At 37.8% G+C, this 144,179-nt stretch overlaps 1 protein-coding gene across 4 annotated transcripts; it reads left to right on the forward strand.

Moving 5' to 3' along the window:
• Nucleotides 1-52,101: 52,101 nt before the first annotated feature.
• SLC1A3 (solute carrier family 1 member 3) lies at nucleotides 52,102-112,366 on the forward strand (the record flags this gene model as incomplete). Of its 4 annotated transcripts, XM_084224786.1 has the most annotated exons (9): nucleotides 52,102-52,282; nucleotides 69,093-69,230; nucleotides 94,826-95,030; nucleotides 96,620-96,662; nucleotides 104,823-105,118; nucleotides 107,235-107,468; nucleotides 109,243-109,437; nucleotides 110,815-110,949; nucleotides 112,162-112,366. In XM_084224786.1, the coding sequence occupies 9 exons, from the start codon at nucleotides 52,102-52,104 to the stop codon at nucleotides 112,364-112,366; spliced, it is 1,632 nt and encodes a 543-aa protein (XP_084080912.1). The 4 variants fall into 4 exon arrangements, with proteins under 4 accessions (XP_084080912.1, XP_084080913.1, XP_084080914.1 ...); XM_084224787.1 differs by lacking the exon at nucleotides 110,815-110,949; XM_084224788.1 differs by lacking the exon at nucleotides 69,093-69,230.
• Between the last annotated feature and the right edge of the window lie 31,813 nt (nucleotides 112,367-144,179).

Consider the following 144,179-nt stretch of genomic DNA (forward strand, 5'->3'; position numbering starts at 1 on the left):
TTTCTATTAGGCCTTTTCTGCCTTTGACAGATGGTATATTCTTCTGTTCACATGTATGAAGAGGAAAATATTTTTCAATGTTATTTTGTTCCTTGTTCAACTTCCAGGCAGTTTTCCACTGACACTACATTCTTATTCTCTAGAAAATACAAGCCATTGGCCTCTTCCCCATTTCAAAGACTTTTGGGTCCACAGCCCCATGTACTATTTCCCATTTTTACTGAGATACCAAACTCTGGTTTCCATCAACTACCTTCTTCTGAAATATCCTGATTGCTTATAAACAGCACTTTAAATGTCTCTTCAGTAGACCGCCAGTAAGAGGATGATAATTGAGTTTGTGGTTTGCTAATCACACAGACCAATGGTATCTTAACATCCCCTTGGGCTCAGCTGATGATATATAATGTCACTTGTTTTCTACTATTAGATTATTGACCAAAAAAAAAAATTCTGTGAACTTCTGGTCCATGAATCAGATTTACTGGCATTAAAGTAACACTATTATTATTCTTTAAGGTTATGTAAGTAACAGCAGTAACAACAGTAACAATAATTATTGGGTAAGCATAGTCATTATGAAGATTATTATTAACAATATCAATACATTTATTTAAACTTTTTATCTTGCTGTAGTGCAAAAACTGACAATATCATCGACCAATAAAAGTTCAAATACATCCCTTTAGTAATAAACAAATGGGATCTGCTCTAGTCCTACAAACCATTGGGAAATACTGGCTATCCCCAGAAGGTGGTGCTTATGTGCCACTAAAAGGAAACCACAACGCAGCCTCCAATTTCGGGCAAGTTTCTCTCATGACAGAACATAAAATAAACAATCGTTCCTAACTTCAGTGCTTCTTTTTAAAAAGACTGACTGAATTATCAGGATAACAAACTGGTATCTTTCTTCCACAGAAATTACTTTTCCAAGGTTTATAAAATAAGCTCTCATCTAATTTTATATGCACTGACAGTAACACAAGTTTTTGCTGGTGGTGAGTATTATTCCATGCCCAAAACAGTGAGAAATAATTTCTAATTTTTTGTTACAAGACAAAAAATTCTGCCTGTTTTTAGCTCCATGGTATGACAATTCTGTGAACATGAATTAAACTAATGGTTAAAACATGTAAATTGTTTTAAGTATGGATTATTTAATTTCGTACTAACATATACCTGACAAGAAGCTGCAGTTTTGATAGGTTTTTGCAGATTTTCACTGTCTTGCTGCAGTTTTAATGATTGATTTTTACTACTTCAAATTAAGAAAATATTTTTGAAAGCCAGAAAGTGAAGATATGTTTGCAAAAATAAGCTCAAAAATGTTTCTTTGGAATTGAAATATGAAGTATCTGGATGTCAAAAGAATCCATAAACCCTCTAATTTATTTTGTAAAAACCAATATTTTCATTTATGCTTGATTTTTCATGCAACAGGAACACAGAAATTATTTTAGAGCCTTTGGTATACAATATCTAGAATTTGATATGCCTTATTTAAAAGGCTAATTTGGGGAAGTGAGGATTGTATCTTCTACTTCTGTTATCAGCTGTTTGTAAGTGCTTGAAAACTTGTCTGTTACAGTCTGAAACTCAGCTTAGACTACACAGATGGCCTCATTCACTGATTTCTAACAGGGACTGCTCTAACAGGGAGGCACAGGAGACCAGGAGTTGCTCTCTACAGGTGTTATATCCATGTCTCCATAGATTCAGTGCTAACCCAGAGCACAGCATCTCCCCAGAAACACAAACTATTCTGGTGTCTAAAATGCTGAAGTGCTACAGTCATCACAGTTTTTCCTAGTTGTATGACCTGGTTCTTGCTAATAAACATGTAGCCTTCATTGCAGGCCTGTGTCTTGCCCAGGTTCCCCACTGGATAAAGCCATTTAGATGAGTTTACAGGTTGGTTGGTACCTGCATTGAATCAGACAGATACCTGACTGGAGAATCTTGGTAGGGTTGTTTCTGCCTGTGTTTTTAGCTCCATGGTATGTCAATTCTTCTGTGAACCTGAATTAATCTAATGGTTAAAAATAGAAACAAAAAAAACCACCCAAAACCACAAAAACCAAACCAAAGCCAAAACCAAAACCAGATCAGAACTGCAATGAAAGGGAAATGGCTGATTAATTTCAGTATGCAAATTTGGATATTCATTACACTATCTGCTTTCTTGACAGAGCCTGCCAACTTCCTACCACTATGTATTCACACTAATGAGTTAAAAAGTTAGCCAAAGTTTAGGGCCCTGATGGGTTATCTCCATTAGAATCAGGTACGGGGAATCTGAGTCAGACTTCTCCAGATTACTTCCAAAAAAAAACCAGACTGAATTTCTGTTTTCTTGAAGATACTTTAACCATCTGTAGGCAAAGTCTTCACTTAAAAACTGGCCAATCCAATACCCTGCCACGTATTGTCATCAGAAACATCTAGCCCTCTTCTCAGGTTCACATATCCAATTATTTTGCCTCCCATTTAAGTACCTTCTGTGACTTTTTGGAAGTGTTACCATTGGAGGCTACTTTGACTTGCTGCTGAAGGTGAGAGACAGACAGAAACACTAAACCCTAGGCCAAGGAAAAGCAGATGTCACCTCCATTTGGTCCTTTACCAGAAAAAATAAGAAAAGGAAAATGCCCGCAAACAACTCAAATGTCCTCCCATAACCTGGCAGGAAAGCAGAAAAAAATAACCAGCACTGTTCTGCTCCTTACCCCCACTGCTTGGTGACCAGTGAAGACATTGATCCCAATTTGTTGTACACATAAGAGCAATTAAAGGAGTTATTTTCAAACCTGGCTTAATTGGAGGTTGAAGGACACAAGGAATATATTGCTGAGGAAGGAAAATTGCATTTACCAGAGCTGTCCTCACTTTTGTTTCCTGTACTATCTCTTTTGGTGGAGCTTAAATGATTTAAAGTCTGAATTACATCTATAGGGACCTCACTCCTTCCTCTTTCGAAGGTTCTTTTCCCTCTCTTCCACCTCTTCCCTGTGGAGCTCAGAAGCATGGCATCTTGCACAGTTGAAACTGCACAGTGTTCTGCCCTCCCCAGAAGAATGAGGTAAGGCTCCCTATAGCAGGACCCAGTCAACACCTGCTCCAAACCTTTTTGCTCAATTTCATCAGGAAACAAGGCTCTGATGAGATCTCTTTTTACAAGTCTTTGTAACCCAGCGGTTCTCTTCTGCTTTGGTTCTCTAGAACCTCACACATTATGAATTTCAGTTGAACCTTGAGCAAAAGAACAGACATTCCTGGTATTTTTCTCTTGTTTTTCAGAGCTCTGGTAAGGGCTGGGCTGAAATCATCACCTCAGCATGTTTTGGTTAAACAGTTTTACTCAACCAGTGCATACAGGAAACCAGGTTTCACTTAGCCCAGCACTCAATGAACCACTTCCTATTCCAAGGAGTCAGTCCAGTATCTCTGGCAGGGATGCAGCTCTCCTCCTCTCCCATCCCCTCCCTCTCCTCCCATCCTTCCCCCTGGTACCTGAAAATCCTTTAATAACCAGACTGTAGTATTTCTTTCCCAGTTTCCCCTGAAGTGTGGCTGTGTGGCCACTACCCTCACAGCTTCTTGATCTATCAGCAATAGGATTGAAGCATTTGCTCCTCTTTAAAAACTTGAGCTGGCAGAAATACAGATATTATTCCAAGTTTCCAAGAGGAACTTCTGCTGAGCACACCTTAGCCAGCAGAGCCAAAACCTCTGTCCTGAATGTTGATGTAAGACACTGCAGGAGAGTTTCTGCAGAAGTGTTCCACACAAGAAGAGCCCAGGCATGTCTACACTGGATGTGGAGTTATTCAGCCCACACAGAGCTGCGGCTTACTGCCCATATGAGGCAAACTGGGGTCTTTTCTAAAGAAAGGTCTGAACCACAGATCTTGATTTGAACAAGAGCATGCACAGCCTGCTCACCAAAACCAAAATCACAACCCTCTCCCTAAACAGAATGCAGCATTTTACAGAGTAAGGACTTTTCCATCCTAGTGACCCCTCATTAGAAAGTTTAGATTAAAACACTTCTTTTTTTTAACCTGTAAGGTGTTTTCAGGATTATTTCACCAGTAGTTATGAGAGGTTTCATAGCGTTATACATCTATGCAGTGGTAGCATGACATTTACAGGGCTATCCTACGTTGGACAATCCCAGTTTGTCAAACTCCCACTTTGTATGTTTGCATGGTGTTTTACATATTTTTGCATATATATATATATTTAGATACATAGATATATCTCATATCCAGTAATGTTATTTTTGCCCAGTACTATTACATTTCCTTTTCATCTTTATGCATTCTGCATACATTAACATAGCTGTCTCGATCAATCACTTCATTACTTATTATTGTTATAGAACAAGCTGAAGAGTTCCTGCTAAAATTCATGCTAAGTTCATGTCTTAAAGAAATCAGCACCAACTTCCCCAACACACATGTCTAACACTTGATTCTGCTGCAGTGGAAATTTACAGTACACTGAAAAGAAATTTGATCAGGCTTTTTTCTGCATGCAAATGAATGAAAGAGTTTTTGGGAAGAGGTTGTCATTGCAAAGGGACTACAGGATTTAGGAAATGAATCTCTAAGAAAAAGACTAAGACTTATGTAACCTTGGTGACATATGTCATATATATTCAATGGTTTCTTTTAAAATATCACTGTTGTATGTGCATCCTCTTGTACAAAATACTCAGCATTTAAAAGCACTGGTTAATTCTGTCACGTAATATAGGGGGTGTTTTCTTCAGAGGAAAGAAAGGTGAACGTGGAGTTAAAAGAGAGGAAGGACTGGTTAACCAGGATAGACAAAATAAAACGGTTTTCTGAAATTATAACTTGAGCTCAGAAAAAATGGATTAACTTTTAAGAAACAAATGCAAGACACTTCTTTGAGGAGGAAAGTATTTTCAGAGAATTCACATGCTTGAGGAGAAAATGAAACAAAGCTAATTCAAAGAAAAGTTTGAAAGCTGAGGAAAAAAACCCCTGCCTATTCTAATAACATTAAGTGCTCAGTGGGAATGTCAATTTTCTTTTGGTTATAAAACTTGGATTAGACTGGAAAATGAAGTGCTTGAATTTTAAGGACTGAGTCAATCTTTGAATACTCTCTGCAATTATGGTCTCCCTGTAATTCTTTCTTGAACTTTATCCTGAGTAATCTTCACATGCATGCTTTGCATTCTAAATCATTAAGGGTTTTTTTCCTATGTTGTTTTGCATGGACCAAGGACCTGCTCCAATAGAGCAACTCCTGCACTCTAAATCAGTAGTTTTCAAGCTATTGTTTGCAGTCATCCAAGGAGAGCTGGCTTGTCACACGGTGCTGGCTGTAACCTTGTAAACAGAAATAAAAGACACTACAAAGATGTATTAAAAACTTTCCCACTCGGTCTCAGCAGATAAAACTGAAGGGACTATGCAGAGCTGTAAGAGCATGGGGAGGGTTCTTGGATAAATCTTGGATTCTGAATGTGATTTTTGTGTACTTATTAAGCTTCAGAAGCCTTCCACTCCTTCCTTGGAGTATCAGGACTACTCACCACAGAGAAATCTGTTACGAGAACAGCAGTGAAGAGTGGTGAAACCAAGGAGAGGAAGGCAAAATAAAAACAATAAACTTCAGGAAGGTAGATTCCAGTAAATTCAGGGAGACATTAGTTAAGAATTTATGGCAGGCCAGTTCATGGGGGAAAGGATTTAAAGAGACCTGGCAATTCCTCAAAGAAATGGTATTGAGGCACAAGTACAAACTGGCCCAATGCAGAGGAAGGATGGAAAGCGTAGAAAGAGACCAGCCTGGCTAAGTCATGAGCTTGTTATTAGCCCCAAACACAGGAAGAGAGCACAGAGAAAGTGGAAATTAGGTTAGCCTGCTGGGGACAAGTATTTTTCAGAAGACACAAAACTCAGGCCAAGGCTCAAAGAGCTGTAATTAGCAAGGAAGACAAAGAGGAAGAAGAAAGCAATATATAAGTAATAATGACATTAGTAACAACAAGCAAAGCACGAATAATACATCAAGAATAGTACAACAACAATAATAGGAGAGAGGCAAAGCTACAGGGCTTCAGAAACCACTAAAGAGATCCCTTGAGAATCAAAGGGATCTCTACGAAGCTAACACACTTCATTGAGTGCTAAAATATGCAGTTTGAATTTATAAAGGAAGAACAAGCTAGGGAATTTTTAAATATGTTATATGTGAAAACAACTCAAAATAACTTTCATATCGGTTTGACCCAACATGAAAATTTTCTTAGCATAATGCCTGACACAACCTCAGGGCATAAGCAGTACTTGTGAAAAAAAACAGAGATAAGAAGCCTCTACAGAGGGAAAATACAATGTATAACTTTATTTGGAGAGATGGAAAGAAGGAGAAAGTGTTCAATGAATGAGAAAATCCCACTAACAATGAACCTTATGGATCCCCTCCAACTTCAGACATTCTATGATTCAGTGAAATCAAGTTTTTTCCATAAAGTAACAGGACTCGCAGCTGAGGATGCAGCAGGTAATTCAGTGTTTTCAGACACTATAGAGGCTTTTGAAAACTGTCCCATAAAACATCCTCATCAACAGCTTACAGAAGCTTTTTTTGAGTCTCTTAACATAGAAAGGTGCATAATTTGTTGGCAATCCATACCCATAGTGGCCTTATTTATATTTAGTCGTCAAAAAGGAGGGCAGTACTGAGTGATGCCATGACCTGAATGAAGCCCAGCAGGCATGCATAAAAGTACTATAGAAAGCAGGGGTAATCTACCAACTATACAAATACCACAGACAGGAGAGCTGGCTAAGGAGGAACTAGGGGTAAATCACACACTGAATGTGAGCCAAGACAGGCTTGCTCTTACAAAAGAAGCAAAGATTCAGACTAGGTTATATAAACAGAATGTATACCACAGAACAAGTGACGTAATCTGTCTAGTCGGATCAGCGCTGATAAAACCACAGGGTGTGCAGGATAAGGCAACCAGTGTGAGGCACTGCCCTTCAAGGAAGACTTAGATCCACTCTAATGGAAAGTCTAATGGAACCACAAGATTTTCAGACATCTTGAAAACATAACCTAGATAGACTATTAACAAAAAAAAAAACCCACTGAAAATCAACATGTTAATAGTCAAGAAAAGAAAAAGAGGGAGATTGGTTTTTTTCTGTACCTGCTTGTGATGGCTATCTGCTGATAGAATGATTTTTCTATGTCCCTATTCACTAAAATTCCCAAATCTTAGGCACATTCCTGTGGTTCCAATCAGTTATTTTAGAAAAACATTGTAGAAGGCAAATTGTGTTCAAACATTCATTACTGTAATGAATATATCATACTATATACCACTCATACCTTCGCAATCAATTCCAGCTAAGAACTCTCACATTCTTCAGCACAAGAAAAATGCAGTATACGTACACAAACAGTGTTCCCAAATTGTCTTTACTTAATTCTTCTTCAGTTTCCTTTTAAGGAAGCACATGGCCCAAAACAAAAAATGTTCTTCTTTCTAGCTTCCTTTCCTTTATCTTCCTCTCTCCTATGCAATAATGACCAAAAATTCCAGCTCGCTAGCTTAAATAACCTCTCTCACACAGAAAGCACTTCTGAAATATCCCTGAAAAAATAAGAGTGCTGCTTTCCTGATGACTGTCCAAGACCTTATTTCAAAATTAATTCTGAGCAACTAAAACAGAAGTGAGAAATGGGGGAAATTCACACTATTAAAATAATCTCAACAAAACAGCTAGTCAAGTAGATCACCCCTGCAAAGCAGAACACATCTTACGGTTGAAAGCCCTACTGTATCTCAGAGTGGAGAACTGTAGCAGGCACAGGCCCTGCGGACCTGCCTTGGCGTTCAGAAACAGGATGCTGAGTCAGGATGACTGAACAAAAGGAGCCCCTCTCTCCCGCTCTCGGACCCTGGCTTATCTCTCTGTAAAGCTATAGGTCACTTTCCTTTAACCCTTACCATTGGACAATTCTCAATCCTCCCTAACCCTATATAAACCCCTGTTTCTGCCCGGCTCGTCGGAGCCGCTGTCCCTGAGACCCTTCGAGACACTCCGTGGAAGAGCTACGAAGAAGACCAATAAAGACATCGTCTTAGAACCTCATACAGCGCTCTCCTCTCTTTCCCGGTCTTCCGAGTGCCTGCTGGGTGCTCCAGCCAAGCCTAGCTAGCCTAAAGAGCTGAAATCACTCATGAGCTGATAATCACTGAGCTGTATATCACTAAAGGCTAGCTAAGGCATAGGCTGGGTGCACTGCCACAGCTTGGGCTGGTTAGCCCCCCTCAGAGCTGAGCTATCCGGCTTTGATGCAGCTCCTGGGTACACCCCGTAGCCCAGCCAGCAGCATTAGAGAACACACTGCATTTCTTTTTAGGAATAATTATTAGTATTAGCTGCTGGTTTTTCCAGAAAGAAGTGAGAGAGAAATCTTTATCATGAGAGCTGAATTACTCTAATTTACTAAACTGATGGACTGAGAGTGACACAGGCATTGCTTGATATGTTATGCATCAGATGCATGGAAAGAATTAGTGAAAAGAAACAGATTAATTACAGCTTTGAAATACTATTGTCAGAACTGGTTCATATTTCATAAAGTCAGCAAGGAAATTAGTACAGAATTTATTCTGGGTTTTGCCCACTCAGACTAAACTCTTTCCTCCTTAAAATGCCAATCTTAGAAACTGAGATAGATTTGCAAACTGTTTTGATGAAATTTTCATTATTTTTTAAACTGTTACTCATTTATTGTCCTGATAAGAAAACAAGGTTCTCTGATCTCCACTGCTACCACATTTTGAAAGTTGGTTAACAGAAATCCAGCCTGATACTATGGAAGAATTTGAGATATCAAATGCTATATGCACTGCTACTTTTTTTGCTGTCACCAGCAGATAGTGAAAATTTACCCTCTCACATAATGAAAGTGCAAAAACACATGTAAGGGCAGGTACAATTCCACAGGCACAAGACCAAGATAGAGTTTTGTTTATTACTTGGGAGCATATTCTGTATTCTTGAGGACAAGAGGCTTTAAGTACTTAGAGACAATACCTAAATAACAAACCAATTGGTTAGATAGTTTTGTATTTAGAAAACAGCTGTAAAAACTTCACTGATGTTGCAAAATTCAAGCATTGAAAAATTAGGAAATCCCCTCTGCGACCTTGGTTTTCACAAGTTCACAGGATTTTTCACACTGAATATCCTGCTCCAACAGGCATGTTCCTGACCCAAAAAGTTTTTGAGCTTTTGTAATGCAATGTGAGGAAAAGCTAGCTGCTTCTAGTGTCATTTTAGCAACTGCCAAGCTGACACTCCTACAAGGAAATTCCAGCCCAAGACAATTAGAGGGGTGGAAAAAGTCTAACCATTGAAAAATAAGATTTCATAAAGTTTTAATAGAAATGGGAGGTAAATTTATTAATAACAAATATGTAACATACACACAGCTGCAAGGCATAGATATATATATGCAACTGGTCAAGACTGGCATAAAAAGTTTAGGAAGTTTGTGCCACTCTAGCAGTTACAATACTATAAAAATAGGCAAAGGTATAATTTGCAATTTAAAAAAAAAATTTGAGAAACATCCATAACAAAAACTGTAGGTAACATCCAGACAACTTGATTTTAGTGGTAACAAATTCTTTTGGATAGGGTATAATGCTTTTTTTTTCAATTTAGACCAGTGAGACTTTTATCATGCACCAATCTGCACAATGCAGTGTTCACATTTTTTTGTGAGGGATTGTACTGTCTTTTCTTCTTCATTTCAAAATGCTTCCTTTCTCAGGGTAGTTCTCTCTCTTTCATGGTGACTCACTCGGAAGTACTCTAGCAATGCTGCATCTTGCAAATAACTGAGGGCTTATGCTTTCTCCTTTATTTTGGTGGTCTCTAATTTGGGTGGTCTCTAATTTGCATTTGGTTTAAATGTGAAAGCAGTTACTGTATGCTCAACAGATTTTTTTAAAGTACACATTTAGTGATTGCCCAAAAAAGGGTAAAATCACATATCTGCTATCAAGCAGGTTCTGATAAAAAAGATCATGTTCTTCTTCAGACATGAGAACAAGCAGCAGCTATTTCTAGTCAGCAGTAATTAAAGAGAATAGCAGGGCTCATTTGAAGTTTAATTCAGGAGGATCACAGTAGCAGCACTAGTTCCAGTGTGCTGGTCATGTTTCTGTCCTCAGAGTGACCCTGCAGGGCTCCTGTTCCCCTTCTCAGCATCAATGCAGGCAATTCCCAGAGGATGGATACTCCCTAATCCACCTTCAGGAGGTTAGAAAGATTAAATAATAGATGTAAGATTTATTTACAGGTAACTGGGATGCTGCAGTGTTACATTTCTATGCTACATGGTTCAAAAGGTCTTGCAAAACAGCAGATGATAAGGCTAGCAATGAAAGGAGGCAGTTTATGCAATTTATCTATAAAAGAAGGAAATAGCTTTTTCGAGGATGAATCACAGTTCCTGTGAAATCAATTGATTCAGTGAAACCAGCTATTCACTCTGGTAAGGTAACATTAGTGTAAATGTAGCTCTAGTGTGCGTTTACTGACCGAATAAGTACAATTGAAGTTCATGTTTTATTATTTAGAATTTTTTCCCTGTTTTTGTGAATGAACACACATGACGTCCCTTTAGACCACAGGTCTTACTTTACACACTGGATGCATTTCTGAGGAAAAAAACCCACTTCATTTATCAATAGAACACATCAAGTGTGAGGTGAAAAGAACTGAGTGACAACACAGGTAACCTTTGCCTTCTCTTTCCATTCTCCTGGCTTTCATTTATGGCCACTGCTACAGGAAGAGTTTCACAAACACTTTTTGTGTGGTGTAGACTGGCAAAAGGAAAGAGAGTAAGAGAGGGATTAATTAGTCAGCAAGAGAGGGAAAAAGGAAGAGAGAAAAAGAGATCACAGTCCTGGTTCCAGCATCAATCCACCTGATCGGGTGTCCAGTGTCCATGTGCACCTGGATTGGTGGGGGTACCTTTTAACAGGTAAGTTTTCCCCACTTTGGAGATAAATTTCTCTCTTTCTATGCAAATCAGTTCTCAGGTGCAGTTCATTCTTTCAGACCTTTCTGGAAATGAGTTGGAGGCTTTGGGGGTCTTGGGTGGTCTTGATCCCCCCTACAGCCCATGCCCACTTCCTGGCCTCATTCCTGCTCTGCTGCGCTGTGTTGTGCTTATTCCCAGGAATAGACATTTGTTCCAAAAAGTGCTGCCCTCACTGTGTATATCCCCTTCTGCAGCCACATCCTGTTCTTTCTCACAGCATGTTCTAACCAACAATCCTTGCTTGGAATTACCAACAAACCTTAGCTGGCTCCTCAGATATGTGGCTATTGGTGCTCAATACCTGGATATCTACACACTACTGTCCTTAACTTCTAACCTTTGCAAACTGAGCATAAAATAGAAAAACAGCTATAATTAAAGAGGAATAATTTTAAATTAGTCCTGAGTAAAAAGGTCTGAATAGTCCCCAAACACATGGCTTACATTCTGACTTTTTTTGAAGGAACTTCTAAAATATTTTCTCTCTTCATCTACACAGTCATTGTAATAAAGTTGAGATGATACCATACTACATAGTGTCCAAATGAGAGGTGTTTAATAAAAGTAAATTAAAGAACATAGTGGTTGGAAACAGAGATTATACGAATTTTTTGAAAGGTAAGCAGTGTAAAAAAGAATATAGTCACAAGGCCCAGTAGGTTCAGAAAAATATTTTCCATCGCAAGGGGATCATAGTGTTCCATCTCCTGACTAGCATCCCTAAAATTTCCAGGCCACAAGCAATAAGAGGAAATATCTGAAGGATCCTACAGCAGCACAGACCCTCAGTCTTTGTCTTGCCTCAATTAGTGTAAGACTTCTACTTTGTTTGAATGATGTATTTGAATTGCTTCTACTGCAAACATTTGCTGCCCCCAAAGACTCCATAGCTCAGTTCCCATGGCTCTGTGTACTCTGAAAGATGTGTCATAACTACAGTATCAAGTTTCTGTGGCTGCTATGGTAATGAAAGTACTTTAACAACATTGCAAAGTGAGAAACAGGGATATAAAACACGAAGGTTAAACAGCAGAGTTTGAAATTAATTACTGAGGAAGGTTTGGCTAAATAGGTAACAGACATACCAGTGACTTTACTTCTTTCTGTGTAAGATTAATATGAAGCTGAACTAATATAATCAAAATTACCCCTTTACCTAGACAGTTCTGCTTATTTGATTTGTGCATTGATTACACAAATGTGTACATTTATTTAAAAAAGGGTCAATGACTGAGTAGTATCTCATTATTTCTGCTTTTTCTTCTGCAATATAATTGTTCCATTACTTTCTAAAGCATATCTTTATTAGTGTTTCTAATGAACAATGATAATGTGTTATTTGAGTCCAAAGCTAGAGTAGAAAGCAATCCTTGTGCTTATAAAATTAATATTTTGACATTCAAATTCCCCATCCAGTCTGTAAAGAGGGTAGCAAAGTGCCCCTCACCAAACTTTAGTGCTTCCTTCAGAGGAAGTGAACCAGCTGGGATACCGTATTTTGTAAGAAATTAAAATATGAAAGTTGTCAAGTAAACAAAGGATGGGGACACTGAGAAAACAGAAGTATAAGCCTCAAAGAGCAAAACAGGATCTGCTTGTGGAAAGTGAAATCTAATCCACTACGGAAGTGAATCAGCGTCTCACACATATACATTCCTATATACCTTCTATAGAAACACACAGAAACACATGCAAACATGGTCCTATACACACAAATGCAGTATAAACTTAAAGAGTGGAAACATTGACAAATGTGCCAATAGCATTTTGGCATCACAGCCAGCAGAACATAAGAAATAACTTGTAAGTGTACAAAGAGTTATGGCTAAAACACAATATATTTTGCATTACATATACACAAATAAGTTGACATGAAGCAAAAAAGCCTGTCTGTACTTCATACAATTCAATTGCAATCATGCCTGTAATTCTGGACTCACTACATCTGTTAGACTAGCCCATTAAATTCTTTTTCATCTGCTGGAAACAGCTTTTCAAAGTGCTAAGCTCCTAGGAATGTTTTCAATTATCTAGACATCCATTACCTTACACGTCATACTACCATTCTGTTACTCCAGTCTCAGGACCATTCAGACCATTCAAACCTTTCTCTATGACCACAGGTGCCTCCCAGTCCTATGGCAGTGCAAACAGGCATCATAGGAGTTCTTGTCTTGAGTTTATGGTGCAAAATTATAGTGTAAAAAAAGAAAAAAAAATGAGAAATTAGGTGATAACTAAGGCCAGTGAGACTTATGCGAGTTAACTATGCTCCCATAGTTACAATGCCTGTAACTTAGCCAAGACATGATCCCCAATCACCAGGGTCTCAGTTAACGCCTAAACTGCAAAACAGTGCTTTGTGCATGGGAATAATGCTAAACCAATGAGTCCTTAACACCATCACTGATATGACAACCTTGGCATTTCTCCTTCCTCTTAATGATATCAATGGTAGCAATTTTATTTGCAATAAACATGTGTCACATACAAGCATGATATTGCATTTTTTACATATCAAAGATATTTTTATACTTATTCAAATTATAATGGCAGTGTTGCTCCCTTAGAATAAGTTATAGAAATTTGCTACATACTATTAAAGTCCTGTCTGACAACAAGAATTTTTGCTTTCCTTGCTTCTCTCTAACGTTTATTAGGACAATATCTGAGTTATTTGTTCTTGTTAATTTAAGTTTTATGACACTCATATGGAATGATACAGATACAATAGAGTTGTTGAGTACAAGTTTATATATTCTAGGTAATTTATCTGAAATTTACATAATTTTCTGGGCTTTCCCTGAAAAGCAAATGAGAAACAGCAACCAACCAACCAACCAAAACAAAGCCCCCAGGTTTCATCTTGAGGTTTGCCTTTTTTATTCTCTCCATTCTTCCTTTTTTAAAAATTAAGTTATGTCTTTGAAGATTTGTTCTTCTGTGGTTTTTTTAAACCAAGAGAAGAAGAATTTAAAGCTAACAGCATAGCAACTGTGCTAAAGGAGTAAGCTATTAGTGACAGTCACTGTCCTTATTAAGGCCCTGACAAGCACCAGCATAAATTGCTATTTGGCCAGATGCAGAGATACGAGCTCAGAGATGAGCAGTGGAATGCAGAGAACTGGGGCAGAAGTCTCCTTTTATGTACTCTTTTTCACATCTCCTCCTCCTTTCTCCACGCTTTGTTATGCTAAAGGGTGCTAACAGTGCTGCGCAGCATGTGCCATGTATGACACTCACAGGTCTTCCAAACATCAATCTATATTGCATCCACCCTTTGTGGGGGGCTACAGTTCTAAAGACCTATGTTATCTTAATTTCAGTCCCATTCCCCTTACCTACCCAGTCTACTACAGAATAAATAGGGTTGTCTTTTGTTCTCCCCTTTCCATTTTATCCATGTTTAGACTTGTAGTCCCTAAGCATACAGAGATAAAAACTAAAAGGAAATAAATTCACCCTCCTGCCTTACCATTCACTTCACCATTACCAGCAACATTCCTTTGTACACGTCAAACCCATTTTCAGACCTTATTATTACTCTTTTGTTCCATTAAAATCCATCTTGCTTCCATAGTGAATCTTGTCAGATTTCTCTTCCTTGACTTTCAGCCCATAGCCCCACTATCACCTGCCATTTTATACATTCATTGATTCCTTCTCAGAACTTGGTTCCACAAATCTGATTAAAGAAAATGCCTTGAAAACAGAGACTTTCTCAATGATGGTGCTTTATCCTTCTCCCTTCTGTGCTGTGGGCTGCATCCCCCTCCCCTTTGTGTTAGAATTGGCACCTGGAGCTCTTGAATAGTCACTTTAGTCTCCTAATGTTGCTTAAGACAAACTGAGTGGAAAAGACTGGATAATTTCTGCTGGGCATGGTGCATTGAGGCAACTTAGCATCATTTATCAGTGTCACAGCAAGGTATAGGACAACATACTGACTGCAAGAAGGGGAAGGGGGGCAAGCAGGAAGGACATGGGGATTAAAGGACATAGCATATTTTGGTTTCCTAGCTTTCATAAGGAACTGCAGCCTAAAGCTTCCCTTTATCTGTCTTGCTAAGCATTTTCCAGCTCCATTTCCTGTCAGTTTCCTGTCCATGATGTTGTGCTATGCATGTATATATCCCAAGCCCACTCCCAATTCAGTGTTCCATTCCCCCTGCCCATCTGCCCCTACAAGTTAAAACTCCAGTCCCCGGGTCAGTCCTTGTCTCCACTGCATTCCTACCAGGTTCCTCCTGCCCCAGCCCTGTCTGTGCAGCTGGGGTGCAGGACAGACCTGATGCTCCCAGCAGCTGCCTGCCTGGAGCAGAGCTGGCCCACGAGCAGCTGGGACTGACTGTGCTGAGAGAGGTTTTGTGCCTTGGCTACTGCACAGCGTGCACAGCTGTGTTTTCAGAGTGACGTGTACAGGCTGGCCAGCAAGAGAGGCCATCTCCATCAGACTTGAGATTAAGGTGATGAACTCTTCTGAAGTCTTGCAGCATATTCCAAGTGAAGTAATTCAAAGTGTAACTTGGCTATGTGTGGGTGGAACTCCATGGGAATAGCTATAAGCACTCTGCCAAGCTGCAAATACCATAGTAAAGAGGTGGCAGGGCTATTCAAAGCAGAAGCTGATGGATATCTTTCTTAATTTGAAAGAGAAAAGTTTTCTTCTATCTGAATGGAAAAATTACATACAAAAACATGCCTCCAAATGTTCAGTTAAGGCACACGTTCAGTCTTAAATGTGAGTAAAAGCCCAAAAAAGTTATAGGCAACCAATGATACATTCTTAACAAAAAAAGGTACGTTAGCTTTCATAAAAGATTGCTACCAGCCCAACCTGTAATTACTGTTGTATACATTACAGCTACAGATCTATGTGTTCTACTCCTAGTTTATACAAGTTACAGCTTATTTCTTGCAAGTTCAAGGAAGTGGCTCTTGCGGAATTATCTGATAGGAGAAAATAATTTCACAGGCGTTAGTTTAGGCTGTATTTTCAGATAAATTAGAAAAAAGCAACAACAACAAAACCAATGAACAAACAAACAAAAACCACTTGAAAACCCCAACAACTGTCATGATGTTTTTTTAAATTGTCAAATTCACAATGGAAGTCAAATTGTCAGCACTTTTAATGGGACAATATGATGTAAGTGTGTGGACAAACAGGAAGTCTTTGAGATTATGAAATTATCAAAGCCCTAAATTGCCAGGATAAAACTGTAGATCAGGGACAGAAGTTAGTTTATGATGTTATTCCACAAGGTATGCAATGCAGTCAGATGGTAGAAATATTTGATTCATTGCTCTGGAAACTCTAAGGTGCTATAGTGAATTTACACAAATCTCACTTTCTGCTAAATTAATCTGGCTTAAAGCAGTTTATAGTTTTACATTGTAACATACATTAGAGCTAAATGTACAGCATATGTTCAGACTTCCTTAAAATCAGGTCTTCCTCCAATTTTTAATTTTTAATTATTTTTTAATAGAAGTGTTGCCTCACTTTTGAACCTCTTATTAATATGTTTGTTTAACTGTAAAGATTGAGTTAATGGAAACTAAACACCAATAATTGGATAGACATAACTGAAAGGAGAATCTCACTGATAGATCCCTAAAGATTTGGATGACACAATTTAAAACAAAATACGTAAGGCAAATATTAACTAACTTTGGAAATCTTTGCCAAATTGTTTTGATTCCTGATGGGTTTTTTCTCGTCACTGTGGCAGACCTGTACATCAGCATTGCATGAAGTCAGTCTATTGGACGAGTGAACAACTCATCCTTCAGTTCACCTAATAAAGAGCTCAATAATATTTTGCCTAAAACAAGATGTTATCCCTTGCTTTCATGTGTTTTGCTTCTTTCCCATTAAAAGTAGAAAAGTGATTTCAAAACAATAACAAAATATGAAATGCACTTACAAAAAATCTCTATTTTGTTTTCAAAACCTCTGAAATTATTTATTGAGGTGGACAAGTTTCCACTGAGATTAATTTTTCACTTGACATTTCATTTTCTACTTTTTCCCACCTCTATTGATTTGTTCACATCTTTTTCAGTTTGATTAAATGATTGATTGTAATTATTTGAAATTATTTAAAATAACTATATTTGGGAAAATGCTAAACAGTAACTTCTTTTATAGTTTTATGAATTCTGTTCACCTCTGATAAAAGTAGTAGATGCAGTCCAAAACAGCAAAAGAAAACAAGAAATTTCAAAAAAATTTCAAATTACCATAAAACTTTTATTATATTGATCACCAGAGTTCTGCATATCTCTCTCACAAAATTATGAATGAAGAAAGCTATCAAAGATCAAGAGCAATAGACATTCATTCTGAAAAGTAGCCAGCACTATATGGCTGAACTAAAATTTTTTGTGATAAAACCGAAAGCCGTATTTTTTGTATTAGTGTTGGTCAAGAATTTAATCAGAAAACAAACATTCATAAGCTATTCCCACCCTTTTCCTCTGAAAATTACACAAGTATTTATGGGGACTACACTCCATTAGCAGAGAAAAATACTATTATCCATTGTGGCCACCAGAATATAAACACAGCCCAGATTCTCTTGAATTCCAATTAAAAAAAAAAAAAAAAAAAAAAATGGAATGTTGATAGTTTATTTGCTTTTAAAGTTTTTTTTTAAAAAACAGAATTGATAAGAACTCCCTTTTCATCAACTGCATTAAGATCACACTAGTTCAAGGAATTCCTTTCTCACAAGCCCTAAGTCATCTTTCCTGACAGCACACAGAAAATGTCTCTTACGCTTTCTGATTCCTTGTGCCACAGTATATGAATGTTTTCACCATCTCTCTGCTCTTTAGATAGTTTTAATACATACACACGCTTATGTTCTCATCTTCCCTTTTATAGATATTCTACAACACACAGAAGAACCCAAAATCTCAGACAGTGATCTACAAACGGATGAGTCTTTAGATACTGAAAATGTAGTCTGTCATCATCCTTCATCAATTCACATTGCAAAGCTTGAGATCACTCAGAAACAGCGAGGGAAGCTGGAGTCTGTATCATATGTTAGCAAAATTGGTGCTTCAAAAATTTCTGGCAAACGTTTCTTTCCTAATTGGGGAAACCAGAGTGGCCTAGTTTACAGATGAATCCAAATAATTCTCCAGGTTTTGTGTTTGGATGATGTGTCACTGTTTCAGCCATCAGTCAAAGAACAATAAGTGCACTTGTTTCCACATTTTGACTGAGTAGGCAGCAGCTGACATACCTATCAGCTTGAGTGCAGTCTGAAGACTTCTTAGATCAAAAATGCATTCACTAGTAGTCATTCAGCATCTAGCATAACATGCCATATTTTGCCACTAATGAGCTACAAACAAAATCTCATCTGTGTACTTGGCTGTATTGGAAAAGGTAATAGGCACAGGAAATACCTGACAGAAGTGCAGACTCAAGTTGATGTCAGTAATTAAAGTGCTGGCCAAAAAAATTTGTTGTGAGAAAGAGAGACTTAGAGGAACACAAAACACCTGGGGAGAAAATGAGTGACCATCGAAAAAGAAGCACCAGTCTGAGTCAGTCTGAGACCAAAGTGACATTTGAGACAGAAGTGACTTGATGGAGACTAAATGAAACCACAGCACATTCAGCCATGCCCGTCTTGTTGAATGCTAACAAGTGCATCTTGCGCAGCAGCCATGGCAAAGCCCTGGAGAGAAGCTGGGCTGGACAGCATGATGATTTCTCATGTGACTTCCCTGTCCTTCATCAGGACACTGATTCAGAAGAAAAGCCACAGACTCAGAGATCTGTTTGTGTTTGTGTTGAAAGGGACCTTAAGGATTAACTATTTCCAGCCCTCTGCTCTAAAGGCCAGTCAGGCGAGCACAGAGGTTGCAGGAGGGGCAGTTTGGTGATCATGGGGGCACTGAGATTTGTACTTTGGCTCACAGGCTCAAATTTAGAGTGTGGACCCTCTAAGATATGGATGGCACCATCATGTTTTTGGGTTACCCTAACAAATTTTTGCCTACTGTGTGACCCAAGGTGACTGACTGCTGAACTAACTTCAAGCAGGTTTATAACTGGCTTAGTAATATTTTTTAAAAATTGGTAAGCAGAATTACTTCATTCAGGCATTAATATATTATGCATTATGAATGTAGTTGCTTGAGACTCACCTGAACATTTTTTCCTTATTTGGGTCATTGTCAATATTGCTGTTACACGACATAGACAATATTCAGTTTCTAATATTTGTTATGAACAGCCTTATTTTCAGCTGCAAAAAACACAGCATAAAAACAATCTGAACTGTATTCATGGTTGTGGATTGCTAAATCACTGTATAACATATGGAAATTTTTCAAAGCAAGCTACGAAGTAGCAGGCAATAAATTGCAATTTCTGCCATAGGAAGATGAACAGAAATCTCTTGAACCAAGACTCAAAGCCAGACACTGTACTTCCTCTCTTTTAGATCTTCTAACATGTAAATCGACCGTTACAAAGAGGATTAACCACTAGAAGTGTACAACTGAAGCTCAACATTCAGCTCTGCTCTTTATTCACCGCCAGAGCAGACCAGGTGTCCAGAATCCTAATGCAGGCCTCTGCAGTTGGGGTTTGTATGATCTGCATACTAAGCACAAGTCCCCATTGTATTCTGGCTTTAATTTATTGGTGGCCTTAACAACTGGCTATTTTACTGCTAATTGTACTTTAAATTGCTTGTACAAAATCAAACAGTACTTGGGACTCTAAACACGCACTTTCATGAAGTACGGTTATTTTTTAAAACTGTTTATTTTATCAAAGAATTAGATTTATGCTCAAAGAAGTAAGGCTTTCTCACAGAAAATTGCCTTTTGGTATTTTAGTTTTGTTAATGGCTTAAGCTGGTTTGGTTTTTTTTTGAAAGCTTTGTAGTATGTACTGTAAACGGGATGATGGTGTAAGAAAGCATCTTAAGTTGCCAGAATCTAATCACAGATATATCTCTGTCATTGCCCTCAGCATTTGAGAATCTCCCCTTTTAGCATTTCTCGCAAAAAAAATGACTTGGTATTCTGAAAAATGAAATTTTGGAAAGTCTATCTTATTTAGCAAAAGTCACCACATGGCTTCAGTTTGTATTTTGAAGTACATCTTGTTATGGTGTCTGTGGAACAGAGCTAAGGGTTGGCAGGGAATATGGAGTTCACTTGCCTGACTGCAGATGTGGATATTCCTCTGGTACAGCTTAGTCCTTATCTTCTAAGTAATTTCCTCTTGGAGAAAACTAATTTAAACTACATGGCCTGCTAATTATTTTGGGATCTGTCTTGCTGAAATGCACTGTGAAATAATAATAGCTAGCTTCTGTTCCTGGTTCTCAGAGTATTTTTCAGATCTAGAAAAGATCTCTCTGCTTAGACCATATTTGTAGATGAAGAGACCATTAGGTTGAAAGGATTTAGGTCACACTAAGCCCCCCTTGCAAAGCTGGTAGCAGACACTGTAGCTGCCACTTCCACTCCGTGGTCCAATAACAAAATAATAATTTTTTCAGTAAAAATTGAGGGTCATCTTGATCCACACAAAATACAGGAACTGTCACATAACTCAGAAACAAGATCTGCTCTACAGACCACAGTACTGCATGCCTAATCTTCCAGAACCTGGCTTCATTTTTCCACTTCAAAATACTGTCTAGGTAGAGTTGATGGAATACTTCTGCTTCAATGTTTACCAGATGAACAGTTGCCCATGATAAAAATAAAATCTCTAATGCTATGGGACTGCAAGGTCAGAAAAAAATAGTGATAACTATGGCAGCTATACAGTAAACTCGAGGTTATGTGTGAGAAGTTATTTGGTCTGCTCTGTAATCAATGTTGCCAAGCAAGCTTAAGCCCTTCTGCTCTCAGAACATGAAACAATTGTGTTTCCATCCCATGGAATACAGTCCTCATGTTGTCTGCTGTGGAATACCCTGTGATGCTTCCAACAGCAGTGAAGTAGTTTAAAGTAGTTTAAAGCTTGGAATGAATGAATGAACAAAATAAAAACAAAGACATAAAGTATAATGCTCAGAAAAAAAATGAAACAAAACAAAAAACTGACAAAACCCCCAAACTGAAACCAGATTTTTTTATCAAATTCAGATCATAAAAGTAAAATCCTGGTTGCAAGTGCCTCTTTTAAATTAAAAAAAATTAATTACAAAATATTTTAGAAGGACATTTTAATAAAATTCTTTAAAACATTAAGCCTGGCTTGAAATCTGCAAACAGTTGATGTGTTTTAGTGTAAGGTAAGCAGTACATTTAAAATTTCATGGAAGACGAGTGAAATTTTTGTCATTTTCTTGAATGATTGTTGCCACTGCAGAAGTGCAGACAGCCCCATGGCCTGTGAAGGGGGCACATGATGTGCAACAACTTGGTGGAGAGTGCAAAGATGGCAACCAGGCTGGATGGTCTTTTCATTCTTCTCCCTTTTAACCTTGGCAAAGACAAAAACCCTGCTTTAAGAATAGTGATGTAAATATTATCACTATTCAGATGAGGTCAAGGGCTTGATGTCATATTTCATCCAAGCAGCATCACTGAGATCTTGTGTGAGATTAGCTCAAAGAAACTACTATGAGCTGAAATGCTAACGTGGCAGCAGCAAACACTTTTTCCAGGCTATGACATACAACTGCTGAACCTATCAGAATAATTTGAGGGACCTGTTTAGATTGCAGATCGACATGGGATGTGGTTAGTCTATCAACACCGACAGCATTTTCTCTGATTAGAAATGTCTGAGCAAGATGACACTCCGTGTTACTGGAAAATCAGTGCTGGGCTTGAAAAAAGTTATTTATCCTACTTTCTGCTACTCTGCTTTCAAAGCACAAACAATTAAATTTATAAATTCTGACCAATGTAAAAAGAGTACTGAAACTTTACTGGACTTTTAAATTATCAAGATTCTTGATTATTTGTTGTTAGAAATGTGATACTGGCATGTGACAGAGGCTTGGCAGAGCTCTACTTTGTGCACATGTCTAGAGTTGAACTGAGTCATAAATAATGGCCTATGATTCTTTCCATTATGTTTAATGTATATTATGAGTGACTAAAAATGAGGGAAAAAGCCTGGAACATGGATAGAGTTATTCAACGTGATTAAATACAGTGAGCCTAAAGACTGAAAGATTGTGAGTGCTTAATTGTAAAGGTCATTTTTATGTATTACGTCTGAACATTGTACGTCAAGAATTTTGCCCATTGTCAGCCAATTTGACAGATTTGAGAAAAAGAGGGTTGGATTATGACTCTGGCAGATTTACATGGAAGTATTTATATTTTGATGGTGTTGTCAATTTTCCTGTTCAGTGCTCCTTAGCTTCAGTCTGAAAACCTTTGAGGTAACTAAGATGGTGTGTTTGGATTACTTGCTAATAGTTCAAGCATCTAAGTCATGTGAAAGAGATTTCTGTCTTTTTATTCAAAAATGATACACATTTATCTGTCACTTCTCATTGAAGGAGAACTAAGAGCTGTTCAAAGAATTGTGAGCAAAGGTGAAGAAGAAATTTCACTTCTATTTTGTTAAATAACAAGGCACAGAAAGACTGTGTTGTTGAAACATTCCCAGACAGCTGTGAATGGTTCATTTAAAAAAAAAAAATACCTTAAAAAAACCCATCACTATAAGCATACACACCCTCTTATTCTCTGTTTACTGAAGTCAGTATTAGAAGACTAATGCCTTTTTTCCTTAATTCTTCCCTCTGTATAAATACTATTTTTGATATGTTATTTGATAACTTGAAACTTGCTCTTCTACCTACACAGCAAAAGCAATACTTGTGGCATAAAATAACTGAAGCCTTCTATGTTAAAGAACATACAGAAATATTAAGAAACAATCAACCCAAAGTCATGTTTTTTCTTCTCACTATGGTTTCTTTATTTGTAAAATAAAGAAAAGATAATGAATTACTCTGCAAAATATTTTAAAATCTACAGATAGGAATTTCTGCATGGGAGCCAGGTATTTTTTATTATAACTGAAGTTAGCAATATTGAGGAAAATCTATGTTTTGAGAAACCAGTTTTTACACAGAACTTTTGCTAATTTAGGCACCCTTATAGAGGTGCAGATTAAATGTAAATATACATTTGTATTTCTCTTCATAGTCTGTCCAATCAGCTGTACAGCTGTGCAGCATTTGAGAACCCCATTTTACAGTATATTCCTTTTAGACTCTAATAGGAGACAGGATTCTAGATGTGTGATCATCAGCATTAGACAGTCTGAAAAGGGGTGCCTGAAAATTTGAAACCTTAGGAAAATGTTCATGATAATCTGGATAATGCATGCAAGCAGTGTATACTCTTTCACTCTACACATGTCCTCTGACATCACTCTTGGCCTTTAGAACTGAAAACGAGGGCCTAATAAAAGTTTCCACATGTCCATAGATAATGTTGCCTTCCAATAGACTAGGGTTTAACTGTACCTAAAACATTCCAGGAAAATTCTTTTTATGTGTATTGGTTTTGCATAGCCTGGTTTTGGTAGCAGGAGGGACCTGCAGGGGTGGCTTCTGAGAGAAGCTTCCAGAAGCTTCTTCCACGTCCAGCAGAGCCAGGCCCTGGTGGCTCCCAAGAGGGAGGTGCTGCTGGCCAAGGCTGGGCCAATTTGAAATGGTGGTAATGTCTCTCTGGTAACGTATTTGACAAGAAATCAAACCACAATTGTGGTGTAGTTGTAATACTGAGCAGAGAAGAGTGGAGTAAGAGCATGTGAGAGGAGCAGCTCTGCAGACACAGGGCCAGCGCAGGAGGAGGGGCAGGAGCTGCTCCAGGAGCCAGAGCCCAGATTCCCCTGCAGCCCCTGGTGCAGCCCTTGGTGAGGCAGCTGTGCCCCTGCAGCCCAGGGAGGTCCAGGGGGGAGCAGAGATCCACCTGCAGCCCCTGGAGGAGCCACCCCAGAGCAGGGGGATGTGCCTGAAGGAGGCTGTGAGCCCGTGGCAGAGCTGTGGGAAGAGGGCCCTGCTCCCAGGCTGGAGCAGCCTGTCCCTGAAGGACTGCACCCCACAGAAGGGTGACCCAGTGCTGCAGGGTTTGAGGGGTGCTGCTGCCCACGGGATGGACTCCCACTGCAGAAAGCTGCAGGGAGCTGCTGGCCATGAGACGGAGCCGTGCTGGAGGAGTTCATGGAGAACTGTCTCCCTCAGGAGGGGCCCCGCGGCGCAGCAGGGGAATGGCTCCTCTCCCTCAGCAGCGAGAGCAGCCTCGGGGGATGAACCGACCACAGCCCCCATTCCCTGTCTCCTGGCACTGCTGGGGTAGGAGGTAGAGCTGGGAGGGAGGGAGGGATGTGTTTTGAAGGGTTTGTTTCACTTCTCATTATCCTGCTCTGATTTTGTTAGTAATAAACTCCCTTCATATCTCTAAGTTGAGCCTGTTTTGGCTCTGCTGGTATTTGGTGAGTGATCTGTTCTGGTCCTTATCTCAACCCATGGACCCTTCCTTACATTTTCTCTCTCCTGTCCAGCTGTGGAGAGGAGTCAATGAGCAACTTGGATAAGGGCCTGGCATCTGGCCAGCATCAACCCAAAACAGTATGTCTTTTCTTTTGTTCTAATATCAAAACTCTTTATTTAGTGAAGCCTATCTTTTATTAGAAGTAATCTCTGTTTTCATGTCTGACCTACAGAATAAAATAATGCTTTCTGGTAATGAAGTGAGTAATGAATATTAACCTCTACAGCAGAGTATAAAACAGTGCTGTAGCATCTCTTAGTATGAATGCTAATCTATGAAGATTTATTGATTTTAACGTATCATCATTCTTCAGGTTGTGAACATCCTGAACAACAGATGACTGAATAAATAAATAAATAAATCTGAATAACAGATTTTCTTAGGGGGGTAGGTATTTTTCTTTGGTATCTTGATTTTACCTATTTGGAGAAAAGGAATTAAGCATCACCTGGGTTGTAGGTAATTCATGGTCCATTCTTTTGCCAAATTCTGTCCTCCAGATTGACACTAATCCATGGGTAGTGTTGCAAGAAAGGTTGCAAGACCTACAAAATCAGTGAATAAACTGGAAAAATCCATACTATTTACTGGGACTGGAAGCCATAAATGCCATGACTCAGCTGTGGCTTTGTTGCAGGTTTCAAGTAGTCGGCTACTGTACAGGTATGCTCCCTCAGGATCACAACTGAAACCAAAATATAAATCAAAACACTGAAATTAATTCAAAAGGTTTCATCCATTCCATCTCTTTAAAGATGTCAAAACCATTACCCTTGCCCTTGCCCTTTTTTTTTTGCCAGTCTGTAAATTTACTGAACATACTATTGGCTGAGTGTGCATAAACTATTTTCTCTAAATCAAATTCGAAACTATATATAACATTAAACCTCATCTGAGATTCAGATTCAATTGCAGATTCAGATTACATTAATTCAGATATATTTCATTAAATACTTCTGATTAACATGATTTACGCTCTGTTCTTTCTGAAAAATCAAGACTTTTTTCCATTTGAGAAGGCAGCATTCCTGACTATATAGGTGAAGAACCAACAGCAAAAAACACAATGAAGCTCAAGCATTTCCTGCAAGAAGTTACAGACTTCTTTATGGTTTTTGATATTGACTGCTAAGTTGTTTATAAAATTACAGATTTCACTGTTATTCTACATCTTTCTAATATTTCTTCACTAGAATAATTTCTATGACTGGTTGGTAGATAAAATACTGGCAGATAAATTTCTGGATGGATATGTCTTCTACAAAAATTATTTTAGGAAACTTTGTGAATGTTTTGGAACATATATAATGGGGAAAAATTAGACCGAGATGAATCTTCTTATTACTGGGTTTTTTTCAAATTTTTATGATGAACAAAGGAAAAATATATTTCATGTTCCTGTCCAAGCAAACAGTACTTTATGACAAATATAAACACTACCTTTCATATATTATCGGCTGCATGTTTGGTGGTATTTGTTTCATGCAAGCCTGGTTAGAAATACAACATTTCCCTGCTATGTAATTTACTAGTGTATTGTGCTAGTAAAGTTTAGGAACAAACCTCAACAGAGAACAGCAACATGCTGTCCAAAGCTGCCCTATGGCAGACCAACACCTATTATATAAAATTACTGCAGGAATTCAGCCAATGGAGCTGGATTGCCTAGAGCTTCTAAACACGACTGAAAAACCACAAAATGCAGGCAGAATTAAAGAGGAAAATGAGAAAGGTCTGCATCTTCCTTTATGCTCTGAAGTGCAACAAATACCAACAGAAGGGTGGGAATGTCCTCCAGTAAATTTTGCTGCACTGACATTTTAGTAAATGAACACAGTGACAAGTGTTAGCAGAATTTGTGTCCTCCAGCAGTACAAAGTCAGTAATTTACACCTACTGCCTGTTAGTTATCTAAGTAGTCAATGATTATATTAAAGGTGTAATATTAAGTGTAAGCCACACATGTCAGTTTTGGCACCTACCTGATGGAGAAGTCTTATAGAATTTTATATTACTGTAGAAGGCCTTGATATCTGGGATATAAATAGATGAAGTAATGGGCAAGTAAGGTCTACAGAAAGGGGAATCTGGCCTTTATTAGACTAACTAATAAAGTTGGAAAAAACAAACAAGTGTTATCCTTGCATTAACTTATTTTGAAATAATTTTTATAGAACTATATCTGTTTCAGCCTACTAAATTTGATTATTTTCTCCTTGTAGTTTCCCTTTTAAATATCTGGGCTTTTTGTGAGATCTTAGTTTCAAAATTAAATTCATTGAGGTTGCAAAAGTCTCTCAGATAGAATTAGCTGTGGAAAGTTTTGCCTGTGTTCAAATTCTCCAAATTTCTTTTTATAAAAGTATTAGTACTGGCAAGTCAGAGCATGCCTCCCAGTTATTACCTGACTTTTTTGACTGTAACTTCATTTTAGTATTCTTCAAATTTCCATGCAACACCAACTGTATGGATGATTTCTTTAATAATTTCATATTTAGCATTTAAATTTCATAGCAGGAGTAAAAACTGACACTGGAGCAATCTCCATATGTAGTATATATATCTGAAATAATATTCAGATCAGTAGAAAAGATAGGATCACTTTTCCTTTTATCAATGGTATTTACTTCTGAGAATTGTAGCTCTTGTTCCTGGCATACTACAATGATTTGTGGTTTCTTTTAAAACACATTTCCATGCAGACATACCTTGCATTTTTGCTGGTAAAGCAAGCACAGGAATCCACAAAGAGGAATTAAGATGCCTGGTTCACACATCTCTTCCATTCCACAGAGGCCATCCAAGCCGTTCCACAGCTCCCTTCCAGCCCCAGCAAGTCAGAAAGCTGAGGGAGGATGTGTTGTGTCTGATTTTCTTTTTCTTTTTCTTTTTCTTTTTCTTTTTCTTTTTCTTTTTCTTTTTCTTTTTCTTTTTCTTTTTCTTTTTCTTTTTCTTTTTCTTTTTCTTTTTCTTTTTCTTTTTCTTTTTCTTTTTCTTTTTTTTTCTTTTTCTTTCAGCTGAACACTTTTTATTTCATACTGAGTGTTACTATACCTTGTTGCATCTTTGATGTTATAAAACCCTAGGCATGAAGTCCAGCTAAATTACCAGGAAAAAGCTAGACCTTATTAGCTGCTTTTTGTCTGGATAAAAATTGCAGCTTCTGAATGTGATCTTCAGAATTCTCAGGGAAAGGGGGAAAAAAGGAAAAATCACTCATGGGAGCATGCAAATTTATGTTACCCTGTTGCACAGCAGAAAGATCATGAAGCAGGTTCTAATAACTATTATTTTCCTCTGAGTACTGGTGCATTACAAACAGGCCTGAATGTAATTCCAGAGAAAGGCAACAGCAGAAAGTGTGGGGGGCTTGGGAAATGACTGCAGCTTTGACTGCAATAAAGTGAGACCCATCACCTGTAACTGAATCTTGGTCAATGGAAACCTCTATTTATTTTTATGTGCCACTTATGGATGGTGAGTATTCATGGTTTTTGGTTTTTTTAAATGCTCCCTTCACTCTCTGGTAGTGACAGGAACTGCCCACAGGGCTGCTGTTTATGTGCTCTACCTCTTCCAACTTTTGGTCATATAATTCACTTGTTTACAGTTACTGTGGCAACGCTGACTGCTATGGTAACACAGTAAACTGACCCTAGAAAGAAACGGTAAAAGAAAGGAAAAGAGAAAAAGAATAAAAGTAAACACATCTTGCACTAAATTGCAGGAAGATAAAACATTTTTACTCCAGCTCACTTGTTGCAGGACCAGATTCCATTCCCCTTTCTCACTCGGTGAGTTAAGGCTCAGGCCTTAGGACAAAAAAGCTAACAAAATGAATCAGGCTATCCTAATTTACCCCATGAGGTTAAGTTTCCCACTTCTGCATGACTCTTTTTAATTCTCACTATACTGCTGACAAAAAAACCCTTCATTGAAATAGACTTTAATTTAAAATCCAGTACCATCACTGTTTCTACAAGTCACATGGATGATGCAAGTTATAAGTACCAGATAATTCTTAGTGTATTTGGTTTCAAAAACCTTCTGTACAGACAGTCAAATAAGTTGAGCAAACATTTTGCAGAGGGAAGACTGAGATACAGAAGTCTCACTTAGAGACGCAGACACAGTAGACAGTGTCATGAATTGCAGTTGATAGCATAGGCATAGTGCCGCTTTATACTGGGTTCTAGCCATGGCAAATGTGAAAAGAAATCGTTGCTTTATAGGTCAGAAGTGTTCTATGAGAGACATCAATTTAACTTAAATCTTCAGTTAAAAGACATGCGACCCAAATCTATTACAGGAATATTTCAGCACTAATGTGTTCAGTCTCAGAAGGCTCAAAACACCCCAAATATGTTGGTTTTGTTCATATAATAAACACTTATCATCATGGTCATAATTACAAATACTCTAGTTTTCAATTTAAACTTTAAGTTTCAAATTAAATTCCAAGTCAGAGGGTGGAAAACCATATTCTACTCATTTAAAAAATTGATAGCTCTCAGCAGGTTACATCTGTTTCTTGGACTGAAGACTTTTCCAGCTCGGCATTTCTCTTTATGTTTTTTATAAATTATGTAGGAGTGATAAATCTTCCCCAAAAGTGACACCATCCTTATTAGTTTATGTTAACAGAAATCATAACTTTAGAAGGAAGAGTACAGATTTAGCCTGAGTAAGAAGACAGTTTGAGGACAGAGCACCACAGAGAAGTGGAAGGTGTGACCCTTCTGAGAGCTCACACTATCTCTGTGAACATCTTAAGGTCCATGAAGTAATGGGATACTTCAGCTGCCAGCATGGGCAAGTCTTTTGTAATGCTTAAAAGAAAGGCTGTAAGACATAAAAGGCAGATCTTTAGGTGAGTAGAGTAGAGGTTGACAGAAGGGAAAGTACATAAACTCTGAAACCCTCCCCTAGAGAGTTAGCAATGGATGAGCTCTCTTGGATAGAAATAGAGTGGGGTTTTGAATCTGCCAAACTAGCAACCAAGATCTGCCAGAACAAAAACCAAAAAATGGCAACTTTTTTTCTTCTCATAACTTCTTTCTTCGTTTTCAAGAAGTGTCTATGTGACCTGCAGAATAAGCAGCCCAGGAGTATCACAGGTAATTTTTACATTAGTAACTTTGTAAATAGGAGTCTAAATTTGGAGTCTAAAACAACCCCTCACTGCAATAAAATAAGCTATTAAAGCATTGAAATACTTTCTACAATCTTTCCTGAGCTGTTTGCTAATCTCATTCATCAGAATTCATCAAAAAATTAGTTTGGGATTGCAATGCTTAGTGCTTCAGTGCCTAAAAGTAAGAATCCAAGGTGCTGATAAATTCCCTATACAGTGACAGGCTAGCGAGTTGTCTGATTCCTAGAGAGGGAATTAGACAATTCTAAGTAGCAGCCAGTCCAAGAATAAGGCAATACATCCAGGGGGCAGGAAATGCTAAGGAAAAAGAAATCCCAGAATTCTATGCCTTGCCTGCCTGAAACCAGCAGTTATGAAACTTCAAAACTCAGAGCCTTAGGACACATGAGGTGCTGACACATTTACCTGGGGAGACACTTCCTAGTCATGGAGGTGAGCTGAAAATTTGCAGTTTTGTTATTGATGCCACAAGTTAATTCTCAGCCAGATCAGTCCCTCAAACTGGCCAACTGTTTAATTTGGCTAGAATTCATTCTGACAAAAAAAGACTTTGGACAGCAAGCTGAGCAAAGGCTTACAGAAATCAAGGCACTGCAGATTACGGATATATAATGGTACAGCTAGGGGCAGCTAAAGCTGAGTGTTGCTAATAGGCAGAACAGCTCTCCTCTCGGCCTGTGGGTGATTGCTCCTTCCCTTGCATTAGCAATGGTTCTTCCTTGGCACTGCAGTCATCCCCAACAGGAAGCTGAACTGACTTAAACCAACATTATGGGGGGAGCAAAACTGCATTCCCATCAGATTATCCCACTGTCTCTGCATCCACCCACATAGTGTGCAAACCACTGAGGAGAGCAAGGGAGTCAGAGAAGTGAGACAAGGGCAGGACAATACAGGGAGCAAAGAGAAGACAGGCTGGACTTGCTGCTGGAATGTCAGAACTGTTTGAGGTACAGCTTAAATCACACCAGCTGTTAACAAAAACTAAAGCTGAGAATTTCAACACTGACACAAAGATCATTGTTTTCTCCTAAAAGTGTAAAATTATGTATGTAAAGACTGGTAGCTTTATCTTGAGCACAGAAATCTAGTGACTTAAACACTTTCCTTGTCATTGGAAAATGCTGGTTGTGCTCTATTTTCAGGGAGAGGGCTATTTTGGTGTTACATCATGGAAGAAAGACAATTGTGAAACCTGTTTGGACTACTTTGGTTTTTATAGAGTCAATAAAGATGTCTATAGAAACCACCCTGGTTTTCATCACAGGGTAAACGAGATAATTAAAAAATCATGTGGGAAAGAGAAATGAGATTTTTTTAAAAAACATATATGCAGTTAATTCTGTAAATATAAACACTTTCTAGAAAATATTTCACTTTGTATTGCAGTCTGCAATGTTTAATGCTGTCTAGAAATACAATCTGTCCCAACACAAGAACAGATACATTCAAACAGATTTTTTTTTAACTTTCTCCACTCTGTGGAGTATAGCTATGACCTTATCTTCTTCTTTGGACTCTTACTTTAGTCTGGACCTACAAATCTCTGAGTAGTGAGTACTAAATAGCATCTTTTTCTTTACTTTTACTCAGTTTCAGAACTTAATATGCAACATTAGTTAGTCCTAAAAAGTTTCTCCAGGTTTTAAGGCATTCAGTCCATTGCCTACTTATTGTTAGGAGTCTTTATAGACATCCAAGTGCAAAATAAAAGAACCTGTTTTTCATGTTGCCAAAGGAAAACTTCAGACTAAAGGAAAAGCCTGAAAAGAAATATTTGTCCAAGATTCTCTAAATGTCACTGAGGATGTGATTTCTAGTAATTGAGTTCTAGTAATGGCATTTCCTGCATTTTCACACACAACCCTCAGCTGAAACAATTTGTGTGTAAATAAAATGACTGTGTGTAGTCATCGCTAATGCTTTAACCATGTTATGCAGATACTGAAGTCTGAAGTCACAGATTCTACAATTTCTTATTTTACTCCTTCAGAAGATGAAGCAGAATATAAATAAATTTCAAGCATTAATTAAATAAGCTGTTTTCTTTTTTTGCATCTGTCATGTCTCTAAGTGTGGTTGCAGGACAAGCATCATTCCCTTCCCAATGTTTGGGAAGCCTGAAAAACCACTTATTAAAATCTCTTTTGTTTTTAGTCCCCATCTTTGGGAAAATCAAAAGAAGAATTTAGGCACTCAAAGTGTAATTTTTGCAGAACTTGAATGTTTACGTTTGTTTTAAGCAACATCTGCAGTATCAAATGTTTTAAACCAAAATTATTTACCTGTCCAAACTTGACATGCTCTGCATTCCAGATGCACTTTCAGCTATGCAGCTCTCACCTGAGGTCACTTGGAGCCCACAGCAAGATATCCCTGTGCCTAAGTCCTTAGAAGAAAAGAAAGAAATAAAAAAGGGCTAGAAAAGGGGGGGAAAAAAAAGGTGTGCTCTGCAGTAGAGAAAGTAAAGTTAATATTTATTCAGAGGTGGAAATTCTGAGTGAAGAAAAGAATTTGTCCTGAGGGTTTATGCAGCACAGAAGTGGGTGTAAATGATCTCATTCTTATCTTCTCCAAATTTGCCCAGTAATTTGAATTCCTTCTAGACCACTGAATTAGGATATCTTAATACTAAATTATTCCTGTACCTGGCAGGACTAGTTTCCTAGCCATTTTTATTCACAAGATCAGACTTTCCCTAAGTTGTTCCCTCATAAAGTATAAGTTTACACAATTACAAAAACAGAGCAGAACACTCTCTAATTCTATCTCCAAAAGCTAAATTCTCTACAGGAACCATAAGGAAATAAAGTGGCAAAGGTCTTCAAATTAAATCCTGTTGAAACCGGTCGTGTTCAGAGCATCAGTTTGGTATATACTAAAGATCTGTCTCTTTAAAAATTTTTCATTATGCAAGCCAAATTCTGATGTTTAGGAATTACATGTACCACTCCAAGTTTGTTCTTTTGTAACTTCAGATCCAAATGGATTCCTTGTTTTCCTTCATCAAATACTTGTGTTGCTTTAAGTTTACTAACACAGTGGAGATGCTTTTAATAGTGATTGAATTATGGTGATAATGATATCTGGAGTGCAAGAATTAATGCACCACTGCCCTGCAGGATCTGAGTATTTTTTTCTCCCTGCATCAGCAACATCTTTGCCTCGGTATTCTTTATATGTCACATATTACACTTTTCAAAAGAAATCCACGGTATGTCTGTGTGAGAAATTCACTTCCAGCATGAATACATGCCCTGTAGTCTACACCCTAATGCCCAAGTCTGCCCTGGTGGATTTCAAGACAGGGATTGGAAGTAGGCTTGTGTCTACTCTGTGATGAGGCACATCTCAGTCCATCTTTAAAGAACATTACATTCACTTCAGCAAAATATAAGTAACTTTGGTAGCTGAAGATAGTTTTAATCCCCCTTACCTGATCTGTAGTATGCTGCGGCCCAAATTACATCCTGTTATGACTTTTGAGGTAATGCCTTCAACACAAGTCAAGCATATGTCAACACAATGACAAATCAGTGTGATTTAAGGCCTTGCTGCATAAGACTTTGTCCAGTGAAATTTTGAGTATCTCCACTGACAGGGACTCCACAAATTCTCTGGTCCCTATTTCAAAGTCTATCACAACCCCATTAAAAAAAAATCTCATTAAGTCACTTGCTCCAGCTCCTATCCAAGCCCTCTGTCCTTCCACTGGGCTCATCTGGGAAGAGAATACATCTGTCTTTTCTACATCCCCTGGAGGTGAAATATTTCAAGATAGCCTCTTTTTTTCCTCTTTTGTGGCAGAACTGCCCTAGTTCTCTCCTCATAAGTCACATGTGTTCCATCCCCATGAACAGCTTCACAGCTCTCTGTTGGACTTCTCCAGGGTGTCAATGTCTTTCTCACACTTGGGAGTGCAAGGCTTGACACTGTAGTCCAACTGAGGTATAGCTAGTGTATAACAGGGAATTATGGGCTCCTTTGACCTACTGGTTACACTCTAAAAGTCATCTTGTTAATGTGATTGGCCTTCTGCAAGGGCACACTAACATATCTTGTGAAAATATACTGCTCGTAACAGAAATAAAGCTACCTATGATACTGAGTTATAAGGCCAGTAACAGCAAAGCTTCTGTTTGGACATTGCACTTAAATTTTATCATCAGACCTCTCTTACTCTGATTTTAAACAAAACAATTATGGATCTCTCATACTTTACCATCCACCTTAGGAGACATTCTCCACTCAAGATGACAATTTAGCTCTTACCCCCTAAGGGAAAAATAATACAAATAGGATTTGATCTCAAAGACTAAAGAGGAAGGGAATGGGAAGGGAAGAGATGTAATGAGAAGGAGCAGGGAGAAGTAATGACATGGGAAGAAAGAAAGAGAGACTAATGAAAGGGCAAAATGGGAAATGGTAGGGGAAAGGGCAAGAGAATTATTGTAGAGGTGAAAGCTGGGAAGAAATAGTCTTTAGTCTTTAAAAGCATCTGGAAAGTCTGGCAACACTAGCAAAGGCCTCTTCTCAAGCCCCTGAGCCTACTGCAAAAACAGACCCTGCTGACCTCCTCTTTCAAACCCTTTTAAAGTTCTAAACACTATAAAATCTATCCTAGTGTTTCAAATAAACTCAGTGACTGCTTGCAGTGCGTGAATCCTTGATCAGTCTTTTGGCTCTGCATAATCAACTTTCCACAGTACACTGAGACTCTGGCATTGCTTCTCAGTGGCCAGTGCCAGCAGCAACCTGAGTTTCAACCATTTTAAATTTGGAAGGATTAAGAATTTAAATCTAAATTCAGTGACTTGTTCAGTCTAAAGAGATATTCTATGCTTCCAATTTAGTTTTTAACAAAATCACTCAACAAGTCTAGTAGCTGTTCCTAAACCAGTTGAGTTTCTGCTTATTTTGCTTTTCAGCTTTTGAGCTTTATATTCAAACTATCCTCCCGTTTTTTAGCCATTTGCCCCAACAGGATCAAACAGGGCATTTTTGAGTAATGAACTCCTTTCTCCATGACCACAGCTTTCACTGTGGACAGCAAAAACGTTGCAAATTGGGCTTTATTTATTTATTGTATTTGTTATATAACACCCATCCCCATGTATCTGGCTGCCCTACAAAAGTTAAAGGCAAGAATAAATAAAATAAGGCCATACCCAGTGGTCAGAGAGAAGCAGCTGTTCTGCCAAGAGAAGAGCCAAGAAAAAACAACTCTGAGAAAAAGAGCTGTTGAGAAAATCAAGATAAAATGATCAAAGATGCACCGTCCAGAAAGGTCAGCAGAGTTTATTATCGAAGCTTTCACATGCCCAGTCTGCTTAATTGCCTTTTATAAGTATTTTACAGTGAGCCCTAGAGGCTAATGCAAGTGGAGATGGTGTGCAAACCTATCAATGGGACCAAAAAATGCTCAGTAGCTGTCCCAAAGTCACAGCAGTGTGAAAAAAAATTAATTATGACAGTAAACTACAATAGCTTAACAAAGATGAGGACGCATTGCATCCATTTGCTAGAGTCACCATCATAAAGAGTTATGTAAAAGTTACTGTGTTTGCATAGCAGAAACCAACCAAAAGGAAATTAAATTATCTTTACTACTAAAAAGGAAAGACAAGTACTGAAGAAAAGTACTTTTTTCCATGGTACAACAAAGACTTCAAAATTCCAAAAACTGGAAAAAAAATTAGCGCTCCATTTCCCACCCTGAGTCTCTTACAGAAATATTAGTAAACTGCACTTGAAATATGTCTCTGCAAACAGTAGGGAAGTGTCCTCTGTTCAATCTGTTTAACACAGCAGAAAACAGAAAAATTTTGAACCCTAGCAGAACAGCCAAATTCCTGCACAGTACAAATGCCAACCAGGTCTCCCCAGCGTTTTACTCAATGTGAGTATATGAAGATGTTGAGCCCTGCCTGGAAAACACACAGTTTACATTGGAGTCAAACTGTGTCATCTGTACCACTGGGCAGGCACTGAGATTGTTCTGCTCCTCTGCTGTTGATTTTTCCACATGTTCCCTGCTGAACTGGCATGCTCCACTGGAGATACCTGCTTGTACTCCAATATATTTTAGGGCACACAGGAGCTGTGTGTCCTTTCTGGCTGCAGCTGTGCCAGCTCACACTGCTACAACTCCTATTCGTCCTTGGCTACTCACTGGTGCACCCCTCACAGTGTTTGCCACACTTTCTCTCTTGCCAGGAGACATTTCCTGCAAGCATCTTTTAAAACATTTCAGACAAATTGAGTCAAATTCACAGGATTCATTGGGAAACTTGCACACATGTCTAGTCCAAATAATAAATCCCAGCAATTCAAAGCAGAGGTCCAGGCTAATTTACAGTAATTAAAGTTGATAAAGTAATGACACCATAAATAGTACCTCTTGGTCTGAGAACCTTGTATCTTTTCTTTTTTCCTTTTCTCACCAAAATCCTAAACACAATTAAAACTTCCTCTACCATGATAGTTGTGGTTTGAAAAGCCTGCCTCATAAAATTGCAATAAATAACCAGACATATTTTTATCTTCCACCAAATCCCCCCTCTGTAAGGCCTCAGCCTCCTGGCAGATTTCCAGCTATAAGGATTTTGTTGCTGTTTCCCATCACTTTATTCATTTTAAAGGTACTTCCTCCCATCTCCAGACTCAGGAGAAGAGACAGAGAGTGCATACCATGCAAATGTTACAACAGAGCCAATTCCCCAACAAATTGATTTGTTTGGTACAACCTACTCTATTCCATGTCTTCAGACAGAAAGCCCTTCAGGGCACAGTCTGACTCTTTTCTGTGGTTAAAGGACACAAAAGGCCCAACCCGCCCTGGGGACCTGGGTGCTATCTGGATTCTCTGAGGTGCTTTATCTCCCTTCATTATCAGTCCATCCCAACAAGATATCAGGCTGGGTTGAGTCTGCTGAGGCTCTTCAGCATCTGTCATCAGATGTTAAATCCATATAAAAATGAAGTACATTCCTTCTATTTCTTCTAAAAGACCTCCTTGTCCTTAATCTTCCAGTACATCAGTCTCAGCACAAGGAAGCCATCGCCAAATCTGGGTGCAATTTAGCACACACAGGATGCTGTAGCTGTTTGCAACCCCATATAATCTGGCCTCATAGTCAGAAACCACACCTCCTGATATACAAATGTGATTTGTCAAATGTGGATTTTTGAACATGCAGAATCTGCAGATGCCATGGTCATGGTGATAAGTAGCTGGAACACAAATCCCTGTGAGAGTTCTGGCTCCACTGCCCATATGGAGTTATGAAATCACCATGCAAATACTGAGTGTTTTCTAAACTGCTCATCACACTAGCACCAAACCAAACACATGCAGAGACTGAATTACCTCTTGTCCATGAAGAAAATATTGCCTTTGATTGCAGGATTGAGGGTTTTGGCAGGCTACCAGGGAGCTCCCAGTGTGGTTGCCTGTGTGACCCAGGATTATATATGGCTAGAGGGCAAACATAAGATTCCTGCTGTGCCAACATATCAACCTTTGTAAACACAAACATGAAATGAAAAATAAGAAGCAGCACAACCATATCACGCAATAGGTAAGTACTGTATTTATTATTCTAGTGCAAATGCTCTGAATAAAAAGCTCTTTGTGGGGGTTCCATTGCCTTTTCCCTCAAAAACAAAGTATTTCTAAACCCACAACAGCTGATGGGATTATTTTTTTTCAACCTGATAAAAGATCCCAGAAGGAGAAATCTTGTTTTAAAATGTCTATTTTGTTTTCTTACTGCCTTTTCAGTTTTTATTTTCATACATTCTGGTGTATGCCAGTTATCAAAATATATCTAAAGCTACCCTTGTAATGCAGTGTTAAAGGAAAACAGATCTCCCTGACCCCTCAGTCATCAGCTCCCTGCCACTGAGCAGGCTGCATTCTATAGGAATAGTATTACACATAAAACCTGTGAGGCAAATGAAATGCAAATAATTTGAATTTTTTGTTTTCACTGTTATAATGTAATTAGAACTTCAACTTGAAACTGATCTGAGGAAAATAGATATTTTTCTAAAGTAATTTTGATTGCCCTGTTTTTAAATTTTGATAGAAGATATAATGATGAGAAATACCAGGATAGCTATTTCAATCCAGGTTCACTCTTTCATCTAACTTGCACCTAAGTTTCATACTAAATTTCTTCACAATAGACTTGGGCAGAAATTCATAGCTCTTACTGTAAGCTGTGTGAAATGTAATGATTTTTTCTCTGAGTTTGCTCAGAGGATACACATTTTTCTGAAAACCAAACAACAACTTTCTTTACTTCATCTGAATTGCAACTCTCACATTTTCATCTGCTTAGAAACTCAACTTTTTACTCTTCATTCACAAAGAATCCACAGGCACCACCACTGGAATGAGAGCTGTGCCAGGGATAAGGCAGCTTCAAGATCAAAGTGCAGATTTATCGAGAAAACAATGAAGATTAGGAAAACAAAACCACTTTAACTATGCAAAGTCATTGTAGATTCATACCAAGAAGATTTCACTCATTACCACATTTGTGAACAAAAGGGAGAGGCAAGCATAAAAAGGAAAGGCAGAATGACATTAATGAGGTTGCAAAAACGCAGCTGAGAGATTTCTCCCTCAAGTTTCACGTGTGTGTAATATAATCAGTGATGGATTAACATGCTGGAAGTGAGAGGTTTGGAAGATTTTTCTGAACTCTGGAGAATGTCTAGTTTAAAAGTGGTGTTGTAGCTATTCTGAACAGTCTCTCCAAAAATGTTATTGGAGTATCTATGGCAAAAGTATTGCAATATTAAACTTTCCTAATAACAAATTTGTTTCACTCTTCTTAGAATTTACAGTGTTAAAATGCAGGAGCGCCTACAGGGAGAAGTTCATGTTTTCCTGTCTGCAAGACTTTTTCAAATATACTACAGAATGCTATACTGAGAGCCTCAAAATACTGTAAAAAACATTTTCCAAATGTCATGATCGAGTCAATTTAAATAAATAAACCAGTGTCAGTAAAACCAGAGAAATAGAATATAAATGTGGTACTAGTGCATTTATTCTTTGATGATCCCTTTTAAGATTTTTTCGGCTACATATCTATCAGTTCAGAACTTTTCTATTTGTGTAATCACTGACCAGTTTTGTGGTTTACACAGCGTTCTGTGATTCAGAAATGAGGGTAAATACTGACTTCCACACACTTGAATATAGGAAAAAAAGTCAGGGAATGATCTTACATATATTGTTAGAAAAGGAAAAAGTAGTGTTAGTAGGGGCAAGGCTCTTTTTTGATTGTTTGTTTTGGAACAACTTCAGGAATAGAAGGATATTATTAGTATTGCAATGCTGGCAGGACATAACCTCCTCAGGTCTGGCTGCTCTCATTAATTCCAAGTAAAACTGTGTCTGCTTTCTCTGCCCTGTGGTAGAACTAACATTCCTGTCCAGAGAGGGAAAGGCTTCAAAGACATTAGCATGAGAAGAATAGTTTTAAGATTAGCACGTATGAGGTTCTTTGAATATTGAATACAGGGTTTAGAATCACAGCATTGTGCTCATTCTATGGCAGCATCCAGATTTCACTGATGTTTCATTCAGGATCTTTTTGATCTGTTGATAGCAGAGCGAAGGGGCAAGTAAACAGGCAGAGCCCTCCTTTGCTTCTCTGGAAATATTTCTGTGTCCTGTGCCAATTAAGATGAGGTGCTGATTGAGGCAGGCAGAGACCACAGATCTTCAAAAGGGTCATCTCTCAGTTCTGACCACCACATTTCTACCACCAGCTGCACCTTCCTGTCTTTGATTGTCACCTGTCTCCGATGCTTTTGTGATTTGGTCCAAGTTACAAAGCAACAAAGAGTTTTGAAATAGGAACATTCCTAACAATTTGTAGATGACTTTGCAGCCCAGGTTATATTCCAGTAATCTTGCTAGTTGGTCAAAAATTCATTCAAAAGCCACACATAGCTCTTGAAATAAAATTGCAAATTTTGGAGGCTCATAAAAGGTAAATACATATGTCAGGAAAGCTCTCTTCTGTGGACTTTTTCGGGCAAGTAATGTAATGAAATGGCCACCTACAGAATATTCATGAGAGTAAAAGTATGCTTGAAAGACCTTTTCTTAAGAAATGCCCAAAGCAATCAGTGGATACATTAATACTTTTTGTCAGATTAAATATTATCTTCTGAAGAAGACTGAAATCATCTGCTTGGCAAAATTTTCACAGGATCCTCCACAGTGGTAGCTTCTCAAAACATCTAGCTTTCAACATGTCACAGATGCTGACTTATACCAAGTGAAATCATAAACTTTTATCTACAAGTGATCTTAACATTGGAATGTAGAAATATGTTTATTCATCTCTACTAGAAGAATGGATAACTTCTGTTATCTTTTTATGATGACTAAATATTACCTCAGAACCTCCTAACTCAGAATTCATTTGGCAGCTGGTGAAATTCATAATTAAATACTTGAAAATAACTGAAAGATTATGTTTATTTTGCTATTTAAAAAAAAGCAAGAGAGAAACGCCAAGGAAAAAAGAGAGGCAGAAATTACCTTGCTGTGTGAAGACTGCTATTTATTCTGGGTACTAAGACCTCATCTAGAAGTGATGTATGAGTGCCCTATGATATCATACTCTGTTAAAAGTACCAGAATGAACAGAAAAGTTCAGAAGTGGTGAGTCTGGGAGCTGGTATTGTCATGACCTGATGCCCTTCAGCAGGAACTAAATATGTTCCTTCTTCAGGACCGTTACATGAAGCTCTCAGAAAATTAATAGAACTGTAAATTCCTCTAACAGCACTTAGGAATCCAGAGCTGAAACCTCCTTATGCAAGTCAGTTTAGTAGTAAATTTTTTAAAAATTTAGAATTCAAGATGGACCTAGAAGATTTCTTGCGCTCCTCTTCAGACAGTTTTTTACTGTAATCTACATAATCACAGTAGCAAAAGAGAGTAATTTAAGGGCTGCAACACACAGATAACTTATGAAAATAGGTTCTTTTACATGTACCAAGGTAACTTCAGAGGAAAAAGTTCAGAAAACCGTCTGACACAGTAGAAAAAAACCTGAGTTTATTTTTACTTTTGAAACTTGTATGGAAATTTGTGATCTTAGTTTGTGTTTTCTTGAAGAAATTTGAGGAAATCATTATTTGGGATGGGAAGAAGGCCTGTGATCATTAATCTGCATCAACTACAAGAGTCCAGTAGGGAAAGATTACATCTGGTGTTAAAAAAGCATCTCAAAATGCTCTTAAAACAAGTAAAAACACATCAATTAAAAGAGTCATCAGCAGAGAGCTAATGAAGCAGGATGAAGAGTGTTGAAGTATTCAACATTCTACTATGTCTAAAGTGTTCTTACACAAGAACCCAAAGGAAAGCAAAACAATTGGTGATGGAAATGAGGTGCCTAGATGATATCCATCCTTGATTACTGGACAAAATGGATTTCCAGGATTATCTAGATATTTCTGTTTAATACATTCTCTATTAATACATCCATCTGAAACACACAAAAAAGTGATTCATGACTCTGCACTATGTTGTAAGTTTTGAGGCTTTGAGGGGCTTTTACTAAAAATCTGCTAAACATTTTTAATGTCAACAAAAACTAGTTCTGTGTTAGGCAGAGAGCTGCCTTTTCTGGATCACTGGTCTCATGCCTTACAGAGCAGGAATTCTCTGTGGAAGATGGGACTCACTCTTAGATAGAGTTCCTGGAGTTTCTAGTAATGAAAAAGAAATCTATTAAGGGTTATGCCACATATCTATATAAAGCATAACTCTATAGTACATTGTTGTACAATTCACTGAGTGAAAACAGTGGTAAGGGAAATTAGAAGCTTTTTACACTTACTTTGTGCCACATTAAGAAAGTCCTTAGGTATCAGGAAAGAAAGGAATGAAGCTCCTCTCACATCCCTGATGAAACAGGGGAGATAGAAAATTAAAAATTTTAACCTGAGATTTGATATTTGATTTTCATGGTATTCACATAGATCCATCAAAGCAAAAAGTTATTCCTACAGTCAAACAGGATTTCAGCTGTTTATGTTTTTTGTGCAAACAAGAGCTCTGAGTCTCATTTGTCACTGAACCACTGTAGACTTTAGTAGCTTGTGATTTTAAAAATTTCTCATTGTTTGTTTTAAGATGTTTGAATACAGCGTGACAAAAGCAACTGAATGTGATCATGATCATCTCATTTCACTCATCTCTCATTTTATTCTCCTGTTTTGTGTTATTGAATCACTGGAACTCACTCTTTAATAATTTATCAGGAACCTGATCAAAGAATTAAATGCTCTCATATTCCTTGGCCTAGAGGAAGTCAGGAGTAACAAATACTTTATAAGTATTCAGATCTCAGAAAAAATACTGTTTTAGTGATACTTCTCCCAAAATGCCCCCTTCTCACAGGTGATGTGTTTTTAAAATTTAGTCTAAACAAAAATTACTGGGTAACTCTACAAAGATATTTATAATGATTTTACAGAATTAATGAATCATCAGGAAAATAATATCAAAGCACAGCTGACTGGGCTCCCATTCAGCACTTCTGAATCACTGCTCATTGAGCAAAGCAATCACTGGACAATGGGGGTTTTGCCTGAGCAAAATGTGAGTCAGGGGACCTGGGCTCGCATTGTCTTCACTGGGAGTTTTGCCTGCATATGGAGTGAGCTGAGACTTGTGGTGAATGGGAACCATTCACAGCGTGGCTAAGCAAAGCACCCAATACATCACCATTCTGAAGTTAACACTAGGTGGTAGACATAACTGGAAGAAATACAGACATTTTTGGAGCCATGTGAAAGGCTTGCATAAAGCAGCATTTTCAAACGCATTGTCTCTTATTTCCCCTTATTTTGGCCTAAATGTTTTTGTTTTGAAAGGCATCTGGCTGTTCACTCTAACATTCCCTTTGGTTTAACAAATTAATTAAAATAATTTCCTTTCTGCGTGTAGTCTGTAGGCGGAAGAGGCACCTCTGTTTGGAGGGGAAGAGTTGACATCCTTGCAGTTTAGAAGGGAAATCTAATCTGTTCCACTGTCCACACCCTCTATCACTGTTTAGTTGGAGGAAGGAGAGATTTCTAACTAGCCAGTTTTCAGCATGCAGCTATGCAAGTGCATATCCATGGTCTGTAGAGATACCCCAGTCTACATGTTTATGGTACAAACTCCTCCATGGGTCCACATCGGGATTAATGACACCTTCAAGCTGCCTCCCAAATCACTGAGAGCTGCTATAAATGGAACACAAGTGAAAGCTAAAGGTGAAAAAGAAGGCACAATGAACTAAAGAAAAAGAACAAAATGGCAGGACAAAAAGAAGGAGAAAATAACATGAGTGAACAGAGGCAAAAGGAGTAGTACAAACTACCCAAATAAAGCTCATTAAATAACGAATGGTTTGGAATAGGCATCTAAGAATCAGATAGGGCCAAGGTCTAACTTTCCCTCAAAACTTGGATTCATTGATTAAAATTAAAACGAGATCTGTTCTGAGTCATTTTTCTCTGACTCAAAGGAAACTAGTGGTGGGCTAGGGGCTAAAAATGGAGATAGAATAAATGAAAGAAAAGGAAGAAGGAAAGCAGTGAACCTGCAAAAATGTGGGGAGTAGTTGTTTTACCAAGGAAAAGAGGGCAAGGGGGGACAAGGACATTAAGTTAACTTGTCTTGGGGTATAAGGTCAGAATGGAGCAGAATGGATGGAGTAACTGACAGCATGAAAACAAATCCGATATGTAGCAATTACTGAATCTGTAAATGAGAGATAGGATGCTATATTATGGGAGAGACATTTGATTTACATCTTTCTTTTAACTATTTCACATCTGAATGAAAAGGCTACTGTTTGTTTTCTTTCTATAGACGCATTTATAATATATGTCATAAAAGCTTTCATTGTATGTCACAGAAATCTAAATAAAAACAATGTGCAGTGTATCAATCCTTTGTCTTGTTACAGAAAGACGGCATTAAAATGTGGATTCAATGTATCTTTTTTGTGATTGTAATTAATATTTAATTACAATGATCTGAACTTCTTTGTACAACAATAATATTTGTATCCTCCCAGAAGCTGAGTAAAGAAATGAGTGCTGACAGAAAAAATTGAAGTAATATATCATACCAGTGACATGCCGTCTTCCCTTTGAAACATGGTTGTTCACACTGTAATGCTTAATTTTTCTATATATATGATGACAGGCATTTGATCACATTTCAAGAACAATGAGCAATAAATATTAAAGGACAGTTCCTGTTTTAAGCTAATTGCTGATTACCAATGAGTTCTGTGAACTCTGGATCCCAACAGAGAATGGAATTTCAGAATGAAAAACATAGCAAGAAAATAAATGCTGATCACCACACAGCCTGAGTGTCTGGATGCCAGGGATACTATGAAAGAGATATTTTGAGATCTTCCATAGTATATTAAGCAGACATCCTCTAAAAGAACCCAAGAACCCTATTACTTTAAATCATCCTAGCCTATGTGAACTAAAGATATAGAAACAAAACAGACTTTCTGCCCCTCTGTTTTGCAACCTGATACCGCTTTTTCCTTTGCTGAAAATTTGCATGTTTTCTCAGAGCCTGTTTCTTTCTCACAATAAACAATGCAAAGCCCTCCTGCCAAAAAAATGTCCAAATGCTAAACAGTTGCTATTATAGTCATTATTATAGCAGCAACTTTCAGCTGCGTGCTTTTAAATTAGAATTATTTTTACAAAAGATTTTTGTGTTTCTTGATTACAGTAATTATGATTCCATAGTAGTAAATGTCTATTAAAAAGTCACGTTAGCTTACTGCTCAAGATAAATTAATTTCCTTAAATGAACTTCATACAAATGAGTGGGTTTTTCTGTATTTATCTTACTTGCTATACAAATAATAAACTAAGATGAATTAAACAGCTGATAAATTATTGTTTCATTACAAAATTAACTATGGACAAAGATGTCAAATGAAAAGCAATGTTTTTTATGAAAAGTGCTTCATGCAGATAATACCATATTCTAATTCAAGAATGTCCGTCCCTTTAGTCTTGTTTCTCACCTATCTGCCTTTGCTTTCTAAGGAAGACATGTCAAGAAAAAAAAAGGCTGAAGAAAAGGAAAAAAAATAATCTGAGACCAATCTGCTGTACAAGCTAGCACATGTGCTAATGATAAGCCTGTACCTTGTTTAAAGAATATCCAGTATAAACAACACAAGATCCAAGAAATGGGCTTCTTCAACAGCAAGTCTGGGAATTAAGACAGAAAGAGTTCAGCCAGTGGGACACCCCAAAATGATGCTATTATCCCAAGTCAGGATCCATGTGGGACTATGGCTCTGTCACCCCTGTGAGAGGCAGGGATTGGAGATCAGGATTTAAAGTGCCTGTGCCTGTGAGTAGTCTTTGCTGGAGCATCCCCTGGGCACTCTCAGAAGCTCTGTCGTTTCACAAGCTACTGAAGTTCAGCAGCTGATCAGAGAAAAGGCTTTAAAAATAAAAGGAAATCGGGAAGAGGAAACCAAGAGGGACCTGAGCAACAGGGGGTAGCAAATTTCTGGCTCCAATGCCATGCTCTTTTGTAACTAGCCACAATGCTGCATTAACTTTTCAAATGAACCTGCCTCTCCCCCGGCACCCATTTAAGTGGTTGCCACTGGCTGTGGGAAAGCCAGCGAAGCCATAGTGTACAGCCGTTTGCATCTGAAATGCTATCGGCTACCGACGAGATCCCATTAGATTTCTTACAATGAAACAGTCCCATCCTATCCCCAATCCTTCCTAGACAACCTTGCTTATTCTTCAGTGAGAATCGCCCCATTGTACGTACAGACATTCACATCCTTGATAAGACAGTTAGGGGAAAAGTTCACGAGCCACATCCTCTGCTGGTATAACTTCATTTCCCTCCCCCCTTCTCCCAGGAGTGAGTGCTGATCTGACGCCCTGTGTTGAAAGGAAACAAGGTTGTCTATTCAGCTGCAGTCAGACATACAGTGTGTGTTAAGGCTCAGACGGCCCATGATGCTGAGTGGAGATACTAAAGGTTCGTGTTTCTCTGCTGGGAATTTTCACAGAGCAGAAAAGGAATGCCGCCTTTTTTGTGTGTAACTTCCGACTGACTACTGACAGAGCTCAAAAGCATAAAATCACATTTATTCTCACAGCACAAGGCCTCAAAATGCAGGAGGGTTTGTTAGCTGGCTTGAGTGAGCAATGTTAAGACTGTAATGGGGCGCTAAATAAAAAACACAGGAACAGATCACTGAAAAATCAAAAAGTCCTGCTGATTGGATTGGCCTGTACTGCAAGTCATTCATCCTATGTTAGGAAAAGAACTTTACTTTTGAAATGTTTTTTGACAGAATAGTAGCATTTTCTAAAAAAATTCAATCCTTACCATCAACAGAATATTTTTACACTGACTTGGGGTTTTTTTTGAAAAGTGAACTTTGCCAATGGTTTACAATGTCTCAAAGATAAACTGAAATTCAGCATAATCAGTAGAAGAAGTTTCCATGCTTGATTCATTTTATGGAGCAGTCTTAGAAGGTGTGAACTGGATTCCTGTAGGAGAAACAAAACCAGATCATACAGTCTAAGCACAAAAAGGTGTTTGGGGCACAAAATGAGGTAAGAAGCAATTCAGTGTAACACTTCCAATGTGCAGATTCTTCAAACTTCATACTCAGAACCAGCTATGGATATGCAGGTATTTTCCTGCAGCACTTCATACTTGCTAACAGAACATAGCCCATGGTTTTTTTCGTGATTGTAGTGCACATGCTGGCCAAATTTGGCTGCCTCACATTTGGCTGGTCAAAATGGAGGTATTCATCAAATCCCCCTTTGATATTTGAAAAGACACAGACACTAAACCTCAATTTATCCTACTCATCTTAGCATGCTCAAAAGAGCAAGAGCCAACCAAGTATCTCAGAAAGAATACCAAGCCATCATCTTGTGGAAATATTCAGGAGCCTAAGGCTTAGCTCTGCCAAATATTTGCTAACTTGTGTGGATTAAATTCGACCTCTTAGAGACTCAGCTTCTTCACTGATACAACAGATAATGGTAATAAACAGTTCTAAGCTGGATTGCAGCTTGAAAAGGAGTAATATATTTTCTTATTTTGTCCAGCTTAATTGAAGTCTGGGACATACTGGCATTCTATTTACCATGAATAAACATATTCTTTCACAAGAATTTTACTCCCATTTTACCATTTACTCCCATTATACCATTATCAACAGTATTTCACTGAGCTTCTAAGTAAAACTCCAACACTTCAGATATTCAGCCAGTATTAATTAATCGTGATGACTTATTAATGTGAAACTTGGGTTGCTTTGAATCTTGAAGCTTATTTCAGCTGGGATCCATGCAGTCTCATGCCACATTTATTGCTATCTGGAAAATTAAAGGATTGTACAATTGGTTGCTTCATTTCCACTTTTTGAATTTGCTACAACTGGCTTCCCTGGGTTTTTGTTTTATAGCTCTTGTCAGCTGAAAATAACAATACTTTGTGTTGGAACAGCAGCTTCCACTCTAATACCTTTACTTATTTTACAAAGGCACTGAGATGCTGCGAGAAGTGCGTTTACTGACAGACTTTGTCAGCCACAACCACACAGTGCTTGGGTTTGCCACAGCACATGATTTCAGCAGGCTGAATCCACGCTGCCTGGGAGGATGAGGTCCAGGTCAGAGCCAGTCCTTGCCCTGTACTTGCACTTCACTGCTTTGCAGGACACCTGGGGCATTATCAAAAAAGGGCTGAAACTGGAACCCAAAGCACAGATTAGGGTGCTGAGCTAGTAAGTCAGCTCAGACATCCAGACCTTAGGTCATCCCTTGTCAGTTTTAATGAGGAAAAGCTACCACCTGAAGCACATAGAGATTATTTCATCTCTGTAAAATTAGTGTTTGCACTGATGGCTACCCCTCTGTGTCACTCTACAAAATATAACAAAGTTTTTGCATATTTTTTGCCTTGGCTGATCCAGTCTAAAATCTACGATGTGTCTAACTTCTAAATTGGTCTTCCTAGATACTAACACTGCTGGAAATGCTACAGGTAGAAGAACATTACCAATAACATTTTAAATTTGTCCTAGTCCTAGTATTAAATACTGCACACTAAATCAATTAAATACAATCTATTGTATCTATAAAGGGAAATTCCAGTGCGTTTTAATTACATGTGTTGCAGAATGATACCATGCTATGAATTTACTTTACTCTTTTTTTTTGCTATCCAGAGAGATATCTAAAATACATGGGGTTTTATAATATAAAGGATAATACTCTTGAAGGTTAAAATGGAGGTATTCATAAATTATAAATAAAAAATAAATTAATGTCAGAAGATGAAAGAGAAAGGAAAAAAAACAGAAAAACTTAAACATATTGCCATAAAAGCTCTTAATATTCTGTTTATCTAAGAAGTGTGTAATAATATCTGTTGTTCTCAGAGAGATAATGGAAGTATTACTGTTAAAGTCAAGCTGAGTCCAACTGATTATTGTTTATTTTAATTTTATCTCACTGACTAGTTAATTCTCTCACTGGATTATCCTAATTTCTCATAGACTCCAGTATTAATGAAAGCTTTAAATCGTTACATACTTTTGGACCACCTCACTTGGTGCCCTGACTCGGTCCCATTAAGTCAAGTGTATCATTACTATTCATATGAGCAGAGAGCAGGACTATATGGGAGGTTTTGCAGAAAGCAAGCCATGCTCCAAACAGAAAGATGAAACAAGCAGATTGCTAGAGGGCAAAGGTTCATTAAAAGGTCAGTCCACATCTACAGAAAAATAGTGAAAGTATTTAAAAACTGCACCACAAAAAATAAAAATGAGATAGACATTTAAGATGCCAGGTGCAAGAAAATACAGCATGTGTTTCTGTCTTTGCGACACAAGCTGTCAATGTTTTTTCTTCATTTTTAAAGTCAATAAATAAGTTAATTTAGATGTTTTCTTTCTTAAGTTAGACACCAAAGAGCAAGATTCTATGGTACACAAATCAATCTCAAACCTACATTAATCATAAGGAAATTCGAAATTATTAGATTTTAGATTTTTTTTTCTCTGCATTATACATCATTATTTGAATCACATTGGAAAACACTATGGCAAAACCATTACTCTGACTATGTGGAAGTAAATTTGCTCTTAATTTTATTTTGCACCTAACTATTCTTTTTGTGTATTGTATATAACTCTTTTTACTGTATACTTAAAAAGACTTCTTGGGGAAAATAATTTAACTATCAACATTATTTATAAACAAACCTTTAAAGATTAATATAAATAGATGAATTATATATTTAATATAAAATTATATACATTTTTATTTACAATATTTATCTTATAAGAAAATACTTTGAATCCTTTTCAAGATGCACTGAAATATAATCATGGAATATTTTAACCTGACTTTACCAATGCTTAAAATGAAAGTATTTTTCTAAAAAGGAAAGTTCTTTGGGAATTCCCCTGACTCTTATCAACAAATATCTTTTCAACAATGCATACTTTGAAATGCTAGAAAAACTGAATGCCACTTATTTCTCAAAAGAGGATATTTTATACTTTTCATTCATTCATTCATTCATTCTTTGTTATTGAAACAGGCTGAATGGGGCTTGCTATCAATGAATTTAAACTGCCAAACAAGAGGCAAGTCTTACTATGTATTTTGAATATCTACAAGAAACATACAAAGGATTATAACTGATCATGTTTTCCTCTTTCCTTGATAATGCTCCAGTTGCTTCTGAGAGATACGTCTGGTTCCCCACCCTGGGAAGAGTTGATCTTGAATAGCTGTCTTTAAGAATTAGAAAATACGTGATAGCTTTCACACCATGCATGGTTTTAGAACAAAGTGGCATGCTCAGATATTTTATCTTTTTTTTTAAAAAGCACAGGTCTAGTGTTATATAATTATGTTTAGGATTTTCAGATGTCCACCCTGGAGCGTCTAATGAAGAAGGGCTCCAGCCTCCCCTGCCCTGTGTGTGTGCGATCCTTCCATTCTTCCCGGATCCTGATTTTGCATTTCTAACGAAGCTGAACTGACAAAGCGTGAAAGTGGTCTAAAAGGAAAAACAAAGAAAGTGACCCTGCTTTCAGTGTGCCAAGACCAATCAATATTCCAGAAGCCCCGCTTTCCCCTCTCTGCCGATGCGTGGTTCGTGGTGGGTTGGCTTCGTCTCTTTTTTTTTTTCTTTTTTTTTTTTCCTCTTTTTTTTTTTTTTTTTTTTTTTTTTTTTTTTTCCTCCCCGGCGCTGCTGGGCCGGCAGTCTCCTCCCCTTTCCTTAAGTTACAGGGATAGTGAGTTGCCGTGCTCCGGAGCACATGCAGATGTCAGTTTTCCCCCTGCCGCCCGCCCGGCTCCGCAGCTCCGCGCTCCCCGCCGGGCAGCCCCTGCCTCGCCCAGCGCGCTCCTAAGGGCACGGCAGCTCCGACAAGGTGAGCCCGTCCTGTCCTGTCCCCTCCTGTCCCCTCCTGTCCTGCCCTGTCCTGTCCTGCAGCGAGGGTCCGACGTGGGGGGAGTCATCCTTCACTGTGTGATTTTGTGTCTTCATTAATCCATTAGGCTTTTGATTGATTAATCTTTCGGCTGCACCCATATTCTTTCTTGATCTTGATGTAAATTGCGCAGGACAGATTAAAGAAAAGGCACTGTAAACGATCTTTTTTTTTTTTTTTAATGCGTACATTAATCGGTCGGGGGAAAAAAAAAAATCCTGCTTCCATGCAGCAGTCGTGTCCACGGTAGATCCCTTACTAATTTAAACATTTAAAAGCAGCAAAGTTTATAGCGTTCTGTTAAAATTCAGGGAGGATGTTGCACTAAAGTGCTAAAGTGAACCGTCTTGAAACATATGGTAGAAGCAGCGATCAAAATCCACCAAAATAAACTTGTTACAACATGCGATTTTGCATAAAACATGCTGGCTGAAACCACAGTGTATTTATATTTTAAATGCTTCCGGAAAAAAAAGTGTTTTGGCACTAAATTTATTTAAAAGGAGGTGTTAGAGTTGAGCTGTCTATAAACAGATAGATTTCAGCAGAAGCACCTAGGTTTATCCAATTATTCATTAATAATTACTTTTTAAAAATCATGCCAGTGTATATTGACTAAGACTTCAGAAAATTGTATTCTCAGCCTGGAAAATACCTCTGAGGAGTCTCCTTTACTAAACAAACTCATACCCAGCAGCCATCAAAACAAACCCATACCATCTAAAATAAAAAGTAATACCTTAATGAAAAACTTTTAATATTGAAATATTTTAAGGTTGATTCAGAGTGTGATTTCTTAAAGTCAGACGTGATGTGGTTCTTGGGTTGTCCTGCACGGGTCCAGGATTTGGACTCCATGATCCTGATGTGTCCCTTCTAATTTAGGATGGTCTGTGATTCTGTGATATATGCTCATAATTGCTATCAGGATAAACTAAGCATTACTCTTTAATGTGAGCTGCTACTACAGTCTGAAGCAACAAGTTAAGTGGGATATTACTTCTGATGTTTTACAGATGTGCTCGGAATAGTTTATACAGCTAAAAGATGAATGTTATCAACATAAAGCTGTCAAAGGCATTTCTTCTAAATAGTGGTTGAGAGATAAATAAACTATTGCTGCTGCCTTTTAACATGTGAAAAGAAGGAATTGAGACAATGCATTTAATCATTTAAAAACATTTGAAATGTAGAACAATTTAAATGTACTAGTTTGAGCAAAATGTTTATCTTCGATGGTTAATGTGAAGGTGAGGTAGATTTTTTTTCAAATAGTAATGGCCTGATAAAAAGTACAGCAGCAAGCCTGACAGAGTTTTAAATTATACCTTAAGTTGCTATGGTTTGTACTGATTTTTCATTTATGTATCAATAGCAATTTTTTTTTAAAGTTACTCCTGGGTTTTACAGCATGACAGCAATTCATGTCTGAAGACATGGGACACTTACCTGATCAGTCCATGTAATCCTTCTTTCAAAGTCATTGAACTTCTGCATCAAAAACGGCTTAGATATTAAGAACAATACAAGTTTTACTGAAACATGAAGAATATCTGCTTCTGTGTAAATATATAGCTAATCATTCCCTTAAAATCTTACTGCAGTGTTTGATATTTCTTGTCTTGCAGGTTTCTCCAGTAACTCCCACTGAAAAGAGTCCTCCACTTTTCTGAAGGGATACTGACAGAAATTAATTATAAAAGAAAGCTTTCAGCAAGATAAATGACTAAAGGTAACGGAGAAGACCCAAAACCTGGAAGTAGGATGGAACGAATTCAACAAGGAGTCCGGAAACGTACTCTTTTGGCAAAAAAAAAAGTGCAGAGCATAACAAAGGACGATGTTAAAAGTTATTTAATGAGGAATGCCTTTGTGCTCTTCACCGTTGTTGCTGTGATTCTTGGTGAGTAATTTGTTCAATAGGAATATTCTGTTCTCCAGTGCGTTTGACAATGACAATGTGACTGGGTGATTTGCATTACAAATGAGTTTCCAAATTCTTCTGCACTGATAAGAATGTTCTGGCTTGGAGAGTTTTGGCTTTGACAGCTGCATGAAGTTCAAGAAAAAGCCATTAAATTATTCTAGTAATTCCTAAGAAGAATTTTGGTGAGAAAAACCGACCAAATTAATTAATTTTTCCCTTAAACAATCAGATACAATAACTAAATTGAATGTTTTTAATTGTATCTTTTTCTACCAGAGCCAGTTGCAGTAAAATGCTCAGGAAGTAACTTTTGTTCACCTAAACTATCAAAGAATTAACACTTTGCAATGATGAACAGAAACTCTCAATGAACAAAATGAGGTGACGTTTCTACACAAAGGCATGAAATAAATACAATCTTTTCAGTTTTCTCCTGATAAAGGCAAATCTAAGTTTATTCTCCCTCAGCCACTCACAATCTTACACATGCATCTTTCAGATGCAATTTGGGAGACAATGGCAGTGTTACTTACTCAAAGGACTGAGAGATAGCACCTGATTAAATACCTTTTTAGAGTATACTGAGAGGAATCCAGTACATCAAACAGCCTTTAGTTTTGGAATGCAACAAAATATTGCTACATACTTTGAATTAGCATTAAAAAGAGAATCTGCTGAGAAAAACGTGCAGTTTTTAAAACAATTTTTTCTTTAAATTATTACATGATCACTTAAGATAATTTTTCTTTAACTAGAAATTGTCAAAGTGACACCATATTTCATGGAATAACCACTCTTTACAGGAGTGAGCGAGAACTTAATGGCTTTACTGTTTGGCTTTCCCTTTTTCCATTAGTTTAAAATATAAAATTGTAAATCTGATTGTGATGATGATGAAAAACCATATGTAAGCACCTAAAGATAATGGTCTATATCGTTTGCCTATGTAGGCCCTAATCTCCTTCATAGTGCAATTTTACATAGGTCTTCTTGCTGTGTTTCTGCAACTCTTACAGGAATTGAAATTTTAGGGCTCTGCCATTCCTGTTGCCTGATTCCACATCAGCACTGTTATTTCAAATTAATTTCACATTTGATGGTCTTTTCTTAGGAGACATTTATATTAATTTGCCTATTGGTAAAATAAAGTACTTCTTTGCTAAAGCAGTAATTTCAGTTTCTGATATTTACAAACAGAATTTGATAGTAAATGTTTTTAATTCTTAACTAAGAATTTTATAGGTGTAAAAGCCCCATTAATATCAACAGTGAAAAAATTACATGATTCATCTACAAGGGTCAGAAAAGGCAGAGCAAGTCAAGCAAGTTTTGAAACACTGTCCAGTCACAAAGAACACAAGTCTTTGATTGTTGCTTTTCTAGACAGCATGTGAAAAAAATTTCTTTTTGCAATTTTTTCTCTGTCATCTACATCCGGTAGGGCTCCCACAAATTTGTCAATGTGGAAATGAAATGTAGACAGGACAAGTGGTATTGCTGTTATTGCTGTTTCCAATAATTTTAGGTAACAACTGACACCCTGCCCACTTCCCCACTACCACCTACAGCAGAGGATCAGTAGGCACTGGGACACAAGTTGGAGAACTGATGAAAATGTGCAGCCTAGGATGAGCTGGCTGCTCCAATTCTGCTCATGAACCTGTAGATATATCTAGTATAACATGTAGAAGAAATAGTCTTCTTGTTATTATCACAAAATGCTCCAAACTCTTACATCTGTTATTTGTGGCGTAATTTTGCAGTACCTATATATGATTAGAACAGTAATTTCATGGTTAATTGATTATACAAAGGTAATATTTGGGGCTTTTGAGAGTTTTTTGCTCTTGTGAAAACACTCAGAAGTAGGGAACAGATGGCTAAAGTGGTTGGGAAACACTCAGTGGTGGAACTCCATCTGTCTAGTTTGGCAAGGACTAAGTTGTTATCATCTCTCAGTTGTTTGGTGGTCTGTGGAAAATTAGATGGTGGGCTTGATCCCCTCCTTAGGAGACAGTAATCAATGTTGCAGAATTAGCCCACCAATTAGCACTACTGGCTCTCCCATTTGAGATGCTTGGATGTGAGTCTAGGTGAAAACAAATTATACTCAAACCAGGGTTGAATCATTTACAAGAAATAATGCTTAATGCTCTATAATCTAACAGACAGAAGACAGTTCTTAGAGCTGTCAGTCCAGAAATTTTCATAGACACCATACTCAGAAAACCATTTTATTTAGAGAGAGAAACATTTCTTCAGAGGCATTTTTTTCACATCTCTTTAGTCAAGGAATAAACATGAAAAAGCCTTTTTTAGTAGAGCATTTCCTATTTCTTTACTGAGCAGGATTGATTTCACTAAAAGTTAAGTGCATAGGATCTTATCTTAGTTCCAGTACTGTAGTTCATAGTGGGGGCTTGAGCTTGTGTTGAAGTGGGAACTTGCCCTTTGTTATGAAGTGGGTAACTACAACATGCAGTTCTCTCTGTTATGTACAGATATTTTGCAAATAGAGTGAGATTTTTCTGATATTCACATGACAAGGAGAAATATAGATATTTATATAGCCATTCTGGTTTTACTCTGATTCTAAACTGAATTCACCAGCTGCTACCATACTAAGCCAATTATTCATTAAAAAAGTAGTGATGAAAATGCAAGAAGCTACTACAATTCATGTTGAAAAATACGTAGAACTATTCCCTGTTCCCATAAAAATGCATGGAATGTCCTTCAGACTACGCCTTCTGCATAGGTAGGGTCTGTCTACAATTGTCATAATAATTGTTAATACTTTTAGTGAAATTTAAACTTTTCTCAAGCCCTTTGAGAAACTTGGAGAAAAGCATAGTCAATAAGTGAATTATGATACAATTTTTCACATTTTTCTTGGTCACATAAAGATATTATGAGTTTTCTGTAGTCAGTCTTGCCCAGACTCAATAGATGAGAGCAATCCTCAAATTTTTGAGTCAGACAAATTTTTTGAGTCTGACCGCTGGTAAATTGAGAATATCTCAATGACCAGGAGGACTTTAAGGTAGTGTAGGGAACATGGTGGCTGATGGAGAATGCGCAGGAAGTCTCACAAACTTTGAAGTGCTAGCCAAATAACTGGCAAAATCTAAGGCTCTCCCACGCTACTCAGAACCATCATCCTGTCCCCAAAAACTCCTTCCTTTCAGATACACTTCCTTTATCAGCCTGCCTTCATTCTGCATCCTATTTTCTCAAAAATGGCACAGGAACCCAGACTCTGACAGGATTCTAAATGCCAAAGAATCTCCTGTAGGTTCTGGACTTGTACTGAAGGAAAGACTGAGATACAGAGCACTGCTGAGCAGAGATCCTCAGAAGGTGTCTGCAGAGAAATGCTGTTTTAATTGAAACAGAGGCAAGCAAGTACTATGAAAAGAAGTTTCTGCATAGTTATTAAGCTCCAATTCACTAGCTAAAATCCTTTTGCCAGAGGTATATGTTGCAGTTGTCTGCTGGGACATTCAAGGGATAGGCGGATGGATCCATTCCTGTTTTCTGACTCCCTGTTTCCCCAAAAGGAAGAGGGAATGCAGGTTTGGCTGTGTCATTGAAGCCAGGCTTCTGTAATTGCCAGCAATCTCACAATAGGTGTGAAATATAGACAAACCCATACAACCTCTGTTCTGCAACAGCATGCACCATGTGGGAGACTCCAAAGCTTTCCATTGTGTTTACCAAAAGAAACTAGTTAAAAGTACAGGAAGAAGTAGAGGTGAGATGAAGACCTTGCCCCTTTTCCCTGAAGAAAAAAGCAAAGAGATAAATAAAGCCTTGAAAGGATCCTTCCTGATGCAGAAGGCAAAACACCCACAGTGCCCTTACAATATCTGAACAGTGATAAGTTGTGCAAAGGATCACAGAATATGAGATTGTCCTGTCCCAGGAAGACTGACTGTCTGAACCACAGTTTAAAGACCTATGAAGGGCAAGTATGCAGGTAGACAAAACTCAGGATAATGCCCACAAAAACAACAGCCTTGTGTGTTGAAGCACCATCTTGTCTGCTATTGACAGATTTCTGTATCCACTTAAGGGTGAGGCTGACTTACTCAGAGAAGAGTATTTGCCTTCACTATATATTGACCTTGAACACTGTGACAAATCCCAATGCAGCATTGGTAAAACTTGCATGAGAACAAAGTGAAGATCCATCACTGAAGGAGAAACAGCTGTGGGACCTGAGTTTTAGGTAAAGAAATATCTTAAAGCATAAAGAGAGAAATTACTAAAAAAAAAAAAAATGATAAGACATATGCAAGAAAATCAACACAGTTGGCTACAGTTAAAGAGAAATTTATTATTTTTATGTCAAACTTAGAGGCTGACTCTGTCTCAGGGCTCTGCTAAAGAACCTGCCCAACGCAATTGATTTCTCGCTGAGCGACAAAACCTTCCTAAGTAATATTCTAAAAAATTTGCTAATCAAGGCCTTTTTTTTGAAATATAAAATAATTATAATTTTGGAAGGAAAAAAAAGCATAAACACATAACATAAAACTTAGAGTCACACTTAAAGCTCCAATAGAGATTATTCTTTACAAAAGGAAGAAAAAGTATAGAAATGCAAAGAAACTTAATTCTGCTGTTAAGTAGACAGCAGTAAAAGACAGACTGTGAAATACAAACAGTACTCTAGTTTAACAGCAAAATAAAGTACTGTTAATATATTATCACAATCCACATTTCTTACCACAATTCATCTTGGTGTTACTGAAATGAAACAGCAATGATTGTTGAACTGCCATACATGGCACAGAGTAACAACAATAAACTTGGCTACCTTGTGAATAACAATTAAGCATTCTGGAGAGAGCAGCAGTGCATAAATGCACACAGTAAAGATGCAAAATCTTTAAAAGCCAAATATCAGCTTACTTCTATCCTAACACTCTAAATTGTCAAATCAGTGGACTTGCAAAGTGGTGCTCAAAAGCAGTATGTCTCAATGGTCATAAAGCAGTCCAGAGAAATATACATTCATTCCACTCTTCATATAGATTGAAAAAAGGCTGTTGAGATTCTCAAAATTCTCTCTAGAAGTTAAAAATAAATGTATATACATAATAATGCTTCTTACGAATCAAAATTCAAAGCTATCCTAGGTGAAACGCATGGCAGTAACTGTGTGGGGCATTTAGGATGTGGTTTCTCAGAGATTTTACAAGAAAATTCTCTGAATGCCATTAGAGTATGATCAACTGAAACAGTAGTTATCCCAAGAATTCTCAAGAAAAATTTTGTGCTGATCCTGAAAGGGTCAGAAAAGGCATATAAACATGAAATAAACTGTTATTAGGGCTTGCCAGCCCTTTCCATTTTTTCAGTAGACAGGGACTATAATTGCTGTGGTGACTGCAAGGCAGCACAAAATCATAAGCAAGATGCCAGTAATTTGTATGCTGAGTAAATACTTAATATTGTTAGATCCTTACTGGCACTTGTAAAGCTAGAACCAGATGTCATTGCAGATGAAATGCTTTTGAGTTGGCCACAGTGAAGGTGTGGCTGAAGATGGTATGTTCAGTTGTTCATGAATTCCTGAAAATATCGTTCATTTAGCTTAAAATTCTGACAAAATTCCTTGAAATAGCCAGGCATCTGAAAGTTTCTATGATATCATATGGTATCATAGAAAAAATGTTTTTATAAAATTCTTATCTTGAGGTGCATTTGAAAAACTGTACTTATAAATCCAATATTAAAGAGAAATAAAAAAGGGGCTAGATATTCCTGATGTTGAAAAGGCCACTAAAAAAAAAATACATAAATGCAGCCATTAGGATAATTTGTACGGTACAGTAGCATAGACATCTAGATCCATAGCTGAGAGATACTAATTTTTTTAAATTTTTTCATGCCTTTTTAAAGGAAAAGGAGGTGTTTTGCAACCACCAGCTTCATAAAATAATCCTTGTAGTCACATTAGTTGTATATATCCTTTGACAATCCTCCAAAGTCCTTCTGTTTGCTGTGAATTTCCTGAGGATTTTATATTTAATTTCATTTTTATTGACGACCCAGTGATCTTATGTTAAGTAAACTTACAACAAGGCAGACACTGAGGTGCTGCAGCAAGTCCAGAGACAGACAATAAAGCTGGGGAGGGGTCTGGAGCACAAGTTCTGTGAGGAGCAGCTGAGGGAGCTGCGAGGTTTTAGCAGCTTTTCTCCTGGAGAAGAGGAGTCTCAGGGGACCTTCTCACTCTCTACAATTCCCTGAAAGGAGGCCGTAGCCAGATGGGGGTTGGCCTCTTCTCACAGATAACAAGGGACAGGACAAGAGGAAAAGGTCTGGAGATGTGTCAGAGGTTGTCTAGTTTGGATATTGGGAAAAATTCCTTCATTGAAAGGGTTGTCAAACACTGAACAGTCTGCCTGGGAAGCAGTAATAGTCACCATCCCTGGTGACACTGAAAAGTACTAGTGTAGATGTGGCACTTTGGGTCATGGTTTAGTGGTGGGCTTGGCAGTGCTGGGTTAAGACCTGAACGTGGTGATCTTAGTGGTCTTTTCCAGCCTCTGGTTCAATGATTCAATGGGATTTAGCATAGATCATAATGGGGTTTTTTTCACATCGTATTACAATTCACTGGAGCAATAAGGCAATGCAACTGGTGTTAAAAAATACTTAGTAAGGAGCAATAAGAAATTTCTGTCTCCCACATAGATTTCTCCATCTCTGTTCACAAAATATTCTGTGAAGTCTACAGGGTATGTTAGAGAACACCTAAGCTCTTCACCAAGAAGTCTTAAATTATTAATGGATACAAAATATATATATGGTATAGAGTAGGGAATAAACTATGGAAAATAGTAAAAGAATAAATGGAAATTATTTCAGAGGAACTTCAGTAAAAGCTGGATTATTGCACTTATTATCTCAACCCATCAGACTTGAAGTTTTATAGCCAGTGACTGCATTTTCTATCAACACAATGAAACCACAGGTCGTGTAACCCTTTAAAATCCATACAAGAGAAACTTATTTTGGTTCTAGATTTCATGGAAGTTTTTAAAATAAAAGAGTATGATAAAAGGTGTGATGAGCTGCACAACAGTGAAAAGGAAAATAATTAAATGCTAGGAAAGAGGCAAAGAAAGCCAGAAGGATCACCGGAAAATCAGGACAGTAACAAAATGTTACTGCTACTCATATTTCCTTGTTGTTCTCCCACATCCTTTCTTTTAACATGAGTTATGTTTGCCTTTTGAATTCTCTTTCTATTCTCTGCATTAAAAAAAATGCAATATCTTGCTTGAAATTTAGCATGTGTATACATATTCTATTGGCATGGATAGAAGACCATAAATAGAAATGAGCTTGAGAGTTATGAAGTGTGTGCTTGTTTTTCACCTTTTACTGTAACTTGGTATAACTGTAAATTGATTTATTCAAAACAAAATCTATAAAAGATGGGGCTTAAGTTTTAAGCATCATTTACACTGCAACATAATCTGGCAGTTCAAACTGGCTCTAGTAAATGCTTTGGTTTTACCATGCATGAGGGCTAAATGAAAGAAAAAGAATAGAATTGCCTTTGTATTACAGGACCAATAATCAGGGAATTCCTGGGAGTACTAACCAAAGGTAGTTGACAAATTAGTCTACTACATATATTTTGATGTCTTTTGAAAAAAAAAATTGACTTGGGAATCCATGCATTAAACAGATATGGATGTGCAATCAAGTTCTTCAAAGTCTAAAATGCAAGCAAAGGAAGCTGCCCATGGAACCTAAATCTCAGAGCTCTGTGTCTTTTTAGTGCATGAGCTAGAGCAAGGAGACTCAACAGGGTAGCTGCACAAGTCCATGACCTAAGCATGTAAGTGACTAAAACTTCCAGGAGGAAAGCAGGCAGTAAGTCAAACAAACAAACAAACAAGCAGCAAACAGGTTTGCATTCCTACTCCCACTCCTTTCTGAGTCAGGACCATGCCAGACATTTTCACCCAGTGAAGATGCAGAAGCCTGGGCATCCTTGGGAATGCTGTCAGCCGCACTTGAGGAGCTAGGTTATTCTTTTCCTCTCAAAAGGCAGGTTACAGGAGGAGGCAATTCCACCATTCCTTTCAAATCTGTGTTATTAGGCAGAGGAAAAGGTAAGACTTCTAAGGATGAATGCATATGCCAAGAGAGCAAAAGGCAGCATTGTGTTTAACCTAATGACTAAAGTGCTCACCTATAACAAGAAGCCCCAGGCTGTGAAGTGGTCCTTAGAGCAAAAAAAGGGACAGAGGGTATCCCAAGTCCAGATGATTCTTTGCATTCTGTGTGACAGTTGTGTTCAGTTGCTAGTCCCTCAGGATTTAGCCTGGAATTAGGCAAATAAATGTTTAGGTCATGGCACATCTGAGGAAAACACAAGCAGAAGGGTGAGAGCTGAGGAGTCTTCCAAAGCAAATGGAGCAGTGCCCATTAACTTCATAGATTTCCCAAAGCTACCTTTTTTTTTTTATCTGGAGGAACTTAAAAGGTCACAGTCTGGATTCAGGTACTTACTGTGTAATTAAGCATTATTCCAGGTGCAAGTTTCCCTGTGCCATTTTTGTGACCTTTAAGATAGGGAAATTCTGCCATTCGGAGTAACACCTAACAGTTGGAAGAGAGGTGTCATTCCCTGTATGGAGGCTACTTCTAAACTAAAAAATATGTGACAATGTATCTTTAAGATGAGTTAACTCACAAGAAGTAAGGCATGATACCTTATTTTAATCAGATTAAATTAAACACTTCTGGAAATTCATGTTTTGGAAGGGGCTGTTGGCAAGTAAAAGAAATAGATGGAAGGTTCTATTTGTGAATAGTTTCACAGTCATTCTGAGGATTTCAGGGATGAAGTGACTCATAATCAAGGAGCAAGGGACTGAAAGAATCCTAGCTATCTTTTTAAGAAAATGGTAACATGATTCCATGATTCAGCCATGAGCCTGATTTTCTTATGGAAAGAATTCACTGAACAAATCAAACATTAAAAAAAATTGTTATGGTAAAGCTTACACCTGATTTGGCAAAAATCTTGTATTCTACAAGGGGAAATGCTCCCTCAGTCTGAGCTGGTTGTTTGCATGTCTCAGCAAAATACTGGACAAAAAAGAAGTCTTTTAACTAAGTCTGCCATATGTTCCATGATCCAGATAGTTCTGGCATGGGTGTATCTTGATTCAACAAAATACTTAAACCTTAGTGTCAAATAAGTCATTTACAGATTTAGACTATCAGCACTAAGCTAAATTAACAGGTGGTTTTGTAGGAACTAAAAGGTGGACTAGCTCCACAGAGACATGTATGCATAATTTGAATGTGCTGCTAATGATGGTGCTAAACTGCATATCAAGACAGTCCAGCCTAAAATGAACTCTTTGTAGTGTGTGTCTAAACTAGAATTAAAAAAACAAAGGCAACTTGTCCAACATGTCCAACTTCAAGATCTCTGTCAAACTACACTAAAAGTTCCTCAGAGTAGAGGTCTGTCTTCTGTGAATGTTCCACAAAGTTCTTGGACCTGGGCGGTCTCAGTCTCACTGTCTGCAATTCCTTTGTGCAGCTATACTGTCAAAAAGACAAAATAATATGGATGGGCAGCTGAAACTACAGTAGGGAAAAGTAGAAGTCAGTGCTAGTAAGGGATATGTCAACTTCCAGCCAAGGAAAGAGAAGAAAGAAAGAAATGTAAAGCAGGAAGGGTACCCTATAAACTTTGAGAGAACAGCTTTCTTATCCGTTTTGATTTATATTTTATAAGAGTAATACATTAACTTTAGTCATGAACATGAAGCAGCAAAGTAAAGCCAGGCATGAAAGGAACAGCTATTATAGTAATTTTGTAAAGCATTGAGTAGTACCTTAATTCTAAATAATGCTACATAAAACATAATCTGATATATACTGTGAATATCTGAGCTTTTATATATGCATAGTAAGATATTACTCCTATTCATGGAATTATCTGTTATTTTTTGCATCAAAAGTATTTTTTAATATAGCTCAGAGACTAACAAGTGTACATAAACTAGGCATAGTTTGTCTTTCAATGAAGTCTCTTGTCTGAGGATGAAATCATGAATAATGTCCCTATTCCATTAAGAAGTCTGCTTCAGTGCCAGCAGTGAAAACTCTTCTATTCCAAATCTGTTACTAATGCCCTGCAATTTCTTCTCTGGAAATAAAAATTTAAAAAGAAAATTAAAAAAAAAAGTGAGAAATCAATTACAAACAAGAGGTAAACACAGAAAGAGTTCAAGGAAAACAAATGAAAAAGATTTAAAAACAGTTAAAGGCAAACAGAGGAGCTGAAGTTGGCTAAAATGAGAACAATTTTTTGGACATGTTCTCAAAGGAACAAAATTACCTCCTAATTGGGGAAGACGGGCAAATGAGCCAAACAACTAGAGACAAAAGGGGAAATCTGTATGAGTCTAACACTAGAGAAAAGAAATAGCAAAGGACAAATTTCAATAGTTTCTAAAAAGCCTTTTTAACAGCATTCAGAAGCTGTTATGCCCTCAGATTTGGTGTCCAGTTTAGGCAGCATTGGTCAAATGGTGCTTTTGCTCATTGCAAAAGTTACATCAGTTCTGACAGCTTCAGACTCCCCTTTCCACTTGTATGCTCTCTGTCCACAAAATTCAAGGAGGAGATGCTGTGTCTGCAAGTAAAGGAAACCTGCAAGTGCTTTATAGCTATAAAGATGTTTCAGAAATTCAGGCTCCTCCAGAGCTGGGCAGAAGATGTCAGGAAGAATGTTTGACCATCTCTGAGCTGGGAATTGAGTGCCCATGTATCTCTGTTTATCTAGCTCTAAATGCCAGCAATACACTTTTATGATAAAATGCCTCTGCATCTTTACAAATTGTAACTGAATACTGCTGAATAGAAGCCTGGTGTGGGTTTTTTGAGGAAAATAATCTCTCTCACAAGATAAAGCAAACCTTCAGGGTCAGGTTCAGGGGTAGGCATTCCTGAGGCACCGTGACTGTAGGACTGTGACTCTGTGTCTCCCCAGCGCAGCTGTGAGCTCCATGGTGCTTCTGTGGCCCTGAGCAAAGGTAACACAGTGGCTTATCTTCTGATGCAGTGGACAACTCTCTGACATCACCATGACTCTTACTTTGCTATAAACCTGCTTTCTCTGACATGTCGCTTTTTGCAGATCCCAGATCTTTTCTGGATCCCGGTCATGTCTAGGATATCTAGCTCTTCCACACTATTTCTCCCGTGACTACTCTCACAGTATGTCTCAGGCAAAGGAGAGGTAGCTGCTTGTATCCAAATCAACACATATTTCACTTTAATATAAATTCTAATATGGCAACTTGGAGCACAGGTACTTGAACTCTCTGCTGCAGTGTCATCACACAGTTATAACCCAGCATTTATGTCCAATAAAATAGTTTCATAGGAAACACACATTCCTACCTACATGAGGAAAACCAGAAAGCAAGGAAAGGGTGGCTGTGATACACCAGGTGTACTAGGGCTGAAGATTCAATATAAAATTCTGAAACAAGAATTTTGAAAATCAAAGTCATGCTGAGCAAATTGGGTGATCCTTGTGGCAAGCAAGGAAAGAAATTCAGAAAGATTTTGCCGGCAACTTGAAGTATTCCTTATCATTAGAGAAGTAATTTACTTGTTTGTCTCAAGTAAATAGAGTTGTGGACTTATCTAAAACTGGCTGTTAGAAGAAAAGGTGTGAGAACAAAATGGTAAATTAAGCAGTAACAAATGACCCAAAGAACAAAAGCAGTCATTCCAGAGCTCTGCAGGAATGTAGGAATGAAATGGCTGTGGAGCTTACAAAAATATACAATGTCTCATTACACTGGTAGAAGCCTGATTCCCTTCATGGCTCTTGCCCAATTACTGTTATAGAACAAAATGTTATTTGCTTGCTGGTTACAAGGTTTTCTGGAACTGAACTAAGAACAGCTGTTAGTTTAGAACAGCATTCTACTCAGTGTAAGGGGTTTTTTTCCCAGTTATTTTTGAAGCTTTCTATTTCCTACTGGAAAAGAAGTAATTCTGTACCACAAATATTAAGGGAAAGGATATTGATATGGACCTCATTTAACAGTGTTCTGAGATTTACAGTAAAAAGCAGAAGTTTATATAACTCTTAGTGGTATGTTCTGATTGAACTGGGAAAGGCTGATAAAGACAAAGCAGCTCTTGCACCATTATTGATATAACAAATAGTAATTTTCTCTTGAAATATGTTTCAGTGATGTTTGGTCAATTGAGAAGCACAATTTCTTCTCAAACAAAAATTGAATACTGTCAGAAATCTGCACTTCTTGCTTGAAAATGCAGCATGGACATTGTAAAAAATAAGTTTGAGATAACTGGATGGTCTTAATTCCTGTGACTCTGAAATAAGATTGAGACCAGAAGCTCATAAGAATTAATTTCAATGACTTAGACCCTGACTTCACTGCTTACTTCATCACACTTTGATGTTAATCTGTTTAAGACATTTTGTATGGAAGGTTGTGTAGGTTTTTTTAGCCATACCACTATATTCATAGTTTTTAAAGTCCAAAATGAAGACTTTATTTTTTCCTTTTTGGCACCCAGCATCTAGAAGTAAAGACCATAGGCCATCCATCAATATACTCCTATTTTTTGGAATAAAGAATTCCAAATCATGACTACCATTTTGCCATTTCCATCCCATTATCCTAACTGTCAGAATTATTTCCACCTTTTGCTCCTTGCAAATTTTGAATCCTCATTTCACTGTATTCATACATACTGAATTTAATTTTGATTCACAAAAACATTGGTATAAAATCAATGCAATAAAATGGTTCCGCTTGTTAGATTGTTCTGATTATCATCAGGATTATCTACAAATAATTTTTTTCCATAAACTTAACTATATCACTAACAAGAATACCTCAAAAATACTTTTATAACTCTAAGCTAATTTGCTTTTTCATTCTAAACTGTAAACTAAAATTATTTAACAATATGGCTCTGTTATACACTAAACACATGATTTTTGTCCAGAAAAAGCCGAAATTCTGTTGGTAAATCTACTCTTTGCTGCAGTGCAGAAATGGTACACTATTAACCATTTGAGAAGTCAGGCTCTGATAGTGTTGATTAGTTGATCTTTTCTGTTACAAAGGGTACACAGAAACCTGCACAACAGGTTGTGGGAACTTGTTTCAAACAAGGCTTTGTCTCATTGCAATTTTCAGAATTAACCTGAAACTTGAAACTTTTACTGAGAAAGCCCAGTTCCAGAATGTAATCTCCCCAGTCTTGGTCATGAAGGGCAATAAACACTAAAACTTCTGCCACCCACAAAGTATTGGATGGTTGTTGGAATACTGCACCCTTTCCAAAGGTTTAGTACCTCCTGCCAGGTCTTGGTTCAGGATTTTATTTTGGTGCTTTGCCATCGTGCCTATTTTTGCATCATCATTGTATGCTACTATCTCACCATTTCAAGCCTGTGAAAGTTGGTTCTAAGAAGCTAATTCAAAGACAAAGGTACTTTGCCAAATTTGAGTTTTCTGTTTCAAGAATTTTGTTAATTAAGCTTTGTCAGATGGGATATTATACCCACTATTAAGTTATCCAAACTTGGAACAGAAAATAAAGTTCAATCTTAATTTAGTCTAAAATCAAGAGGGATTGGTAAAATCATGCTGTCCTGCATTCATTATCAAACCCTACAATGAGGAAATAATTAGTCTAAATTTCTTCTTGTTCTGTGTGGCAACAATTAATTTTCAGAAATATCTGTGGAACAACTGCTACTGTATCTATATTTCAAGCAGGGAAACTGAGTCAGAGAAAGGTTCTCATGTCTTGGGCATGTCTGCATACAGATCAATAACAGTGCTAAGATTAAGGCTGAAGAATTAGTAGCTGTTGTGTGTTGACCCATTTCAACATAATACACTACCAGGGCACATTTCTTTTCACATTGCAGAAATTCTTTCTTTAAACTGCAGTGCTGGGAAACCCTGTAATTATGCACAGAGCACGTTAGGACAAAAAACAGCCAATAATTTTTGGCTCAACAGGTTTACGTGGAACTTTGGAAACTCACTCTCACTACCAATATTATTCATTCAAACAGCCATCTTAGGCCACTTTGTACTGCTTGGATGGTAGTGGAACAGATAATCAAGCCCTTATAGTATAGCATAAGGACTAGTTCTTATAGCAGCCTCAGAAACCCTCACCAACCTCAGTGAGGCTTTGTACTAGTGCAGGGATTAATTCATGTGGAACTAATTGCAGAACTGTGGCCTAAGTAAGAAACCAATCCAGCTCTGTTTGCTTGTTACCCAGTTGTCAAAATGTAGTGCTCATTAAGTGCAGAAACAAAAGTCCAGATGGATTCTTTATATCTGAGAAATGTGTTTCTCATAAGAAAAGAAAATAATGAGTAACTCAGCAACGGAATTTAAAACTTTTTTGAAAAGAAGGGAAACTCTCAGGCAGGTCTTTTAAGCAAGAATTATTCATAGGCCCTTCTTCTATGCATTTCATTATGTCATTTTACCCAAAAAAATAAAAATTTATGCAAAATGCACTTTAGCTACCTGAGACCACAGAACACGAATGAGACTAAACAAATGCTTTCTAGACCTGCCACTCTTTTCCACAACACGAACTCCATGCTTGGTGTCATTTGCTCTCTAGTTACTTTTCTCTCCATCCTGTGACACTATTCTCTAGAACACAGTTCTGTTTTCAGTTTTACACAAGACATTTCTGGACTTCTCTAGCTTAACCAACCTGCTGAAGCCCCTAAATCATGGTCAAACAGAGGTCACTAAATTGAGAGTTACAGATGCTTCCTTTCTCCAGCAGATGTCAATAATCTGGTGTAGGAGGCATGTCAGCATATTTTAGCTAGCAAAATTTGGCATGAAGATATTATCTGCTCTATGGAAGTACCAATCAAAAATTAGTCTTTAAATAAAAACAAAACCACAAAGACTAAGAATTGGAACTAGCAGTTGTCAAAATTGTTCAATGTTACAGCATTTTCAGGATGTACTCAAGTTCCAACATGATCTGGAGTGGAGTTGGAATGCTCTGCTCTATAAAATTACAGAGGAGCAGTTTCATAAAACATTTTATGAAACCTGAGTCTGCCTATCTTTCAAAAGGAGCAAGCAATCCCACTCTTCTCTGAGGCTCGTATCTATCAGGGAAGGCACCAACCCCTGTGTAGCTATACAAAATAATTGCATCAGGGAATTGACCTGGCTGAAAACTAACCCAGTAAAATAAATTCTTTTGCTGCAAACCCACCGTGGTTTGCAGCAGGATCAATTGTCTGATCCAGCTTTCTACACACAGTTTACCCAAATGTAATGTACAAGACAGTGGTGAAGAACATGGAAAGGAGAGATAGTTGAGTTTCACCATGTGTATGGTTAATGTGTTCCAGATAAAGCCATGTGTTATTTGGCTGGGTATAGAAGTCCTACATCAGATAGGCACCAAGCCATTTATCAATTGCAAATTGCAACTGGTCATGTCAGCTAACCAAACAACTAAATAAATATGCAAACAAAGCAGTTGGTGGCAAATACAGGACAAAATCTTCAAAGTTGTAGCTAAGAAGTTTAGATTTCCACAGATGAGCCCACCTATGTCTTCCATTTGTAAATGTATCTCAAGCATCATTTATCTGTTCCCAGCAAGATAAATGGATCCAGGCATTCCCTTGCTCCTGTCCCTCAGGCATTGAAACCCACCACTTACTCATCCAGTAAGGCCTTTCAACCCTGATTATCAGCTTCTTTGCAAGTGTCAGTATTCCTGAAGGTAGGCATGTGTAAAGATGCTTACCTCCTGCTTTTTGACTGTGAAAAGACTAAACCACAAGGGTATTCTCAAATATTCGGTCCTGGTTATCTCCTTCAATCTGAAGCACATCTGTAGGATCAGGCCCCACAGAGTAAACAGGCATGGACAAGACTTCTGAAGACTGGTAGCTAGTATCTATATGCACTGCATATAGGATTACACTCAAATTCTCAGAATTCAAGACACTTGACTGCAGTAGCAGGGATTGTTTCTTTTCATTAGCACTCAAGATATACCTTTGACAGTAAACCAGATTTTAAAAAATAGCAGTGCAAAAATCCTTGTAAATAACTGTGCCAATTCTGGCCAGGAGAGGGTTAATTTTTGCAGTAGCCAGGACGGGGCTTGGCCAGGACCCAGAGGTTATTCTATAAAACCTGATGCCATTTTTGGGGTCAGGTGACGGAGCCCCTTCTTGTTCTTGGAGCATGTTGGGGATTTCTGCATGGTGAGCACTTGTCTGTGAATCATTCACCTCTTCTACACATCACTATTAAAATTATTACTGTTCTTTTTCTTATTTCATTTGCTGTCTTCAGTAAACTGCTTTTGCCTCCATACATGGTGTCTACATTTTGTGCCTCCAGTTCTCCTCTCTATCCCACCACAGGGGGAGGGAGCAGGGGAGCAGGGGACTGAGGAAGCAGGGGTGTGGTTTGCAGTGTTTCACTGGGAACACTAAACTGGGAGCACCATTCCTAAATGGCAATAACAACATTTTCAGAAGGGCTACTCATAGTAGTAGATGAATCCAGAGAAAGTTAATCAGTGCAGTAAAAACCACAGGTTACAATTAGATATGTCCGGTATAGATGTTTTTTTAGATGCTTTATAGATGTTCATATTCAGATGCTACTGCTTCTTTAAAACATTGAATAATGATATCTCTTTTCCCTTCCTTCAGGTGTAATCCTGGGATTTTCTCTTCGATCATATAAGATGAGCTATCGGGAAGTGAAGTATTTTTCATTTCCAGGAGAACTACTCATGAGAATGCTGCAGATGCTGGTCCTGCCACTAATTGTATCCAGTTTAGTCACAGGTAAACAAAGAAAAAACAAAACAAAATACACCCCCACACACCATCTCTTGAATAATTTTATAAAAGTGCACACACCAAAATCTAAAAAAAAGTGAACATTCTACGCCCTAGAAATGTCATAACCTGCAGAAAGACATAGCATTGCTATTGCTGCTTTAGAGACAATGTAATAAGAGGTTTGAATTAATATACAGAGAAAATGAAAGATGGTTTTCCAAATTCATAGACAGACTAACAGTACAAGCTTGTATATGCAGCTACTATGAAGCTGACTCTGTACTCCACTCTCTTCTTTTACTTTCTGAACAGATATTTCCTCCACAGTGTCCTATTATTATCAAAGATAACATATCTCAAAAGCACAGTGCCAAAACCCAAGAAAGTTGAAACTGTTGATTGTAGGTATTAACACATGCCTGTAACTACAGATATGCAAAACATCTGTCTGCCTCCTAGTTTTCCAGCAATAGATTGGAAAAAATAGAATCCTTTAATAGAATTACTTAGGTGGGAAGGGACCTTAAAAATCTGGTTCCAATCCTCCTGTCATGGGCAGGGACACCTCCCACTAGAGCAGATTGCTCAGAGCCCCATCCAGCCTGTTCTCTGACACTACCAGGGGTGGGTCATCCACAAGTTCTCTGGGCAACCTGGGCCAGTGTTCCATCACACTTATAGAAAAGATTTTATTCCTGATATCTAATCCAAACCTAACTTCTTTTAGTTTAAGCCATCTCCTCTCCTATCACTGCAAGCCCTCTTATAGGACATTCAGGTACTGGAAGGTCTCCTAAGGTGTCCCTGGAATCTTCTCCAGGCTGAACAGTCCCAATGCTCTCAGCCTGTCCTCATGAGAGAGGTATTTCAGTCCTCTGATCATTTTCATTACTTCCTCTGGACCCACTCCAATGTGTCCATGCCCATAGGGGATAGATGGGATTGAATGGAAAGCTTGGAAGAAATTTAATTCCATCAGTTCTGTTTTGTTGTCTTCTGGTCAGAAGCTCTAACAAGCTTTGAATGCTCTTTACCAAGTTGTTCCTCTGACTAGTGATATAATATTTAATTTCTTATGGTGTTGTATGTATGCCTTGGCATTCCACTCAAGTTTTGTGGAAGACCTCTCAGATTTGTTATGAATGTTGAGGATGTACCTGTGATGTATTTATTCATTCAATTATCTGAAGGAAAGAAGGTATGGATTTTATCTGTCGACAAATCAGCTTGGAGAACTTAAGATCACCCACTGTGCAGTCCTAGTATCTAAAACACAAATACACTGCCTTGGTCAACAGAGAATCCAGATAATAACTTGTTCTCTATTTAACTGATTGTCAAATATGTTAATATAAAGATCTCTTAAAAATGCAAATGAGCAGAGACTCACATATTCACAGAAATCAAAGAAGTGTGTACAAGTATAAGCTGTTAATTGAACAGCAGAAAACTAGGGTATTCACAATTACAAAATAATTTGCCTTCTCATATTTCAAGAAAAAAAGATGAAGTTTGTTTCTATGCACACACATTATATGGATACTGAAAGTTAAATGAATGCTGAAACTAGGCAGTATAAGTTTTGTAGGAGAAATAAGGGTAGGTTTTATTCCCAACCACTATATAGTATTGTTACATGTCCTACATTCTCCCATCTTCTTGTCCCTTTCACCTGCAGAATCCCGTGGGTTAGCCAGGACACTCATACAGGAACCATTACAAGTAGAAAAGGAGAGATATTTACCCATTTTTAGTGTCAGCTGGCACTGCTGCTCAGTTTTGCAGGATGAATTATTTCAGGAAAATGTATCTGATCAGTTCTCAATTCCTTATAACTCTGCATTCATAGTGGTTCTCTGAGAGAGCCCAAGGTAAATCAGGAAACTCAATAGATCATCCTACACAGGGATTTGAATGATATTCAATGATCTAAGTAGAAAACTTTGCTCAGGTAAAAATCACCAAATTAATCTTAGAGAGTCACAAACATCACAAGGAGCTGGACTTTTGATGAGACAATCTCATTTGCTGTGCCACCAGATCTCAGTAGAGATTTAGTGAAATATCAGAAAAATGCGTTTCCAAGTAATCCTATTCTGAAAAGAATCTTCAAATCTTCATTCTCTGGATTCAAACAATACCCTTCTTTTTATGTGTTTTTCTTTCCCTTTAAAGCCCTTTATCCTTTTTTTTCATAACAATCATTTTCGGTATAATAGAAAAGCATTTGGCAAAGAGAAATCGTCTCTGTCTGTGAGATTTTCCCTACTATCATCCATGTGCCTTGTAATATTAAGTGGATATTAATATTAAGTGGATTATACTTAGAGATCCCTTTGAAGTAGAGACAGTAATTTTCAAGAAGAATAACAACATTTTAAACTTCTTTGGCTGGGTAGAGAGCAATCAGAGAAAATTCAATGCAATTCACAAATGGTAGATTTAATTTCTTTTTAAGAATCATTCAGTACAGCAGGACTATACCTTTTCTCATGGGAATAAAATACTTTTCCATATTATTCTAAAAATTGTGGAAAATAGCTCTTTTCTACACTGAACAATACCTCATTTAGCATGCAAATTGTTTTTGTAAGAAGGATGTTCTTACATATTTGCTGCAGAACTCTCATACAAAAATGAACATAAAGGCATTAGTGAATATCAAAATAATAATTAAATACAACTTTTGCAGGTATACTACTGTGCAATTTTATGCATGCCTAAATTATTTTTTTACGTGTTGGAGGATAACTCAGTGGATTAAAGTCTTATACTTCTCAAGTTAGTCTTCAAACCACTCAGTATATAGTAGGCAAATCTCTTATTTCCTGTATTTGTTTGGTAAACAAAGTGGATGCCTCTTAACTAATCTCAAAGTGACTCCTCCAGGTCTTCATCCTGAAAACATACTTGTTTCTTCCAGCTGTCAGTTATTTGAATAAATAATTTGCTGCTTGCAGGAGCAAGAGTGTCTCCTAGAAATTATATCCTGGGTTTCCTTTTGTATTTACGCGAGTGTGATGGATGTAAATGTGGCAAAACCAAAAACTATGGTCTCTGTGATATTAGAAATAGGCTGGGGATGGTTACATTCCCTTGCCAACTTTGTGATCGTCAAGGAAGTTAGAACAATAAAATCCAACTAATAGTTAATGCACTGTTATAGAAATAAAGGTTAAATTGAGAAACTAAAGACTTCTGCCATTCAGGTATACAGTTCTGATGGTTATTCACAGACCTCTGGAAAATGAACTATGCAAGATTACGTCAATCCAGTCACATTTCTTTAACCCTGGTTTGTGCATTTCATGAAAGAAGCAATGCAGGATCACATTCAGAGGTTTTTAGTCACATTTGCCTTATGACTTACCCGCATTGCCTGTGGTTCAAGCAGGTGTGCAGCTTTCTCCATGAGATTCTATCTTCTGATGTGTGTTTTACCAGGCATGTAGTAACGTCTGCTTGGGAGAAAATGGAGGTTAATTGCATACCATTCACCATCCTTTCATGTTTATAGGAAAATATGATTATATGCATGTCTATATTATTTATTTTTGTGGTCTAGACACAAATTCATCTCCATACTCTATGCGGGGCTTTATTGTCTACAGTCTTTAAAATGAGAGCTCCCCTACGTCAGCATTCCCAATGGGGATCTCATATAAAGTCAAAGGCAAAATCATAACATGGCATATGAGAGGAAATGTAAATAACCAAATAAATAAATTCCAGTTTGGATTGCATTATGGCCAAGTCTTAAATAGAAATTTAAATATGGATTCCTATACAAACAGAAAGCTGACAATTTATCTCGGTTTCTGTTTTTACTTTGCGGCAGTTATAAGAGAAAAAATATTTTATGCTTTCTCATTTCATTACAGCCTGAAGTATATGACATGAAAATTGCTTTACACAACTATTTTAAAATATACACTGTCCCTAAAAGGTATATAAAACAAATACATATGAATATGATAGCAATTCAACTAATCATGAAATAGCCAAAACCAGAGAAAATTGCACCAGCAATAAGAGCACTAAGCATTAAAAATTTTTAAGCTGTCATAGCAAGATGATAATGAAATTGAAAGTCCAGTCCTTAAAACTGGCCGACAAATTTTTTCTGCATGTTTCAGTTATTCACTGAATATAATGCAGTCAGAATGAGGTATCTTTTCTTAACAAAACCATTTATTTCCTGAAATCCCTTCCATGAAAATGATTCACAACCAGTCTTTATGAAGAGCATAGGTTTAACATAATATTAGGGAGAAATATTAAAGCTAGAGAAATTTAGGGTAAGGGTTATTTACAAATATTTTGCGCAGTTCTAGTCATAGTTCGGTTTAATAGACTGCTTCTCCTTCCACAAAATTTTAAGAGCTTGGAATTTACTTTTACAGGCATGACTACTTTTAAATGCAAGTAAACTGGTATTAAATTCTGTGCAATTATTTCAAATATCTTTGTCTGGTAAATCCTAGCAAAGCATAAGAATCCCCTTCTAGACCTGACGCTAATTTTTGCTGCCCATGGCAGAAACAGTAAGTGTACAGTTTGTTAACTAACATACATCAAGATGGGGGAGGAGAATGGGAGTATAGAAACAGTAAAACTGAGATCTGTTGGCTCACCAAGGATTATACAGCAATTACAGAATCAAGCAAAGACCCCATTCATGAGCACCAGTGCAACACACTATGCACTAGACAATACTGCCCAAACTGTTTATGGGGGTAACACTAATACGGTGCAAATAAGTCTTAACCACTTACCAGGATTTTGTGTGCAAGGTTCTGTACAAACACAGACCGTGGATCCCCTGCCAAAAAAAAGAAGGCTTTGTGGAAAAACAGTTTAAAAGAATGAGCATGGAAAATTTACTTCAAGGAGAGCATTTTAATATGTAGTTTATATAATATCTTAGTTTAATTTTTTTTTACTTTCTAACTCAACTAAGGTAGCTAACATTAGTGGGTTCTGGAAGAAACAGAAACTTCCCTGCCTCTGTAGGGTTTCAATAACAGTCAACAACACTGAGTACTGCAGAAGACACAAGTGATTTTATTTGGGGCAGACTCAGAGGCACAAGGTTTTTTCCTGAAACTTTATGAAAATGTTCATAGTAGTTACTGCTACACAACCTATAGAAAGTGTTGACAAAGAGAAGAAAGCTGGGACTTCCATGGATGGAATCTTCTTAAGCAACCTCAGAAGTGCACGTGATGCTTTTGAGTTTAGCTATCAAAGAAATGCAATGGATGGTGCCTGCTAAAAACGTCAAGTAAGGAATAAGATCTATTCCCACAAATGTGATAAAACTAAGACACACAAAATTACTTAAGTAATAAAACAAAGCACTTTCAGGGTTCACAGCTAACAGACGAGTTGTAGCTGCATTTACTTAAAATTGCCTACAATGAACAAGGGTAATGTTCAAACAACTGAACTTGACATAGTCTCCAAGTCACTCCCTTACCTAAGTCAGGAAAAATGCAGCATCTCAACATGAGCATATTCTACTGCAGAAAAGCCACTTTTTCCAAATGCTACTTGTGGATGCAAAATATGGAAAGTCAGTGCTGTGGCATTTTGTATAACCTTAGGCAAATCATGTTTTCCTTCTGCATCTCAGCTTTCTTTCTCCCTTCAGATGGGCTGCTGGTGAAAGGTTCTTAGGGTTTTTTATAGCTATTAGGCAGAAAAGAAGATGACTGTATGTGATGGAAATTTTAGTAAAGGCATGTAGGATAGCTCAGCAGATCCATATAGCTATTTTAGTTACAATGATGGATGTAAATTAGATTGTATGACAGGGGATTGTGACACAGCAACTCAGCCTCCCACATCCAGACAGCTGATGTACACTACCTTCTGAAAGACATAATTCTAGAAAATAGCCTAATGTTATTAAACTTAGGAAATTAGATTTTGTATATGCCTTTTCAATGCTGGAATGAGAAAGTAAATGATCCTTGAAGAGTAACTAGATGTAAATGCTATCAATCATATCAAACCCCTATCCTGTATTAATATTTTTTTTTGACAATAGCAATCTCCTTTATTATCATAATAAGTTAAGAGCAGTAAACTTAAAGGGCCAGAATTTTTAATTTGCTCATCTCAACCTTTCACATCAGAGCACACAACAGGGAGGGACCTGTGCATCATCTCCTCAAAAAAGAGGCTGTAAAAGCTGCATGTCTAGATTTGTTGAAGCAGGACCCATTCTGCTTGAACCCCCTAAGTAATTCCTGTGTTGTCCTGTCTGCTGGCTGACAAGTGTACTGTGGAAAAAAGTCTGTCACCTACTACAAGGCCCCAGGTGCTGTTTCATATCAGCTACAATATTTATGGTGATTTCAACAGATGGAAAGTCTCTCATTCAGGCAGAACAGACCTGTGGAGCCAGATAATTCTCTTCCAGGGGGGAAAAAAGAGGAGAGACCATGCAGTAATTCCCTTTAATTCATTCTGGCAGAACAGACCCATAACCAGTACCTGTGAAAGATCTTAGTACTCACAGTTAAGCTGGAAGGTAAAAACATTAATAAAAGTCAGTCTTACACTGCTGTGTTTAAGAAAAGTTTAAGAAATACAGAATTCCTGATTCAGTTCATATAGTTTATACACAAAAACCAAGAAGCAGTTAAGCAGTGTTAGGTCAGTTTAGCTAGCCACCAGAGCAATGAATCCATTTTCCAAATTCCAAAATTCGGCACATTTTCTGATTTTCCAAAAATTCTAAATTTTGTGTGGTCTATAGAAAGAATTTAAGAAGCCAGAATAATTAATACCCGTCAAACCAATAAAAAGTTTTACATTCATCTCAGCTGACTCCATTTATAGGGAAAATAATTAACAAATTCTCTCTGAGTAAAGAACTTCTTGGATTGTCAGTGAATTTGAACTGCCTATGTATTTGTATTGGGATCTCTCCACAGGGGAATTCTGTAGACATGTCCTGTAGCATGAAGCCTACGTGAGTAACAAATCCATGGACATCCTAGGGGTGTATTATTTTTTAATTTATGTCTTTCTTTTAATGCATAAAATAATACCTTAAAAATAACTTACTTTCTAGGCAACTCTTTTTCTCTGCCACTTAAAGCTTTATAAGCACATCAATATTGTAAAAACTGAATTACATGGCAGCTTTAATTTTAGGCACTTGTACATTTCATGCACAAATGAGTTCATGCATTCATATGGTTATTTGCATATGCAATTTACACAACAGAACGACACAGTTATTTAATTTGAACATTCTCATACTTGAAGAAACTAAAGGAAAAGTCATGCTTTGATTTGTGTGTGTCCAAAATAGAGACAGTCTTAAAGTGTGGGCATATAAATTAAAAAGTTAGTAGAGATCCAGTCGTCTTGTAAACAGAATATCCTGTCAAGTTAAAAAATAAACTGAAGAAACATTACAAATATTGATCCAAGTTCAGAAACAGTTTCATCTCAGAATATCATCTTTATGGTAGATTCAGGCCAACAACAGCTAAAAGTATACAAGTACTCATCTATAATAAAACTATTTAAAAGACTTTCCCTTCAGTAGCTGTATTACTGTATAAAATAAGGTGTGTATCAAGTCTGGCATATAGTCTTTAATAATCATCATTTATATAGGTACTCATGGCTGACAAGACTTGAACCTTCTTAAATTGTTACACTCCATAGTGTTAAGGCAATGTGAGCCATTTCATAATTATGTTACATAATCTTAAATATTTTGAAAAAATATTTGTAAAGTTAAAAACCTGAGTTTAAATAGCAGATAGCTACATTTTAAAAAAAAGCAGAAGGAGAAAAGGTAGCTTAGGGAGTATTCAGTACCTAGAAACATCAACTATCATGTGAAAACCCTAAAGAAATTATGCTCAGATTCTGAGTGTGCTGGCAATCAGTTAGGAAATAAACTATACCTAACATTTTTCAAGGCATGGAAGTTAGAAAATCGTAAGGAAATGTTGTAAGTATTTGTACAATAAATATACCTTTGGGTGGAATATCTTCCTCAAAAACTGCCATACATCTTAATTTATGCAAATAAGAAAAGCAAGAACTCCAGAAAGGTTCATAATATCAAATTATAACTCATTATTTCTGTGCAATTTCTGAAACAATTTAGCAATATAGAATACACAAAAATCTATCTTCACAAGAGCCTATGAGAACAATTCTAAGTGAATTCTTAGTCAGATTTGACTAAGAATTAAAATGCAATAACAGCAGAGATTAAATTCCCGCACAAAATTAGAGTCTGTATAAGATAAAATATGATTATACTGTAAAAGAGAAACCCTATGCAGGACATAGAGCATTCAAAAGCAGAAACTACAGAGCAGCATGGTTTTTGAAGTCTTAGTCTGTGAGAGCAGCAGAAACAGCAGGGGTGATCAAGAACAAAGTCTACAATAACTAAAGATAGTAAAACTTAAAAGCTCCTCTAAAATAATTCAATTTAACTAGTGGTCCTTAATTGAAGGCTGATTTAAACTTCATTGCAAAATATGAGTTTAGTTGCTGCCCAAAGTATTGAATAACAGGTTGTTATACTTTTATTCAGTTTGCATTCTGCATGAGATTCCAGCTGAATTAACAATAGGGACAGCCACCCACAAAGACTTAGTTTTGCTTTTATATCATAGTTCAAATGCATAGCATCAATACTTTGCTTGCTGACAAAGCAAACACTGTTTGAAAGAACACATAAAAATTAAAGCATCTTGCCTGAGCCCTGGTGGACCATTGTAAAATCACAGTGTCTCTTTCTTAACATTTCAGTCAAGGGCAGAAGGACTGAAAATGTATTAGGGAAAACTCAGAACTTTTTTTTTTGAGTTTAATACATACTGTTTTCTGTTGGTTACAGAAAAACAGCAGACCTGAAACAAAAAAAAACCTCAAAAATATTAAAAATCAGCTGTAAAGTCAGTTACATTAGTTTGTAAATGGAAAGTTTGTACAGCAAAATGTCCCAAATGCAAAACTAACTCTCAGCATTTTGAGAATTAGGACACTGAGCAAGTATTTTGTTCAGGATATTGAATACTGAAACTGTAAAGAATGATGTCTTCAATACAGAGTGAGTCTGTGATAACCTGACAGGTGAACTAGAATGGTGGCAAGTGCAAAGTAATACACCTGGGAAAAGGAAATGTGCTACGCCTAATCACAAGTTCTCAAATGGACTTTAGTACAGGCAAGAGTTCTCAGATTCACTGTGAGCAGTCCAGAGAGGGTGACAGGCCTGGAATGAAGTTCCAGTGAAAGACAAGGAGGAATTAAACAGACTTCATTTTTTTGGCTTGAAAAAATACAGACACAGAAGTTACTGTAAAAGTCCACAGAAATCATTAATTCCTTGCAGAAGCTATAATGCAGTGGCTATTTATTACTATATCTCCTAACTATATTACACAATAAAGGAAAAATAGGGTGTCCTAATAACAAGAGCATGCATTTATATTAAAGAAAAGGAAGTACTTTTTCACAAGTACTTGACACAATTCAGTTCAATTATGTTTATAGTTTCAAATTAAAATTAAATTAATTTAATTTAATAGTTTAAAATTAAATTAAATTAAAAGAGAGTTTGCAGATAGAGTTGTTACTGGCTAATAAATTTGGGAAACTAGCAATTTAGCAAGGATCTAGATCCCACTGCTCCCTTGTTGCAGGGAGGGCAAATGAGGGCAATTTATCTTTTTCTTTTCCTCTTAGTCTCTCAGTAAGAACCTATTGTCAGATAAATGTGAAGACAAATGGATTGGACAACCACTGGACTAATTTATATCCCATAGTTTTTTGTTGGTCTTGCACTCCTTAGAATTTCTTAACAGATTGAAAGGACGTCTCACTTGCTAAGATTTCACCTACCAATTAGTCTGAGCATTGATTACTGTATACAGTTTCAGCTTTATGACACACACAGCTCTTCAAGAACCAGTTCAAAACCAAGGAAACACAATTCCAGGGTTTAAGAATCATCTCACCTTAACCAGACATTAAGTCACTCCACTGGCATGAAATTGGACTTCAAAATAAACAGTCAAAGCAAGTTGCCATGCACAACAGAATTGGTAGCTCTTAATTATTCCACTTCTGGGAAATTTACAAATAGCAACAGTGTAAGAGCCATTATTACAATTTCAAAATATAACAAACAGCCAGAAAATGTGGGCATAGTTACCTCTTCCAGGTCTTTATCAGCCTCTTCCAGGCTTTATCAGCTTTCACTTTCCTACTCCTTTCATCCCCTTCATTCTCCCTTGGACACCAAGATCCACATCCTCATTTCCTACGTTCTAATATAGCACAATTCCATCATATTTTCTTCCTTGCCAGTCTGTCTTTGCTGTAACTGCTTGTAAAAACTGGAAAAATCCAAGGAAGAAAATTCCTAAGGCTGAGTTTTGGGAACACCAGGAATGTTATTGGAAATACTTGCGCACCAGGAGAAGTAACACATATAATTGTTTCATCAGCACTGTGAAATGTGATAAGACACAAAGCACTTTCTGAAGAATTGCACCAGCTACACAGATCATTGTAAAACTTGCAGAACATTGTCACTTTCAGAAACATGGTTCTGTGATACTAACATTTGTTCCTCTAGCCTTGTTTTCACACTTTTTTTTTGCTTTTTGATAACAGACAGTTGTTGACCTATAAGGTATTATTTCCATTTAATTCTCAAAGCTAATTGTTGGATCTATTACATACTGGCTTTCAAACATGTATCTGCATTACAAACTTCTATAAAGTAGATCCATCATTATCACCACCACTGGAGGCAGAGGTACTGAAAATATTGGTGGAAATTCCACCTGAATTCTGAGCAATGGAAAATGAGGAGAGCTGCTGTGGACTACAAGATAGCTTTGGGTCTGGATTCCAGTAGCATGTTGGATTGTCTGGAGGAGGAGGAAGGCTTCCCAGATAATTGTTCACTGTAGCATTCTAGGCACACGTCACAGCTCTCATCACTGGTGGAGAATAAGAAGGAGAAAACAGAAACACTCAGAACAAAAATCTCTAATAATTTCTTGAGACTATATATACAATTGAGGACCAGCAGTATCTGGGATTTGAGTTCCATGTCAGGGAGTAAAAAAACCACTTCCTACAGGTGCTAGAATTATTTTCATCCAGACATTCCTGGTAGTGCATAATTTTTTTCTTTACTTATATGTTGTTTCTGAATGCATTCTATATCGTCCTGTTCAGATCTTGAGAAATGAATGCAACAAAATATAAATGATGCTGTTGTACATGTATGGAGAATGTCTCAAAAGATAATCGTTGCAAGTACATAAGAGCTGGCCTCACTGATAGGAATTGCTTTCCAGTTGTATGACAGATCCTTTCCCTAGTTCTTAACTTTTTTCAGAGACATGGCTGGCAGAATGGTAGAATACCTTCTCCTTATTCCTGTGTTGCAATGTTGCCACCAGATGAATGCCTGAGATAGTCACAGACAGTGCAAAGTATTTGCTGCAGCCTAGAATCTCCTCAGTCTTCTTAACTGGGTAGCACGTTGCCAGTCTTCTTTAATTGGGTAGAAAGACTCTTGGCGCAAACTTTTTCAGACTCACAGAGTCAGATCTGTTTTTCTTCACACAGTTGAGTCTAGGGTTCAGCTTTTACATTGCTGAAGTTCGGTGAGAGGCTCTGATGACCTCAGAAATGATGGTTTTGTGATGGTGCCTTACCCTAGAAAGCATCAGTTTGGGCTAAGTCTGGGCATAATCTGCCACTTCCATGCACTGCATCGGATAGTTCACTTGGACCTCTCTGGTGCTACATTTCTCCATTCCACATGGCCTTTTTCCTTTGATTCTCTCTAGGACCTGGTCTTCCCAGGTTTGACAGAATGATACACACTGCAGCAAAGCTACACCAGTTTACCTAGAATCCCATCTATTAGTCTCTGCAAGGTAGCAAGTGCCATTTGTATTCCAGAAAGGGGTAAAAAGAAATCTACAGACTTCTACCTGTCCTCAAGGTAGTCCTCTCTTGAGTTCTCTGTCTGGCTGCTCCTCAGGTCAACAGAGATTGTATTTTTAGTGGTTTTGATTTTGGACAGGTGCACGTTGTTGCAAAGCAGAGCATTTCCAAAGGAAAGAGGGACAAGTTCAATCAATACAAACATTAATTCCTCAGAGGTCTGCATACTCTGTAAAAAAAGGCAGTTTAGTACTCCCCACACTTTCAGTTCCTGCTAGTGTGGGCACACTTATGATCTAGCAAACTAGCAAGAAAGGCTTGTGGGATGACAAGCTCTGAAATTTTGGTTTATTAGGCCATCAGACACAGAAGTTCTGTGCATTCCTTCTATCAATAGCATCTTGAAAAGACCCTTTTCTCTGCAGGAGTCTACCAAAGGAAGATATACAAATTATGATCTGCAAAGACAAGTAAAAACTACAGGAATACAGGGAGACTTGTGGGGGAAAAAAAAAGAGAGAGATAACAGTACTGTCATGTAGAAAGGAAAAGATAAAGTTCTTTACAGCTTCACACACTTGAATAGCAATTCAATTCTAAGACTGAGAAGTCACTATGCAAATAAAGAAAACTCAATATTTGTGCCAACAGAAACTTTCAGATCTTAATGCTATTCTAAAAGCACCATCATCTCTGGAAGTCAAAAACCAAAGCATGCTAAATTCTGGGCCTCTGGTTGTGAAATGAAGCTCACAAATAGATCCCAACTCTATTCTGAAAACTCAAGAGTCACAATACAGAGAGCACTTGTTTGAAAAAATTTTGGGATTTACCCAAAACCAGTATTCCAGTACTTGAAGAACATGACTTCTAGTTCCTGATTTACCAGATCTGGTATTAATCTTCCAGCAATATTCATCTTCTCTACTTCACTGAAGATCTTGAAGGGTTTCAAGTGTATCACAAGTTGTGAAGAGGTTTTCAGACTAAGTACGTGAACAAAAATATTTATTTATATGCCTCAATTTATCACATTTTCAGAGTCAGACCTTGGTTTGTTATAATTGTATACTTAAACAGGATCAACTCTTTTTTCAGATTAATGCATTTTTACCTCCTTAGACAACAGTACAAGTAGCTCTTTACTGGTGGTAGACAAGAAAAACAAAAGTACAGCATAACCCTATAAATACACTATTTGCACTGCAGCTATCATAATGAGTCTGATTCTTCCCACCACAAACAGCTCTCTTATTTTCTCTTTACTCACATGCAAAGCTGAATACTTAATTCTGATATTTCACCACCCACTTCTAACTTATTTCTGAATACTTAGATAATATCAGAGCTTCTCCAGTGAATATAGTTTCTTTTCAGAGCTAGAGAGAAAGTAAGTTTTGGTCAAGAGTTCACCTAAAGAATGGCTATTTCATTAATGCACCAATTCATTCTTGCACTGAAAATCAGCTTTGTCCAAATTTTACAATTTCAGTATGTCTTAATTCCCCAAACTCTGAAAACCAAGTTATAGAACATGTTCCTTCACCTGTCTCATGGCCAATGAACCTGTGCAAAGGGCAATCATCCATTAGAAAATAAAACTTTCAAATTTGTGATAGGATGATTACTATTTTGTTAAAAAAAAAAAAAAGGAGGCTAGTTTTCTGTTCTGCAGAACACCACAGTCCAGCAACAAGAGTAACCTAAAAAACCCCTCTCTTCTCTTCCATTTATTTAGTTTGAAGTCAGCTGATATTTTCTTGATACCTCTGACCTGTCATAGAGATTCATATTCTGAATCCTGCCAACAAGCAGATAGTGTCCAGATGGCAACTGCATAACACTTGAATTGTGGATGCCAAACCCTCTTTTTCGTCTGTAGTTAGTGCTGTAACATCCTGAAAAGAGTGTAATAATATTATTAAAAAGTACTTATTGCTACTGTCAGGCATTCCAGGGTAAGTATTTACTTCTTTCCATTCCCTCTACAAGTCTGTAAGATGAAGAAATACAAAGAAAAAAATGTACGTCTTTGATCTTGCAAGGCTGTAACTGAATCAGTGACCCAAAGTTCAAGAGGTCATTGAAACAAAAGAGAGAAAAGAAGGAAAACAAAAGCCTGTTCACATGAAACTCGAATTCCACACTTTCTTAATGAGTTCTCAGAAGAGCCTTAACATCATTACTGAATTGTGGAAAAACCCATCCAAATTATAATGACAATTGAAAACATAATAGACTAATTGCAGCTAAAGTAATGACTCCTTAGTATTCATATGGCATATTACCAGAGGACCTTAAATTCACAAATAGAAACTTTTTTTTTCTTAAACTTCATTTGATTGTTCCTAATTAAATTTTTGGAGTGAATTTAGAGTGTAATTAGGTTCTGATTTACTCCAATGAAAAAAAGGAAAAATGCTATCATGTTATGCATCAGGATATTCTCATTTATTATTAACGTATTAACTAATGGATTATAAGTGGTGTTTTAAAATGCTACAAGTTCATAAATTTATTAATGCCTATACAATTTTTTTCAAACAATTTCTGTATCAGATCCCATTCTCCTTAAATTGACGTAATTATACATGATAAAGGAAGTCTCAAATTGTTTCTACATTCTTTATCAACACAGGATTCATTTTTTAATTAAAAAAACTTTATATGCATTGTTTATTTTGTCAAATGCAAGTTCTTGCAATTCTCTAAAAAAAGGAATTCTAAAGTAGACTGTATTGTCTAATTAGCTACTGCTCTGTAGTTTCTAGTTCAAATAATGACTTAGAGACATGAAAGAGTATTTCCTTTTGACACGAATTGATACTGTGTAGTGGTGCACCTTATTTGTGCCTGAACTCTGAGAGGAACTAAGGCATCACTACATTAGGTCCTGCACAAATGTCAGCACAGGCTTGGGTATAATGTCTTTCAGGACAAACCTCCCCAGACTGAGAAGGTGTTATAGCAAGATCACTGTCACAGAGAGATAACTGAGCTAGCTCTTATCATTGTGGGGAGCAGAACAGCAGGGGAACCATGGAGTTTCACTGAAAGCAATTTAGGTTGCTACAGTGCAGATAGCAACTGAACTTGGAGAGAGTTAAAATTATACTTGAAGTGTGAAAGGAGAAAAGTCAGCAAAGAACGCACCCCAGAAGCATACAGTGTGCTGTAAAACAGTACAGACTGAAAAAATGCAGGGCACATGGGGACTAAAACTAAAAGGTTCATGAGGAGGTTTAAACACCAGCTGAGTGTGTGTAACATACGCCAAAAAAAAACCCACTAGCTCCATGAGCAGCTCATGGAAGATCAATGGGTAAAACAGCAGCAGATGAAAGCAAAATGAACACTTAGAACCTTTAGGTCAGACACAGATGCACAAATCAGCGTTGTGTTTCTGACAAGATTTATTAAAAAGGACAAAACAACAAAGCAGAGCTATTTTTATTATTAATAAACTGTTGCAAAAATAGATAGTAGCTACTGCAATAACAAAAACCATGTTCTTTAGTGAGTGAACAGTTACTAGCTGAATTTCAGATTACTCAAAAAAGCCAAGTCTCATACACACCTAAAGGCAATGTTTGTTTCCAAACTATCTTAATATAGATTAATTAACAAATAATGCTCTCAATGTTAAAAAAATTGTGCTTAAATTTAAAATCCAAGCAGAAATCCAAAGGCTATGATGTTGCCAGATGCATTAGTCACACACTGCCATTGATTAAACTCTTTATCAAGTTGTGTCCAACTGGGCAAAGCCTCCTTCCAAATGATAGTTGCTGCATGAACTCTATAAAATTAACTAGTGTCAGATCTAGTGGACAAACATCCAAATAAGATACTATCATTGCAATAGAGTCTATTATTGGAAGTTTCAGTGAAGAAGCCAAGAACAGGTTTGCCAACAATACTGAATCGTATTTTAAGTGAGAAGGTGATGTCTCCAGCATAGAGCTCTGACCAGTTAATGATCAGAACAATCCCATGCCCCAAAACCCATGTAGTTTTGCACACAAATAGAGAAGACTATCTTTTTTGGGGGGAGAAGCTTAATTTCCCATTCTCTAAATCTTGCACCACTGACGAGAATGATGTCCTTTTTTCTAGCAATTCATTTAAGTGTCTCTTCCAGCACTTGTTACCTACCCAAGATGTAAAAGCAAATGATTTTTTACACTAGACTGCACTACCAGATACTGTTCCCTTATGGATACCTCTAATTTCTCACTAATTTTTCAGCAGCAACTAACATACACCAGGAGCGATAGTAAATAGTTTGCAGCTTCATCACACCGTACAGAGCCAGTCAGATAAAAGAAGCACTGTATATTCATGGAATATTGTTTAATAAGTGCTGCACATACAAAAACATGTCTGTGAAGAGCTCCTGACACAGTCTGCCAAAACTCACACCAGCATTTTAGCAAATTAAAAGTTTGCACATGTACTTTGAGAAATTCAGTAGGGATTTTTATGGAGCACTCAGTAATGTGCTGAACACCATCCAGAACGCAAAGGTAATTTTATCGCTGTATCGCTTCATAGGATGCAGTGCATTTCATGCTTGAGGCAGGTATTTTTGGCAATACATTCAAAATAAGTGAAAACTAATATTTCATCCTCAGGGAATAGGATAAAAGTTGCACAACCATTACCATATTTATTTCAGTCTGGCAACAGCATACTCTTTAGGATTTTAACTAATTGAATGTGCTTTGGCTTATCAGCTACCAAAATAAACTTGTTTCCTGATTAAACTGAACTAATTTACCATGTTACATTACGCCTTTTCATAAACAAACATACTTATTTCTTTCACTTCTTACACAGAAAATAATCAGCTTTATGTCCAAAATAAGAATCTCATTTCCAGGAAAGCTTAGTTCAAGTGTCTGGGCATAAAAGGATGTCTTTTTAGAATTGCAGGTAGCAATAGTGTTTAGTTACCAAAAAAAATTTTGAGCTGCTATTTTCTGTGTTCCTGGGTCTCTGATTCTTGGCTTAAAGACAGTCAGTTCTTTGTACTCTGTTATTACAATGAAGTAACCAAAGAAAGAGAGTCTTGGTTTGAGACTGTCAGCTGTTACTAATCACTGCTCCATGGCTTGCTGTGAATCCCTGCTTGCATCTCCCTCCTGCTCTGCTTAGCACACATAAAGAAGATAAATTACTCCCTAGTTTCCCTTCAAAAAGCATATTGTTTGTCACATTCCAATACTGTGAGCAAAAGACGGAATAATGTGAAGAGTTAAATGAGTATCTCAACAGCCCCGCAGCAGGGTCCTTCTCAGGCAGATGTGTTTCAGGAAATGTGCTTTCCTACTGGTTCTTCAAATGTATCCTGTTATATTGCAAACCTGAAAAGAAAGCCAACTACACTTTTCAGAACAGAAGTGCATAATCCTTTAGGAGTTTTCATTTAGTAATGTAAGCATCATTAACACTCAGTAGATGCACCAAGAGTTTTACATTGGCATATTTAATTTTACCAGATGTTATACTTCATTGTTTATAAATACTTTAGCAAGAACAGGTAGAGTAAAGGGGAGGTTTATGAAATTCTTCCCTGCCCTCAGTGACTCATACTGACAGAGAGAAGAATTTTAAAGGAAGAAATGTAGGACAGTTTCCATTGGAGGGAGCCTTTAATGTCATCTAGTCCAACCCCGAGCAATCAGCTGGGACAGCTTCAGCTAGATCAGGATACTCAGAGCCCTCTCCAGCCTGACCTTGACAGTTTCCATGGATGGGAGAGACACCATTTCTCTGACTGAGAGTGTTTCAACTCCCTCATTGTAAAAAAGTTCTTTTTTATGTCCGATCTCTCTCTGCCCTCTTTAAGACCATTACCCCTTTTCCTGTAATAACAGACTTTACTAAAAAGTCTCTCCCCATCTTTCTTACAGGCCTCCTTTATGTACTAGAAGGCGCCAAAAGGTCCCCCCAGAGCCTTTTGCTCTCTAGACTGATCAGCCCCAACTTCCCTCATCTCGAATAAGGTGTTCCCTGTCCCTCTGATACCCTTGTGGCCCCTGGACCTGCTCTAACTGGTCCATGTCTCTCTTGCGCTGGGGATCCAAGGGGTGGATGCAGTGCTCCACTCCCATGCATGTAGAATCTCATGAGGGCAGAGTGGAGGTGGAAAATCACCTCTTTTGACCTGCTGGCTATGCTTCTTTTGCTGGCTCATGTGCAGCCTCTCACCCACCAAGTCCTTCTCTGGGTCTGTTCATGCCCAGCCTGTGCTGATACCCAGGGCTGCCCTGACCCAGATGCAGCACTTTGCACAAGGTCTTGTTTAAACCTCATGATGCTCATCTGGGCCCACTCCTGGAGCTTGTCCAGGTCCCTCTGGATGACACTTGCTCCTTGGGCATGTCAAACACCTCTCTCCTTGGTGTCATCTGCAAACCCACTGAGGTTGCACTCAATCCCACTGCCTGTGTCTTTGATGAAAATGTCAAACAGTGCTGATACCAGCACAGACTCCTGAGGGACACCATCCATCATGGGTCTCCATTTGGACACTGAGCCATTGACCAATCAAATTATTTTTGTGCTGAAATAAGCAAAATCAAAAGAGACTAAGGCTGTGGAATATCCAAACATGGAAATTGTTGGGATAAAAATTGCTATTGGTTTGAACTTCGAGCTCAATAAGTTTTTAACCAACACTGTAGAATGTATTTCTCTGCCATATCAGAAAACTAAACTTGATGGCTCAAGAAATACTTTCAAGCACACACAAAAGTTTAAGTTTCATAACGTGAAGGTATTTTACTGAAAGAGCGTTACTCAGTGATGAACCACAACAAGAGAGTCTTTTATTATTCATGGTTAACTGAAAGGTAAAACTCGCTGTAAAGCCACAAGAGATTATTTGGACCTCTTCCATTTATATCATTCAGTGATGTTCAGATGTTATTGTGCCATGGTTTCACAAGCATTCTCCTTCTAAGGAATAAACTGTGGCTAAAAAAGGCTAAAAAAACAGGTGTTTGCTAGTTTTCTGCCCCCAACACTCTTTCCTACTTCCCTTGCAAAAATTCTGGTATTCACATGACACAATTCTGGGGTAATTCAAAATTACAAACTGTCAGAAAAAACTAACCCTACAAAACTGAAAGATGATCCTTTTCTGGCAAGGATGGGGCAGGACTACTGCTGTGGGGCAAGGCTAGTCATTTAGGAGCCACTTATAGCCATTTAATTGGCTCTTTGAATTGCATTACTATATCGCAGCCATGGGTTTCATTAGTCAGCTTGGCTTAATCATGGTCACATCATTTTGGATCAAATACAACTGCTAATTTTCCTTTATTTGCCCACTGTTCTTAAAAGAACTGGGAAAAATAATGTAATATCTAATTTCATCATCTAAAAATTCATATCTAAACAAAGATAAGTTAAATTGAGATTTGGGAGCAACTTGTCTTACCAGTTTATGAAAAAAGGCTGTATTTCAGACATATATTTTAAGCGGCTTCAGGAAGCCATTAGCCGTATTGATTTAATATTACTCAACTTCATCTATCCATATAGTTATTTGAAAATGTTATTGTCTTTTTTCTTTGCAATTTTATTATTTTACTGTTACTATTATTAAAAACTGCAATCTAGAGTTTGGGTAAAATTTGTACCCAAAAGTCAAAAATTTGTACCCAAAAGTCAAAGCCTAAATTTAGCTTTTGTTTTCTGGGAATGCTCAGCACCACAGAGGACATATACAGTTGCTATTAGAATAAAGCTCTAGTGCTTAATCATGTTAATTAAACTTGGGCAATACCTCCACTGCCTTTACCTAGCTAATTCTTTTCCTTACAAATTTTCTGTCAGCATATTTTACTGTGACCTTGCACAGTGTTCTTAATTTCCACAAATCCTCATCAACATACACAAAAGGGATTGTTCTCATGGTCTCACACTGAGAGTTTACTCATCACACAGTGCTTAGTGGATGTAGGGGGTGGGAGTAGCCCATTTGAGACTGCTTCATTAGGAGAGTGAAAGACAACCTTAAAGAAACAAAATTAGGGCAACACTCCTGAGTCAACAGTTGCCATTATTGCTGCTCCACCATAGGAGTCCTTAACAAGCGACTGCAATTTCCTAATGAAGAGACCATAAAAAGTAAACAGGAAAATAATTAGGAATAAAAAGATGCTCTGTTCATAATGTTTTGTGTATAAAAACTTAGTTCAAAACCTCTAAAGGGAATTTATATAAAAATCTGCATTGGCAAGGAAGTGCCAGAAATTCATTTATAATATGCTGAATTGGGAAAGAATTCATCATGGTCATAGGAATCCTCTTTTTTTTGTTTCAAGAAGTCAGTATGTATAAGGACCAGAATGGACAGCTTTTTCTACATGCTCATTCAGAACTGCTTCATTATTTTATGCATTTTCATCAACATGTTGCTATTCTTGTCAGAATCCTGACCTGGAGGTGTTGGGCCATGTGCCCACAGATGGGAACCTCATGGCAGGGACAGCTCGAGCAAGAGCCTGCACCTGGGCTCTGAGCACACAATCTCTCCCCTGCTGAGAAGAGTTACCAATATCTTGTAAGGAGTGACTGAGGACTTTGGGCTTGTCCAGTTTGGAGAAAAGGAGGCTGAGGGGCTGACCTCTCAGTGAGGGAAGTAGCACACTGGAGCAAACTTCCCAGAGAGGTGACCAATAACCCCTACCTGTCAGTGTTGAAGAAGTCAATGCTATTAATAGCTTTAATTTTTGGTCAGTCACGAAATCTAGTTGGCCTAGATGGTCATTTCAGCCCCAACTGAAATGCTCTATATTTAAAATGCTTATCATTATGCATCAAAAAGGATTTTAAAGAAACAAGAATCTAAAAGCACTGTGGGAAAACGCTTAAAACCACAATAATTTTAGTGTAGGAAAGCAAGAACATAAACTGCTTAGCTTTGTCAGAAGTTTTTAAAGGACACCAAAAACATTCAGAAACAGGGACTTTTAATATGACAGGCAGTGGCTGAGCATTTTAACCATTTTCAAACTAAAATTATAGGCATGCATAAATGTATAGGCTCACATGCACACCCTCTATTCCCAGTGTCAGTCTTGCTTGCCCTGAGGAAAGATAAAATCACCCAAAATACTAGAATCAATCCTACATAATGATTGTTTTTCCTCAGAGGGTTGCTATTTACTTTGGAGTGTAAGAAAAGTGATCCTATTTAAAAGCTACTATTTATGGGCTCTCATTTGTTAGTTAGTGATTAATTTTGGTGCCAAATATAAACCCAAGGATGCTTTGCTGACTAGGAGTTTACACACAGAAACTGGGCTTCAGGCATACCAGCTGCTGACCAGGAACTGTTATGGGAAAAAAGCATTTTGCATCTAATTATGTAGTATGTATATTTCTTCCTTAAAAAAAAAAATAAGGGAAATGCTACAGGTAGAAACTTTCTAGTTTAGTAGTGTAATAGGGAAAATTAGGCCTAGACTCCAATCTCAGACTGAAATAGCTCACTGAGGACATTGGACTGTTCCACACAAATCAGTTTATTCCATTGATTCTATTTTGCTAATTAAAGGGAGAAAGTATTCTGAAGCTGTAAGACTTTTAGCATAGGTTCTACATTTCAGCTTTTAAAACAATTCCTTGGAATTTGTTCTTGAACAAGCAGATTCAAAGCTGTTTGCCTTAAGCATTATCTAAAGAAAACATGCTCAGAGTATTTTATGCTTGATCTTCCAGTACAGTACCATCCCTCTGCATTAGTGTGCCCTGCTATAATCCAAGATTACACATAGATTATGTGCAGCACGCTTTTAATATCAAGAAAATTTAAACTAGCATTTGGTTTAGTTAAACTAGCATTTAAACTAGGATTTGGTAAATTCTAGAATTCGATATAATAGAAAATCATAAATAAAATATAAACAAATATAATTGACATAAAGCTAGTCATCATATTGTGACTATTCATAACATAGTAGCTATTCATGATGATTCATAGAATCAATAGTTGATGCCAATTTACAGAACAATGATCAAGTCAGGTGAGGAATCAGAGCTACCAGATTAACAATTCAGAATTGTTAGTCCTCCTAACTAGATTTTTTTTTCTCCTTCTCCTTGCATCTTTCCTCTCTCTTTCTCCTCTTTTGATTATATATTTATGTTCTCCTTGCCTTTCCTATATTCTAAAATATTTTCATTTTTTCTCTAATATCTTTGTTAAACAAAAAAATAGCACTTTGCTTTGTGATACTCTGGAGAACTCCTCCTCATATCCATATTTCACACACAGTGTTACTTCCCAAGAGAGGGAAGGGGTAGGTGAAGGAAGAAGACAGGAGTAAAAAACTATGGGGGTTTTTGCAGTTCTACAGACTTATGCCTACCCCTCCTTTCATTTCTTCCCTTCCTTCTCCCCAGCCTCCCTCCCTCCCCATCAGTACTTAAAAAATCATTCCCATTCATGTTGTGTGAGCGCACACGCTGGGAGAAATTACAGGGGCTCTGCTCCAGATCGCCTTGACAACTTCAAGGCATCCCTGTGCGTGGGGACTGGTGGCAGGGCGCAGTTTCCCAGGCCCCCTGGGGAAGAGGAGGGGAGAGGAAGAGAGGAGGCAGAGGTGCTGGAGCCAGTAGCGTGGAGCAGAGAGCAGCGAGCAGGATGAAAGGGGCACATACATCTCCCGCGGGACAATGGGGCTTTTGCTGGCTGACTGTGAAAAGACACACTGAGGATACAATGCTTTGTGACACATGAAAGCTCTGGGGACCTTTCCAGAGCCCCACTCTCTTCTAAGGAGTCTTGTCAACATCTTAAAATGCAAAGGAAACAACCCCTCTCGTTTTCCTGTGTTTTAAAAACAGATTTTAAATATTATCTTAGACAATTGTTGTCGTTCTGCTGGAAACTTTTGCAGTTTGCAGAGTTCCCATTAATTGCAGTGGGAGGGGAGACTGCCCAGCAGGTCCCCAGCGAGGTGAGTGCTTGCTTCCCCCTCATACAGCTTTTGTTCATACTTAGGCTGTCATCCCCTGCTTTGAATGCCTTCTGCTATATATGACAAGCTGTTTCAGCTCAAGAAGAGAGGAATTGCTGTTCCCTGTGTCCAAGCTGAGAAACAAATTCTATGATAGCATGAGCAGGAATGAGATTAAGAGCCCTAAAATAAGGAGCAATGTAGTCCCAGCCAGAGGGCACCCCAGGAAGCCAGGCTGGAAAGCAGCTTACAAAGATAAGAGCATGACTCCTGCCCCCTGACATACTGCTTTCACATGGTTCACCACTCAATCCCAGAATCAGCCCAAGAAAAAATTAGGATCAATCTAATCCTTCAAAACAGCAATCCTTTCTGGTAAGATATGCCCTACACTGACTCCTAGTGATTTTTGGAGTGTAGGAGGCTCAACCTTCCTAAGGGGTGAAGTACAAAAAAAAATCAGGCTTGGTTAAAGCACAGGCAGGTGTGCCTGCAAACCCTCTAAGAATGACAGTGCTCAGCCTCTGGTCCTGAGTCTACTATCTGTAAAGGGCAGAATACTGGGGACTGACTGATTCTAAATCTCTGCATTTCCAAACATTCCTACTAAACTCTACAGGTTAACTGTTTGTGCTCAGGTTGTGAAGCAAGTTTGAAGTGGTCTTATCCAAAATGAAAAAATAGATAAACCATTGCTGCTACTTTAGAAATAAAAAGTAAGAATAGAAAAAAAACTATTAAAATATACAAAAATTAAATTGACTGGACTAGAACTTAAACATTCTTTTTTCACTTTGTAAGTTATGTTTTATTTTAAGTATCAGATTAATACTTTAAAAATAAAATTTGTAACAAATGCTGTCTGATATATGTGCTGTGCAGTTCAATAGCAGATCTGAAATTCTTCAAAAATTATTAACTTTACTTCTTTTATTGGCTTACAGTATTTGCATTACTTCATATTTACATTATTTGAGAACTACAAAAACCCAATCTTCCATCCACAAATAAGAGGACTACAGGACTTCCTGTTTGTAAAATTTTAAAAGCTATTTGTAACTTGCTAGTATTTACCATTTTCCTCACAGCATTTCAAATCATAAATGTAAATATACGATGAACATAATAATCCAGTTTTGCAGATTGAAAAGCTGAGTAGAGAAATGAAGGATCAAATGCTTCAAATGTTGGATTTCCATGCTCAGTTTCTTGCTGTAGACTTTGTTCTTCCACTACAATGGCACACACATAAACCAAACAATTCAGTGTGTGACTCTAGTGATGTCTGTTTGCAACTCCTTTTGTGGGTACAAATCTTACTGACTCTAATGGTCTCTGCCAAAGGGCAGAAAATGAAAAAAGCTGAACTGTAAGGGTAAGTATAAAGCATGTGGTTGGTTTTATACTTTGAAGATTTGATCAGAGCCTGGGACACATCCTTGATCTCAGCCACATCAGGGACCAGAGTGCTTTCACTGTAGCTCCAAGAGAATGTATCTTCTCCTTGAGAAGACAGACAGAAGTATTACATATCTACAATAATTTTTAAAACTTTTAGTTTTGCCAGGCCATGATTCAAGTTTCCATATTATTTATAGTCCTGTGTCCTCTTGTCTTATTTTAAATGCTTTCTCCTCACGCACCCAAAGCAGAAGTTGGTTAACTTTTTTTATATTTTATATGTTCAAAAGTAGCATCCATATAAACGTGTAGGCAATCTTATGAAGTATGGATTCTTAGGAGGAGATAATAGAGCTAAAAGATCCTTTCCTAACCCCTTTTTTCATTCTGCACTTTGAAAGCTTGATTGCAACAAGAAGCATGAGTATTGCTTTGAGGCAGATGGCACAACCCTCCCGATGGAGTACGGGCAAATGTCGAGGAGAGGAGGAGTGGGACATTTTAAGGAGAAGAACTATCAGACTTAGCTGCATCTGCTGGAAAGAGAAAGAGCATTTCCATATCTGACAGCCCTCATTAAACATTCCTACTCAGAGGCTCAGAACTCTTTCCCTGGCAGAGCTGCACCTTCTATTAGAAAACACATTGCAGCCATTCATCAGTGCAATCTGATGAACAAACACTATAGAAGATGCCCTAGGGAGCACCCTAATATTCCCAGTAGAGCCAAATAGAGCCAAAAATTAGGATTAATGTTGCAAGTTCTGCAAAGTTTATGAAAGACTATAAAGGCTTATTCATGCAATGGTAAGGATTTTCTGAAACAGGCTAGCAGCATTTAATTGTTTTAAACTCCCATGGCTTGGGGCAGAGGTAATCTGAGGTTGCACATTGGGGGTTAAAGAAAACTCTTCATACATCCTAATTGTTGCAAACATTATCAACATAACTTAAGAGTACTCACTTTCTTATCTTGCAATTATAAATTATGTGCAGCACATTTTTCAGAAATGTACATTAATCAGAAACCATGAATTGTCTCACTGGAATATAGGGAGTGCCACACTGCATCGGACCAATAATCTTTACTTCAAGATTATGACAGTGGCAGTATAAGCTGCAAATGAGGGACGTCTTGCCGTGGGTAGCTTTAAGTGTGATCATCAAAACTCTTCCCACAGAACTATTTTCGTCATGCTTAGTTCATACTCTTTACTCACAGCTGTATCAGGTGAATGTTGTTGTGCTTAAATTCACTAGGAATTGCTGCCCTGGATAGTAAAGCCTCAGGGAAGATGGGAGTCCGAGCAGTAGTCTACTACATGAGCACTACAATCATTGCTGTACTGATTGGCATAATCATTGTGGTCATCATCCACCCCGGGAAAGGTACGAAGGAAAACATGCACAGAGAAGGCAAAATTGTGCAAGTGACAGCAGCAGATGCCTTTCTTGATTTAATCAGGTATGGCTACGACATTGCACATTTTCTGTACCAAGAGCTATGACAGTAATGTCAGATTCACAGAGAACAAAAGCAGGGAATTTTAAACAGTGATTGCATAAATTTGCCAAATTCCTTTCAACTGTGTGATATCAATATCTCCAACCCGTACAATGCTAAAAAAGGATACATGGATTTATTTCCAAATCTAGCTGTTGCAGGGGAAGAAATTGCTTTTAATACTAAAAGGAAGACTCTTTTTCTTTCTTTCTTTCTTTCTTTCTTTCTTTCTTTCTTTCTTTCTTTCTTTCTTTCTTTCTTTCTTTCTTTCTTTCTTTCTTTCTTTCTTTCTTTCTTTCTTTCTTTCTCTCTTTCTCTCTCTCTTTCTCTCTTTCTCTCTTTCTCTCTTTCTCTCTTTCTCTCATTTTCTCTTCCTCTCTTCCTCTCTTTCTTTCTTTCTGTCTTTTTTTCTTTTCCTCTCTCTCTCTCAAGAGAAAGACCTTTCTTGGGCTGTCTGCAAGGCTATTTTTCCTCCTTCCGTAGCACAGGCTTTGTTACTAAATTCCTCCCTTTTTCTTCCAAATTGCAACAGTTTTCTCGCTTCACTTGAACCCCTGATTTACTTGTTTATTTTGAATTGTAGCATCAATCTGGGTGCATCTACTCAATTTATTCAATTTATATGAATGGGAAATTACTTTCAGGAACAGGCAAGTAAAATGCTTGAGATACAAGACATAAAATCTTGTTTTTTCCTTGCTCAGAGAACCTGCAGTACCTCTTTTACAGAGCTAATATGTCACAGATATATTCCAGGGAGTAGGGAAGCTGAGGTTTTGAACTCAGGAGCTTTTCCACAGGTAAAACCACCAAAATTTTGTGTTCCACTAACCCATTTGGAGAATCCGGAGACATGGAGAAAGGCCTCCAAGGATCACGCTGCCAGAAAGGGGGACTACAGAAACCTCCATGAAGAGGTTTGCACTCAGATTCCTCAAGATTTATTCAGTTAGGCTTCTTCTAAATCCCTCAGAAATGCACAAAACAAAGGAAAACAAACAAACAACTCTCTGTCTGCAACAAATGTACACACACGTGTGTGTATTATTATTATTATTATTATTATAGAATACTCAAACCTCAGAAAGATTTGGGGTATAACCACAACAAGACTAAATCAAGTAATAAATATAATTAAGTACTAGACTACATAAACGCAAAAATTGTTTGGGAACTTGAAATACATTAAATATTATTAAATTATTTATTAATCTGGATTCATTATGCATTAATAAGTACAAAATTTAAAGTAAGCCCAGAGAGCTTTGTAAATTAGTAATTTAGCTAATATGCTTCTCCATAACTAGACAGCTGTTACACAATACTGAATACAGAGATTCTAATTGTCAGGAACTATCCAATCCTACGTTTCATCCTGGTAAAGCTAACCAGGCCAATGTTACCTGCAAAGCTCTACTTACTGTATATGTAATCACATATTATTCTTATGATTCCTCAAAAATTAGCTCTCCAATTCTTTTATTAGCTGTGTCCTTACTAAAGGAATTATTAGCATATTATTCTCATGGTATCTTCTTTCTCTTTCACAGAAATATGTTCCCTCCAAATCTGGTGGAAGCTTGCTTTAAACAGGTAATTTTTTTTAAAATTCCAAATAAAACATGAAGAACTAAGAAATTAAATGTAACCACACTTGCCTTAGGACTATCTACTTACAGCAGAAACGTTACTTCCATTTGCTGCCAGATATTAAAAAAAAATCCCTGAACTAAACTAACCAAATCTATGCTTTCTTTTCAATCATATTGAGACAACTGTGTTTGCTATGAGAAGTGAAGAAAACCCACACAGTTTGGAAAATCAAAAAATTACTTTTTTCAAAATGTCAGATTAATAAGTTGACATCAAGGTTCATCAGAGTGAATTCAGGATCTGCTTTTCTAAAACAGTGTTGTGTTAAACTGGGAGATACTGAGATATTCACCATCTGTGCAAAGACTAGAGGATTTTCAAGGATTCCACATGACAAATATGCATAGGTTGGAAACAGAAGAAAAAAATTTATGGACATAAAAAAAAAAACCAAATTAAAATCTTCCTGTCACCTACAGTAGAAGTCTTTAAGAGCACTTTTTTTACCTTGCTTTTCAAAATCCTCCATCATTAGCGTGGTTTTAATCTTAACTGTACTATGGAGAAAATAAAAGTCCCATTGTTTTTTTTAAAATGAGGACATTAGTGATTCAGTGAAACCTAGAATGTGTCTTTCCATAACCTAATAACTTCATATTGACCTCACAGATAATCTTGAGCTGATTTTATCAGTTGCTGTTGTAGCAATAAAAAAAGCTGAAATACGGAGGTCAAGAAGAGCATAAAGTATAAACTTTCCAAAATCCAGCTGACTTACATCTTGCAGAAGAATTGAAAAGAAATTGTAGCATTATCTTTAGCTGTATAAACAGAAACCAATGAAAAGGAGTCACTTTCTCCATCAAAGATTTCTAGGTTAAAGATTAAAGAGCAAACTAGACCCAGGTCCAAATGCCATGCCTCTGTCTTCAGCAAAGATGTTGATGAACTCAGTACAGAGAAGCAGAAGAGCAGTATAGAAATGCAAAAGTCTATATCTAAACTAGAAATAAATTCAAAGAATGCAATGTAATAAAGTATAGGAATTATATGATCTTTATCTCAAAACAATTAAATAATTAGGGCATAAAGTTACAGATGTAGCAGCAAGTATTTTTCATAAATCTCTCAAGTTTGGAAGTTATTATCCAGAGCTCTTGAAAGCAATCAAAGTGTCTTCCAGACTGCAGTTTCAAAAAGATTTGGGAAATTATTTAAGTAGATAATAGGCCATTAGTTTGATCCCAGTTGTAGTGCAGGATATAACTGCCTTAAGGGGAAAAGTAGAGACTTTATAATAAACAAAAAAGAAAAATACATAAAATAAACCTACTACCAAAACCACAAAGGTCTCTGAAACATAAATTTTACCATCTTTCTTCCATAATATTGCTCATTTCCTCTTTTGCTGTTGCTATTGATTGTTTTGGTTGAAATTTTTTATTTTGGTTTTTTGGGGGGCTTTTTGACTTCTGAGAAACAGTAGTGTTTTTAAGGTGACAAAAGTGAAATAGTTGTACAGGTGACTGAAAGAATTTTTAAATTTCTGGAGATAGCAATGGAAGCTGCTGAAAGGCTGAGAGTACCTCAGTGGATATTTTTATGAATGACATTGCCAAAAGATGCACAGAGTTAAGTTTACAGATGACAAGAAAGTGCAAGCACTTTGTGTTGAGATATCAAAAAAAAATGCCGAAGAAGGTGGTAAGACCCTGGCACAACACAGTACTATAAAGTAACAGCAACAAAACCACTCAGCTCTTGTACATGTCAGCATATTTGGTTACCTCCTAGTAGCTCTTCAACATATGTGAAGTAAACATTTTGAAGTTAACAGTGATTTCTTATTTGACATAGCAAATTATCATCAAAAGCACCAAAAATGTTCAATTCAGCTCTAGGATATACGTTAAGTGACAGAACACCAAGACATGAACTAAGGCCAGAGGAATGTGACCATTTAGGATAAGGAGTATATTCAGTTTTCTACATTCATAGATTCATGCAAAATTAATGTAGTGAAGAGGGGAGTTGTTGGAATCATCAAAAGAACACAATATATAGAGCAAAAAAATTATTGAGAAAATATTCAAGTACAAAAAAAAAAGTGGGAACAGAGCTAAATAAGAGAAAAACATACAAAAAGAAAGGGAAATCACTATTACCGAATTTAAACTGGAAATTAGTGATGTTTTTAACCTTACACAACTTAAAGTTGAATTCCTGAAGACATCTTAATTTAGAACACTTCAGCAGTTTTCCAATACAGTTTAAAAAATTATTTTGATAGTATTCTACTATAACAGAAAACTTGGTTCATTAATTAGCAGTTCTAAACCTTTGTTCTTAATTAAAGATGTCCTGTAGATTATGTGAACATTTAAGTACCTTGTATTTCTCATGTGCTTTAAAGCTTAAGGGAGTTTCTCAAAAACAATCTAGAAAAACAGGACACATTCAGTGCAAGTTTTTATTGACTTTCAGCAGCAACTGAAAGTACCAGGATTTAGTGAAGTACCAGGATTTTAAATTTGTCATACCACTACTTTTTGAACTTGGTACCAAATCCTAGATTTTTACATAGAAGTTATTTTGTTGTAGCAGATTAGTTAAAAAAAGATCTTAGCTTATGAGTATGCGTAATATTCTTAGGTATCCAGATGATTTTGTACATCTGAACCCACAATTTTTTTCTCAAAAGTTTCCATCCATTATTTCAAATGTTTCTCAGAAGATTTATGAAGAGGAATGAGCCATCTGGCATAAATATGTTTGTGTAACATCGTGTCTGATGGTCAGAGCACAGTACTTCTCATAGCTGTCCACACTCAACTGTGTAATACCATGCCACAGCTTCACACACCTGGAAATCATCACTGGAATATGCACTGCACATTTAAATATCATCTTTGGATAGGTCAGATGTACACATTATGTCTTACAGCATCCTTAAGCAGGTTTCTTTCCTAGTTTGTATGGGAAGCCACTGGAAAGTGGGAAATGAAATGGAGAGCATAACCACAGTGGGAGAGATCTAAAGTGGAGTTGGCAATGCTTTTATGTGGTTGCTCCTGGGAGACAAAGTCCTGGAGGGAGACTGGAACCTTAGGACTTATCTAGGAAATGTCTTCCTAAATTCTACTGTTCTTTCAGTTGTTTGGCCCTTGGGATTCCCTTCCCAACAAGACTGTGAGGCAAAGCTGCCTCCCCTTTCTTTTACTTCTCCTCATCCTCCTTCTTTGCACCTTTTCTTTCCTGGGTATTTCCATTTTCTACTTGACTGACATGAATTTTCAAATATGATGGAGAGTGGTTTTGTTCCCTCAAGAACCTGAGATGCATTTTTTCATGTCCTCTATACATCCATTCAGCTTCATTAGGTGATTCCAAACCTTTGCTTAAAGTGGGAGGGACTTGGCTCCTCCAAATTCCACCTGGAGATTCAGGGACTTGAGAGATATGGGGAGAAATGCCAGACAATGAAGACTGAGACAAATAATTCATTGGGTACCGCAGCCTTCTCAGGCTGATTGTTAAACAGCAGATTATTAATCTAAATAACATGTTTTCTGATGATGGATGTTTTCATATGACCTGTCATAATATTCACTATGCACAGTTCTCATGAGGCTTTTGTGATTTTAATGAGTAACAAGAGAACCTGAATAGGAGGTGACTATTCCACACATACCTAAAATTAGATTGTGTTGTTCAAATTTTTCTCTATGCCCCTGCATTCACCTCAGTTTAGGGAGATCTAAAGACATCTTTGGGTTTATCTTTCAGCTCTGGCCAGTGTCTATCTCTTCATTTCTCTTTCTATGCTAAATTAAAAAATACTGTCTAGCCTGGGGCTAAGCAGTAGTGAGCAGTCTGCTTGTTAAGCAGGTGCTGCTTCTTAGCTGCTTGTTCTTTGTGCTGTGCTCTGGAGGTCTACCAAAGGGCAGAAGAAACACAAGCAAACTTGCAAAATCAAGAGAAACAGAATCAATCTAAAAATTTGGTGAGGACCATTCTGGTGTGAATAGGTAGAATTTGATGCCAGCTGAATAACTGCATTTCTTCTAAGATATTTTTAATTACATATTCTTTCCTGAACTTGTCATTATCAAGGGAATTGTAAGTGTTAATCACACATTCAGAAATGAATACTAACTAATATATGGTGTCTATTCCTCATGATAATTTGGGGTAATTAAGATATACTATGATTTGTGTCATCAACTCTTACACAGAAAATTTAGAATACATTCACACATATCCATATGGAGAGCAAAGAAAAAAAACAATAAAGATGGAATATCTCTGTCTTGCTTAATTTTTCAGGGTTGCATTTAAGCAAACTTACTACTTTTAAAATCATTATTCACCAAATGCTGCATCACTATACAGACTTAGCGCAGACAGTACTGGTGACAGAGTAAATTATGACAGTGAATTATGAACTTTCACAATAGCTACCAATGCAATTACCTTTTCTGCAAATTAAACCAATGGGATACACTGCTGCCAGGTTATAATATTGCTTCTTCAAAAGTCCTTCAATATATGCAAGTCAAATGATGGGATATCTTGTATCCCTAATAAAACCAAAATAATAATCAAAGTGTAAACAACTGATCAATTGCAGTAATCAGTACAAAATCTGTATTGTCTATTTCATAGTGAGCTAATTAAAATTAATTTTCCAGTTAGTCATTACCATGTCTTGTAAAAATGCATTATTTTTGCATTTTACTTGCAGATATGATTGTTCATAGAAGGCTGTTCAAATTAGCACATTCAAATAACATTTATCTCACTCCTCAATTGTTCTCTGTACATGAACTTAAGGAAAAATTATGAGTATTTTGCATCTAAAATCTTACCAGCAAAAATACCTCTTCTTGGAGGCCTAATGAAATTATATCTTCCTGAAATTATAGGACTTCAGTAATATTGCCTAGCCCACCACATATTATCAGTGCATGCACCTCTGCTCTCTCTTCTGAGACCCTTAAGTCTACAATGAGTGGTTTATTTTGCCTAATTTCTTCTATTTCTGAAAGTTGCAAAGGAACAAGAATCAGCAGAATCACAATGTGAAATTAAACTGTCAGTTTCAGCTACATTAAAAGCTAATAACACTGATTGCCACTGAGATAGAGATCTGCTGAAAATAAGAATATCATAAAAGCCAAAAAAAATTAACTCTTTCCACCAGTTACTCTGCAGAGCAGTAATAGTCAACCCTGCTATTAACTCATCTATTTCAAAGCAGTTTTTAACGTCTTGAAGGTGGTCCTTCATCCAGTCACTTCCTGTAATCAATTGGCTTTTTCACCCTTTCACACACAGAAAAAATGTGGTTGTCAAGCCATCTTATGTTTTGCCTTTCGTGTCATTTGAAAAAGCAGTTGTAAGGATAAAACTCAACCAACACCTCACACCTTATTCCTCAGTAGATACATCCCTTGTGTTCCCAGTATCGGGCTTGCCTTGATTTCTTCTGCTTCACCATGAAATTTCTCGTGGCTTTTGATAGGCAACTTTGTGCACAGGACAGATCCACAGCAGGCATATCCACAGGGGTCTCCTGGTGCTCAGTCAGCTATAATGGAAGAAAAAGCAGCTCAAGTAAATATTCCAGTGGAAATAAAATTGCTCTGGTTTGTGTTGCTTAGATTAATACTTTGAATCTCACTCTAAATAAGATGTTTCTCCCTTGCTCTGGAGGGGGTGCCAGAAAGACTATTATCCTCTGCAGTAATATTTCTTTAATATTATATTTAATATTATTATGTTATATTATATATTTCTTTAATATTATATTAATATTATTAAGTATATTATATATATAATATACTTAAGTCTGATGAATAAGGTGAGCAAACAGATAAGACCTACATCTCTGTGGGCCACTCTGTGGCTGAAATGGAAAAGGACTTTGCTGAGTGAGTTCTTAAAATCCATATTATACCCCGAAAGAGACTTAAGTAATGAATTAAAGGCATGGTCCTACTGAGACAGAATTGCAGAATGAGCATAAAATGAAGGCATATTCTTATTTTACCACCTAAAATTCTTTCTAACAGAGGTTTTTGAAGGTAAAATCTTTCGGTGATTATACTTTCTCCCATGTAGCTCCCAACACCTTCTCAGTCCCTCACCACAATTTTGTAGCCACATGGGCAACTCTGACCTCATCTGACATGAGGCAGGCAATTCCCAGACAGGTAAAGGTCATGGTGCCTCTGATGGAAAAGTGGTTTATGACTTAGCTCATGGCCTGTTCCAACAGGCAGGCAGCACACATCCAACTCTGTCCTACAGCTGTATCCCACTTTTCACCTAGTCAGGTAGGAATGAGAGAAGAACCTGAGCATAATTGAGGAGATTCAGAACCGAGTTATGATGTGCTAGGAAAAGTGGGAAAGGAATAGGAAATTTCACAAGAAATTAGGCTTTAATTCCAGACCTTATTGTTCCAGAACTCATTAAACAGCTTGCTTTTCTACTTTCATCTAATCTGCAAATGCAGCATAGTTACAGACATTTGCATTAAGGAATTTGCACCTAATTTTTTTTCACTGCTGAAAAAGAGCAATAAAAATAGAAATGCAACACAATTAGCACACCTGGACACAAGGAGAGAGAATAAGACAGGGAAAAGGAAATAGAAAGGGAAATGGAAAGGGAAAGGGAAAGGAAAAAAAGAAAAAGAAAAAAGAAAACCCCAAACAAACAAACAAACAAACAAAAAAACCACCCCAAAAACAAAACAAAAACAATAAAACCCATGGTGTTTGATGTAAAATGTTAGGCAGTATTTTGACATTTCTGTCTCTGTATTCTTCCCTCTCTGACATTTCAACAGCCATTTAGCTGATTCACTTCTCCAGGCTTTACCCAAAAAATGGTGACATTTTTTGCTTGGTGAGATTTCTGCCACTTTAAAAAGTAGACTTTTCTCACTGAGAGATCAAACAAGAATTATCACAGGTTGGATGTGAGTGGGTAAGACCGTGGAACTGGGCTTTTCCATGTCAGCCAACTGCTCACACAGCTCTCAGCTGACATCTGTACAGCCCAAATCTTAAAAGATTTTAGCACATTTTATTCAAAACTCAAGAGCATCTCACCTTCACAAATCTTGGTTCTGCTACCTATTATTCAGAAACCTTCCATAAATGTCCAGTTACCAGGTTTTATTTGACATTCTGAGAGACTTATGTGGAAGAAGTGTATAAAACTATTCAGGTGCAGAAAGTAATATTAAATCAGGCTAGTGTTGAAAGATGATGATACTCAGTTTTCCCATCTTGGTCCTAATTTCACTCAAGTTCTTCTGAAGTGTTCAACAGGTCTCCAGATATCAGTAAGGATACTTGGAGCTTTCCTGGTGGCTCAAAAAAAAAAAAAAAAAAAGGCCAAAGTTGTTGAATAACCTCAATAATCTCAACACCAGCATTCTGCTGCTTAAATGGACTAAGCATCCTGAGACACAGGAGGAACATCCTAGTGATATTTAGCATGCTTTGTGTTCAACAGAATTTAACCAGGACAGGGACAGAGCTGCAGGGCTTTTTGAGCCCAGAAAGAAATATTCAGGCTGTAAATTGCTCTTTGGAAAATCACTAGGGGGTGAAAAACTGGTTTTCAAAGCAGACATTTAGGATCATATTGAGATTTAGAAATTGAATTGTCTGTTCCATAAAGGAACTGTTTAAAATCTAACCCTTTCTCTAATTAAGAAATGTGGTGACTTGTACTGCAAAATGAATTAATGGCTTTGCCAAACCAAAAGAAAAAAGAGGTACGTTATATTTTGAAAAGATGAAGAAATAAAGAAATTCCAGAGCAAAAGAAAATATTCTCACTAGCCAAAAAAGGATTTTGAACATTTGGAATTTTGTTGTTAGGAAAAATAGCAATTTATATAAAATGCAAATTAAGAGTTAATAGTTTTGTTACAGAATATAGGAGCATGACAAATTTGCATCTTTGACTTTAGTCTATTTATGAGAAAATTATTTCCAGAAGCTAAAGCTGAAGATTTGGTTTATGAAGTTTATAGGATTTTTGTTTTTTTTAGGAAAACCAAAGATAAATAATAATTTAATTTGTGATTCTAACCTTTGTTTGATATGATTCACTGAATTTCCATCTTTGTTTTAACAGTTCAAAACCAACTATGAAAAGAGAAAGTTTAAAGTAGCTATTCCATCCAATGACACATCCACAGTGACTTCCGTAATAAGCAACGTGTCAGAAGCAATGGAAGCTCTCACCCGAATGAAAGAGGAGATAGTTCCTGTTCCAGGTTCTGTGAATGGAGTGAATGCCCTTGGCTTGGTGGTGTTCTCAATAAGCTTTGGCCTGGTGATTGGGAGCATGAGGGAGCAAGGTCAGGCGTTGAAAGACTTCTTTGATAGCCTTAATGAGGCTATCATGAGATTGGTAGCTCTAATCATGTGGTAAGTGCCTCTTCGATAAACTCCTTTTTAAGCTACTAACAATATTTTTTCATCACAGTCAGGCACTGAGTAGCAAGAATCTATCTGGCAGAGAGTCTGACAATGAGATTGTATCTACCTTGGAACTTTTTTCATGACTGAACCCAAGAGCTGTAGCTCTCTGCGACCGGAATCTGCCCAAACACACCAACTCTTTCAGCGGGTTTCACTTATGACATGAGAAAAATCAGGGTCTATGGCAGAAGTTGCTACCCTTATCAGACCTATTCTATGTCTTCATAAAGATAGCAATCACAGCGGTAAGCTGTTGAAGTTTCCTTACATCCTAATCTGAATTCATTAAAGGAAACCGACAAGCCTCTCCCATAATCTTATTTCTACACAGCAAGACCTTGTTATCATAATTTTCCAGCACAACTGGTTCCTGCAGATCAGGAGTTTACATGTACGTCCTTGCATCATAGCTGTGCTGCTCACACATACACATAATTTTCCTGCTTTCTTTATTGTGTTCATTAGGAAAATAAAATAAATACCTTTTCCCTCAAGATATGAAATCTTCTCAAAAATTACGATCCAGTATTCTACAGGTAGAAGGCTAACTATGAAAAGAAATTATATCTTACTGCCTTCTTTGCTACAGGTAAAAACCAAATGAACTCCAAGTATCTAATAAGGAGGCCACATATATACTGCCATACTAGAGATGAAACCAAAAATAAGTATATTTGCTTCATTAACTAAAATCTTTCCTCCTTCACAAGCACGTTTAAAATGTTAAAGCAGCGGCTTTGGGAAAATTTCCACATGGACTTGATGACATAAAGGGCAGTTGAGATGTAATGAATAGAATCAGTTCTATGGCATTTTGCTGTGAGAAGACAAGTAGACATTTATAGGAGTAGGGCTGTACCTAAATTACTGCTGCAGCAGAATTATGTTTGAGTTTTATGCTCAGCACCAGCTCTTTCTTCACCTCTAGCTGAGCTCCCTGATAGGCAAAAGCAGTTCATCCTGCCTGTGCAGCCAACCTTCGATGTACAGATTTCTTCATGGTGATGAGTGTATTATCCAGTGCCCCACTGGATGAAATGTAACGCAGCCAGAATTGATGCCTGGAAAATAGAACAGATCTTCCCAAGAACATTAGAGTGAACATAAATGCAACTCTTTAGTTGAGACCTTTCGGGTACACTGTAGGTCAAAAGTTGCACACGGTATATTAATTCTACAATTTTTATATGCTTAGTCCATTATTATACTTATCATACACTGTCCAATTAAAAGATTATTTGGTTAGGTAATTTTTTTGGGGTCCTGCCCCACTGGAAATAGTCTAGAGGTTTCTTTTGTCCCACTTTTGACACTTGTGGTCCAGATTCTGGTTAGAAAACAGAACACCCTTGTACTCTTCTTGGAATAAAATGAAACAATATTTAGGAATGTATTTATAACGTTAGCTTATTGTTCTTAAATACAGGGAAAAAAGGTAGGAAAAATATTAGAAGCTATAGCCAAAGCTACAAAGCTGCAATTATGTGAAATAAAATAAAATAAAATAAAATAAAATAAAATAAAGTAAAATAAAATAATAAAATAACATAACATAACATAAAATAAAAAGCTAAAAATCTTAGGCATCAGAAGCAGCTTGAAATCTTCAGAAGTTATCAGACTTCTGCGTGGGTTCTTTCCCCAAGGAAACTTCCTTTCCCTGTGGGAAGCAACACTGGAATAGAACTGGGTGTTTGGTATAGTACACACAGGCATTGGCTGTGTGTATAGTACACACAGTGTTGGTATAGTTCACACAGGCATTGGCTAAACTAGCTTTTATATTACACTTGAATTCCAAGGAGAATTCATTTCCCTACCTGTCCAAAAAGGCTTCTTGAAATCCTCACCAGAGGTTGAATCCACTGAATCCCAGCGAAAATATTCACTGCTGTAGTTCAATCAAGGCTGAATTGTTAAGAGTTGAAAAATTTTTAACTGTTCCTGAATAGGAGCATCCTACCAGTGAAATTATTCATTTATGTGTACAAACACAAACAGTTGGATAGGAGACCAAATCTCTACTTTGTCTTGTAATGCTGTTTTGATTTCTTACTTGCAGGTATGCTCCACTTGGAATTCTCTTCTTGATTGCTGGAAAAATTGTTGAGATGGAAGATATGGGTGTGATCGGTGGCCAGCTTGCCATGTACACTGTAACAGTTATCATTGGTTTGCTAATTCATGCTGTCATTGTCCTACCTCTTCTCTACTTCGTGATCACTCGTAAGAATCCGTGGGTATTTATTGGAGGCTTAATCCAGGCATTAGTCACAGCTTTGGGAACATCTTCCAGGTATAACACAATATTTTAAAGCCGTATCTTTTCTTAGTATTACTGGTTTAAGAAACAATTTTGCTTCATTTTTGGTGTTTGATATTCGAAGTAGTTTGTAATGGCTTAATAATGCAGTACAGAGCTAGCAAAGAATATGCATGGGGAAATGGAGCAGCAAACAGAAGAGTCCTGAGGGGATTCCTACTGGCAGATGACATTTTGTGCCCAAAACCCTGATAGCCAAGTATGGATACAGAACCTACAACAGAAATCCACTTTTGCTCTTGCAAGTGGTCAGAGTTATGTCATGTGAATTTTAAAAATTGTTTGCATCTATGACAGAAAGAAACATTGCAATAAAGCGTACATTTTTATACCATTTGACCTTTCATAAAACATCAGCAGTTTTGGTAGATTTTAAAAACATGTCCTAAAGACAGGGAGTTTCAGTCAGATATTCTGTGATGCTAAATTCAAGTCCTTGGTTTTTGAGGTTATTTTAAATAAAAACCTAGGCTGATGCAAGACAGCATACTATACCGCAAGTGGATTTAAAAACCATTATAATTCAACTGTAAGATGACTGTCAGCAAAGATGTTTTTCTAACACAGTCTTCCACAGCCCCTCTTTATTTTTGGTCAGTATTTTATTGATATTCATAGAGTTTTCAAAGACTAGAAAGTTTGCTAAGTATTTAGCAATGAAGGTTTCACTGGGATCGAGTAACCTGAATTGCTGTGTCTTGGAAAACCTCTACTTTGGCATGATCAGATGAAGACATGCAGGCCTGGCTCAGAGTTAACTTTCTTCACAGCTGCTCATATAGTGCCATGTTTTATATTTTTAGCCAAAACAACAATGAACACATGTTGACATTTTAGCTGTTGCTAAGTATTTGCACAGCATCACGATCTTCTCTGACTCTCGTTCTGCCCCCACAGTGAGTTGAGAGGTTCACAGTGGGTTGGCAGGGCACTCAGCCAGACAGATGAACCAAAGTAAATAGATAATTCATGTACATACATCATGCTCAGCAATAAAGGGGGAAAAGGATTTCAGGGAGGCTGGCCACATATTACTGCAGAACTTGCTGGCCACTGGTCCGTCTGTGGGAGTGGTGCCTAAGTATCACTTGTATTGTTTTATTTTCTTCTGCTCTTCTTTCAAACTTCTCCCACACTTACTAAACAATTTTATTCTCAACCCCTCCATTTTCGTGTTCTTGCTGTTCCTATCTGTTTGCCTGTTCCACCAAGGTGTGGAGATAAATGAGTGGCTGTGTGGTGCTCAGCTACCTATTGGTGTTAGCCCATAGGTGGGAAAATAATGCAACCATCAATCAAAATGCCCTTTGCAGGGGAGCCCACAAACAAGAAGAGAAAACAAGCTTGTTACTGGAGGTTTGAATAGTCCAGTTGGTATACCTCCAAGAAAACAATGCTTAAAGATGATTCAATCACAGCTCCATGACTTAAAACTGAGAAGTAGGAATTTTAAACAGATTCTTGTGCCTGACAGAAGAACTTTGTGACAAAACACTAAAATTTAAACATTCTGAGACTAGGGATTACATGGAGAATGTCAGTAATTAACATTTGGAAAAAGTTTCCAAGAGCATTAGGAGAACTTTCACCATCAGAAATGCTTAAATTCAGTATTTGCATTTAGAAACCCCTATTCTGGTAGAGGACAGAAAAACTAAGAACTGTCTCGTGATTATAATGTGACATTTTTTTCTTTCCCTCTTTGCAGAATTTATATCATATATTATCTTTTCTCTTTCTGTTTCAGTTCTGCAACACTACCTGTTACATTTAAGTGTCTAGAAGAAATAAATGGAGTGGACAAACGAGTTACAAGATTTGTACTCCCAGTTGGTGCTACAATTAACATGGATGGAACTGCTTTATACGAGGCTTTGGCTGCAATTTTCATTGCACAGGTCAACAACTTTGATCTGAACTTTGGACAGATTATCACAATCAGGTATGGAAACCACTATTACCTTCATTTAGTAAAAGCACGTCTGTGGTGACCCCTTCTTCCTGGTTTAAGTGGGATTAAACAAAAGCATCTTGAACTAAAAACAAGAACTGCTACAATATCATATTATCTGTAATTTACACCTTCTTCACACAGAAGGACCCCCAGGACATATTCTCATTCAGATAAACTTTTAGCAAAACTCTAACGTGGTGCACCCCTTACTACTTTAATAAAGACAAGTACAAAATTTAATTAGTTTCAAGTTTTTCTTTCTTAAGAACTCATGGAGCTGTTGGGACCTACAGACTTACAATGAGTACTAGGTAGTTTATAATGCATGTACAAAGCTGAAGCATAAAGTCATCACAGTCTTATTGCTAGAAGAGGAAGTGTTTTTCTGATTTCAGATGGCTATCGGGGTTAGCTGCGTAAGGAACAGCAATACGATTTTAATACAATTTTAGTTCTGTCAGCTGATAGAAATGGTGAGCACAGGTTATGTTTTCAAGAACACAAACCTTCTTGTTTGAAATATAACAGCAAACAACCCATTACTTATACCATTGAATGATAACTGATCTGCTTTAATTTCATTTTGTTCAGCACAATTTAAGGAAAAAGGATGATTGGTATTTGTGCAGAAGACAGGAATGTCAGCAAGGGGTCAAGCGAGCATTGTGGGACAAAGACACATATCTATCACACAGGAACACTGAAAGTTCAGATACAGTGCTTCATAAAACCCACCAGTTTGTTTCAATATTCATTAACCGAAGGCAAAACTCTTCCTTCATCCTCCAAGGAAATAGTTTCATGTTCATTAATACTAGAGCTGCTCCCTGGCAAACCACCTGAGGAAAAAAATTCTCCCTATACCAGGTGTCAACAAGCATATTTCTATGAAGTTACTGGAGTGTATGACTCAGGGTTTCTGGCAGCTTTCTGTTTTCTGATGCCAGAATACCAACTGCTGGAGGACAGAGACCTGGTATGAAGTTATAGTGAGGTGGACAGAGAGCAGAAGTTCTTGTGTTAGATCTGCCAGGACAGAACTACCTCCTCAGCTTTTCTTTTAATGTGTTTGAACTCGTGGAGAGAGTTTTTTCGGTGGGTGGGGATATGTTAACTATAAGGGTTTTTTCTGTCCCTTGGCATCTAGTTGGGAATTTATCACTAACAAAATTGTTTCAAGGTTTCTAAATAGAGGTTTTGGTATTGGATCAAGGGTCATAGTCTAGGCTCATCTTTTTATTTACTACTGAGTAAATGCCTTCTTGCTTTATATTTGGTTTTAAAGTTTGACAGATGATAAGGAGAGCTTTTTTTACAGTTTAATTGCAGAAATCATTTAATTGTTCTTGCCATCTCTTTGCACAGCATCACTGCTACAGCTGCCAGTATTGGGGCTGCAGGCATTCCTCAAGCTGGACTGGTCACTATGGTCATTGTTCTCACATCAGTGGGTTTGCCTACAGATGATATCACTCTTATCATCGCAGTGGACTGGTTCTTGTAAGTATTTTTATGGAGTTGTTAAAGGCTTAGACCATATTTAGAAGTGAAAGTCAGGCACATTGTGGCTATACTACACTGTTTCGCTCTAGAAGGCAGTTGGAAAGAAGTGTTAAAAAGAACCACTATTTCTTGCTAGTAAGGTATTTTCTTAGAGCAAATGGTGAGGGGTATTGCTTACTTATGGTTCCTTTTGCATGCAAATTTTACATAGAAACCCGTATTGTTCAGATACTAAGAAAACTTTCAGATACACCGCAATTAAATAAGCAAAGAATTGCTTTATTCTTTTATTTTTTGTAGGATGATAATGAAAAATTTTCAGTCACTCAGACTCAGAACTGGTTCAGATCCAAACAATTCATTGCAGCCTTGTTGACTATCTAATCTAGGAAAGGTTCATCTGTCTACCCCATGAAAGAAGAAATTAAAAATAATGGTGTAACTGACAGCACAAAGTATTGCCCCTCAGTTTTTCCATTCATCTATCTGGCACCTTTAAATATATATACCTAGGTTGAGGAAATAAATGAAAGGAAGACTTTTTCCAACCTCTATTTCATCTAACACCTATTATTTAACCTTTCTGGGGGCTTTTACCATTCAATCTTCTCAAGTGATCCCTGAAAAAGTTGCCTGTGCTGTTATCAGAACACAGTGTATTCAAATGATTATCCAACCCCCTGATGTAGGTGCGTGCTTACCTACTGACACTGCCAGTCACCCCTTGTCAAGCTGCCTTCTGCAACTGCTGGGCAGAGCCCTCTGAGAGGGATGAATTTTTGTAAGTTTGATTTGAGTCATTCCTGCACAATTCCACCCTAAATTACACATCATATCTTCTGGTCAGGAGACAAACAAACCGAACAAAGTAAATTCTTGCTGGTTTACACGTTCAAAGGATATAAACCCAAACTCTTGATACCCAAGAGTATCAAAATGCCTCCAAGAGGCCATATGCTCCCTTTGCCATCCTCATCACACGACCATTTCTTGCTGTGAAGTTGCTTAGAGTATTAACATATTTTGTGACTCCACATCTCACTGTATTTGTTAATGTCTGTGGAAGAAACCAGTGGCATTCGGAGTTCAGATAAGCCAACGCATACAAAACGGGTGACTCACCTGGCACCTGTTTGAGGGCCATTCCTGCCCCTAGTCTGCTTGCTTCCCTGAGCAAGGGATGGAAGTCACTCACTGCTTTTTCCCTAGGGACCGTCTTCGTACCACTACCAACGTCTTGGGAGACTCCATTGGAGCGGGAATTGTTGAACATTTATCACGGCATGAGCTGAAGAACAGGGATGCTGAGATGGGTAATTCCGTGATAGAGGAGAACGAGATGAAGAAACCGTACCAGCTGATCGCGCAAGAAAACGAGAATGAGAAACCAATAGATAGTGAAACCAAGATGTAGGCTAGAGAAAGCGTGAGTTCAGCACTACAAGTGTGGGAAAACACACACGTTTTCCGGCGATTTATATCTTGAATTCACCAACTTCATCCATTCCTTGATTTCTCCCTTTATGCTCGCACTGGAAAGAATTAATGAAAATATATTCCAAACTAGCAGCGATCATGGTATATGTTGGCTTCCCACTTAAAAAAAATTAACAGGCAACAACACTGGTCCTGCTAGACATATGCTAACTGGGGATAAAAAAAGAGATTGTGTATATGTTACTCAGTCCTGTGAATCTTTTTTTTTTTCTTTTTTTTTTATGAACTGGAAAGTAAAAACAGATAACAGAGCCTGAAAATGGTTTTATTTTTTTAAATACCTGTTGCGAAATTCTTAACATCTATAAACACACAATCAACACTTTTAACTTGATAACTGCATCCAGCTAAGTAAATTAACAGGACTTTTGCTATTCTATCTGATTTTTTTTCTCTAGTGTTATATTATTGTTCAAATACTAGCAGGAAAATAAAAAGCAGGAGATTAATTGAGGGGATAAAAAGGGGGAAGATATATAAATAAAGAAAAGAGGATACCCCCAAATCAGCACTTTTACCAGCTGAGATGAAATATTTCTGAGAAAGTTATTTTATCTAGTTTTTTTAATTAGATTCAGCTGATTTTTATAAAAATTTAGCCTAGTTGGCTCCCACTGACTCACAAACATTTAAATATGCATGTATGTACTTCCAATCTGGATTTGCTCCCTTAATTTCAACATCACAACCCAGTTAAACAATCAGTGTGTGTGTTTGTAGGAGCAAGGCTCTGGTCTGGGACAGAAAATGTGTCTTCATCTCTGGATGGAAAAATTTGTATGCTCTGGATGCACTAATGAGCTACTTAATAAGCAATTATAAGAAGGCAATGCCAGCCTTCTACAGAAGGTACAGAGGGTGAGATGTTCAGCTCCTAAATGGGCTGCATTCTGAATCTGAATCCCTGAGACCAGCAGAGGTTTTCTGATTGGAAACCTCCCAAATTCTTGATCCACTAATAAATTATAGAGGTATGAACAGGATTTGCATTTTGCCATCTGAAGAAGGCTCCCTGTCTTAATGGGAATTTTTTAATTCCTAGAGAGTTTACCAGTAGCACCTGAAAAAGAAGATAAAAGCCTTTAGAAAATAAAATTAATGGATGCTTTTGTATTTTTATTAGGAAAAGATATGCAAACTAAAATAATAAATACTATAATATATGTTGAAATTTTAATTAGAAAGGGTTTTTAAAATGAAATATGTAGGTAATTTTCAGGTAATAGATAAGAAAATAATAAAAAAAGAAAACAATGCACTTGTAATACAGTGGCTTTTTTGCTCAAGATTATTCCCTGAAAAAGTCCTTTTCTAGAAATACAAATTATGTACTTTTTCCTTTTTGCCTTTCATTATTAGAGAGGTTAAACCAGAAAGTTTTATAATGCAGATACAGTTGGGAGCAAGAAAAACAATAAATGGACAGGCACAATAATTTTCAATTAGCTGTTTTATGGAAATATTCAGATTTCTTCTTTATTTGTCCCCTTGCCAAAATAATCCTGATGACAGAAATGAAGGATCCCTTTGCATTGTTCCAGCTGCCGTTCAAAAAACATTCAATATGTTCCATTTGTCACTTAAAATCCATCAGTAAGGTGTACAAGTAACTGTAGTGAAAATGTTAGCATGCTGGTCAAAGACAAACCTTTTCCCAGGCAAGATTGGGTTTTTGGGACTGAAAATTCCTATCAATCTTCTCTAGCTGAGTAATTCAGAAAATATGAGCAAGAACTCTCAAGTGAATGAAGTGAGCAGGGTTTAATATAGGTTACTGAGCATCAAACCAAGAAAGCTCTAAATGAATCTCTAAATGAATGACCGAAAGAAAACATGGGTTGTTTTTTTTAATTTTCAGTTTTGGTTTGATTTTTTTTTTTTTTTTTTGCTAACAGAATGCAAATCTAGGATACAGACAGGCATTTTCTGATATATAATTAGAGATATTTTTATATAGATACTGTATTCAGAATGTGTGTATAAACATTAACTGTAGAATTTCTGGCATAACATTTTAAATTTTTGTTAAGATTTTGTTTGGAAATACATTGCAAAGACAATGTAAAAGGCTGTCTTTCTATGACATCAGCTGAGAAAAATGAATTGTGTCACAAAGAATGTGATCTTTTTTTATACTAACTTTGTTTCTTATGGAAATCAGGTATTATAGAAAGATTCCCTTCCCCATCCCTCACCGGTTCTGCATTGGCATGCACCCAGAGTGGATTGAGAAACATTACTTTGTAGATGTATTTTCAATAAAAATAGTTTTACATTACTGCTCTTACTGTGATTTAGGTTTCTTTCAAAGGCTCTGTAATACAAGCTTTGCACAAACTCAGAGATGAGGAACCCGTGGTGTGGGATTTCAGGAATTACAGGCCATTTTGTACAGCAGGGCTTTGAACAGGGCTTCTTCACTACAAGTACTTACTTAGTTTCATGATCAAAAATAAAGAAATAAAGGGTGGGAGGCAGAAACAATAATAATTAAAGAAACCAGCATTTACCCCACCGAAGTTCATTAAATTCAAGTTTATAAATACATATTAACATCTGCAAAATCTAAAAAAAACCCAGAAAATAAAAAAAAACCCACAAAGTAAACAATAGCAACAACAACAAAAAAGTGTGATTAGATGATCCAAACCCCAAATTCAGCTTTGTAACATTACAACCTTCTTAGACAATCCACTGTTACACCCATGAAAGTAGTTTATAATGCTGGGTTCATATGGCAAAACCTTCAGCTAGCAGTTATCATCTAATGGAAATTAATATCTCATCAGAGGCTCTGAAAAGGTATAAAAGATACAAGCCAAATCACTTGTGTCTGGGGACTTGTGCTGTTTGGAGCAAATGGAGACAGCAGGGAGAAGTCCTGCCTTCCTGAACATACATCAGCAAAACAATCTGACCTCTACAAACATGTCTGTGGTGTTTTAAGTGTTAACAAATTTTGTGAAAAAAATTTGAGATGAAAGAGGTTCAGAGAAGGCATGGTGTTACAGGGCACATGAACATAACTTTTAAAAATTTTATTCTAGTTACATGCATTTTTATTCACCCAGTCCAGGTAGGTATCTTTGTGCCTCTGGAACTACTGCCATGATGGAAAGAGTGTAAAGAAAGAGGGCTAGTGTATCACAGAATCATTTAGGTTGGAAAATACCTCCAAGATCATAGAGTCCAGCCTTTGACTGATCAATATTTTGTCAACTAGACCATTGCACTGAGGGCCATGTCCATCCTTTTCCTGAACACCTCCAGGGACGATGACTCCAACACCTCCCTGGGCAGCCTGTTCCAGTACCTGACAGCCTTTTCTGTGAAGGAATAAACATTTCCTGATGCTCACCCTGAACCTCCACTGGCTCAGTTTCCTTTCATTTTCTCTCATCCTGTCACTTGTCTCTTGGGAGGAGAGACGAAACCCTGTCTGGCTACACTCACCTTCCAGGGAGGTGCAGAGAGGGTGATAAGATTCCCCTGATCTTTCTCTTCTCTGAATAAGCACCCCCAGCTCCCCCAGACACTCTTCCCATGACTTGCCCTCCAGACCCTTCCCCAGCCCCACAGCCCTCCTCTGGCCGTGCTCCAGCTCCTCACTCGGAGGTGTTAGTGGCACAGTGGCCTTGCTTACTCTTCCGTGCCTTCATGCTGAAGTGAGATCTCTGGTATTCCATAATTTTTCCAGCAGTATTTTCATTTAGAAGTTGCAGAACAAAACAGCATTGCCATTCTCAGGCAAGAATTCATGTCTCTGCAACGGTGTGTGGCCAGTAAAAAGCAAAGTGATTATGCATGTGGAAAATGAACTACTGGCACAGGAGAGTATTTCTTCTGAAGGACTGAATTCACACAAGTGACATTTGTGTTCCAATGCAGGCACAACAGACCAGAAATTCAAGGCATTTTTTTTTTAGCTAACCCTTGCTTGTTTTAACAAAGTTGCAACAGAAATGGTACTGGAGAGTTTATCTTGCTTCTCATGTGAACAGCAGTGTCCTAGTTGTGATAGCAGTGCATGATCACCTTGGTGCTGGTGTGAACAGCCATTTCCCAGAACAAGACAAAAATTCTGAGATGAACTGAGAGATCACTACCAGCCTGGATTTCCCTCTTTCTAAAGGGATCAGCTTATCATGGAAGCATGGATAAGGTGGAAGAAGATTTCTACGCATCCATGCAAAACTGAAAGCTCAGACTTGCAGCATCAGTGAGGCAACAGATTTCTACAGATAACAGAGAGCAGTGGTCAGGGGATATAATCCCTCAAGATGACCCCTTTCCTTTTCCCCTTCCCCCACCCAGTTCCTCAAATGTCTCTGAGATACACAGACATATCTAAAATTCCAGAATTTTAAGACAGGGGTACCCGTGTCTCTAACCAAAGTTTCTCTTGAACATGCCTCATTACACAACTAGGGCTGCACAAATAATTGATTTTTCACTTCAGCGACTGAACTGAAAAACTGGGGAGAATAATTCTTCCAAGGAATCATTGAAACATTTTTCATTGAAACATTTTTTTGTTGCTTAAAAAAAAGTCCAATCTCACTTTTAGATTGCTTTTACTCTATTTTAAACTAAAACAAACTCAGCTATAAAACAAACTGAACTTGGAAACAAAATGTTGAATCATTTTGTTAGGAAAATGCCAAAATGAAATATTTCAACTGTTCTATAATATCTCCTCAGTTTAAAGCCAATTGTATTTATAGAATTTGGCACAGCTTCACAAGTACTTGCCTCAAAAACTGCATTTTTCAGCAGTATATTTCTATATTCATGCTTTTTCTTTGTTCTTTACAACTTCCTTTCTCCAGACATTGCACATTTTTCTGGTTTTCCTGATTACTTAGGGTTTATTCTTCATTGTACTATTAGCTTTTTTAGAGCTTTGATACTTGGTAAAATGATAAAAAATGAACTCTTCTGATATTTGTCCACTATTGTTACTATTACTCTGGCTCCAAAACTTGTGTTCATTTTCTGCAGCATTTCTTTTTCAAAATCTGAATCAATTTCCCATTTTCTACAGCACCACATTTCTCCTTCCATCTGTCCCACTTGCTCTCATGGCTTTACTCCTTGTTTTCACAGCTTTTCCATCGAGACATCCATCCCGTACAAGAGGTCTTCACATACCCAGATTGGGGTCTTGGGAGTATTCTCAGTTTTCAACATGACTCAGCCTTTCTGAGTTTTGGTTCCTGACCCATGAAATATGGAAACAGCACTGTCCTGGCACTAGAGTTTCCAGAGGAATTAAGATTGTGGAGAGCCTGTACAATGGGGCTGTCACAGACACCTGGGCCATATCTTGGGGACCATCCAGACCCTGAAGATTTGTGTAGCACCCTTGTACCTCAATCTCCTGTGCTCTAGTTACTTGGGTGGATGTAAGAATTTACTCTACCCTCTGTTGAAAACAGAAATTAGATTAATTAGTTCTTCACACTTATACCCAAAAACAGGACAAATCATGTAGTTCTCCCTGGCTCCTTCCACTGGCAAAACCACCACGAGTAGCAAAGAGAGAAGTATAAAATAATGATCTGAGTTGGATTTCAAGCCCTACTTTGCAAATATATTCAGAATAACAGTAGTAACATTGGCAGAAGGTGGCTGTCATTCTTCCCTTCACAGGTCTTCACCTTGCTCATAACCTGCAGTCCCTCTCCTATTCCAATCCTGCTCCTCTCCCAGGCAGCAGCCCCTGGCCATGCCAAATTGCCTGGCGGTTTTGTGATAGGCACAAATGGGGACGGGGATGAGACCACCCAGCTTGCTTTCATTTACAGGCTCTGCCAGGATATAAGCCCGAGTCTCCAGAAGAAAAAGCCGACAGTACTAACCCACTGTGCCACTTAGCCTGCACAGCGCAAAGGAGCTATTCAGCGGCTGCCAGCGCTTCATTTTGAGATGTTCTGTGGCTCTGTAACAATCAGCCGCCTAAAAACTGCAGTTTCCCAGCAATGACAGCCAGGTTTTTTGTCTCGCTGGATTTTGCTGCCATCGTGTGGCAAATTTTTCTTACAAGGCGCATTTTCCATCCAAGTAAAAAAATTAAGGCAAATGCTCTGATGAACATTTAAGCACAGCATTTAATGTATTGAGTGCCGCAATTAATATTTGTTCAGCTGCAGAATGCTGTTGTTGGTGGTGGTGGTGGTGTTGTTGTTAGTATTACTACTATTATTATGCTTATTTAAATAAAGGATATACTCGTTCATCTTGTCCTCTGTTTGACACAGCCTCTAAGAGGTTTAGTGTAACACTGTCATTCTTACACTGATTCCTTGGTTTTTGTGTTCATTGTCTCTGCTTTCTTTGAGCATCTCTCAGGAAAGATGAAGGTGTCTTGGAGAAAATGTGTGCCAAAGTTCCCAAAACATTCCCTTGTGTGTATGGACTGTTCTGCTAGCACTTACTGCTAGCACAGCAGACTTCACACAGCACTAATCTGCCTTCCAGCCTCAGTTGTTTCTCTTTGAAGGGCTCTCTCTTGTAATCTGATGTACCCCAAGGTTTTATGAAAGTGGTAGATTTGGACACTTGGAATCTGTACCTGCCAAATCATGTCCCAGTTGAAGCACTTAGATACAATCATGTCAAAATGGTGAGGAGCAGCTGAGGGAGCTGGGGGTGTTTAGCATGGAGAAAAGGAAGCTCAGGGCAGGCCTTCTCATTCTCTACAACTGAAAGGAGCTTGTGGGAGGGGAGGGGTGGGTCTCTCCTCCCAGGTTACAAGGGACACAATGAGACAAAATGACCTCGAGTTGCACTAGGGGAGGTTTAGATCAGATATAAGGGAAAATTTATTCATGGAAAGGGTTATAGAGCATTAGAATAAGCTGCCAGGGAAGTGGTGAAGTCACCATTTGTGAGTTTTTTTAGAGCTGTGTGAGTGTGGCCCTTGGGGCCATGGTTTAATGATGGACTTGGCAGTGCTGGTTTAAGGGTCGGACTCGATGGCCATGGAGGTTTTTCCAACCTAAACAGTTCTGTGATTCTGTGAAGCAAATGTTGTGTGGCATCTGGCTGGGCCCTAAGCTGTTCCTTTACAAACCAGCAGCACTGCCAATACTTGCAGTACTAGCAGTGTATTGCTAACTCCTAGAGACAGAATTGGCAGGATTTACCTTACACTGTATTCAAATTCATTTCCAGCACTTTGCACTATCTAAAAACATCACATGACACAAAGGACCAGAACACAAAGAAAAAGAGTCCAAAATTACTATTTTTATGTCAGACTCAAAAGGACTCAGATTATGATTTTGAAAATTAGGTGTCTGTAACACTGAATCCTACTAAAATTGCATCCCTCAAAAGTTAGTCCACAAAATATTGATCATCCTTGCAATTACTGTCTTTGTCAAAGGCAACAGGTCTTTCACGGTTCAGCATTTATCAAACTGTCATGAAACTCCACAATTATCAAAAAATGCACTGTCTGCTTAAATACAAATAAGTATTTTTAAATGGTAAATATAATTCCAGAAGCATGGGCTGGACATTGTTCGTTGCCAGCACAAAGCAGCTCTTCTGTTTCAGAGCCATGACCAATAAACTGCAGTCAAGCTTCGCTTGCTCCCTCTTTCCTTTCAATTCATTACTTTCCACAGTACACTTCAGTCTGGTGGGTAAAGCATTCTCCAAATATAAGCTCAGCTGTGAACACAAGAGAGGGAGAATTGAAAGGGTGAAAGGGTGCAGGGGAGATATTGGGAACAGAGCACCAACTCTGACTCTCTGCCATGGTAAGATAATAACACAAACCCACTCAGCACATGAGCAAACATAGAAAAGTATTGCTAAGCAACTGATAGGATTCCAGCAAAGAGAAAATCTGTGTCAGGGAAATCTGTCTCATGGACCTCCTGGACTTCTTTGGGTGCACTAGGAAGGAAACTAGTTTTACCATTGGATGCAAGTATCTTCATTTTCAGAAAGCCACAGATAATGTCCTACACCAAGGGCTAGTAGAGAAAATAAGTTGCCATGGACTGAAAGATAGGTCCTTTATGGATTTAAACCTTGTTATAAAATGAGAAACAAGCAGTGGCATTTAACTAACACTTCTCAGTAAGCATCCACACAATGAATGCTTCGGGGACTAATTTTATCACACAAGTTTATCAATTCCTTGGACAAGAAATTTTGCAGTGTCAATCTCTATAAGTGATAAAACAACATCTTGCTCTCTAAAGTAGTTGCGTTCCTTGACAACAGAATCAAAATCTAGAAGTGGACCAAAATCTGAATGGGTGAAAGTTTTCCAGGCCATCTTCCCTTAAGAAAAAACACAAAATAGTGCACTTGCAGGGAAAAAAATTCTAAATTGCAACTACACGATGCTGAACTCAAAACTGGCAGTTATGAGGATCTTGGAGTTGCTGCTGTTTGCTGGAATCACTGGATCAATGCACTGGCCAAAATAAGGCAGCAAGATGCTGGGAATCACCAGTCAAGGTACTAGAACAAGGAGAAAAAAGGACAATTTTTCTTCTATGCAAGGTCCTTGGTGCAGACACACCTCAAATCCCCTAGGATGTCTCAAGGAGGACGTGGAGGAATTAAGAGAGGTGCACAGACATGAACATAAAGTAAAGCATTCACAAGAGGTGATGCAAAAATCTGGGAAATACAAAGAAGATCTTAACTGCAGAAGCTGCATGATGAAGTAAAACAAAAATAAGAAGGAAATTGGTAAAGGTAGAACTGTTAATCACTATATCAAACAACACTAGTCATGGAGGGAACTGGGCAAGTACTTTAAAGTAGAGTTTAAACTGGTTAAGGAGTACAGCTTTACAAAGTAAGTAGTGAACTCTGAGGAAACAGCATTAACAGGTTCAAAAAGAGAAAATATACATCCAGAAACAGGCCTAAAAGGGGTACTAAAAGAGTAGTACCAAGGAAGGACACCAGCCCCAGCACCCGTAACACAACAGCTTTGAAAGTTGTTGAAGCTACCCACAGAAGTGGCAGCTCAAATGCTTTCACAAAACAATGTCTCCATTGCTAAGCAGGGAGAAAATACTGGTTTTAACAGAACAGTGGTCTGATCTTGCAGGAGATTTCTAATGTGTTTCTTTTTTCCGTCTGTCCTACAGCAAGAATTTAAGCAACATAACACAGCTCATTCTGTTATCTGCTAATAAGTGTTCTATGACACAGTAATTTCTTCTGTGACTTCCCACTTCACCAACACATTCCTGAACTTTATGCATCTCGCATAAAGCAGTCATTCTGGAGCTGCAAATTGATGATTCATGTGTTTCAGGAAAAACTATTTTCTGCCTTCCCACTTGTGATAGCGTGTGTGCTCATGTGTAAAATCTGCTATCCTCCTCCTTTGCAGCATTTTTCAAAATTCCTTTGTTAAACCTTTTACAAAACTGACATGACTTCCCCAAGCACACACCTCTCCTCTAGACTTGGAGCAGCAAGACTCACTCCCGAGACCTGCCAGTAAGCACCACTATGCATGAAACACCAGGTGAGATGCTGAATAAAATGTCACATCTTCTCATTTCTTGCTTTACAGTTCCTTAATCAGTTTCAGGAATCCAGTGGAGCAGCCTGGTAAGTGCCAATAAGCAGCTGCAAATTTATGCTCTGCTGTTTTCCAGATGGTCCATTCATGCAGACAAAGTTCAAAGTCTGGAGCAGGGGGACTTCAGCTCATTTACATGCAGTTTCCCAAAACACTACTTTTGTCATTCTTATGCTTCCTCCACTGTATGCAATATTCTCTTAAAGAACTCATCAACTTACTGGGGCTGTGGAGAAAAAAAACCTCTCAAGAAGCCAATTTTTTTTTTCAGATTCATTCCACTCCTTAAATTGGAGAAAGCAAATAGATAAAGAAAGATAACAACCTGTTGAAATAATTAATCTCTTAATGAAAGTACTGTTAGAAGCAGTTGCTGAAAAGCATCATTTAAAATGCCATTAATACAAATTATTTTTAATAAACTAAATTATTACTATTTTCCAACACAAATTATCATTTTAATGTTCTTGTTCAAGCGTTTTAGGGATTTTCATCTTTGGTTAGCAAGTCTTTGAAAGCATGTGATTAAAACCATGTTACTTAGAAAGCCTAGCATTAAGATATGTAGAAATGGCATACATAATGTGATGCTGCTGTTCTAACCAATGTGCCAAGTGTATGGGAATGTGAGACTTGTGATTTCCTCCTCTGAGCAGATGAGGACTGTAAATAGTTATAACCCAGTCTTTCAGACATCATTCATTAGCCTGATTAGCCAAGATTAAATATACCTTCAGCTGACATCACAGAACAAAGCACTGATTTATAGCAGAGCACAAAGGATAGCAGCTCTGTTCATTTGATTTCTTTCCCTTTTTGTCCCTTTCCTCCTCTAGCCAGTTTTCTCTCCTGACTCTTATTTCTGGAACTCAGACTGATGGGTTTTGTACAGTCAGGTACATTGCTTGTTAAGCAAGAGAGCTGCTGAAGTCCCTCTCAGAGACTGGGCAGTGGATATCTATCCTGGTGTCATGAAATTGGCTGAGGTGAGAAGCAGCTAGAACAAGAATTTGTTAGCTCTCACATGCTAGAGATTTTGTGATTTTAGCTCACTAAGCCAGGGAGGCTCTGCTTTCTGCAGCGCGCTTTTATTCAGAAGCCGCACAACACAGAGGAGTGCAAGGGAAGCTTGAGCGATAGATGTGGCACACAGCCCTGCAGATAAAGCAAGTCCAGAGGCTGGGAGCTTGTTTCCACATCCCTTCCTTAGGTGCATTCGGAGCCTTCGCAGTAAGCCCTGACCAGGATGAAATTCACGCCCGTTCGGGCAGGGTGAATTCTGCGTTCTAGCTGACACCTAGTGGTCCTGAACTGAAACATCTTCAGCAGCTCTGGACAGCTTCTCTTCGAGTTTCCTCTTTGGATAGTACACGCTCAGTCATGAGAAAAATATACTGGCTTATGACCTTTTCTAGCATTTTCTTCTGAAGATTATTTAAATCAGTCTTTTCATCTGGATTCTGCTTACCTTTCAAGTGAAGCAAAAAACTTAAATGAAGTGTAGAGATGTCAATTGATTTTTAAGACAATTACTTGCCATGGGCCTTCCTCATGTGTATAAGAGTGTTGTGGAAGAACAACCCTGATACATGACCAGCCAAATGGTGGTACTATTCTGCACAGTTGTCTTGTTTTTAAAAGTAGTAAAAGTACAGATTTTCCTGATTAATTATGTTATCTTTGGACATGGCACTCAGTACAAGAGATGTGTAAAAATCCAGCTTAGAATTTATGAACTTAATTTTCACTTTTCATTATTCAGATTTAAGGAATTAATATTTTTTTCAACTACAATTTTCTAAAAAAAAAAAAAAAATTACCAGTATGAAATGCAGTACCAAATAGGTCCAAATCCTGAAAGGATGGACAAAACTAGAAAATAGTTGTGGAGTTTTTTCCAGTGGGTTAAATAAAAACCCACTGTTCATCCTCATTGTTCATCTTTCACTATATCAGTTCAAAAATTATGCAACAGCAAAAAAGCCTTTCAAGACAAAACTCCCTTGAGAGCAGAGAGGCCCTGCAGAGAAAACTGGTAAATTAGAGAGGTGGACAATCACCAACCACATTTATTTTAACAAGAGCAAGTTCTGGATCCTGCACTTGGGGCAGGGCAGTCCTGGATGTACAGACAGAGTGGAGAATGAGGTGCTGGAAAGCAGAATTGTGGAAAGGGGAGCTCCTGGTCAGTGCTGAGTTGAACAGGAGCCAGCAGTGCCCTGGCAGCCAGGAGGGCCAACCCTGTCCTGGGGACATCAGGGACAGCATCACCAGCCAGGCAAGGGAGGGGATTGTCCTGCTCTGCTCTGCACTGGGGCAGCCTCACCTCGAGTGCTGGGGGCACTTTTGGGTGCCACAACATGAAAAAGACATGAAGCCATTAGGGAGTGTCCAAAGGAGGGCAAGGAGGATGCTGAATAATCTGGAAGAGAAACTGTGTGAGGAGTGGCTGAGGTCTCTTGGTCTGTTCAACCTGGAGGAGGCTGAGGAGAGACCTCACTGCAGCTACAACTCCTTTGTGAGAGGAAGAGGAGGGGCAGGCACTGATCTCTGCTCTGCGGTGACCAGCAAAAGAACCCAAGGGAATGGCCTGAAGTTGTGTCAGGGGAGGTTAGGCCGGGTATCAGGAAAAGGTTCTTCATCCAGAGGGTGGCTGAGCATTGGAACAGACGTCCCAGGGAAGTGGTCACAGCATCACCTGACAGAGTTCTAGAACACTCTCAGGCACAGGCTGTGACTCTTGGGGTGTTCTGTGCAGGAGCAGGAGCTGGACCTGATGACCCTGATGGGTCCCTTCTAACTCAGGATATTCTGTGATGTTGTGATTCTATGAAGAGATATTGTACTGGAGGAATGGAAAGACTCCCAGGAAGGAGCAGACCTAACTGGAGTGCTACTAAAGAAGAGGTTAAGAGGCCAAGACCTCCAATAAGTGTAAAGAAGTGTCATTTATGTCCTCCTCTAATGAAGAAGCAAAGCGGCAGTCCATGAAATGAGAGGCTGAAAATTCACACATTGCAGTTAGTTACTTCAGATTATATTGAGGTGAAGATTTCAGCAGAGTCCAGGAGGTTCCACGTTTATAAAGACACAAAGAACTTTCTTACTCCCAACAGATAGAATCACATACAAATTTTTATAGGAGGTAGAAATTCTCTTCCCTCAGGACATCTGCTATTCTCCTTTTGCTGAGTAGGAGAGAAATCTCTCAGGAGCACGTTAGATTATATGTTGTGTTTAGAAGTTCTGCACTTTCTCTGAAGCTTTAGCTTGCAATTGTTGCCAAAATCAAGTTACCAAATGAGATGGATTCTAGAGGTCTGATCGAGGATGACAACCCTCATCCCAGCCACCACAGCAGCATGGGAAAGCAAAACACATTTATGTTTATTAATGGAGGACAGGAAGTCAAGAAAGCACGAGACCTCCTACCACTGATAGCAAACCAGACATCTCCTGTCATGAATTTACCAAGCTCTGTTTTAAAAGCCGTTAGTATTTGGCTTTTTACCTCCACCTGTATAATTAGGAAGCTGTTTATTAAAATATCCAATGGTTAGGAATTTCCTTTTGATATCCTATTTTTTGCAATTATTTTGTTCTGTTCTGTATGTTCTGTATGCTTTCTAGCCTGTAAGGACCTATTCTCACTCCCCTTGTTGACTTACAGGCTTCCCTTTCAGCCTTTTCTGGACTAAGCAAATTTTTTCAGATTATTCCCATGGATCTCTGCTCCCCTGATTTTGCTTCTGAGTTCTTACCCTTCTTGCATATAGGTAACCAAAACTGCAAATGGTATTTTAGATGAAGTTTGGGATGCACAAAAAAAAATATATATTCTTCCTAACAGCTACCAAATGCTTTACTGACACAACCCAAAATCTCATTTTCTGCTTTATGAGCATCTCATTCTCTCTACATGCAGTCATCCTTTAAACATTTTCAACAAATTATCTCCAACTATATAGCAGAAATCCTTGTTGTTTCTCCCTAAGAGCAATGACTTTGCACTTTGCTCAAATGAATTTCATTGCATTGCATCAGTACTTGAATTTTTTATTATCAAAGTCAGTAACAGAACTAAGTCTGTCACAAATTGAATACTTTACTAGTACCTCCCTCCCCTTCAATGTCACTCTTTTCTACTTTAAAACTACCTCAAACTCCTGCACAGTTCAAATAAATCTTCTTCAATGCAGTTAATAGTTTCCTTCAAGACCAGACATTATGTTGAATGTTAAAAATAATGAGACCCAGCAAATTACTCTTGTCAAGAAAATTACTTGTATTTAGAAAGAAAATGATGTGTCAAGTTTGGATTGTTCTGTACCTCATGAGTTTACACTGCATTTTATCTGGTTTCATTTGGCCCCACACCTCATCATCTCATCTCATCTCATCTCATCTCATCTCATCTCATCTCATCTCATCTCATCTCATCTCATCTCATCTTCCTTCTGAAGTTTGTCAAGTCTTACATTCTCCTAAGCACAGCCTGGGCTTGGTGTCACAGCCATGGGGCTTCAGAGGGATCTGTGCAGTCTAGACACCTATGTAGAGACAAGATCAGGCACAACCAACACTCTCCTTGTCAGATTAACCTGCTTTCAAAAACTATCATGGCTGTAAAAATCTTCAAGATTAACTCAGTGTTACACTCCAGTTAGAAGTGTCTCCTACTGTTCATTCCAAGCTCTCTGCAACAAAAAGTGCTGGTGTATCTTGTTTTTTTCACAAGAGAGAAAATTATTGATCAACATTTTATGATAGTCTTGCTACATCAATAGACTGTGGCTGTTTCACTGTCTTCTTCCTTGACATTCAAACAACTCCACTGCCTCAGCCTCTCTTAAAAGCATGTTTTACAAATATGCATTTTCTTTCATATCTTTCAGGGATTTTCTCTGGTTTATTCAATAAAATTATTTTAAATAGCAATCTATTTATTATGTTTTACAATACAAGTTACCTAAAATCAGGTAATTCCTGTTTCAAACATGAATGAAATATGACAACTAGTACAGTGGATATTTGCTGTACAACAAGGGCACAGGGGCATATGTGCTCATACAAACAAATTACACAAAGTGAGCCTTATTATGAAACAAATATTTAACTGGGTACTGATCAAATAGAAGGACCTGCTGAAGTATTTATACTTTTCCTCTCCTCTACATATCTGAAGCCCCAATGCCACAGACTTGAAAACTTAAGTCTATTCAATCACTCTATGGAGTTCATTATTACTACTTCATGGTTAGTATTCAAAAGAATTATTATTAACACAGGCAAAGTTACATTTTGTAAATGGGGCATAAGGCAGCTAATACACTTGTTACATTTGTGAACAGCACAAAATATCTAACAGTTTCTACGGTAGTCAAAACTATTCAAATAATATTCAGATAAGATTTTAGTTGATACACAATTTTACCCTTCCAGCCTTCCTTCAAGAACCCATCACAGGATTAACCAGCCACGACTGCCTGCTTGGTCACAAAGTTCCCTGTTTTTTCTGGAAGACAGAGATCCCTGTAAATTGCTGCTGAGCAGCTGTGTAACATTGTCTGCCCACAACTTTTTCATAATTCCATGTAAGATAAGATAGATACTTTGATCCCATGGTTCCATATGCAATAAACAGAAGAGATGTTCAGGAGATAGAGCATTAAAAAATGCTCACATAAAAAACTTAGAATACAAACACTTTGAGACTTTTCTTGGGAAACCTGAGCCTTGATCCAACATCTCCCACCCTGTGCTGAAGGGATTCCTAATATTTTTCCCATTAAGCCTTTCCCCAAGTAGAAGCCTTAGTAAAACACAAGCACTTTCTAGGTTTGGGGTTTTTTTAAAGGTCAGTTTATCACTTCGACAGCAAATTTCATCTATCTCACACATTTTTCTGCAGCACTGATTTATTCTTGAGGTCCTCATTGTATTCTAATTCAGATACTAAACTATATGTTTTGGAGTTTTCCTTTCACTCCCTTCCATCAAAGAGGTAACTAATCCCTTGCTGTCAGCCCCAGAAACATTGTTGCATCAGTTTACAGGCTTGAATTGCCACGGTGAAATATCTGAATGTCTGATGCAAGAGACACTTCCCCAGGTGACAGCTGTACCTTTCTATTCACTTGTTAACATTGACCCCTCTGTTTATCCATCTCAGCAAATGTGCAATCCCCTCCCCTAGTCTCCTCTGCTGCTCAACCACAGGAGGACTTTCAGTGACTTGCTCTAATCTCATCTTCTGCTACCCTGTGTTTAAAGGAAACAAGCTAGAAAGGATGTTGTCCTGCAGCAATCACAGGTTTAAGAATGAGGGTGTGTTCCAGTCCCAGGCAACTTTTCAAGCTTCCCACTTTCTGATGCTCCGTACTAAATGGTGACAGGATGTCTCAAGGGGTTTTGGGAACCTGGGCTCTCTTGGCAACACAGAAGGAAAAACCTCTGCTTTCTGCAGCTCAAAAGGCTACAGAAACTCTCTCTCTTTGTAATTTGAAAATTCAGAATCTGTCCTATTTGAAAGCATTTTATTGCAAAAAGCCAAGAGACCTTTCAGCTGCTTTTTCCCACTCATTTCTGAGTACAATTGTGTAGTTTGAGATCACTATGGGTCACACTGTGAACTTAACTGCTTACAGAAGTACTCATTTCAGGTGTAATGAAAAGCTCAGGGTGGAATTCAATCAGATTTTGCACCTCTTCCCCTTCCCTTTCTCATCCCCTCCTGCCCCCCACAGCCATACTATAGGAGCCAGGTCTAATGGCAATGGTCTCACAGCAATGACCATAGGCACTGCAGTATATTTCACTCTTAAAGACTTGCTTTCCCAGTGATAGTGCTGTAAACACCTCTCCCTCTGGAAAGGAAAGTAAAATTGGACCTGAAATGTCCTCTGAGTACACCTCCTCAGGGAAGGAAATTGCCTTGTCCCAGAAAAAAATATTAGATTAGTAGCCATCCCTTGAGTTAAGTAACGTCTTTTACTTAACAAAACATTTTTATGTTTTATAAAAATATTTTTAGGTTTTATGCCCCTAAATGTAAGGGGCATAAAACCTAGAATTAACACAATGGGGGTCCTCCACTGAGTATTCCATATTTATTCCTGTTTATGCTTCAGTCAGGCAGGAGCCCGATATCTTCCCTTCCAGAAAGCGAGTAGTTAAAATTCGATCTGAAATAACAGCTCCCAGAAGTTTCACTTGCCTCAGTAATTACTGCTCAGGGAAAGGGAAAAAAAAAACAAACCAAGTCTCTGAATCCCAGTACTTTCCTCATAGCTCCTCTTTGCAGCTGACATTGTATTTACTGATATATTTTAATGCAACGATGAAAAATAAGTCAAATACCAATAACTTTGTTATTCAGAGGCTGACAAAGGAAATAATAAAGCAGTTAAATGACAGGTTGGAACAGGCTCATGAAACAAATATACCCACCATCTTACTGGCAGCAATATATTCATTAAAACTCATTTCAGTGTCAAGCAGAGGAAGAGGAAAAAAAGGGACGGGGGATGGGAAAGTGAGAAAGATAATGTAGTAATATTTTGCAGAACATCTTCCAACACAGGAAAGAATATGGAATGTAATTATGTTTATTTGTTGTCAGAGAGTCAGTGCCAGAAGTGGACTACGTTGAATTCCCCTCACATGATTAGTGACCTTCTCAGTTCACATCTGAGTGATTTTACAAGGAAAATTAATCATCTTGGTTGGGACACAGAGTAATTCCTGCAAAGTGGTGAGGAGACAATAGGATATTGCGCTCTGACCTGCATAGGATTAAAGGTGTTCCTGCAGGATCTACCTGAGAACTTCCAAAGGCCACAGCAACCCGTCAACTGCTCACCATAGGGCACTTACCTAAAAAAGACATCTGCAAACTCAGATACAGCCCTCATGCCAGATGTGCCAGCATCCTTTCTTAAGCCAGCACAGTGAGCTTGTTGTTCTGCATGGATCCTGATATTTTCCATGAAAGTTTTACGGTCCTCTTGAGCAATAAGTAACTAGCTATTTTGACTAGGTTGTTAGCACATTTCACAGCTCTTCTGTTTTCCTGATTGAAGTAAGTGGCATTTATAACAGGAGAGATCAGGTGGGAAAGATTTCTCTAGGCTAAGGATATGCTAAATTATGCTGTCTAAATCTACAAGCAGATGCCTTGAAATTACTAGATTCACCTGAGGAATCTATTTCTGCCAGAAACAACAAATCTGGCTCACTCTGACCCTTTCAAGCTCACTCAAGTAAATACCTCATTGTCTTCATAGATTGCTGTGTCCAAGTAATGTTTATAGCTGTATTTCCCCCACAGAGAAGTTCTTCCATGGCACCTTTGGCTGTTCTGTGAAAATCCAGCATCTGGCACCAACTGCTTTATTAGTTTTGTATCATCAGATGTGGGAACCGAGTGCCACAAAGCAACCCCACCCCTCCCTTTCCAGTCTATACAGGATTCATGCATCCAACATTTATTGTCAAGTTGGAGTAAGAAGTCTGTGCCATGCATAGGTTGGGATCTTTTAAACTCAAAGAGCAATTATTCAGCCAGCATAAAAATGCATGAGTCAGATGTAGAACAGGGTGGCTCAGTGAGCAGGTCCAGCAGGGCAGCAGCTCTCTGCTCTGCCACCTGGAGACACCAGGACTGGTGGGAGTGTCCTGGGAATAGGTGGGTGCTGATTTTGCCATGCATGACAGAGGTGGAAAACTCATTTTTACAATAGCAACAGATAGATGCCAGTCATGCGCTGGCGTCTTTGAAATGCTTTCTGAACATTGGAGATTAATTTGAGCCCTTCTGTTCCTGAAAATGTGCGACGCAAAATACAAACAAGGCAGGAAAACTAAAACAGACAGCAGAAACAGGGAGCTGCTGCAGTGCAACCCTCCTCATCACCACAAAAATTGCCTCTGGCATGACCTTGATACATTCAGGGTGGCAGGATGTATACATCTCATGAGCCAAAGGAGCATATATAACTTTGTATGTTCCTAAAGACCTCAGCAGGCCTGTGTTTCCAGCAGCATTTCTTCTCACCGTAGGGAGATAAAAAACCCTATTACTGGCTTCAGAATTAAATGTTAAGAAACTACAGATGATGTATTCCTGCTAATCAGCCTCACCCCAAACAGCCAACAATTTTGCATCCCACATATGATGGGAGATGCCATTAATCTCCTATAATCTAAATTATGCATAAAGCCTCATAAAACTTTACTGTGCCTTTAAAATTAACAAAGGTGCAGAGCAAAAGAGGGGTTTAAGGACAAACAGAAATTCAAAATAACAGTGGGCTGAAGGATTTGGAGCCCAGAGAGTGGCTGGTGTGCAAAGAGTGGGATGACCACTGAACAGAAGATGGTGATATTCAGATTCTGAGTATTGTTATCAGCTGGGTGGAACATCTCTTGCCCAGAACCAGAAACAAGAAGTCCTGAAAGCAAAGCAAAATCAGCCCCTACCTATATGGGCCAGTGAAAGGTTAAATAATAGTGAGGTGGTAATGCTAATCCCTGGAAATGTTCAGATAAAGAGGTTTGGGTGGGAGTATGTGATCAATGAATTTCATAAGAGAGCAAGGAGAGAAATGAATGTATGCAAGGAGGGTGGATCAGAAGGACTCAGTTTGGTTTGTGATCTATCAGTACAAAGACAGGACCTGGAGGCATGCAGATCACCAAAAGGTGCCAGGATGGAGCTAAGACCATCTCATGTAATTAAGAAATTAAAACGTTCCAAACATAAAACACCAAGTTCACCTAGAGCCTAGCTCAGTTTCAGCCTCTGTTGATTTTCTTGAGATTACAGTATATATTCTGCCCTGAGAGATGTTTAATCAGCTGTTCTGCTCAAATGATGATTTAAGCATTATTCTGTCTCTACTTGTCAGCCTCTGTACAGGATTGATCTTGTAGGGTACTTCACATCAGAGAGAATGGTGGGATTGAAAGCTACGCAGATTATCACCTTGGGGGTTTGGTTTCCTTATTAGAAAACCTGAACAGAGAAACTAAAATTCATGCTGGACCCAATGTGAATCTGTAGTTATCACAGTGCTTTTCAATTCTATGTCTAACTGCCCTGAAAGGTCTTTTGCCAAGGCTTTGTGCAGGAAAACACAATTCACACCTTGCATCTAGATCAACATTTTAGCAATATGATTCTTGTGGGCAAAAGCAAGCAGATTTTTGTACACTGTGTGAACTGCAGGAAACTTCTGTCTGAGTCCCCTGAATGCACAACATTTGTAAGGTAAAGCAGCTGAATCTGCCTTTTTTTCACTACAGCTGAACTTTCACCAGAGTTATAAAGTTCTTACATTGGAGAAACAAGATTTATGAAAATCACAAATAACACAACCTGAATTAGCTTTAAAGTGCCCTGACAAACCCACACTAGGACACAAATATACTCATAGAGCAAAAGAGCAGTTTCAAAAAACTGGTTTTATCACTTTACTCAACAGAGTAGTAGCTCTTCAAAGATACTGAGAGAAAAAGACACCTCTTGCCAAACCTGTTCAACACATCAGAGAATAAGGTGGTAGGCAGCATCTAGAAGTGGGGAGGTTTAATTTTACATAAATTGGCAAAATTCAGAAAAACTCCCATTTCTGTATATAGGTGACTGTAAAATGTTTCTTTCAAAACAAAGACTTTTTAGGGCATCAAGGACTATACTGGTAATCAAGGACTATACTGATTCAAAGCTGCATTATGGAGGTTCAGACTGGACATCGGGAGGCATTTCCCTCGTGGAACTGTGGTCAAACACCAGCGTCCTGGACAGGTGGTTGATGCTCCAAATCTGTCAATGCTCAAGAGGCATTTGGACAGGGCACTTGATAACAGGCTTTAACTTTTGCTCATCACTGAAGTGGTCTGGCAGCTGGACTAGATGATCACTGCATGTCACTTCCAAATGAATTATTCCAGTCTAGTCTGGTCTAGTCTAAAAAAAAGAGTGTGTAATCCCTTTGATGTGCAACACATGCTTTCTCCAGATTCCTTTTCAACCCTTCCTATCCTCCCCAGGAAAAATACACCTCAAACAAGTCTGTGGACGTAAGCAGAATGCTACAGAGAGACTGGTTTCCAATGGGGAGGGACAATTATTTTTTAAAAGTTTGAGCAGAGTGTAGTCCAACGCAATCAATTCCAGATTCCCATCTGTAAGTTTTAGCTTCTCCACTAGGCATAAGACCCATACAAGACACCTAGAGGAAAGATGTGTGTATAGGTCACAGAAAAATCAAAAATCTAAATTCTTGCCTATAACCATCTGTACTATGCAGTCAGACTGAGCCTGCATGTCTGCTTCAGATCAAATGAAATGATTAATCTGTTCCTTGTCTCGTTCATTCTGCTATTGCATCATTCTCTTCTTACTCAATTCTGGGATCTTCAGCCACATGGAGTAATGGCTGCTAGCATTGTATAGGAAATCCACTGAGGTTGGGTCTCCACTTTATTTCTGTGAGGAACTTTTGGGCACTGAGCATGCATGGTTCTTACAGCATAAAGAGGAGAAATGGGCAAGCATCACTCCCAATGCTTGCAGCTCACTGCATCAGATATGTCCTTTGAGGAAAAGCCCACAGGGTTCTTCCCTTGCACGGCTGCTGAAGAAAATAAAAGTGTTTCCTAGTGTCAAAATGTGGTAGTCAGACTGATTGTCCTTACCCAAACACAATGCAAGTGCCACACAAAATCCCAGGAGTACAGGAAACCAACAATGTGGTTTGACTTGTTCTGTTGGTCTTTTCAAAGGGTCCTGTTACCACAGATCACTCTAACCACAGCCTTTCTACACACAGGCAAGATTAATCTCATGCTGCAGTAAATCCTCGGCCACTTGGGCTGAAATAAGACACAAGGCAGTATGTTCATGCTACAGGGGTCACAGGAAGGTCAGCTGGCATTTGCAGCCTTTTAGGAATTGCTGTTTCCCAGGCTAGGGCTGGGTCAGGCTCCAATGTTCTGCAGCCAGCAAAGCTTTGAGCATTCAGCAGGCTAAGCAAAGCTCTTTAAAGGAAGAGTGAGGAAGGAGGGAGGAATGACAAGAGGCCAAGTGAGAAGAACACAGCCACTTGTTGAACAATGGAAATCTCCTGCTGGCTTTGAGCCCAATGGCAGCCATGGTGCTCAGTGCTCAGGAGAGGAAACAAAACAGAGGTAGCAGGACACAAATGTTAAGCAAAAGGAATGACTGCCACTGAGGTAGCTGTTTGTGTTGGTCTACTTTTGCACTTGCTACTTCAACTAAATCAACTTTTCTTGAGCTTTCTGTGTAATGGTGTAGCTCAGCTGCTGGGCTCTTTCCATCAGGACTTAAATGCCTTCTGTGTGGAAGGTGCTGGACAGTCAAAGATGTATCTTCAGACATGTTCCAAATTAAAGCAAGCACCTCAACAGAGTTTCTGAAAAGCTTATCTTTATGGCAGATACTTTTTTTCTCTAGTTACCTGTGATGCAACATTGCTGGGTTCCTCTGCCCGCCTCAGATCTACTCTGTAACTACCCAAACGTGTGTAACAGAGGGAGAGGGAATAAGCTACATTGCAACACTGATGTGTTACAAGGAACGTCGGCTGACCTTTCTTTCCCCTGAAAATGCACAGCAACTTCAAGGATATTTCCGTTACCTTCAGATTTTCATCCTTTAAGCTGGAAGCACACTGGTAAGGAAAAGCAGCCATGCGCTGGTGCTCACGTCCTCCACCAGGGCACGAAAGCATTTTGTGCCTCTGCTGCTGTGAGGCTGATCTGACAGAATCCCCACCACGAAGTTTGTGGTGACTGGATGGGTGAGAGACCCAAGAAGAGACAAAACCCCAAAATACACTGGAGTCCACTCTGCTCCAAACTTTCAACCTGACTGCATGCACAAGCATCACATGAATTTCATCTTATTTTCTCTAATTTTAAAGTCAAATTGGAAATACATTTTTATAAATCAGGGGGGAGGGAGGGGCAGGGAGGGGCAACCCAAAAAACAACAAACAAACAAAACAAAAACATATAAAACCAAACCACAAACAAACAAACAAAAACCACCAAAAACAAACAAACAAAAAACCCAAAACATAAAAGCCTCAAAAGTAAAGCTTTTTACACACAGTATACTTCTTCTGTTTTGACAAACAGCACACTTTTCCACTTTAAAGATTTCATTTAGATCAAATGAGATTTCATTTTGATGACACAAAAAAAATTAATTTTCTTTTCATATTTATGCATACCAAACTAGCCTGCTGTTTATCTGAAGCTTATTTCCTGTCTGAACTATGTACGAAACAGAGGTGGCATCTCTTTGATCAGAACCTTGTTTGGCTGCCTTGATGGTGTCACTTTCAGTCAGAGGTGGACATTCAGGAGTGATTTTAGGAGACAGGTGTTTTGAAACTCTTCCGTGCTCAGATGTGTTTAAACCATTGTCTGTGGTTCTTCTTTTCACAGAAAGGGAATTCCACTGCCTGGAGCAAATAAATATGTAAAAATACACAACTGCAAGATCAAAAATTTACAGATTGACTAATAAGGAGAAAAATCAATTTTGTTTCTCACAGAAAGTAATGTAAGTAATCTGCTTAAGTGAGAGGTGCCTGCTCCCTAACGTTGTGCAGAGCCTAGCACATTCCAGCAGCTTCACAGCAGAGTAAAAAATGCATATTGGTGTGAAATATGGCACCTTATTGTTTCTTGTTCATAATTTATTTCTGTTTATGCATTCTAGGAAGGTACAAGTGAGTACATTTAAAATATTGACCTTATAGTTGCAATTTGTAGTGAGTTCTGCTGGAGAATGGAAAACTATTGGAAAAAAACAGATTACCACAGTTTACATCCCTTTATACAAATAGCAGAAAACTGTTCTCATTATATCTGTTCATGTTTAATTGCAAACATGCTGTTTGTGCTCATCAGAAAGAAGACTATATTGTTATCTTCTCTTTAAAATCAAACTTGCTCTTATAAATTATTATATTGCTAGGCTATAAATACAAATGATCATACTGGAAGTTTTTAAGATAGTAAAATGACTACTATTTATCTGAAAATTATATTTGCAATTGTTCCAACCAAATCTCTATCAATTGAATGATGTTGTATTCAACAAGAGCAGAAAATGCTGTTTAATATTGAACTGTAATATCATTGTGGCAATAACTGTGTTTTCTCTATTTAAGTCCTTGACATGGTATTTCCCTCATGGTATTAAAGGTATTTTAAACTCCCATTTCATGAGAGTTTCACCACCAGAGGGCAATAAGATAAGTTGGATTTTACAATTTATAGTAGGAAGAAACCTTGAGCTCTAAAACTGTCTTCTGTATTAATACCATTTAACAAAATTTAAATGCATTACCTCATTCATTCAACTTTTTCACCATTTAAATTTTTTTTAAAAGGAAGAAACTGTGTTGCACATCAGTGTACAAAAGGAAAAATACAAATATAAAATCAGAATATGTGAAAGAAGGCATTATTTTCAGAAGAAAATTACAAAAAAGAGCACAGAGCATCAATAATATTCTTGTTGTTCCAACCCATTGAATTTTTACTCCAAGGTAGGTGGAAATTTGAGGATCTAGAAGGAAAAATAACTACGGTTTTTGGTATCTTTTCAGGCTAGTGTTTAACTGACTGTAACTAAGGGCAAACTTCAGTTGATTCAGAACACCTGTTGATAAGTTACAATCAGGTATAACAGCACACAATGTCTTTACTATGCTGGCAAGAATTTTATATACAGCATCTCTTTATATTGTGTATATAAGTACTGCCTTACAGAAGAAACCTGAAGCTGTATTCATTGAAGAACTGACAATTCAGTTAAACTGGGGAAGGCTGATGTGTAACTGTTCAAAAAGGAGGGAGAGAGACCTACAGGGTACTTAATAGCTAAAAAAAGAGTGGACAAGATCTGAGATTATGTTTATTCTTACAAAATTAAGACTGGACGTTTAACTTAATGTCATTTTTTTTTAGGTTTTAAATAAAACTCAGAGGTGGGTTATAAAGAAACGCCATTTGGAGGCAAATTTTTAAGAGGATGCTTTTAAAGACAGAATTTCCTTAAACGAGAAAACAGGATTTTATGCAAAACCCGTATCTAGACAGTCCTGATATCCACTTAAAATCATCTAGGCCAAATGAGGAATGGAAGAGATTTACCCCAATATCCATGACAGTAGCAAGTTCTCAGCTTCTTACATTGAAACCACAGGGTTACCAAGGATTATGAGCAAAAGCCCCACTTTGGAGTTCTTCAAAGTTCGAGACTGTTTAGTTCCAAAAGGAACTGACTACTTTCCCACATATGAAAACTATTACAGAATTTACACTCTCCCTGGTTTCAGTATGGTAACATTTATACTTATCTAATTGAGAAGGCAGAAAGACCTGGCTGCATCCCTCCCTGAAACTTAGGAAGTTGCATGCATGCAGTATAAAATGAGCAGCACAAGATACAGGAATAGTGTGTTATGAGTGAGGATGGAAGGTGCATCCCATCCACAAGTCTGCAGGGCTCCCAAATCCTGGTAAAATTAACTACATTTTATGAACATCAGATATAGGTAGTGCTTATTTTGTAGAGACAGACATTTCTAGAAAATGGCTTGCCATTCAAAAGGAAGACAGATAATGAAAATTACTGCAAGCTTTGTGCAGTGGAAGTATGCTCACCAGAGAGAATCAAAAGAGCAATAACTGGAAAGACAACAGAATCGCAGCAGTGCTGATACTTTGCTTTTAGATGATATCTTCCATTTAAGAAGACTATTTCTCAAAAGTAAGGAAAACACCTGAGAAAATAAAGGGGTAGTATCTAATTTTGCCAAGGCCACACTGTGAATCAAAGACCTAGGAACAAAAATTTACCTCTGCTACCACCTGCTCTGCTCCCCGAACAATGTTTACTACTTACCTTGCTAAAAGCACTGTTTTCACACGGCACTGGTCCTTTCACAAAGAGTAATCTGAAACTCTCTTTTGCACAAGCCATTATCACATCCATCAGGAGGTTCTGCTTCATCTTTATTTGTAATATGTGTTCGTTATTACTTTTAATAAGTATGATACATATATTCCAATTAATTCTGGGGGTAGCACAGGTGCATTTACTTCTAGATTGGCCACAGCCTGAGCTCCAGCAGATTTGGCAGCGCTTACACAGACTACCAATTTCAATAAGCCTTGCAAGCAGTCTGCAGTGCCATGTCTGGAGAACACATCTGCCCCTCAGCAGCTAAATCCAGCACCACAAACAACTGAAACATCACAAACTTGCTGAGACTCAAAGGCCAATTGACCTATATTCTGGTCTCCAGGCTCCTTTTGGATTTCAGTTCCGTTCAGCACACTTCAGAGGCCCTGAAAGAGTATGTGTTGAGGAGGGGAATAAAGACAAAAGTGATGTACAAACAGAGGTCTAGCTGGAAATACAGCACTGTTTGATGCTTGAGTACTCGGGCCAGTGTCAGAACCGAGCTGAGATACATCTTCAGGACACACTTTGATGAGAAACTACTGACACATCTTACTTTTAACCATCTGGCACCAGTTATTCAGGGTTTCACCAGCAATGCAGTGGCACTTGCAGCAGCGAATTCCTTTGTCCCAAATAAAACACACTATTAATTCTCAAATACAAATCAGGAATTTAATGGCAATACGCAGAGTGGTTTTGAATGGTCAGAATTGTCCTCAATGGTGCTAAAGAAAGCACTGAAGGCCAAAAGTGCACTGAAGCATTGTGCTTTTGTCTCTTTCATGCTGGAATGTTGGCAATGCTCTTTCACCTCTTGGGTGCAGTATTGGACAGTTAAAGTAAATGGGAATTCTCTCACAACTCAATAGAGCACAACTGCTGCATCTTCCACGTGTTGTTGATTTTGTAAGGTTTAGTTTGACAGTGCCTTCTTTTTATTAATTTTTAAGTCCGTTTGGAGGGAAAATCTGTAACACTGTTTGCAGATTCCTGACTTGAAGCACTCAATGTGCCTGAAGTATGTCTTAGGTCTCCCATAGCCTGATCACCTAGGGCCGAATAAAGACACACATTGTAGACCATTAATTCATAAAAGGGGTCTAGACCTTGCATCATTGACTGTTCTTGCCACATAAACAGCCCATCACCAGAACTGGAAAGGTTCAGGACTTGCTAGCTGTAAATGTGGCCACGACCCTGTCACACACAAGCAGAGTTCTTCCCAAAAGTGAGCCTTGCAGCAGTCAGAGCTCAAGTCACAGCACCAGTATGAAGAGAGGAGAGTGCCAGTGACAGAAAGATTGTGGGATTGGCAGGAAAGGAAAATAGCCAGCACTAACAGCCACACACAAACACATATTCATGGCTCCAAGTTCAGCAATCTCCCAGGCAGTGAATCAAACATCATCTGAACTGTGCTGACTTGAGGGGAGTTATGCATGTCCCACAACAGTTAATACAATTGGTAGCTGAAGCTTGAGTTTACATAACTCTCTGTACTGCACTTTAGAGGACAATTACGTAAAATTACAAAAAATACACTAGGACTACAAACAGTATGACCAGGAATGCACAGGATCTCAACTGCTTTTTCACTTAGGAACTTAATTCTTTCAAAGACTTACCTTTAATCCTGAATCCTGTTTTTATAACAAATAAATTAATCAAACTTGACCTAGGAAGACTTACCAGCTTCTTCTGTTCAAAACTAATATTTTTAAAATCTAAATCTTTTTTTTAAATCTAAACCTCCACTTGCAGCTAAAAATGATGAGTTATCTCAGACTTTAAATGCTTTGCATTAAGTACCAGCTGGTGTTTAAGTCCCTTGTTGTTGTTTACCCCTCCCAGCATACTCTCACAGTCCTGACAGAATCACCACATCTCTCAAGGGACAGACCCTAAAGGATATTTGAGTAATCACTTAAGAAATGCAGTTCTAAGGCTCTCCCATGGTGTCAATTTAGCTTAATTAAACTTCCATAACCCAACTGTACCTATTTCTTCTTAGACTGCCCTTTCAGTCCCAGCCTTAGCATGCTGCTGAGTTGTGTTGTGGCATTTGTGACTGAAAAGGGAAAAGCAGTGACACTCAGTGACCTCTAAGCCAAGACATCTTCCTGTGGAATGTCTCACATAGGCCTGGGCTGCAGACTTCTCTGTTCAGAACTTCACATAAACAGAAGAGTGAAAGAATGAAAAAATGATCCAGCTCATTCTGTCCATTTTAAAAGTACACATTTTCTGTTGGAATCTGTCTTACAAATTAGCTTTGAGATTTGCAGAGCAAATAGTTTCTTTTCATACAACAGCAGCAAGCCTTGACATTTGTTATCTCAGGTAGTTTTGCTCTCTAAACCCCTGCAAGATCAGGAGCTTTTCTTTTAAATGTTTTCAGCACATTTACATGGCTATAATAATGTCCAAACAATCAGATTCCCCCTCTCCAACTGAATTTTGCAAACATTTCATAATTTAATGTTTTTAATGAGATACTCGTAGGCTAAATGGAACCTTAGATTATGTGTTTTAAAAAACCTAATAGCACAAGACCTACCAGAGTGTTTCAAAAATATATTTTTATTTCAAATGGAATAACAGTGTGCTAAAGAAGAAAAATAATCCCTGCAGGGTTTGCAACCCATACATTGGATATTTTTTAAGTACAGAGTTTCGGAGCAGCTAAGCTATTTCCAAATCAAGAGCAGCAAGACATAAAACATTTCAGTTTGGGATTTGTTAAGTAACACAGTTAAAGGAATGTTTTTCACTGGCCAGTTTTAAAATTTCATCTGTGGCTAACATAAAGATTAAGTCAGTGGTAATAAAGCTGAAAGCTACAAGAGTAGATGTTACCAATATAACAAGTCCTTTTGCTTGTCTGGCATAAGGTGGACGGGAAATGTGGGGCTTAGAAAACTTGTTTCATTCTCCCTGTTATTTCAGTGTTTTCTCAGCTTAGCCCTTAATTAGTCCTTAGACAATCTCACCTCAAATAAGGGCCTCAGGCTGTGGCCCAGATGTAAACACAGTCATGAGCATTTTGGTTAACCTCTCTACAGTGGGAACAAGGCTTTCCAGCTTTCTGTCATGGATGGGTAACAGAAAATCCTTGGTGCCACAGCAAAAATATCTGATTTGACAATTGAATTCTGAATATCTGAATTCTGTCCATGGGCTATAGGAGCTTCTAGGCTACCTGAGCAGAAATCTGGATGACCACTTGGAGATCTGCAGAGGTCTTGCTACGAAACTGCTTTTACTGTTGAGCATCGTGGAAGAACCTGTTAGAATCAAGGAAATATTTAATTTCTTTTACTTATCATTGAAAATGCAGACTCTAATCCTCCCTTTAAGGTTTAAATATTCTGGTCCACATCCTAGGAGTCATTGGGAAAACTTACTAGCAACACCTCCTATCACTAAGGTAATGTGTTGCAGGAACACTGAATGAAGACCTTTCTCCATGTAACAGGACATTTTTTTTTGTAGTTGCAAGGTATTTCCTTTTTATAATATAAAGGAAATGTAGCTCTAACTAAAAAAAATAAGGTTTTCATAAAAAGTAATGGAAAAGGATATATAGAGTGTATATGGGAATGAGGAACAAAGCATGGAAGTGATTTTCCCGATCTTCCAGAACATCTAAGACCAGTACTGCTGGTGTATTTATGTGATGTGTGGGAGCCCACGGCTTTTTTTAACAGGTTTTGGATTTAGAACCCAGAAGAAAGAGATATTGAGCTTTATATATGTTGAGCCACATGGTCTAGCCTGCTTACAGCATATGCTGATTTAAATGTTTGGATTTCATAGAGATAGTTTCTCATTCAGAGCAACAAGATTTTTAAGCTATTATGAAGATGTTGCAAATGTTCCACCTGCCTAACCAACATATATTTTCACTGTCCTTGTATTGTGCACTCAGGAACACTTTAATGGCTATTCTTCTCTAGGGTCAACAAGAGCCATACGCCTTTTTCAGTTGTAAATGACAGCCTTAATTTTCACCTGTGCTTGCTTAAATCTCACAGTGAGGAGAAAATTATGGAAGAGGAATGGAAATACTTCTAGACATGCTAAGTAAAATAAAATTGACAATTAGATGTAGAATACATCTTGACAATACTCAGACATCTTGACAATATTCACTGCACCAACAAAAGTATGTGCTGGATTCCACGGGTTAACAGAGATGAGAAGCAACCTAAAAAACAAATAGCATTAATTTGCATTTGAAGTTGAAAGTGTATCCATGCTGTGAATGTGTATTATGGAAAGATTCTTACTAGGCAAGGGAAGGCTGATATATTCCACCACTTTTACGTTCTTCTTGCCAACAGATAAGTCTGAGAGATGTTGTATAGGAGAGGTCAGTCTTTCCTTGTTGGAAATGCACAAATGAATCCCAGATACTGTTATCACATCTATCACAGACACATCTATCTGTTATATGCAGCAATATTTTATTAATATTTTTAAATACTAAACACACTAAGTAGATATATAATTGCATTATTCCTCCCTGTCAATGTCATCCTGTTTTACCACAACTTGTTTGTGCCACTGCTCAACCATTACTAATGGAAATAATTCTATAATCCTGATTTCTAGTACACTGGAGATTACCTAAGGTCCTATGAACATTTAAATAGGTTACTTTAGACATTATGAGTGTCTAAAAAGGTTGTTTTAGATACTATAAGTATCACCCTAGGGACATTCTATCCATTACACTTCTGATACAGCCTGCTTTCCACACTGAGTCAGCTGGATGGCTCTTTGACCAACCAGTACCTCCAAAGAGCCAATTTGCTGTGTGGCAGCTCAGGGATTGTCCCTGTCTGCAGGAACTCTGCAAAAAGAACAAAGTCCAGCAGCCATGCTGCAAGCCAACCACAATACAGACCTTTTGCTTTGCTGAGAAAGCATAGGGACTGGTTGTAATGAGTCAGTCAAAAACTTTTTGCTAAGGATGGCTGAATGAAAAGGCACAACTGGGATGAAGAACAGGACAAACAGGTCTATAGCAATGCCATAAGTTTGCAGAAGAATATTTTACATTCTACAGGCACAGCTTTGTGCTCCCATTAGTGATTGTTTTGAACTACAATATAATTTTAGATGTAAGCTGTTTCTCAATAACAAGTGGCATAAATTCTTTCCATCTCTTCTCTTCTCTTCTCTTCTCTTCTCTTCTCTTCTCTTCTCTTCTCTTCTCTTCTCTTCTCTTCTCTTCTCTTCTCTTCTCTTCTCTTCTCTTCTCTTCTCTTCTCTTCTCTTCTCTTCTCTTCTCTTCTCTTCTCTTCTCTTCTCTTCTCTTCTCTTCTCTTCTCTTCTCTTCTCTTCTCTTCTCTTCTCTTCTCTTCTCTTCTCTTCTCTTCTCTTCTCTTCTCTCTTTTCTCCCCCTCCCATTACAGAGCTCCCTTAGTTACTTCTGGCATCTGGACTGACTCACTTCAGGTGATTCTACATCAAATGCAATTTAAAACACTAAACCAACAAGTCCACAAGGGAATATTTACTAGGTGAGTTTTTTTAATTAGTAGAAGCTACAGCAGTTTTTCAATTGCTGTCTTCTACAATTATTTCTTTTATGATTCCACATTGAAGGTTTGGTCTATACAACCTGAAAAACAGCCTAAAAGGATCATCTATCAGTTACAAATCTAAATTACAATGAAGTCAGAGAGTTCTTTAAGATACTTAATTTTCTATTCAGACATAAAAGGTACTCTTATTCATTTATTCATCATAAAAGATTTCTACTTATAGTATAAGCTTCTGAATTGACTAACACATATTGTTGATTTCTAAACTCAGTGAGAGATTTCTCTTTTGCTCCTCAGGGGATTATCTTTTGCAAATACTGGGACAGGAATTTTACCTCAGAAAAGGGCAAATTATATGTGATTTATTTAAATTTCTATGCCCTTTTCTGGAATAAAAAAAAAGTTTTAAAAAAAGTTTAAAAATAATTATTTTATAAAATTATTAAGAAAGTTGTTTTTAATTTAGAGTTTTACTACAGAGGAAATTACTCAGCAAACTAAGCAACTAAGTTCCAGAGTACAGTATTCCAACAGACTTTTTGTTGCTTTTGTTACTTTGCGCAGCAATTTTTTGCAGGTTGTTTTAGTTACTGTTTAA

The sequence above is a fragment of the Fringilla coelebs genome, assembly GCF_963513975.1.
Source record: "Fringilla coelebs genome assembly, chromosome: Z".
NCBI lineage: Eukaryota > Metazoa > Chordata > Aves > Passeriformes > Fringillidae > Fringilla > Fringilla coelebs.